At 35.2% G+C, this 144,179-nt stretch overlaps 1 long non-coding RNA gene across 1 annotated transcript; it reads left to right on the forward strand.

Moving 5' to 3' along the window:
• The first annotated feature begins 928 nt into the window (after positions 1 to 928).
• Positions 929 to 109,714, forward strand: LOC306648084. The gene is made up of 3 exons (XR_013760285.1): positions 929 to 983; positions 100,272 to 100,499; positions 109,454 to 109,714. It is a non-coding gene; the product is annotated as an uncharacterized lncRNA (long non-coding RNA).
• Positions 109,715 to 144,179: the final 34,465 nt, after the last annotated feature.

The raw sequence follows: 144,179 nt of genomic DNA on the forward strand, positions 1-144,179 counted from the left end.
TGTTTGATTGATTCTGTTATTTATTTCTTCCCCCCCCACCCCTCCCACCTCTCTTTTTCCTCTATACAGTCCCTCCTTCCTCCATTCTTGCCCCACTCCCACCTCCCCATTATGTGTCATTATCCGCTTATCAGTGAGATCATTTGTCTTTTGGATTTTTGAGATTGGCTTATCTCACTTAACATGATATTCTCCAATTTCATCCATTTGCCTGCAAATACCATAATTTTATTATTCTTTATAGCTGAGTAATATTCCATTGTACATATATACCACAGTTTCTTTATCCATCAATCAATTGAAGGGCATCTAGGTTGGTTCCAAAGTCTGGCTATTGTGAATTGAGCAGCTATGAACATTGATGTGGCTGTATCTCTGTAGTATGTTGATTTTAAGTCCTTTGGGTATAGGCCTAGGAGTGGGATAGCTGGGTCAAATGGTGGGTCCATTCCAAGTTTTCTAAGGAATCTCCACACTGCTTTCCAGAGTGGCTGCACTAATTTGCAACCCCACCAGCAATGTATGAGTGTACCTTTTTCCCCACATCCTCTCCAGCACCTATTGTTGCTTGTATTCTTGATAATCGCCATTCTAATTGGGGTGAGATGGAATCTTAGGGTAGTTTTGATTTGCATTTCTCTTATTACTAGAGATGTTGAACATTTTTTCATATATCTGTTGATTGCTTGTACATCTTCTTCTGTGAAGTGTCTGTTCATTTCCTTAGCCCATTTGTTGATTGGATTATTTGTATTCTTGGTGTAGAGTTTTTTGAGTTCTTTATAGATTCTGGAAATTAGCACTCTATCTGAAGTATGAGTGGCAAAGATATTCTACCACTCTGTAGGCTCTCTCTTCACATTACTGATAGTTTCCTTTGCTGAGAGAAAGCTTTTTAGTTTGAATCAATCCCAGTGGTTGATTCTAGCTTTTATTTCTTGTGCTATGGGAGTCCTGTTAAGGAAGTCTGATCCTAAGCCGACGTGTTGAAGATTTGGACCTACTTTTTCTTCTATAAGATGCAGGGTCTCTGGTCTGATTCCGAGGTCCTTGATCCATTGTGAGTTGATTTTTGTGCAGGGTGAGAGATAGGAGTTTAGTTTCATTCTGTTGAATATGGATTTCCAGTTTTCCCAGCACCATTTGTTGAAGAGGCTATCTTTTCTCCATTGCATACTTTTGGCACCTTTGTCTAGTATTAGAAAATTGTATTATTTGGGTTTGTGTCCATGTCCTCTACTCTGTACCATTGATCTACCTGTCTCTTTTGGTGCTAATACCATACTGTTTTTGTTACTATTGCTTTGTAGTATAGTTGAAGTTCTGGTATTGCAATACCCCCTGTTTCATTCTTCCTGCTAAGGATTGATTTAGCTATTCTGGGTTTCTTATTCTTCCAGATGAATTTCATGATAGCTTGCTCTATTTCTGTAAGGTACATCATTGGGATTTTACTTGGAATTGCATTGAATCTGTATAGCACTTTTGGTAGTATGCCCATTTTGACAATATTAATTCTGCCTATCCAAGAACATGGGAGATCTTTCCGTCTTCTAAGGTCTTCCTTAATTTCTTTCTTCAATGTTTTGTAGTTTTCATTGTAGAGATCTTTTACCTTTTTGGTTAGATTGATTCCCAAGTATTTTATTTTTTTTGTGGCTATTGCAAATGGGGTTGTTTTCCTCATTTCCCTTTCAGCTGTTTTGTCGCTTGTGCATAAAAATGCTTTAGATTCATGCGTGTTGATTTTATAGCCTGCTATTTTGCTGAATTCATTGACGAGGTCTAGAAGTTTTCTGGAGGAGGTTTTTGGATCCTCTAAATATAGAGTCATGTCATCTGCAAATAGTGACAGCTTAAGTTCCTCTTTTCCTATTCGTATCTCTTTAATTTCTTTAGTCTGCCTAATTGCTCTGGCTAGAGTTTCGAGGACAATGTTCAACAGAAGTGGTGAAAGAGGACATCCCTGTCTTGTTCCCATTTTTAAAGGGAATGGTTTCAGTTTTTCTCCATTAAGAATGATGTTGGCCATGGGCTTAGCAAAAATAGCCTTTACAATGTCCTGGTATGTTCCTACTATCCCTATTTTTTCTAGTGTTTTGAGCATGAAGGGGTGTTGTATTTTGTCGAGCGCTTTTTCTGAGTCAATTGAAATAACCATATGATTCTTATCTTAAGTCTATTGACATGATGGATTACGTTTATAGGTTCACGAATGTTGAACCACCCTTGCGTTCCAGGGATGAACCCCACTCGATTGTGGTGCACAATTTTCTTAATATGTTTTTGGGTACGGTTTGCCAGTATTTTGTTAAGGATCTTTGCATCTATATTCATCAAGGATATTGGTCTAAAATTTTCTTTCCTTGATGTGTCTTTTCCTGGTTTGGGTATGAGGGTGATATTAGCTTCATAGAATAAGTTCGTAGGGTACCCTCCTTTTTTATTTTCTGGAATACTTTGAGAAGTATTGGAATGAGTTCTTCTTTGAAGGTCTTGTAGAACTTGGCTGAGAATCCGTCTGGTCCTGGGCTTTTCTTGGATGGTAGATTTTTAATGGCTTCTTCTATTTCATTAGTTGATATTGATCTGTTTAAATCGTGTATGTCCTCCTGGTTCAGTTTGGGAGGAGCATATGTCTCTAGAAATTTGTCAATGTCTTCGGTAGTTTCTATTTTGTTGGAATACAGATTTTCAAAGTAGCTTCTCATTATGTTTGAGTCTTCTTTCTCCTCTTTGTTAGCGTGGCTAAAGGTTTTTCTATTGTTTACTTTCTCAAAGAACCAACTTTTTGTTTTGTCAATTTTTTGAATAGTTTCTTTTGTTTCAATTTCATTGATTTCAGCTCTGATTTTAATGATTTCCTGTCTTCTACTACTATTGGTCTTGATCTGTTCTTTTTCTAGGGCTTTGAGCTGTAATGTTAGCTTTCATTCTTTTCTGGAATGCGCTCCATGCAATGAATTTTCCTCTTAGTACCACTTTCATAGTGTCTCAGAGATTTTGATATGTTGTATCGTTGTTCTCATTGACCTCTAAGAATTTTTTATTCTCCTCCCTGATGTTTTTTGTTATCCATACTTCATTCAATAGCATATTATTTAGTCTCCAGGTGTTGGAGTAATTTCTGTTTTTTATTTTGTCATTGATTTCTACTCTCAGTCCATTATGATCTGATAGAACACAAGGCAGTGTCTCTATTTTTTTGCATTTCCTAAGGGCTACTTTGTGGCATAACATATGGTCTATTTTTGAGAAGGTTCCATGTGCTGCTGAGAAGAAAGTGTATCCGCTTGTTGATGGATGGAATATTCTATACATGTCTATTAAGTCTAGGTTATTGATTGTGTTATTGAGTTCTATGGTTTCTTTGGTTGGTTTTTGTTTGGAAGATCTATCTAGTGGTGACAGTGGTGTGTTAAAATCACCCAGAATTATTGGGTTGTGGTCTATGTGATTCCTGAAATTGAGAAGGATTTGTTTGATGTGCAGGGATGCACCATTTTGGGGGGCATAAATATTTACTATTGTTATGTCTTCCTGATTTATGGTTCCCTTAAGCAGTATGAAATGTCCTTCTTAATCCCTTCTGACTAACTTTGGCTTGAAGTCCACTTTATCTGTTATAAGGATGGAAATTCCCGCTTTTTTACTGAGTCCATGTGCGTGGTAGGTTTTTTTCCCATTCTTTCACCTTTAGTCTGTGGATGTCTTTTTCTATGAGATGAGTCTCTTGCAGGCAGCATATTGTTGGGTCTTTCTTTTTAATCCATTCTGCCAGTCTGTGTCTTTTGATTGTTGAGTTTAGGCCGTTAACATTCAAGATTATTATTGAGATATGATTTGCATTCCCAGTCATTTGGCTTATTTTTGGTTTTTAAGTTGGCTTGGTTTCTCCTTTGAGTGGTTTTTCTCTAAGGTAGTTCCTCCCTTTGCTGACCTCCATTGTTGTTTTTCATTTCCTCCTCATGGAATATTTTGTTGAGAACATTCTGTATTGCAGGCTTTCTATTTGTAAATTCTTTTAACTTTTGTTTATCATGGAAGGATTTCATTTCATCTTCAAATCTGAAGGTTAGTTTTGCTGGGTATAGGATTCTTGGTTGGCAACCATGTTCTTTCAGAGCTTGAAATATGTTGTTCCAGGCACTTCTAGCTTTTAGAGTCTGGGTTGAGAAGTCAGCTGCTATCTGCATTGGTCTCCCCCTATATGTAATCTGATGCTTTTCTCTCGTGGCCTTCAAAATCTTATCTTTATTTTGAATGTTAGACATTTTCATTATAATGTGCCTTGGTGTGGATCTGCTGTGATTCTGTGCATTTTGTGTTCTGTAAGCCTCTTGTATTTGATTTTCCATTTCATTCTTCAGGTTTGGGAAATTTTCTGATATTATTTCATTGAATAGGTTGTTCATTCCTTTGATTTGTATCTCTGTGCCTTCCTCAATCCCAATAATTCTTAAATTTGGTATTTTCATGATGTCCCATAGTTCTTGGAGATTCTACTCATGATTTCTTACCATCTTCTCTGTTTGGGCAACTTTATTTTCAAGATTAAATATTTTGTCTTCAATGTCTGAGGTTCTGTCTTCCAAGTGGTTTAGTCTTTTGGTGATGCTTTCCATTGAGTTTTTTATTTGGTTTATTGTCTCCTTCATTTCAAGGATTTCTGTTTGGTTTTTTTTGAGAATCTCTATCCCTTTGTTGAAATGATCTTTTGCTTCCTGCAGGTGCTCCATCAGCTTATTGGTATTATCATTCATTGCCTGCATTTGCTCTCTTATCTATCCTTTGCTTCACGAAACATCTTAATCATGAATAATCTGAAGTTCTTTTCTGACATTTCTTCTAACATACTGTCATTGGATTCTATTAATATAGAATCTAGATTTGTTTGGATCATTTTCTTCCCTTGTTTTTTCATGTTGTTCATGTATCTTCCCCTCTAGCAGTGCAGATCTGGGTATTGCAGATTTCCCCCTATAGGCTTATAGTGGCCCTATAGGTTTCCAAAACCCTTTCTTTAAGGGGAGATCAATATTAGTAGTGCCCAAATCAGACACTATGCAATCCTACACCAAATAGCCCCTATGGGGACAATAACAAAATTGTCATAGTAAACAAAATGAATTCAAATATTATCTTCGATAAAACAAACAGGTTTGCAATAAGGTCCAATGGAGGACAAAGAGGATGCAGAGAGATGTAGAAGGTGGCTGTTAATGGGATAAGAATAGAATATACAGAAGTTCTAGAAAATAGAAAGGGTGAGAGTGTAATCAAAAGAAATCGGATGTTAGCATGCAAAAAAGGGAGAAAGAAACTCTGAGGGAACAGGTAAACAAAAGGAAAAGAGAGCAAGAAAAGTAAAGAAATAAAAACTTAAATTTTTTAAAAAGGAGAAAAAAGAAAATCTACTGTATAACAGTCATATACTAATGAATCCTCCCAGTGTTCAGTAGCCTGATGCATGAGAGGTACCTGACAATGAGCTTCAAGCCTCCAGCAGGCGTCACAGGATGGGATTTGCCCCACCCAAAGATCAGAGCTACTGCTTCCAGAATTATCTGAGATATCCGCTCTGGCTTCGAAATGTGTTGGCAAATGGGGAGCTGCAGCTCAGGGGTGGACATAGTCAGCTGAAGGTCCTGGAGATGGGATGCAGTTGGTCCGGCAGGGGTCCTGGAGGTATGGTGTGTTTGGTGTGATTGTGGGTTCCTGGAAGCCGGTTGCAATCAGTTGGTCTGGGGTCCTGATGATAGGGCACAGTCAGTTGGTCTGGGGGTCCTGGTGGCAGGGAGCATTCAGTCGATGTGAGGGCCCCAGAGGCAGGGAGTGATCGGTTGTGCTGAGGTATCCTGGAGACGGGGCTCAGTCAGTCTGTCCAGGGGTCCTACGGGGCCTGGCTGTTATCTCAAAATGGCGGCAGCCACATGTAATGAAACCTGCAGGTACCGTAACAGTGAACTTCCAGGTGACAGTAGGCAGCTGGTGCTCCACTGGTGGTCGGCAATCAGTTTGCTGATTGTTGTTGGACGCTCAGGAGGTGAACCTCGTGCGTTGGGTGATGGATAGGTGTAAGGCAGGCGATGGACAGGTGAGTGGCAGGCAAATGGCGGATGATAGACCTCTGTAGATTCTTTATTCAGTTTTTGATTGGAGGATCTATCCAGTGGTGAGAGTGATGTGTTAAAGTCACCTAGTATTATTGTGTTGTGGTCTCTTTGATTCTTGAAATTGAGATGAGTTTGTTTGATGTACATAGATGCTCCATTGTTTGGGGCATATATACTTAAAATTGCTATGTCTTGCTAGTTTATGGTTCCCTGAAGCAGTATAAAATGTCCTTCTTTATCCCTTCTGACTAACTTAGGTTTGAAGTCCACGTGATCTGATATGAGGATGGAGACCCTGCTTTTTTACTGAGCCCATGTGCATGGTATGTTTTTCCCTATCCTTTCACCTTCAGTCTGAGGATTTTTTTTCTATGAGATGAGTCTCTTGAAGCAGCATATTGTTATGTCTTTCTTTTTAATCCAATCTGCCAGTATAGGTCTTTTGATTAATGAGTTTAAGGCCACTAACATTCAGGGATATTATTGTGATATGATTTGTGATCTTATTCCTGGTCATTTTGGCTTATTTTTGGTTTTTAGCTTGACTTGGATTCTCCTTTGATTGACTTTTCCTTTAGGGTATTTCCTCCCTTTGCTGACTTGTGTTGTTGTTTTTCACTTCCTCCTTGTGAAATATTTTGCTGAGAATTTTGCTGTCTTGCAGGCTTTCTATTTGTAAATTCCTTTAACTTGTTTATCATCTGAAGATTTTATTTCATCATCAAATCTGGAGATTAGTTTTTCTGGGTATAAGACTCTTAGTGTCCATGCATGTTCTTTTAGAGCTTGAAATATATTGGTCCAGTTCCTTCTAGCTTTTAGGGTCTGGGCTGAGAAATCTGCTGATATCTGTATTGGTTTCCCGTTATACCTAATATGATGCTTTTCTCTTACAGTCCTTAAAATCCTATCTTTATTTTTTATGTGAGGTATTTTCATTATAATGTGCCTTGTTGTGGATCTGTTGTAATTTTGTGCATTTGGTGTTCTGTAAGCCTCTTGTATTTGATTTTCCATTTCATTCTTCAGGTTTGGGAAATTTTCTGATATTATTTCTTTGAACAGGTTGTTCATTCCTTTGGTTTGTATCCCTGTGCCTTCCTCAATCAAAATAATTCCTAAATTTGTTCTTTTCATGATATTCCATAATTCTTGGAAGGTCATTCATGATTTCTTACCATCTTCTCAGTCTGGTGAACTTTAATTTCAAGATTAAATATTTTGTATTCATTGTCTGATATTCTGTCTTCCACGAAATCTATTCTGTTTGTGATGCTTTCTATTGAGTTTTTAATCTGGTTTATTTTTTATTCATTTATTTTAATTAAAAATCATAAATTTACATACGGCAATCTTGTTTGATTCATTCTGTTATTTTTTTCCCTTCCCCCGACCCCTCCCACCCCTCTTTTCCCTCTATACAGTGCTTCCTTCCTCCATTCTTACCACCTTCCATATCCCTAACACTAAACCTAACCCTAACCCTAATGATAACCCCTCCTACCCCCCCTTATATGTCCTCATCTGCTTATCAGCAGGATCATTTGTCCTTTAGTTTTTTGAGACTGGCTTATCTCACTTAGCATGATATCCTCCAATTTCATCCATTTGCCTGCAAATACCATAATTTTATCATTCTTCATGGCGGAGTAATATTCCATTGTATTTATATGCCACAGTTTCTTTATCCATTCATCAACTGAAGGGCATCTAGGTTGGTTCCACAATCTGGCTATAGTGAATTGAGCAGCTATGAACATTGATGTGGCTGTATCTCTGTAGTATGCTGATTTTAAGTCCTTTGGGTATAGGCCAAGGAGTGGGATAGCTGGGTCAAATGGTGGTTCCATTCCAAGCTTTCTGAGGAATCTCCATACTGCTTTCCAGAGTGGCTGCACTAATTTGCAACCCCACCAGCAATGTATGAATGTACCTTTTTCCCCACATCCTCTCCAACACCTATTGTTGCTTGTATTCTTGATAATTGCTATTCTAATTGCGGTGAGATGGAATCTTAGGGTAGTTTTGATTTGCATTTCTCTTATTACTAAAGATATTGAACATTTTTTCATATATCTGTTGATTGCTTGTACATCTTCTTCTGTGAAGTGTATGTTCATTTCCTTAGCCCATTTGTTGATTGGATTATTTGTATTCTTGGTTTAGAGTTTTTTGAGTTCTTTATAGATTCTGGAAATTAGCACTCTATCTGAAGTATGAGTGGCAAAGATATTCTACCACTCTGTAGGCTCTCTCTTCACATTACTGATAGTTTCCTTTGCTGGGAGAAAGCTTTTTAGTTTGAATCAATCCCAGTGGTTGATTCTAGCTTTTATTTCTTGGGCTATGGGAGTCCTGTTAAGGAAGTCTGATCCTAAGCCAACAAGTTGAAGGTTTGGACCTACTTTTTCTTCTAAAAGATTCAGGGTCTCTGGTCTGATTCCGAGGTCCTTGATCCATTGTGAGTTGATTGTTGTGCAGGGTGAGAGATAGGGGTTTAGTTTCATTCTGTTGAATATGGATTTCCAGTTTTCCCAGCACCATTTGTTGAAGAGGCTATCTTTTCTCCATTGCATATTTTTGGCACCTTTATCTAGTATGAGAAAATTGTATTTATTTGGGATTGTGTCCATGCCCTCTATTCTGTACCATTGATCTACCTGTCTATTTTGGTACTAATACCATACCGTTTTTGTTACTATTGCTTTGTAATAGAGTTGAAGATCTGGTATTGCGATACCCCGTGCTTCACTCTTTCTACTGAGGATTGCTTTAGCTATTCTGGGTTTCTTATTCTTCCAGATGAATTTCATAATTGCTTGATCTATTTCTGTAAGGTACACCATTGGGATTTTAATTGGAATTGCATTGAATCTATATAGCACTTTTGGTAGTATGGCCATTTTGACAATATTAATTCTGCCTATCCAAGAACATGGGAGATCTTTCCATCTTCTAAGGTGTTCTTTAATTTCTTTATTTAGTGTTCTGTAGTTCTCATTGTAGAGGTCTTTCACCTCTTTTGTGAGATTGATTCCCAAGTATTTTATTTTATTTTTTTGATGCTATTGTGAATGGGGTAGTTTTCCTAATTTCTCTTTCTGAAGATTCATCACTTATGTATAAAAAAGCATTGGATTTATGAGCATTGATCTTGTAACCTGCTACTTTACTGAATTCACTTATGAGTTCTAAGAGTTTTCTGGTGGAATTTTCAGGGTCCTCTAAATATATAATCATGTCGTCAGCGAACAGGGATAGTTTGAGTTCCTCTTTTCCAATTCGTATCCCTTTAATTTCTTCGGTTTGTCTAATTGCTCTGGCTAGAGTCTCAAGAATGATGTTGAATAGAAGTGCTGAAAGAGGGCATCCCTGCCTTGTTCCAGTTTTTAGGGGGAATGCTTTCAGTTTTTCACCATTTAGAATGATATTGGCCATGGGCTTATCGTAGATGTCCTTTACAATGGTAAGGAATGTTCCCACTAACCCAATTTTCTCCAGTGTTTTGAGCATGAAGGGATGCTGTATTTTATCAAATGCTTTTTCTGCATCTATTGAAATAATCATGTGATTCTTAACTTTTAGTCTGTTGATATGGTGAATGACATTTATTGATTTCCGGATGTTGAACCAACCTTGCATCCCTGGGATAAAACCCACTTGATCGTGGTGCACTATCTTTTTAATATATTTTTGTACACGATTTGCTAAAATTTTGTTGAGAATTTTTGCATCAATGTTCATTAAGGATATTGGTCTGAAATTTTCTTTCCTCGAAGTGTCTCTGTGTGGTTTAGGTATCAGGGTGATATTGGCTTCATAGAATGAGTTTGGGAGGGTTCCCTCCTCTTCTATTTTATGGAATACTTTGAGAAGTATTGGAATGAGATCTTCTTTAAAGGTTTTGTAGAACTGGCTGAGAACCCCTCTGGTCCTGGACTTTTCTTTGTTGGTAGGCTTTTGATGACCTCTTCTATTTCATTGCTTGAAATTGATTTATTTAAGTTGTATATGTCCTCCTCGTTCAGTTTAGGGAATTCATATGTCTCTAGAAAGTTGTTGATGTCTTCGAGGTTTTCTGTTTTGTTGGAGTATAAATTTTCAAAATAGCATCTGATTATGTTTTGTATTTCACTCGTGTCTGTTGTGATATTTCCTTGTTCATTCTGAATTTTAGTAATTTGAGTTTTCTCCCTCTTTCTCTTTGTTAGTGTGGCTAAGGGTTTATCAATTTTGTTTATTTTTTCAAAGAACCAACTATTTATTTTGTTAATTTTTCCGATTGTTTCTTTTGTTTCAATTTTGTTGATTTCGGCTCTGATTTTAACTATTTCCTGTCTTCTACTACTTTTGGTGTTGGTCTGCTCTTCTTTTTCTAGGGCTTTGAGCTGTAGTGTTAAGTCCTTTATTTGTTTATTTCTACTTCTTTCGTTGAATGCGCCCCATGAAATAAATCTTCCTCTAAGTACTGCTTTCATAGCGTCCCAGAGATTTTGATATGATGTGTCTTTGTTCTCGTTTACTTCTAAGAATTTTTTAATTTCCCTCCTGATGTCTTCTGTTATCCATTCATCATATAATAGTGTATTATTTAATCTCCAAGTATTGGAGAAGTTACTGTTTTTTATTATGTCATTTATCTCTAATTTCAATCCATTATGATCTGATAGAGTACAAGGTAGTATCTCTATCTTCTTGTATTTGCTAACAGTAGCTTTGTGGCATAAGATATGGTCTATTTTAGAGAAGGATCCATGTGCTGCTGAGAAGAAAGTGTATTCATCCTTTGTTGGATGGTATATTCTATATAAGTCAGTTAAGTCTAAATTGTTGATTGTGTCATTGAGGTCTATGGTTTCTTTATTCAATTTTTGTTTGGACGATCTATCCAGAAGTGAGAGAGGTGTGTTAAAATTGCCTAGTATTATTGTGTTGTGTTCTATTTGATTTCTGGAATTGAGAAGGATCTGTTTGATGTACATGGATGAGCCAATGTTCGGGGCATAGATATTTATGATTGTTATGTCTTGCTGATTTATGCTTCCCTTAAGCAGTATGTAATGTCCTTCTTTATCCCTTCTGACTAGTTTTGGCTTGAAGTCCACATTATCTGAAATGAGGGTGGATACTCCAGCTTTTTTGCTGTGTCCGTGTGCATGGTATATTTTTTCCCATCCTTTCACCTTTAGTCTATTGGTATCGCTTTCTGTGAGATGAGTGTCTTGCAGGCAGCAAATTGTTGATTTTTCTTTTTAATCCATTCTGTCAGTCTATGTCTTTTGATTGATGAGTTAAGGCCATTAACATTCAGGGTTATTATTGTGATATGATTTGTATTCCCAGTCATTTGACTCATTTTTGGTTTTTGACATGATTTGTTTTCCCCTGTATTTGGCTATTCCTTTAGGCTAGTTCCTCCTGTTGCTGATTTGCATCGCTGTTTTTCATCTCTTCCTCATGGAATATTTTGCTGAGAATGTTCTGTAATGCCGGCTTTCTTTTTGTAAATTCCTTTAGCTTTTGTTTACCATGGAAGGAGCTTATTTCATCACCAAATCTGAAAGTATGTTTTGCTGGGTATAAGATTCCTGGTTGGCATCTATTTTCTTTCAGGGCTTGGTAAATGTTGTTCCAGGCCCTTCTCGCTTTTAGGGTCTGGATTGAAATATCTGCTGATATTCTTATTGGTTTCCCCCTGAATGTAATTTGATTCTTTTCTCTTTCGGCCTTTAAAATTCTGTCTTTATTTTGTATGTTAGGTATTTTCATAATAATGTGCCTTGGTGTGGGTCTGTTGTAATTTTGTATATTTGGAGTCCTATAAGCCTCTTGTACTTGGTTTTCCATTTCATTCTTCAGATTTGGGAAATTTTCTGATATTATTTCATTGAATAGATTGTTCATTCCTTTGGTTTGTTTCTCTAAGCCTTCCTCAATCCCAATAATTCTTAAATTTGGCCTTTTCATGATATCCCATAATTCTTGTAGATTCTGTTCATGATTTCTTACCATCTTTTCTGTTTGGTCAACTTTGTTTTCAAGATTAAATATTTTGTCTTCAATATCTGAGGTTCTGTCTTCCAGGTGTTCTATCCGATTGGTTATGCTTTCTATGGAGTTTTTAACTTGGTTTATTGTTTCCTTCATTTCAAGGATTTCTGTTTGGTTTTTTTCCAATATCTTTAACTCTTTATTGAAATGATCTCTTGCGTCCCATATTTGCTCCTTTAACTATTGATTGGTGCGATCATTTAATGCCTGCATTTGCTCTTTCATCTCCTACTTCAATGCCTGCATTTGCTCTTTTATCTCCTCTTTTGCTTCCCTGATTGTTTTAATTATGCACATTCTGAACTCTCTTTCTGACATTTCTTCTGCTGTGGTGTCATTGGTTTTTATTAATATAGTATCTAGGTTTGTTTGGGACATTTTCTTCCCTTGTTTTCTCATATTGGTCATATGTCAGTGGGACTTTGTGATATTGCAGAATTCTTCTAGTGGCTTATAGTGTCCTTGTAGATTCAGTGAATCACCTTCCTGCCTTCAGTAGCCTGAATTCTTGGAGTAACTTGGTAATGCAGTGCTTCCAAGGAAAGTTGCCCCTAGCCCGCTACTGGTTCCAGGACTTGGAGCTGACTCTGTGTGGAAAGGCTCTCACTAGGGGGCCTGCTCCGAGAAGCTAGCCTGGAAAGTCGCTTCCCGCCAGAGGGGCCCAGGCTGTGGGCTGCTTGGGGAAGTCCCTTGCTGCCCTGTCCTGGTCCCTGAAGCAACCTGCAGGCAGGAACTCACCGCCCTGGTTCAGGGACTTGAAGCTTGGTTCTGTGCAGAAAGGCTCTCACTGGGGGGCCTGCTCTGAGATGCTGGAGAATCTGGCCCTGTGGGAGGAGCCCATCGCCGGGGTGTGCAGTGCCGCCTGGGGAGGACTCTAGCTGCTCTGCCTTACTCTAATAAGCCACCTGAATCCGGGCCTGCTGCCCGGGCAGCGCTTCACCACTTCCCCGGGTCGGGGAGACTCACCCCAAGGCTCTATTTCAGTCTGAGTCTCTCAATGCCTCCCCTTATTGAATCCTGGGTTATGGAGCGACTGGAGATGCAGTCACCCTCTAGTCTGCCATCTTGGATTGCCCCGTGGAAAAAGCCTGCGGCAGGGGGGGCCAGGGGGCAGGTCCACCTGGAGAGGTCTCTGGCTGCCTTGCCCTGGTCCCAGTGGCTGCTTGCGGGCCGGAGGTCACCGCTGGCTTGGGGACTAGTGGCTGGCTCTGTGTGGAAAGGCTCTCACTGGGCGGTCTGCTCCAAGAAGCTCACCTGGAAAGGCGCTTCCCACTGGAGGGGTCCGGGCTGTGGGCTGCTTGGGGAAGTCCCTGAAGCAACCTGCGGGCCTTAATCTGGTTTATTATTTCTTTCATTTCAAGAATTTCTGTTTTTTTTTTTTTTTTCAGAATCTCTCATTATTGAAATGCTCTTTTGCTTCCTGCATTTGCTCTTTTAACTGTTTATTGGAGCCATCATACATTGCCTGCATTTGCTGTCTTATCTCATCTTTTGCTTCATGGATCTTTTTAATTATGTAGATTCTAAACTCCTTTTCTGTCATTTCTATTGCCATGCTGTCATTGGATTCTATCAAAATAACATCCTGGTTTGTTAGGGACACTTTCTTCCCCTGTTTTTTTTTCATATTGTTACTATATATGCCACTCTAGCAGTGAAGATCTAAGGTATTGCATCTTCCCCACTGTAGTCTTATTGTAACCCTGTAGGTTTCCGATACCTCTCCTTTAGTGGGAGATCAATATTAGAAGCATCCAATACAAATAGTATGCAACCCCTAAACCAGATAGCCCCTCTATAGACATTAACAGTATTATAATAAACAGATAGGATTAGTTCAATTATTATCTACAGTGTAGCCAATAGGCTTGCAGTGAGTTCTACAAATTCTAGTGATAGAGGAAGAAGATGGGGAGCTGTGTAGGGTATAACCATTAATGGGATAAGAAGTGAGTAGATAGAGGTACCAGGTCAAGGGAAGTGTGAGAGTGGGATCAAAAGAAGTTGGTCTTTAGCATGAGAAAAGGGATAAAGAGACTCTGAGGAAATAGGTAAATAAAAGGAAAATAGAGTAAAAAAAAGAAATAAAAAATTAAAAATTAAAACCAAAATTTATGGTTCATATTCATCCACCACTCAAACCTCCCAGTCCTCAGTATCTCGATGAGCGTGCAGTTCTGTCAAAGGGCCTCTAGTCTCCTGCAGGTGTCTCAGGATGAGAGCTGCCCCACCCAAAGATGGTGTCCACATACTCAAGGATAATTCAAAATTCTGCATCAGCCTCCAAACACCCTGGGAGCTTGGACATTGAGTCTGGAAGTGGCAGAGAATGGGAAGTCCTATAAAGAATCTTGATTAACAAAAAAGGGAGTGTAACTCCTCACTTCTATTTTTAATATATCTTTACTTTATTTTTTAAAATTTTAAAATTCTATTTATTCTAATTAGTTGTACATGACAGTAGAATGCATTTATATATTTTGATGGATCATACATAAATAGAGTGTAATCTCTCCTTTTTCTGATTATTCATATTGCAGGACCACATCAGTCATGTAGTCATATATATACATGAGGTAATAATGTCTGTTTCACTCTACTATCCTTTCTTCTCCCATACTCCTTCCCCTTCCTTCATGCCCCTCTACCTAATATAAAGTAACTCTATTCTTCCCTTTATCCCCCCCCCCCCCCCCCCGTTCCTTACTGGCTTCCACATATCAGAGAAAACCTTTAGCCTTTGGATTTTTGGGTTTGGCTTAGTAAGTATTGGTCATGCATAGTGACTGCCTTTCAGAGTGTGATTCAGAAGGGGTAGAAATGGGTAACAGCTTTAGGGAAACTTTAGAGACACTACCTCAGTCACATGGTCAAGGTCAACATCAACAGCAATACATGTTGATGGCACATACTGTGGGTGCAATGTGGTGAAAATGATATTTTACCTCTGCAGTCTTTATCCCCCAAACTAATGGCCCAAGCCAAAAAATTGTAAAAGAAGTAAAAGAAAAGAAAAATCTTACAAATTCCAGTTTGGAGATATATTCTACAAAACACCTGACCAATTTTCCTCAAAACTCCCATGGTCATTAAAAAAAGAGGAAAATGAAAAACTGTTAAGTCAAAAGGAGTCATAGGAGATATGTATAGCAGTGTACTGTGGTCTCCTGGATGGGATCCAATAACAGGAAAAAGTCATCAGGTTAAAACTAGGGAAAATGCGAATGAAGCATGGACCTTAATGGTAATAATCCATTGATATTGGTAATAAACTGTAACAATAAACCAAACTTATTAAGAAGTTTCTGAGAAAGGAAAGTAGTAAAAGGCATTATGGGAAATCTCTACACTGGATTATCAATTTTTTTCTCTAAACCTAAAACTTCTAAAAAATAAAATGTATTAAAAAAGAACAGCTCTTAATTCTCAACTCTGAGTTCTATTTAAGTACACATAAGGCACTAGAAAATATCCTTTACATTATATGCTGTAAAATTCTAACCACATGCCTAAAACAAATCTTAGCCACATTGTCAAAAGTTAATAAGAAAGTTTAAAAGGAATTAGTTATTCACTAGAGGGAAACGGTCAAACAGCCCAAAGCAAAAAGATGAAATCAGCACATTTTTGCTAGAAATGTGTCTTCCTATCCCCACAAAGAAAGAGAGGAGAACCATTTATTCATCACAGACTGCTCTGTTTCTCCCATCAGGGTAAATTCAACTGGTGTGCCTGACCCATGTTTGTGAACAATAATTTACACATACCACCTCTGAACTGGATTTGAAGTATACTAAGTGGGAATACTTACTACACCTTTTTTGGAGGTATAAATGCATTGCGGACTACTGCACATAATTCAGGAGTGTGGAAAATATTGTTTTAAAGATTATTATAAAGGAAACATGTGCTTTTTTAATCTTGTCTGAAAATCTCTGATTTTAGCTTATTTAGTTCATTTATAGTGAATATAATTAATAATACAGTTGGTTTCAGTCTTTTGTGATTTGTTTGCTTTTTGCCCCTCAAGTTTTTTCTGCATTTTTTGTTATTCCATTCAAAATATTTATATTTTGCATTTTATTTTATTTCAATTTTTGACTTTTTATCTAATTTAGTTGCTCTAAGAATATGTATCATGTAGAATATGTATCATGAACTTATTGTAGGTATTTTAGAATGAATGTTACATCAGTTACTGTAAAATATGAATATACAACCTATTCCATTAGTCCTTGTTCATTATTTTACAATCATCTTGTATTTTTCTTCTATGCTATTTTATAAACTCCACAATAAAATTTTGTTTTTTCCTTTAAAGAGTAACTTTTCTTTTCAGAAATTAAGAGAAGCAATAAAAAGGCTTTAAACATATTTACCTATATGTTTATCACTTTTAATGTTATTCATATTTTTATGGATGCAGAGTTCCATATTCTTTCAATTCCCTTCACTCTTAAGAACTTTCTTTAGTTTCTTGTAGCACAGATCTCTAGAGACAACTTCTCTCAGCTTTTATTTATCTTCAAATGTCTTTATTCCTCCTGCATATTTGAAGAATATTTTTACTGTATATAGAAATATGATTTGCTTGCAACAATTTAAAAATATCACTTTACCATCTTTTGGGCTTCATCATTTCTGATGAGAAATAACCTATTAGGCATCATTATTCTCAGACATGTTTTTCTTCTTTGGCTGCTTTTATGATTTTCTCTTCATCTGTGTTTTTATCAGTTAACAATGATGTATCATCTAGATATGATTTTCTTTTAATTTCTTCAACTTTTGGTTCACTAAGTATCTTGTATTTATAAATTGATATCCTTCACCATTCTGAAGAAATTTTTTGATAATTGTTTCTTAAAATATTTTAAATGCTCCATTATTGCTTTTGATTTTTTTTTTTTGTCCTTTTTGAACTTATGCATAGACTAGTTAGTATTTTCCTACAGGTTACTGATACTCTTTATTTTGTTCATCATTTTATCTCACTACAAATTTTAGTCTGGGTGATTTCTTTTAATCTGTCTTAAAAATTAGTGATTATTTCTGTGATGCCCACTCAGCTATTCAGCCTGTCTAGTGATTTTTTTTTCAGTTTAGATATTGTACTAGCAATTTCTATTTGATAATTCTCCATATTTACTATTTCTCTGCTTTTATTTTTGAACTGTTTACTCATGTGTCCATCTTTTAAGACCTTGGACAAATTTATAATAGTAGGTTTAAAGTCCTAGTTTATGAATTTCAATGTCTGAATAATTGGGGGTCTATTTTTATTGGCTGGGACCCTCTGTATCCCCTCCACACACACACACACTTGGGATTAGGGACATTTCCTGCTTTTTCATCTGTCTAGTAGCTTTCAATTGTGTGCTGGTCAATGTAAATGATACATTGGAAAGAGTTTATGTTATGTCATGTTCCTTTAAATTGTGCTTAATTTTGTCTTGGCAGACAGACAAACTTCTGTTTGGGACTTTTAATCTTGTAAGAATTAGTTTTATGCTTTTTAGAGTTGGTCTATATTTTTTTCTTGGTACTCATCATGAACTTCACTCTAGGTTGTAGTTTGGTTCTAAGGCTTAGTCTTATAATGTCTCACTGGAATTCCTGTGTGATCACTTTGAATGGGTTGAACCTTAATTTTTTTTTTTTTTTTGGCCCTACATAATTTTCATATCTCTATTTAATCTTAGTTTCATATAGTCACTCTGTTAGGTGTTTTGCATTTTTCCATCTTTAATCTTGCTGAAATCCCACCATAATAGTCAATGACTTATGGTAAACCCTCAGACTTCTGAGACCTGCTTTTGTACAACTTCTCCTTCTCTAATAGCCTGTCCTGAAAATTCCAGTCACTTCCGTAGCCCTTACATATATTCTCGGTCTACCCAGCTCAGCAAGATTGTTCTCTATACGCAGGCTCCAATTTCTTGCACTGTGGTTTGGAAAGTACTCCCAGGTAGAAAGCTAGACCACCACACAGATGGGTGGGAAAATCTCAAAAGTACTTTTTAAAGGAGACTGTGTTTTAATGGCAAAAGACCCAGTGAAATGCATTAAAGTGCCCCTGTGTAATGATCTCTTCATTGTGAAACAGGTTAAGTTTTAGATTTGATAAATCATTTTTGTTCTCTTGGTGTTGGCATAGCATTATAAATCATAGGTAGATGAAATTCAATGCAGGTGATAAAGCCCTATGCCTACAGTAAAGTAAACTTAGTAGAGAAAATTTTTAAAAACTAAAAGTGGCTCCAGAAAACAGAGACCTACCCAAAGAAATATAGAAAAGAAGTTAGAGATAGTAGAAAGATAATGATCTTTACAATTAATTTCCTATCAAACTACCGAACTCAGCTCCTGATCAGCTGTGATCTTCTTAGAACATAAGTGAAAAATTAATTAAAAGCTAACAAATAATAATACTTAATTTAAAATGTGTTTATTATCTTAGAGTGATAAGAAACACTATGGGAATATCTGTAGGTTTTATACAATGCTAGAAAAATAATTAGTTTTATAGAATAAGTTTGAGATGGGAATAATGGGAGAAAAAATTATTTGTAATTGTTCCTTATAAGTTCTATTTGTTCAATGTGAAAGTTACATAAGAAATAAACAGATGGTTGTTATAATTTTATAGGATGTAATAACAGTAGTAGTGATAGTATAATTAGTAGTATTCCATGAACCTGTATGATATCACTAAAGACAAGAATTATAGAATAAACACATTTTAAATAAAATTAGTGTTTTTAAAATAAAGTGATTGTTTTCTTGATTTCTTACCTGTTCTCACTGATTCTAGTATTTTATAAATACTATGCATTTCCCCTTGATGCTAGCATGAGTGATGGAAGTTGCTGTAGATTGGGCTGCTTGTTTCACATTTTGAAGTACTGTGTGTGCAGTTTCCAAATCCCTGCCCCATTCCACAGTTGGTTACTTACAACTCTAGGGACATTGGTAGTTTCTCCTCCTGAGATTCCTTCCCCTTAAACCCACAATAGACCACAGTGCTCTTTCTAATGGAAACCAGTGCCACTCACAACTGAACAATGCTCATGCTAAGATGGAACCCTTATCCAGGTAAAAGTCCACTGATTTCTATGTTTTTAAATAGTTGTATACATTCATGGATTTGGTAAATTATATTAAGTAGAGTCACACTCTTCATGTTTTAACAATATTTTATTTTATATTTGTCAGGAAAATGGCACCAAAAATGGCATTTTCAAATGAAATTAAGATATCAAAGGAGATAAAGGAGAACTCTCAAGTAAGCCATTGTCACAAATGGTTGAAAGCACAGAAAAATGCTTTTTATTTTTTAAATGATGGAAAACATTACAACTACAGGGTGTACACTCATTAGAATTTAAAAATACAGGAAACTTTAGACACTAATGCCTTCTTTATTTTTCCTTCCTCCTAGTTATTCTTTTCAATAGTTGGGTCCCTGCAAAGTACATCAAATAGAAAAAAAAAAAAAAACAAAAAAAAAAACAACCTAGTAAGAACATGTAAGTATTCATTAGATATCTGGAGGAGTAAATACAAAAGAATATTTTCAATGAATACAAATTAGGAAATGTCACTTTTGTTTTCTTTGCTTCACTGTAAGGAACCCACACCACTGAAGAAATTTTAAATGCTATTTATCTTCATGTATCAGCCCCCAACTAAAAATTAAAAAAAAATATATATAATCTGACTGGCAGGTATTATCAGTAATAATAGGTTTACTTTGATTTTAACTTCACATAAAAAGATACATCCTTTACTTGATGCCTTCTGGTACTTAGTGCTCCATTTAAAAACAGGAACTGTGCAAGTAATTTCAGCAGATACAGAGATATTCTGTGCTTTTATTATACTTGGTATAGTTTCTGCATTCATAACCAAAACTTTTGTAAGTATTTCCATGCATGATATTATCTAAAGGGCTCAGTCCTCTGTTACGTTACTCATATTTTGCTGCATTTTCTAATTATTTCAAAAGAAATCAACCACCACTTGTGTCTTTGCCTAGGAAGTTTAAGATCACAACTCTTGGCATCAAATCCCTGATCTCCTTCTTGGTCTTGGGCTTTTCATGTTCTATCTTTGAATCTCAGTTGCATATCTACAAAATGGTAGATAATGATTATTTTCTCTGAGGATAGTGCAAAGATTCAACAGATAATGGACACATATGAAACATTTGTTATCTTGTAAGCAATGATGAGATTATAAGAAATAATAGCTACTTTCTCACAAACACCTAAAAAGGTCATTGAGACTCTTCACTATTCTGCATGCACTATATTTATAATAGAATTGAGAAATAGGTAGTTTTTATTTACATGGAAATATATCTTTTAAAGATCCCAACTCTGATAAATCTTAAATGTAATTTTGTCACATAATATAAATCAATAAATCAATGCAGTCATCAATATGTAAGAAGCTATCCTTTTGAGTTTGTGGCAGAAGCAAGATGTGGCTTTCCAATTTGTGATTTGACTATTTAATGTTTTGATTTTTCAAAATTAAACATTTACATAGACAAAAGTGTCATCAATATAGTATTCACTAACACTATTTTGAATAAAAACCTCAGGATATTCAAATCTTTATGAGTCCAAAGCAGCCAAATTATAACTTCCAAGTGGAGTTTACTGCCTGTGATTTGCATGGTTATAAAACCAGAAAGCAAAAATGATGATTGGCTAACCAAAGTAAACCAAAAAAATTATGATTGTCTCTTTAAGAATGTTGACTGGATATTACATTTGAACTTATTTTCTATATCATAAATGGAGATTCTACCAATAATAATTGATCTTCTGGGTTCATTTTAGACAGTTCTTTAAAAAAATTCCATCCTATTTTCTGTTTTTTTTTTTAATTCATTGTACACAAATGGAGTACAATTTTTCATTTCTCTGGTTGTACATGATGTAGAGTCACATCATTTGTGTAATCATACGTGTACATAGGGTAATGATGTTTGTCTCATTCTACCATCTTTCCTTGCTTCTGCCCCCTTCCCTTCCCTCATTTATCTCTATACGATGCAAAGTTCCTCTATTCTTCCCCTCACCCCTCACCCCTTATGTATCAGCATCCACTTATCACAGAAAACATTTGACCTTTGGTTTTTTTGGTATTGAGTTATCGCACTTAGCATGATATTCTTCAACATCATCCATTTACCTGCAAATTCCATACTTCTATTCTTCTTTATAGATGAATAATATTCCATAGTGTATATACATCACAGTTTCTTTATCCATTTATCTATTGAAGGGCATCTAGGTTGGTTCCACAATCTAGCTATTATGACTGCTATAAACATTGATGTGGCTGCATCACAGTAGTATGCTGATTTTAAGTACTTTGGGTGTAGGTCAAGAAGTGAGATAACTGTGTCAAATGGTGGTTCCATTCCAAGTTTTCTAAGGAATCTCCATACTGCTTTCCAGAGTGGCTGCACCAATTTGTAATCCCACAGCAATATATGAGTGTACCTTTTACCCACATTCTCACCAACACTTATTATTGCTTGTATTCTTGATAATCGCCATTCTAATTGGAGTGAGATGAAATCTTAGGGTAGTTTTGATTTTCATTTCAATAATAATTAGAGATGTTGAACTTTTTTCATACATTTGTTGATAGCCTATACATCTTCTTCTGTAAAGTGCCTGCCAAGTTCCTTAGCCGTTTATTGATTGGGTTATTTGTATTTTTGGTGTTATAAATTCTGAAGATTAGTGATCTAACTGAAATAAGTGTGATAAAGATTTTCTCCCACTTTGTAGGCTCTCTCTTCACATTATTGATTGTTTCCTTTGCTGAGAAGATTTTTAGTTTGAATCTATCCTATTTATTGATTCTCGATTTTATTTCTTGTGCTTTGGGAGTCTTGTTAAGGAAGTCTGGTCCTAATCTGACATGTTGAAGATTTGGACCCACTTTTTCTTCTATTTGGTGCAGGGTTTCTGGTCTAATTCCTAGATCCTTGATCCATTTTGAGTTAAGTTTTGTGCAGGGTGAGAAATAGGGGTTTAATTTCATTTTGCTGCATGTGGATTTTCAGATTCCCAGCACTATTTGTTGAAGAGGCTATCTTTTTTTCCACTGCTTGTTTTTTGCACCTTTGTCTACTATAAGATAACTGTATTTATGTGGGTTTATCTCTGTGTCTTCTATTCTGTACCATTGGTCTCTATGTTTATTTTGGTGCCAATACTATGCCATTTTTGTTACTATTGCTCTGTAGTATAGTTTAAGGTCTGGTATTGTGATACCACCTGCTTTACTCTTCCTACTAATTATTGCTTTGGCTATTCTGGGTCTCTCATTTTTTCCAAATGAATTTCATGATTACTTTTTCTATTTCTATGAGGTACAGCATTGGGGTTTTAATTGGAATTGCAGCATCTGTATAGCACTTTTGGTAGTATGGCCATTTTGACAATATTCATTCTGCCTATCCAAGAACATGGATGGGAGATCTTTCCATCTTCTAAGGTTTTCTTTAATTTCTTTCTTTAGTGTTCTGTAGTTTTCATTGTAGACATCTTTCACCTCTTTTGTTAGATTGATTCCCAAATATTTCTTTTTTTAAGTTATTGTGAATGGGGTAGTTTTCATAATTTCTCTTTCATAGGATTCATCAACTCATGAATAGAAATGCATTAGATGTATGAGTGTTGATTTTATACCCTGCTAATTTGTTGAATTCATTTATGAGTTCTAGAAGTTTTCTGGTGGAGTTTTTGGCTCTTCTAAGTATAGAATCATGTCGTTGGCAAATTGTGATAGCTCGAGTTCTTCTTTTCCTATTCATATCCCTGTAATTTCTTTGGTCTGTCTAATTGCTCTGGCTAGTGCTTCAAGGACAATGTTAAATAGAAGTGGTGAAAGAGGGCATCCCTGTCTTGTTCCAGTTTTTAGAGGGAATGATTTCAGGTTTTGTCCATTTAGAACAATGTAGGGCATGTGCTTTAGTATAGATAGCCTTTACAATGTTGAGCTATGTTCCAATATCCCTATTTTTCTAGTACTTTGAGTATGAAGGAGTGTTGTATATAATCAAAGCTTTTTCTGCATCTATTGAAATGATCATATGATTATTAACTTTATGTCTATTGATGTGATCAATTACATTTATTGATTTCAAATGTTGAACCAACCTTGCATCCCTGGGAGGAAACCCACTTGATCATGGTGCACTATCTTTTTAATATGTTTTTGTATGCAATTTGCCAGAATTTTGTCAAGAATATTTGCATTTATGTTCACCAGGGATATTGGTCTAAAGATTTCTTTCCTTGATGTGTTTTTGTCTGGTTTTGGTATTAGGGTGATACTGGGTTCATAGAATGAGTTTGGAAGGGTTCCCTCTTTTTCTATTTCCTGAAATACTTTGAGGAGTATTGATATTAGTTATTCTTAAAAAGGCTTGTAGAATTTGACTGAGAATCCATCTCATCCTGGACTTTTCTTGATTGGTAGGCTTTTGATAGCTTCTTCTATTTCATTGCTTAAAATTGATCTATTTAAATTGTGTATGTCTTCCTGATTCAGTTTGATAGGATCATATGTCTCTAGAAATTTGTCAATGTCTTTGAGTTTTTTTTTTTTGAGTATACATTTTCAAAATAACTTCTGATTATGTTTGTATTTCCATAGTGTCTGTCATGATATTTTGTTTTTTCATCATGAATTTTAGTAATTTGAGTTTTCTCTCTCCTTCTCTTCATTAGTGTTGCTAAGGTTTTATCAATTTTGTTTATTTTTTCAAAGAACCAACTTTTATTTTTTGTCAATTTTTTTGAATTATTTCTTTTATTTCAATTTCATTGATTTCAGCTCTGATTTTAATTACTTCCTGTCTTCTACTGCTTTCGGTGTTGATCTGTTCTTCTTTTTTCTAGGGCTTTGAGATGTAATGTTAGGTCATTTATTTTTTGACTTTTTTTCTTTTATCGAATGATCTCAATGCAATGAAGTTTCCTCTTAGCACTGCTTTCAGAGTGTCCTGGAGATTTTGTTATGTTGTATCAGTGCTCTCATTTACCTCTAAGAATTTTTTAATCTCCTTGCTGACGTCTTTTATATTTAATATTTAAACATTTCTATTTAGCAAACAACATTCTTCAAAAACTTTTAAAAACATCATTTCCCTAAGTGCTATTGTAGGTATCCAGATAAACATGCAAAGAAGCATGCAAATAAATAGAAGAGACAGGCATTCCCCATGGTGCATAGACACCCATGAATGGGCCTGAAGGCTTGTGCACTTCCTGTCTCCATAACTGGTTTTCACCATACCCAACAGTCAAGTCCCTGGATTACTGAGGTAATCTTTATACAAAACACCTTTTTACTTTGGTCTTTATTTTTATCTACTACTCCCTTCTCAGTGAACAATCAATGTCATTCTTCTGTTGAAAGATTTGAGTAGTAGAATTCATGTCCTTATCAAACAAAGTATTTGGATGTGCTTTCTCTCAGGTACAACGTTTCTACTTTTCCTGCTGTCTTTGCTTTCTATTCTGGCATGTAGGATGCATATTTTATCAAATCAATTCATTTTTCTCCAGGAAGAGCTCATATTTAAAACTAAGTTTAAACAAAGCATAATGACCCAGCTCTAAAATACTATATTTCTTTGCCAGTAGACACTTCTTTCCCAATGATCAAATCCAAAACAGCCTGTGATAAGATCCTGAAATTTAGCAAAAGGGACTCAGAAGAACTTAAGCTTTAAAAAAAGAATAGTAGTGTTTCATCATATATATTACATTTCGAAAAATGCATATATGCTTGATGGTGAAGATTAGATTCTCTCCCTTCAAAGACCAAGATATTTTGTAGCCACATTCTTTCTCTATGCAGACAGCGCTCTGCTTGTCTGATTAAGGACAATGCTACACACAAATTCTACAGCTTTATTCCTTAGTTTTAAGATTAAGTGATGATAAATTTAAGTTGGGAACTTCATTTTCCCCCCAGAGTACTTCCATTTAGTTCAATTCTTTAAAATTTGCTTCAATGGACTTCTTTTGTGCTGAGACATAATTTTTTAAAAATGTTATTACCATGGCAAACCTCACTGACTTATTCAAAGCAGAACACTCATTTCACATTGGTTCTAAGATGATTATATTTATATTTATATATTTCCTGTGTATGACTAAGAAAAAACAATGACCTAGTCTATACCTTAGGACACAGGGCAAAACACTGTGAGAGGGAGAGCTTTGTATCTTAAATATTTCTCTCTGTGTGTACACGTGTGTGTGTGTGTGTCTGTGTAAATATAATATATATATACATGTATAAACACAGATATATATATATTTACACACACATATTTTTAAATGAGATTTTTAACATACCTTGAATCAGATATTAGATGCATGTCAGTGAAGTGTACTATTGTTATATTTTTTTGAAATAACAAAGCAATTCAGCATAATTGGAATTTCATTTGTTTGGTGTTCCCCCTCCAAATTGTTTGCTTAAGAGCAGTGATAGGTAGTAGCAGAATTTAAGGATCCTGGATTCTGACTGAACATGGCCAGTAATATCAAAGAAACTCTATAAAGTCAAGGATTGTTTGTTATGGTGCCTTTAGCATTTAGCAAACAACTCTGTCTAGCAGAGCAATTATGAATGCTTTCGAACCTTGCTGATTAAGAGTTCTCTGTGCCTGATGATAGTTCCAGAATCCCCACAGGTGACAATAGGTGCATAATCATAGCTCTGGTCCTCTTCAGAGACCCCATGGTGAAAACTAAAACGTGTAGGACTGGCTTGCCCCACAGTGCAGGCTGAACCCTAAGAATATCAGGGTCAGCAAACCAGCTGACTCAGGGCAGGCTGACATGATGATATGAAGAAAGATTGTGTCTCCCAAATCTTCATATTCAGTTCCCAATAAACCTAATTTTTATTTGGGATTCAGAAGGTACTGTATTCAACCATGCCCGGGAATTTTAAAATTAAATACTGGCAAAATGAAACCGTATATATTCATGTCCTTTATGCTGGAATTTTAAATGTCTTTAGAATCTCCACACTCCATGGACTTCTCAGGAAAAATGAGCAGCAGTGGTCACACTTAGACACAGCCATGGAAAGTCACTGGGGAGCATGTGCCGTGTAAAGCATTTGGAGTTGGCTTGATAGTGGTTCCATTATTAGTCTTCTGTTATTCATCAGTCTCTTTTTGCACCCGTGAAATGGCACTAGACTGTGTGTCTCCTGAAACTATTGTGAGGATCCATGGAGATAACTTCACCATCATTTGCAAGTGCAGAAGGAGTAAGGATCATGTCAATTATGCCTCTGATTATTATAGGGAATGTAGTGTATTTGAAAATAACATACACAGAGGAGGAAGTTCTTACTTAAAAACAATTTTTTTCCAATGTATATATATACCACAGTTTCTTTATCCACTCATCAATTGAAGGGCATCTAGGTTGGTTCCACAGTCTGGCTATTGTGAATTGAGCAGCTATGAACATTGATGTGGCTGTATCTCTCTAGTATGCTGATTTTAAGTCCTTTGGGTATAGGCCAAGGAGTGGGATAGCTGGGTCAAATGGAGGGTCCATTCCAAGTTTTCTAAGGAATCTCCACACTGCTTTCCAGAGTGGCTGCACTAATTTGCAGCCCCACCAGCAATGTATGAGTGTACCTTTCTCCCCGCATCCTCGCCAACACCTGTTGTTGCTTGTATTCTTGATAATCGCCATTCTAATTGGGGTGAGATGGAATCTTAGGGTGGTTTTGATTTGCATTTCTCTTATTACTAGAAAGAATGATAAAATTATGGCATTTTCAGGCAAATGGATGAAATTGGAGAATATCATGCTAAGTGAGATAAGCCAATCTCAAAAAGCCAAAGGACGAATGATATCGCTAATAAGTGGATGATGACACATAATGGGGAGGAGGGAAGGGTTAGTGTTAGGGTTACAGTTAGGGTTAGGGAGGGGGGCAAGTATGGAGGAAGGAAGTACTGTATAGAGGGTAAAGAGGGGTGGGAGGGGTGGGGGGAAGGGAAAAAATAACAGAATGAATCAAACAACATTACTCTATGTAAATTTATGATTACACAAATGGTATGCCTTTACGCCATGTACAAACAGAGAAACAACATGTATCCCATTTGTTTACAATAAAAAAAAAGAAAAAAAAAACAATTTTTTTTTTTAAATTTTTTTCTCTGTGGATAAAAAAGAAACACAAGAAAAACCTCTTTGGAAATTATCTTAAAAGCCATATCCTTTACTTTTGCTGTCAGTGGAAATAGAAAGTAGGTGACCCATGACATTCTGTCACTGAAAACATAAAGTAAGCATAAGGCTTGTACTATGGCAGAAATTTAAAGAAATTAAGATGTCACTTCCTTCTTTGTGATACCTATTTATGAGAGTATTGTTCTAGAGCAGTTGATTTCCACATACGGTCATTTCAAGTTTGCCTTGTGTCATTTGAGATGTTTTTTAGAAATACAAACTCAGGATCTAACTCCAAATCAACTGAACTGACACATCTGATGCAGGGGCCAGGGAGCCTCATTTAACAAATATCCCGGGAGATGTGTGTGCACTCTAAAGCTTCACAACCTCAGGCACCAATCTCCAAATATTTGACCAGTCACCATTCAGTGACATTTATGGTATCTAGTGCCTATGCAGTAACTTTTCCACTTAAAGATTGTGGGGGTTGCCAAGCATACACAAATTTCTAAAAATCTATTTAAGGTTAAAAATATAATTAGAAATTAAATATTTTCTCTTCCTGACTATTGGTCTTAAACTACCTGGAATGGAAGAATTTGTATCTCTGACTCATGATACATTTACTTCAGTTGTAGAGGATAACAAGTCAAACAGATAGGATGTATAAGTTCATCTTGGCATTATTTCTTTTTGGAAAAATATTTAGTATAAAATATTATTTAACCCTTACCTCTTGTTCAACCTAAAAAAACTTAACATCTTTCCAAATTTGCTTCAGAATTTTTAAATAAAAAAAATTACTGAAACATTTAAAATTCTCTGCATAACCCTTCCTGTCCCGTGCTCCTTTCTTTTAACTCCACAGTATTTATTATTTTGAAATGTGAATCAATAACTCTCATTCATGATTTTATACTGTATCCTCATAGGATGTCTGTAATCAATTCATTCTCTCTCTATCTCTGAGGAATTGTTATATGTGATTTAATCTTGCAATTGCTTGCTTATTTCATTTGGTATTACAGTCTTCAGATTTTCTGTATTGCTGATATGATACTAGTTTATTCAATTTAACCTCTATACTATTTCATTGTATGAATACATATATCTGTACATATGTGAGAAAGCTTTTCTTCATCTATACAAAAACTGAAATTTCCAGCTTGCCCATTTAATAGAGCTACATTTTTTTTTTTATGTTCAGGAGTCTTAATTTATGTTACTTATAAAGGTATTAAAATGTTTATTGCTCTAAATTTTATTCAACTCGTGATTGCTGGCAAAGCACATGTTTATATGGTCCATTGCTATTTTCATATTCTGGGAACTCTCACACCTTTCCTTTGTTCATTTTTATCCTGTTTTTTTTTTTTTATGTTTCCATATCAATTTGTAGATGTATTTGTGTAATTTGAAATTAAACTTTTGCTTATTTGCAGACATTGCAAATGCCCTCTCCCAAAGTGTAGCTTGTCTCTTAGGTTTTTCTTTTGCTGTATATAAGTTGTCAGTTTTAATATAATTGATTGTATAACTTTTGCTTTCATGTTTTAGACTTTTTGAATCATCAAAACTATAATATCAAAAAGATATTCTTCCTATACTTTCTTCTTCAGAAACTTTAACTTTGATTTACACATATAGGTCTTTGGTTCACCTGCAATTTTTGTAAAGTGTATTTTTTAGATTACATGGAATAAAATTCTTAAATCTTCCTTTCTTTTTTGAACAAAATTGTGAACTTCAACAGATGGAGAGAATTGTTCTGAATTAAAGATACAGTTCAATCACCCCAAGAATTCTCTCAGGTTGCCCCTGGGAAAATACTTCACCCACTCTTCATTGCTGGTGGTGAATGACTTGTTCTCTATTTCTATAGCTTTGGCCTTTTACTTAGAAAGTCAAAGAAATGGAATAAAAATGTGTAACTTTGAGTCTGGTTTATTTTACTTAGCATAAGAGTCAACCATGTTGTCAGATATATCAAAAATTAAGATTTTTTTCTTGCTAACTAGTATTTTATTTTCATGGATGTACCACAATTTGTTTATCCACTAACATATTGCAAGATTGTTGGGTCGTTGGTTTCCAGTTTGGGTCAACTATAAATATGCTACTGTAAACATTTTTGAACAAGTTCCTGTGAACATGTTTTCATTTCACTAAGGTAAATACCAAAGATAGGCATTTATTTTACGTTAGAAGAGTCTGTGTTTTTCAGAGTGACTAGTATCATTTTGCCCTGTCTGAGAATTCCAGTCTCATTTCTCTCTATGAATCCTTGTCAGCATTAGACATTTTCTTTTCTTTTATTTTTTTTTATTATAGTTGTTTTTCTATTATTCAAGTTAGACTATCCTGGTATCTGATTTTTCTTTTAATTTACATTTTCCCAATAAATAATGATTTCAGACTTCTTCCCAGGTGCTCGTTGGACATCCTGCAAATTCTCTGAGAAAATGTATATTTATATCGTTTGTCCATTTGCAGGGGTGGTAACTGTTTTCTTATTATTAAGTTTCAAAAATTCTTTATATATTCTGTATATAAGTTGTTTTTTGGATACATGGTTTTTAAATATTTCCTCTGACTCTAGAGTTTGTTACTTGGATGAATCCCTGGTCAGTTACCTTGTCAAGTGACCTTCATTTCAGGATGTGTGTTTTTGTAATTAAGTTTAGGTCATGCATTTTGAACAAGAATACAATAGCAATGGTCTTGATCCTGCACTTGTCTCTGTGCTTCATATCAGGTAGCACACGATGTAGATTGATCTCATTATGATGCTGTCATGTTTTTAAAATCTGCTTGCTTGATCAGATTCTGATATTAGTACAAGAAAATCTATCATTATGACAGTAGTCTTGTCAGTTTCTTCTTGCTATTCCATCAGTTATTGGCATAGACATTTTTAGGCTGTATTTTTATGAACTAATAATTACATCTTCCTAGTGGATTCTTTCTCCTTGTCTGTTATATTCTTCTTTATTGCTATGTAGATTGTCTCTTTGTGCTTTAAATTCCATTTTGCCTAATATAAATATGACTAATAAGAGTTAACATTTAATTTTACCCACTTAACCATTTTAACTTTCTAAGTGGTTTTCAGCTCAATTGAGATGTTTTGCTAATGTGTAAAACTTTCTCTTTTAAAAATGCGTTCATATATTCTCCATATATTTAGACTTTATTTATAAAGTTTTCTTTTGTAATTTTTCCTGGTCTTTGTTTTCCTTCCTTTGTTTTTTTGAATTTGTAATTTTCAAAATTCCTTTTTATTTCTTTGGCTGGTTTGCAAGAGTTCGTCTAAATTTCTGTTTTTTTTTTTTAAGAGGGGAGGGCTCCATTTATTATTTTTACATGCATTATTAAATGTAAATGTCTCCAATCAAGCCTAAGTTTATTCAGCATTTCTCCCATATTTCCAAATATACCACAAAGATCTTAGTGATGCTTCCTCACTGATATCTCATCCTATTGTATGTATACACACGCATAAAACTCTATTTATAATTGTGTAGAGCAGTGGTTTTATAATTTCAAAAAATATTTCATAAACTCTTTCATTTTAAAATCAATAGTTAATTACAGTTGGAAGCATGTTTTTATTAATTTATCTGTTCACTTTTATTTTTACTATCTCATCCTTTCTTCAGGGCACAAGTTTCTCTGATTACGTATAACCTTTAATAGTTCCGAATTGGTGTGCCTGAGCACACTGGGTGGTTAAGTATTGATCTCCTAGTTCTAAAAGGGTCTCAGTGAGTCTGGGGTGAGCAGATGGCTCTGGCTCACCTTATTTTTTTCTCTCACTTTCCACAGTTAGGATTTTCTAAGTCAGCGATGATGAAAAAGTTAGGAACTCGTCATCACCCCATCAGCCTTTCAATGTAAGTCTGCAGCTTAAATCCTTGTTTGAATGTCTGAAAACCTTTTTATTTCCTGGATATAAAACTTGAGGTTAAGAGTTGTTTTACTTCAGTGCTTTAATAATAATAATACTTTATTATCTATTGCTGCTGATGAGATGTAATCTGTCAGATTAATCCTCATTCTTTTATTCATAATCTGTTTTCTCCCTGTGAAACTTTTGGGATGATCTGTTATCTTTGATGTTCGAACATTCCACAATAATGCCTCTAGATATGGGTTATTTTCATTTATCTTGCAAGAACACTTTGATTTTGAGAACTAACATTTCTTTCTACTATTGGTTTAGAAAAATTCTCATCTATTAATCTTCAAAAATTTTGTGACTCTATCAATTAAAAACCCATGCTGGGAACTCTATGTTGAAGTCATTTCCCCTTGTCTCTTAGCTGCTCCTTCATTTTGTTTTCTGTTGAATCCCTTCATGAATCTATGCTGTGCTCTGAGTGAAGACTTCAGTACTATCACCAAGGAGAGTACCTTGGTGACTCTCCTTTCATCTGTCTACACCATGTCCAGGTTAGGTTTTCTTTCATTAGTTTAGATTTTTTTCTTATGATTTTATACCTAAAATTTCTATATATCTACAATAGTCACAATTTATCCATAGTGTTGATTGTCACAGTTCCTGTTACTATGGTCAACCATGGTCCAAAAAAATTAAATGGAAAATTCTGGAAATACACAATCCATAAGATTTAAATTGCATGTTATTCTGAGTAGCATGGTGGAATCTCACATCATACCACTCTTGCGTGATGATGACTTGAATCATCTGTTTGTGTCATGTATCCACACTGTATATACACTGCCTTTCCAATAGTAGCCATTCCATTTTTAGGTTGATGGTTGCACTGTTTCAGTGCTTGTGCTCAACTAATACTTACTTTTACTTAATAATGGCACCAAAGTGCAAGAGTGGTGATACTGGTATTGTTATTATTGTTTTATTTTATTATTAGTTATTGATGTTAATTTCTTACTGTGTTCAATTTTTAAATTAAACTTTATCATGAGTATGCATGTATAGAAAAAAGCATAGCAATATGTATAATCAGAAAAATGAGATTACACTCAATGTATGATCTATAAAAAAATGTATAAATGCATTCTACGGTCATATACAACTAATGAGAACAAAATAAATTAAAAATATTTTTAAAAAGCATAGCATAATTAGGGCTTACTAATATCTGTGGTTTCAGGCATGCATTGAGGGTCTTTAAATATATCCTCTTTGCATACAAGGGGACTATTGTATTTATTTTTGTGTTATAATAGAATTCTAAGGTGGGCCTCAATGAACCATCCTCTTCTGTAAGCCCCTTCCCTTGTGAACACGTAGGGTCTCTATCTTGCTTGTAACCAATCAGTAGGACAAAGATGATAAGCTATTTTTCCCAGAATTATGTTTCCTTACATGGCAATGATGAAAGGAATTTGTAGATGTAATTAATGCCCACAATTCATCAACTTTAGGGTGATGCGAAGGGAAATAATCTTAGGTGAACCTAAAATTTAATTTACTGAATCAAATAATTTTAAGAGTATTCAGGGGTCATAAAGCAGTAGGGAATGCTGTCCTCTGGACCGTGAAGAAACAAATTGTCATAATTTCTGCTGGATATGAATTTTGCCAACAGCCAAGTGAACTTTGAAGAGGGCCTCAAACTTCACCATGATTACAACCTGAGAGACTGAGCAGAGGACATAGCTAAGCTGTACTCGGCCTCCTGGCCACAAAGACTTTGAGATAATAAATGCAAATTGTGTTTAGCCACTGAATTTGTAGCAATCTGTAACTCCAAAAATTAATACATATGTCATCAATTCTTGTTTTATTATTTTTTAAAAAATTTCAGGATTCCTTATTCTTTTTAAAAATGTTTTTTCTTGAATTGATTTATTTTATTTTTATTGATTTTTAAAACTTTATACCCATCATACTATTTATATTTCATTCCATCTACATTGGATTTTGAATTAATTTTTTTATCTTTCTAAGAACTCCATTTGTCGATCATGAAATTTTGTATTCAGGCTCATTTAAGTAAGAAAGACTATCCTTGTCTTCACTCTCTTCCACTACCCTGTTTATCTAAATCTCTGGTCCCTTACCTGGCTTACAAAGGTCTACTAATTCAGAAACAGGTCTTGAATCACATACACCATAGTGGTCATTTCTTTAGCCATCTTGGGTTTTTTTGAGGTTTTATGAGGGGATATTTCTGGTTGCCTTGTTATATAACTTATTCATGAAAAAGGAAAACAAGGAAGTTGATATGATTTTTAATTTCTTTCTAGAATAGGGGAGCTCCATTCCAGCTACTATTTCAAGCAATTAACTAGCTACCTCTCTCTTCTTTGTTCCTTTCTTCAAAGCACATAGCTCCTCATCTCCATTTTCGAATTTTACAAAAAGAATCATAGTTGATCCTATCTCCCAAACTTCAAGTACGCCTTGCTCCTCACTGACAAAAGTAATCTTTACAGCTTTGTCTTGTGTCATCAAATATTCCACCAGCTACCACTACTTTTCAGTCTAACACACACATGAGCTATTCCTCACTTGCTCCATGAAGCAGAACAGAATGGTTAAGAATATAATTAGAGATTCAGACAGCTTGGGATCAAATATGAGTTCAACTTATTAACTATGCAACTTCGAATGAATTACTGAAGTCATTTGCACCCAAATTTCTCAGTTTGAAAAATTATGATAATAATGTTACCTCATAGGATTGTATGAGGTTTTTAAGAGTCAATATTTGTATAGATTATTGTCTGGCTCACTGTAAGCACTCAATGATTCTTGCTATTATTTCCCAAAAGTTCTGCAGTTAGCTTATTGCTTCTCTTTCTGACACTCTCTAGAACAACTGAGCTTTTAATAACCTTGTCTCCAATGGAATTGCCTTGAACTTTAATATCAGAAATTGCCTCAGAAATTCAATCACATATGCCCTAGGCTTGTCATTGTAACAGTTATAATCCCTCCTTAATCTCAGTTTTAATGATCTAGTTCTCTGATCATTGAAGTCTCCCATTTTCTGTCTGGTATTTCAACTTCATAATCCTCCAAACAATACATGGGCAAAGGAACTGAACAGGCACTTCACAGAAGAAGAAATATGAATGTTCAATGAATGTATGAAAAAATATTCAACCTCACTAGCAATTAGTGAAATGCAAATTAAAACCACACTGAGATTTCATCTCACTCTGGTCAGAATGGCAATTTTCAAGAATTCAAGTAAAATAAATGTTGGTGAGAATATGGGGAAAAGGTACACTCACTCATTGCTGGTGGGACTGAAAATTGGTACAACTACTCTGGAAAGCAGCATGGAGATATTGCAGAAAACTTGGAATGGAACCACCATTTGACCCAGTTATATCGCTCCTTGGCATATACCCAAAGGACTTAAAATCAACATACTATCATAACATGGCCACATCAATGTTCATAGCAGCTTAATTCACAATAGCTAAGCTATTGAATCAACCTAGATACTCTTCAACAGATGAATAGATAAAGAAAATGTGGTGCATATACATAGTGGAAAATTACTCATCCATAAAGAAGAATGAAATTATGGCATTAGCTGGTAAGTGGATGGAACTGGAAACTATCATGCTAAGTGAACTAAGCTAATCCCCAAACCCAAAGACTGAATGTTCTCTCTGATAAGAGGATGCTGACTCACAATAGGGGTGTGGTGGGGAGGAGTGGAGGTTCACTGGATGGGACAGGGGAGAATGGGGAGAAGGGAGGGTGAATGGGAATGGGAAATACAGTTGAATGAATAGGACATAACTTTTCTATTTCATACATGAATATATGACCATTGTAACTCCACATCATGTACAACCACAAGAATGGGAAGTTATACTCCATGTATGTATGATATGTCAAAATATATTCTACTCTTAGGTATAACTAATAAGAACAACAAAAAAATAATCTTCCAACTCCAGACAGAACCCATATATAATCAATTGATCTTATCATATTTACAATATTTTTCTGCCCCTCATGTTCTCACTTGACCTCCTATATATTCCAAGTTTTCTAATGGATCAGTAGACTTAATACTTTGCCTATAATTATCATTAATAATCTTCTTGCTTAATTATACACTCTTAGAAATATTCCAGTCCTGGCTAAATGTTCCTTCACTACCCAGTTTTTGCATATATGAAGCTGACTGTAGTTAGACAAACATATTCTACCTTGCTGACATCTCAAATCAAATTCATGAAAACTAACCTCAAATGGACCATAAGTAAAGTAGTTTCCATCAAAATCTATAATGTCTCCCCAATTATTTACCTTCCGGTCTTAGGAGGACAATTTTATACCTCTCATTCTTTTCAACTATCCTCATTCTTTTGTCTGCGTATGAATTGATGATTTTCAATCAGAAAATGGAAGCAATCAGAAGAGATTAGAAATAAGCTCCTTCAAATATATTACCCACCTTCCAGTATACTCTACCAGTATGCCTAATACTCTTTCTTCTCTTCTCTTACTGAGGATGAATGTTATAACCATGATTCTATGAAGGGCTCAGCTCACCTGCCAGCCCTGTGCACTACCCCATTTCCTGTCATTGGTTCAATTATCCTGTCTCAAATCCACAAAATCAGTACTTCCTTGTCCACTGAATCATGTTCATCAGCATCAAATATACTCTCTTCCACAATTAAATTTAAAAAGTTTTTTCTTGACCTTAAAATTTCCTCCATCAATTGCCTTCTTGGCAAAATAACTCTCTGATAAGTTATAACTGTTGTATCAAATGATCGTTCACCAGTTTCTTTTTTTACTGCAATGATTTTTGCTTTATCATTTTATTTTTCCTTTATTTTTTATTTTATAATGATATCTGTATTTATGGTTTTAAATTTTGCCTATACATTGGAGACTCCAAAGACTAAATTTCCATGTCTAGTTAGATATTGACCATGAGCATCATAAAATTAGAAAATTTCTAATATTCTATACCTCTCCTTTAACTCTTCAACAATATCCTCTTCAGTCTTTTCCAATTTGGGCAAAAGTGTCTTGGTAATCCTGCTTGATTTATTTCTCATACATTGTATATCCAATTAGTGAAAACTATTTGTTTTACCTTTCAAATATTAAATTCAAATTTGACATTGCAACTGTCTTCATCCTTGTCCATACTACCATTAACTCTGACCTGGAATTTTGCTGTAGTTTCTGATTGCAGTCCTCATGACTTCTCCCTACATGCATTACCATCAAGTATACAGCAGTCAAAGCCATGCTGATAAACCCCTATGGTATGAGGCTAAATGTGGGGGGAATTTTTAAACAAAACAGAACTAAAATATTAGACATCAGTAACATAGAAGATGGAGAGAAATGATAGTAATTAAAGCATTCTAAGTTTTTTCTATTAGATAACAACTAATTAAATCCATGTATTGCATTTGGGGAGTTCCTGGGGGAGGAGTTTTCTATGCCATGAAGCAGTGTTCAGTGAAGCTAATTCCCTAGTATATTTTCAATAAACCTGATGAAAGTGCTATATGCTAATTAGTTTTAAAATGGAAAGAGCATTTTTAAACTTAATTAACACTATGTTGTTTTCTGGGCACTGTTGACAGAGACCAAGTTGTGTAGGAAACTTCCTTTGTGAATAATAGTACACTTACTATGTATGATAAGTGTGGTCTTTCACACTGAGAACCCATATTTTCCACTCAGGGGATTTATTAGAAGTATATTTTGTTCTGAGAAGAAAAGATTAGTAAGGATTGAAGTGAATTTTAATTTAGATTGGCAAGGCACAGAGGAAAAAGATATTCTTTTAAGTACATGAGGAATCTTTTCATAAAGTTTTTTTTTTTTTTTGTCACTTGGTGATACCTAATGGTATCTAACTTACCTATGTTGGAGATACAAAAATCAGATAAGATATGTAAAAGCAACATGGAAAGTGTTTTACTATGGTAGTCATTCCCTGTGTAGAAGAGTATTTCTGTTCTGTCAATTGTGGGGCATTTGGGGTCTCCTGAATTATTCACCTCACTTTCATGTGTGATAGCGTAACAGTTCTGAAAATCCCATTGCTGCTTTATGCATTTGAACTTCAGGAAGAGGCAGATGGGGTATAAAACAGATGTAGGCACCAGTCATGCTTCTTAATATAAGGAATCTTCATATTTATAGTCTAATTCTGCAACATTCAATCATTGCATTTTTCAGTGGACCTTTTGTCTGATCTGACATTCCTTTGCTCTTATAGCAGCCAATGCTTACGTAGGGGTTTCATTTAAGAAAAAGTCATACAAACTAGGGGACTATAAGGGATTAAGACAGTTGATATGTCATGTATTCACAGAAATCTGTTTTTTTGGTGGGGGTACTGGGGATTGAACTCAGGGGGGGCATTCAACCACTGAGCCACATCCCCAGCCCTATTTTGTATTTTATTTAGAAACAGTCTCACTGAGTTGCTTAGCACCTCACTTTTGCTGAGATTGGCTTTGAACTTGCAATCCTCCTGCCTCAGCCTTCAGAGCCACTGGGATTACCAGCATGCACCAATGTACCCGGCATAGAATTCTTATCCTCTATGGCAGACCTTAAATTGGGGCTCCTATTAAGGAAATAATTCCAATTCAGGATCCCCTACCCGAAAAGGGGTTACATCTCATTTGTTCTTTTCAATTTTCAGTTATCAAAAATGGTATAGTAATAACTTCTCCTAAAAATCTTTCAGCTTGGTCTAAATACTTGATCTTCCTAAATTTTGACAGGTTGCAAATTGGTTAATTCAGGTTCTTCAATTGCTTGTTAGTTGGCCTGATGTAAGAGCAGAAGCCAGTTTCTCTTCTCTTAACTGACGTGGCCACAGAGATGATTGGGCTTAATACACACTGTCTGTTAAACTCCCTCACATCATTTACAATTTTACAACTGATCATCTCAAAATTCCTTTCCTTACTACTAACTTAACTGTGCAAAGAAATAAATTAATAGAACCAATGGCACATTAAAAGGCAAACAATATCTTAGACATAATCATTAGAATAGAAAGAGATATGCTTAAGAGAGTTGGGAGATAGGCCTTCATGGCTGTCCTTACTCACACCATCATATTTATGTCAGGTATGTGTAGATGTCACCTTCAATCTGTAAAAAAGTGCAGAGGTTAGGAAATGGCATTCGTCCAAATTTCCCATGACCAACTTTAATTGAAGAGGCCTGTAGATATTTTGGTTTTTTTTTGAAGAATAACTGGGGGATCCCTTTTGCATAATCTCAATTCCTTTGTTATCTACTGCACTGAAATATCTCCATATTTTTGCATGATTTGCTACATAGATTAAAGTGAAATCACTAGGAGAAGCAAAGTATATATTGTAATAGAATGAACAAATATAGCCGTGAACACTGGGCAAGGACTCTTGGCAGCTCTTCCCTGAAAGCTGTGGAGGACCTGCTGTGCAGAGCCCTGAGGCATTCTGACAGTGAAAAAGCACACTGATAAATAATGTTTTAAAACATTTAATTAATAACTAAGGCCACAGTATGCATCCCTTCTAGCTCAGACAAGAGAGGGATTTTTTTTTCTTTACAGTGTTAGCTACTTACCCAAGAGATAATATACAAAAGATATTGGGGAAAGCCAGGGTCTTTTTAATTAGTGTTTTTGACTATAAACATTTTATAAGCTTTCCAAAATGAATTGTGGGGGAATAAAATGGCAACTCACCTAATAATAATGATGATAATGATAGTAACAAGACGATACTACAGCATGGAAAGACTAATAAGAGTGTTTAAAAACTCAGGCTCCAGTGTCAAACAGAAGTGAGGTTGAAACTTAACTCTGCCAATGAGTGACCTTGAGAAAGCTATGTGACTGCCCTACACCTTCTCTATGAAATAGGGACAACGACAAGATCCAAGCAGAGGGTTCTCATGGTTAAAATATATACAAAATTCTTAGTGCTTAGCACATATTATGCACTCACTATGTGTTAGCTATTAATTTTGAGTATTGGTGCTTTATGCAACTATCTTGAGGAAAAGAGGGCTGAGTGCTGGGCATTAATGGAAGGAATGTTTTAGGTTATAAGTCATTAGCTATACTTGGACCAAAAAGTTAAGAGCAGATTAATGTGCGTAAAGAAACTGACAGAAGGCTCGTAGTTTCCATATCTTTTCCATGTTTCCTTGCTGATCCCCTTGGGATTGTTAAAAGAGAAGAAGGCGTATGGGAAGGAAAAAGAAGAGGGGAAGGAGAAGAATAGGAAACTATGGACTCCACACCAAACTAGAAATCCAGACATTCTTAAGTCCCACTCACTGCAAACATGCCTGTGCATTCCACACTAGGGTTGCTTTTTGTTCTTTTGGACAACGTATTTCACCCACTTCCTATTCTTTCCAGTATAGGTTAATGTGAACTTGTAAGTCCAGTCATCCTCCTCCAAGAAGGCTTTGCTGACAGCCACAGTCTAGGCTTGGTGTCCCATCTATGTGTTCCTAAATCACACTGTACTTCTATCTCAGCTCTACATGCTGTGACAATTGCTCTGTTTCTTGTTTTGCTTTACCTCCCATCCATATGCTCTGAAATGACAGGCAGCATTGTGTAGTCAATGCCTACTACAAAGTCTGGCATGTTGTAGTTGCTTAATCATTTTTATGTGATCATTGTTCATTGAGTGGACTAGTTGTTCAAGAAGGTTAATTATAATGCCTGGGTTCTTAAGGATCTATGTTCTCCTCCCTTAGAAATACAGACTTAAAAGCTGTGAAGTGGAAGCTTATATCTGATAGCAAGAGCAAGATAAATAAACTGGATGGAGTGTAGCCCCTACCCACTGTTGCCTCTTTTTCTTTTGCATAAAAACTTATTTTTGTTATTTGCTCAGGAAAGCAATAAGGTTTGGAAGTAGGAGCCTCGCACACACACCCTTTGTAACTTATAAATTTGCTCCACTGTATTGTGCACTTGGAAAATAATAATGTTATCCCTTTAGCATAATGTAATATGATAATCAAAGGATTAGACTGTTCAGATGGTAAAATAACTAGAAGAAAAAAACTGTCCATGGTTTTGTAATTTACAGGACACTTTCAAACTATTTCATCATAACTAAAGTCATAAAATGCATTCAATCTCAATTTTCCCTTAGGTTGTTAACCATTAGCCCAATGAATTTTGGTAAATGACTTTGGGACCCAAAGATTTACCTAACTTTCCCTTCCAACCTTGACTGTAAGGCCTTGACTGAAATTCTTTTGTTTCTAACCAAAGAACAACTCCACAATTTGTGATATTTTGTACCCATTCTACTCCAGCTCTTTTCCAACCAGTGGCAACAAGTTTTTTTTTTTTTTTTTTTTTAATTTGAGGTTCAGTCACATATCTGAACATATACCACATCTTTTCTATCTTACTAATTATCGGTCTTTAAAATGATTTTCTCTTCCTCTTTAATCCTCTACCAATTTGGCAAGAGCTGCCTGGTACCATCTAGGTTTTTCACCCTATTTCAATATCCTTGCATTGTGATTGGAAGGCTAATTTGTTCAGGACTTGTACAATGATGAGCTTTTCTCAAAACAGAAGCAGCAAGCTGCTTCACACCAACGTATACTTGGCCCCTCTCCTGTCAATCCATATGTAGCAGATGCAGATAGAATCTGTTGGTTGGCACAAGAAGCTCTGTGCACATGGCTCCTATTTTTAAGCCTCTGTTGGTATCCATGTGCAGAGAATGCGGCTTTACTGATGGACTCTGAATCCCTCCAAAAGAAACCAGACTTAAAAATCCATGCAAACAGCTTAAAAACCAATGACTACTCCGTGTGTGTGTGTGTGTGTGTGTGTGTGTGTGTGTGTGTGTGCCTGCCTATTGACCAGGAAAATATGAATAATTCAGCCCTCTCATACCTAGCCACTACGATCACAACACACTGAATTGAATTGCAATGATTCTATATAAATCATATCAATCTTAAAAGGTTCAATGATTTTATTGACAGATTTTTTCTCACTCTCCACCTTTTCAAACAATACTATTAGAGATGCACAGATATATGAATTAATGGCTCTTTGATTTTAAATAATTGATGCAAAAGGCCATAAGGGCAGTTTGGTATAATATGTCATTTTATGGAGAATAAAGACCCAAAGATAATTTCAAAGACATGTTGTGTCCTGTCATTAATGATAAAAGTGCATTAATTGATTTGGCTGTCATCAAAATAAGAGATGTTAGGTATGTGATTTTTCAAATTGCTTCTTAGTCAGTGAAAACCAAGTGATTACCTTATTCAATAGTTATAATAATTTTTACTTTAAATTATAATTATTTTTTTTTTTTTGCATAAGATACATTTCAAAATACTCTAAAGTGCCTAACAAGGATTTTCGGTAGAGAAAAGGATTGTTTTCTGAAACATCCCTCTTCTTCTACATTTCCCTTTTGTATCTAAACTGACACTAGGTTCTTTTATCTTTATCTCATTCTTATCTTTTCCAATAGTACACACACCATATATTTTCTACCTCCTACTATCTGATAATACCTGAATATATTAAAGAAGACCTAAGATAATTCTGGCCTTGTGAGGATATGATGAAATAGAATGATACTTTGGGATAAGGGATTCAAGAGAGGCCAGAGAGAGGCAAATACAATAAAGGAGGGCTTTTGAAAATGGTATTCCCTATTCACAAAAGATGCATTCCAGTACCCCAGAAACCTGTTGTAAGTATTATCTTAAATCTCTGACACCATCTTGTCTCAGATTTTGATTTACAGTTTATATCTCAGTTTGGGAAGATATTGCCCAATACCCTTCACTTGTGCATCCATCTGTCAACTACCAGTCCCTCCCTAAGACCCATGGTGTCCAGATGGATTTTATCATCTGAGTAGTAGAGCAATGTTCCTCAAATTATGAGTTGCTTATAATAGCAAATCAGTATTTTTGACCAATATTTTTAATGAAACTGAATAAAGTAAAAAAAAATCAGCATGAATATACAAGAGCCTGTACTACTTCATTAAATATATTTCTTTTGTTTATATTTCTGTCTGTGTGTGTTTGTGTGTATTTGGATCATGATTCAAATATATTAATTACTATAGTCTTTGTCAAAATGTTTGAAAGCTCTTTATTGGCTTATATTTGTGAAGTTAACATTGCTAGTCTACCCACCAAGCTATTTAAGAATTGGCTAATAACCAGTTTAACTTCCCCTCCAAGAATCTCTGTCATAACCATGCTTCTTCTCTGAATTCCCAATACCACAGACATCCTGGGTTTGACCACCTAAGGAAAAATGACTATTTAAGTGGAGTCTCTTCATGTCTCCTGTACTATATCAGGAAGTTGTTTTTTTAATAGAAAAATATTCATAACTTAGGAAGGGGGGAGTGAAAGTGGAGGAGAAAGAGAGAGAGACAGAGAGGTGGCATTAGAAATCATGTTTTTCTTTTCAGTCCATACATAGCTCCCTGATAGCAAGAATCACCTATAGAAAGTAACCTATCATCAATCCTGTTTCCCTATAAAGTCACACTCACACCTTTCATATGCAGTTGGGAAGTTGGATCACTTCATATTCTACCTCAGGAATACACTAGAGTTTGCTAGAGTGTTAGGCTAAGTGATCATAATAATAAAACACTTTTAACTGCCACTCTGAAGAAGACATCCATTAAACCTACCTCAGGTGCTTATAACAATCATATTTTTTGTACTTATTTCCATTATCCTTGACTGTGTGACTCACCTTGGCTCTCATCTTTAGCTTCTAGTCCTTATCTCAGATCCCATCATTAAGTATCATATTTGACATATTTCTGTGAACTGACCGTCTGCTCTCTCTGTAAGATAGAACATTGTATTTAAGCTCTGACTATTTCCCACCTTATACAGCATCACTCAAGTCAGCTAGTTCAGCCCCATATAGTTTCCCAAAAATGGAAAGGAGAATGCAAAAACTTTTCTGTCACTGAATTACCAATTCATATTTTGACTTAACTTAGCCTCTTCCCCTCACTACCGGCACACTGGTGGAAGAACTTTTGGAAGCAAATCAAAAGTGACTGTGGAATAAGAATGGAAGACAGAATTGAATTCACTTATGACTTTGTAATCTTCACTTCTCTTCTCTACTCAGCTGCATCTGTCATTTTCTCTCAAAATAATTTCAAACTAAGGCTGTCCTAGATCACATTCTTCTAGAAGCAGATCCTGAGCGAAGGATTGAGGAACAGGTAATTTTATGAAGGAAGTGTTCTCCAGAGAGCACCATCCCCACCCCAAAAAGGGAAAAGTATTAAAATCTCCAACTCAGTGGAAGACAAAGCTCAAGCTGGTCCCCATTAAGCTGGATTCTAAGATGGTTGGTACATGTCCACATACACAGGGTTTCTGAATTGGGGATGTTACCATCAGAAAAACAATCCATAGTATTCTGTGATTCTTTTCCCTCCCAAGAGAACATATATTTTCTGATCAGTCTTTAGAATCAAGATGCAGATATTCAGAGGTTCCAAGCCTTACAAAGATTATGGTGTATTTTCAACATCAAATTCAAAATAAAAACAATACTAAACTATAAATCAGTACAAGGCCAATTAATCTTCACAATTTACCCGTATTGATTACTTCTCTCCTTATATTGACTATATCCATTACTTTAAAAATTTTGTGTTCTCCTTTGTTTGGGGCAAGGTGAGGAGCCCCAGCTGTTTTGGTGTGTTAAGTACCAGCAGACTCTGATGGTTGAGTGAATATTCAGCTCGGTTGCCCTCCTTTTTCTTCTTCCCAATGCCACCTTTCAGTGTGACACACACACACACACACACACACACACACACACACACAGCTTCACACCAAAAGTTATCTTTTTCAGCATGCAGTTCATGGTGTTTATTAATCTCACCTATAAAAATATTTTCTCTCAGGAATAAAGGAATTTATTTCTTAGGAATAAGATTTAAAAGCACACAGGATTTTCTTTTACCCAGCTGCCTTTCTTTACAAACAGTGGGAGGCTTGCTCTTTTTCCCCTCGATATGCAGTTCTGTCCATTGTACGCTGCTCTTTGGTATTGCTACAATTTCTACTACAAACTGAATTTCCCCCCATCACTGCTGCTTTCTATTGTTCTCCCCTGCAGAGTCCTCACCTGGTTTCCTTCCACCAGCAGCAGTTTGTGAGTCTCGGATGCTTTGCTGTTTATATTAAACTGTGAGTTTGTGTCAAAGAAGCTGTGAATTCATTACCAGAAGGCTGTGATTCCTTCCTAAAATTCGGTCTCGTTACCTGGTTTGTCCTTCATTATTACTTGCTTTTCATTTAGAGTTGTATTATATCTTGTACTGAGCTGTTTTCCAAAGTGCCTTTTTAGAACAAAATGGAATAAAGTGTTTTAACACAAAATATGCATGGCTGTACTTCTTTATCTTTCTGTTTTAAAATTTATTTTTCCAGTTGTTTCCCGTATACGATTCTTGCCAGTTCTTCATTTTAGATATGTTGGTTTCTGAAATAATGAATTCAAGTTTTAGGTAATTATTGACAATATATTTATATAGCACTTGTAATAACAGCAAATCAATTTTGAATCAATACCAGCTAGTACGATTAGAATGGAACACGAGAGCTCATCTTTTTCTCTGAAAAAAGACAGCTTTCTACATTGGGGGCAAATCACCCCCATCTTTAGCCTCTTCAAAGTCACACCATCTTTGTCTTTCCGAGCCTTAGTTTCCCCAAGTGCTCAGTGAGAAATAATGTAAAAGGCCCCCTTGTGCTGTGTAGACTAATGACAAAAATTATTGGATTAATGTTTGGAAAGTGTTTCAGAATTCTCTTAAGAAAGCTATTATGTAAGTAGCAAGTACTATTATTATTTTGCTATTCCAGCTTCCTTATTTTTCATCTCTCAAAGTCATTTGGGTCATTTACTATGAAATTTTCTGATTCCTTGACAATTTTTAATGGCTCTTTGGAGAGCCTTTTGAGGGCTGTTCAATCCCCTTGTTGATGATCCATCTGCTTATGGAGTTCATGCTTTTTTCACAACACATTAATATTCAGGATTTAAAAAAATAGTTGTAGCTATTTTGTGTCTTGATGAAATTGCTTATCTGTTGGAGAAGAAATTTATGATCTTGCTTTCTGAATTGAATTTTTTATTTTTTGTAGACTTTCTTGGTGGGGAAGTGGAAGCAGAGCTTAGACGTACCAATTATTAATGATATTGTTTGATGGAAATATAGTTGAATATTGTCCTTAAACTATTCTCTAAAACCACCCTAATGCTTATTCCTATTGAACAGCAATCTTTACACTCTGTAGCTCAGAGTCAAAAATTAACAATGCCATTGCTCTTAATTAAACTGGTTTAGATTGCAACTTTTATGGGAAATGATGAAAAAGCATTTTGTTTTTATTTAACAAATGGTACCTCCTTTAGGCCAGGCTCCATATTGTCTCATAAGAATGAACATAGGGGAGGAACTTGGGAATGAAACTGACCAAATTATATTATGTGCATGTACAAATGTATTACAATGTATCCCACTATTATGTGTAAATATAATGCATCAAAAACTTTTTTTAAAAAAGTGAATATAAAAAATTTAACAGTGGCAGTTCTTTGTGGAGCAAATGTTATGAATTTCTGCATTTCTTTTAAAATGAGAAATAGAAAGGGACCTCATTTTTTTTGCTTTATTGTGGTTTAAGCTCTGGTGAAAAAAAAGTGGAGTCATGGATGATTTCTTTCACAGAATCATATAATAAAAATTCTAGAGCGGGAAAGAATGAGTAAAACTAGTCATTAAAAGTATGTCATTGGTTAGTGGCAAAATGATATCTATAAAATGGTTTAGAATTTTATTCAGGGTTTATTTCCACATGTAACTCAACTAAAAATGGTCTAAAGTAAGTAAAGTAAGTTTAACAGATATAAAATTATCTTTCGGAGTGTCAAATAAAGAACATGTACAGAGTCAAACTCAAGTTTCCTTGTCTTGGTATTTTCCCTAAAATAGATTTATTTTTTCTGACTGGACAATATTAAGTAGTTCTATTTTTTAAAAACTAGTAGTTTTAACTTCTTATTTTGATAATCAGCAATTTAAAAAGGAAAAAAAAATTAAACACTATCCCACTATTATTATTACACTAAATTTTAGGGTAAATAAATAGCTTCAGTTGATGAGAGTTTTATTTATATATTATTTATTTATGTATGTATTTATTTATTTTTTCCTAAAGGAAAATGCCAGTTATTAAGTATGGAAGAAATTAGAAAGTTTTGAATTTGCAACCTCTGTTCAAATAATTGCTTGAGACAATGTTTCCAATGGAACAATTAGTGGAAGTCCGTTAGGGAACTTTTCAGGAGGGAGTCAGCTATTCCCACCTGAACCACTGATCAGCTGGGCTTCACTAGTATGGAAGAATCTGTCATTGTGAACCTCTGAGGAAGGAGAGCTCTTGTCACAAAATCCGTTGACCCTACACTTAACCCAGAGCTAACTTCCATTTATAAAAATAAATGAATTAAAATATAAAATATGAATCACAAATAGTACAGATAAATGAAAACAAGAGCTATTCCACAGGACAAATGACCCAGCTTCTTTTGTAAAGCAGTAATGTAGGGAAGACAAATAAGAGGAGTGACCTTACTTCAAAACAGCAACATTTCATGGGTAGATCTCATTTGAACCCAGATTTGAATAAACCAATGGTAATAAAAGGACATTTTTGGAGACACACAGGGAAATTTGATTGTGGGATATACACTGAGAAATCAGTGTTATTAATTTTTAGGCATGCTATTAGCAAAGTAATTGTTTCATCAAATGTCATATTTCAAGGACAATGTTGAATAGAAGCGATAAAAGAGGGCATCCCTGCCTTGTTCCAGTTTTTAGAGGGAATGCTTTCAGTTTCTCCATTTAAAATGGTGTTGGCCATGGAATTAGCATAGATAACCCTTACAATGTTGAGGTATGTTCCTACTTTCCCTATGTTTTCTAGTACTTTGAGCATGGAAGGGGTGCTGCATTTTATCGAACATTTTTTCCACATCTATTGAAAGTGGCAGGTTACAAGATCAATGCTCATAAATCCAATGCATTTTTATACATAAGTGATGAATCCTCAGAAAGAGAAATTATGAAAACTACCCCATTCACCATAGCATCGAAAAAAATAAAATACTTGGGAATCAATCTCACAAAAGAGGTGAAAGACCTCTGCAATGAGAACTACAGAACACTAAAGAAAGATATTAAAGAAAACCTTAGAAGATGGAAAGATCTCCCATGTTCTTGGATAGGCCGAATTAATATTGTCAAAATGGCCATACTACCAAAAGTGCTATACAGATTCAATGCAATCCCAATTAAAATCCCAATGACGTACCTTACAAAAATAGAGCAAGCAATCATGAAATTCATCTGGAAGAATAAGAAACCCAGAATAGCTAAAGCAATCCTTCGTAGGAAAAATGAAGCAGGGGGTATCACAATACCCGAACTTCAACTTTATTACAAAGCAATAGTAACAAAGACGGCATGGTACTGGTACCAAAATAGACAGGTAGATCAATGGTACAGAATAGAGGACACGGACACAAACCCAAATAAATACAACTTTCTAATACTAGACAAAGGCGCCAAAAATATGCAATGGAGAAAAGATAGCCTCTTCAACAAATGGTGCTGGGAGAATTGGAAATCCATATGCAACAGAATGAAACTAAACCCATATCTTTCACCCTGCACAAAACTCAACTCAAAATGGATTAAGGACCTTGGAATCAGACCAGAAACTCTGCAGATTATAGAAGAAAAAGTAGGTCCCGATCTTCAACATGTCGGGCTAGGACCAGACTTCCTTAACAGGACTCCCATAGCACAAGAAATAAAAGCAAGAATCAATAACTGGGATAGATTCAAACTAAAAAGCTTTCTCTCAGCAAAGGAAACTATCAGTAATGTGAAGAAAGAGCCTACAGAGTGGGAGAATATCTTTGCCAATCATACTTCAGATAGAGCACTAATCTCCAGAATCTATAAAGAACTCAAAAAACTCTACTCCAAGAATTCAAATAATCCAGTCGACAAATGGGCTAAGGAAATGAACAGACACTTCACAGAAGAAGATGTACAAGCAATCAATAAACATATGAAAAAATGTTCAACATCTCTAGTAATAAGAGAAATGCAAATCAAAACCACCCTAAGATTCCATCTCACCCCAATTAGAATGGCAATTATCAAAAATACAAGCAACAGGTGTTGGCGAGGATGTGGGGAGAAAGGTACACTCATACATTGCTGGTGGGGTTGCAAATTAGTGCAGCCACTCTGGAAAGCAGTGTGGAGATTCCTTAGAAAACTTGGAATGGACCCTCCATTTGACCCAGCTATCCCACTCCTTGGCCTATACCCAAAGGACTTAAAATCAGCATACTACAGAGATACAGCCACATCAATGTTCATAGCTGCTCTATTCACAATAGCCAGACTATGGAACCAACCTAGATGCCCTTCAATTGATGAGTGGATAAAGAAACTGTGGTATATATACACAATGGAATATTACTCAGCCATAAAGAATGACAAAATTATGGCATTTGCAGGCAAATGGATGAAATTGGAGAATATCATGCTAAGTGAGATAAGCCAATCTCAAAAAGCCAAAGGACGAATGATATCGCTAATAAGTGGAGGATGACACATAAAGGGGGAGAGGGAAGGGTTAATGTTAGGGTTAGAGTTAGGGTTAGGGAGGGGGGCAAGTATGGAGGAAGAAAGTACTGTATAGAGGGTAAAGAGGGGTGGGAGGGGTGGGGGGAAGGGAAAAAATAACAGAATGAATCAAACAACATTACTCTATGTAAATTTATGAATACACAAATGGTATGCCTTTACGCCATGCACAAACAGAGAAACAACATGTATCCCATTTGTTTACAATAAAAAAAATAATATGATTATTAACTTTAAGTCTATTGATGTGATGAATTACATTTATTGATTTCCAGATGTTGAACCAACCTTGCATCCCTGGGATGAAACCTACTTGATCATGGTGCACTATCTTTTTAGTATATTTTTGTGATTTGCCAGAATTTTGTCAAGAATTTTTGCATCTATGTTCACCAGGGATAGGGGTCTGAAGTTTTCTTCCTTGATGTGTCTTTGTCACTACTAAAACAACAATGCCATTGGAATCCTATGTGTTGTCATGCCACAGTATTTTCAGGAAAAATTGATAGATTGGATAAACTTTTTTCACTTGCTTTGGCTCTGAATGGGATATTCTTTATTCAAGTTCTTTGTATCTGAATCTTCTGAATCTTCCCTAGGGTAACATCTATGTTGCACTTCTTACTCAATTAAGAGAGAGGAGCCCCTCAAACCTGTAGAATTCTTAGAAACATCAATTGAGGTAAAGTCATTGTCAGATTTCACAAAGTTTATGAACATTTTGAATTTTCCATTAAGCCATGCAAATGAAATTGTGCTTCATTGAAATCATCAACTAGGCCTTCATTAATTTAGTCATTACTACCACAGGGTTACATAAAAACTTTTAAGGAGTACAAAGAAGCATGCACTCATCAGTTAAGATAAGAAGTGACACTCAGTTCCTTCACATTGCCACACACGTTGTGTTTCTTCTCTACTCACTTTGAGTCTTGTTCTGAAACCGGTCAGGCATCCTAGTTCTTCTGCGCTTTGGTACTTTAGTCCCTTTTGCTAAAATGCAATTTCCCTTCTGAATGTTTAACAAATCTCTAATCATATTTGAAAACTCAGTGCAAGTACTCTAAAGGTGAAAGTCATGCATGCTCCTTGCATCTATTACCTCTAGATCCAGCACTCCTTAAAACAACTGCCTTTTCTTATTTTTTTGGATGTTAGTCTCCCTGCTGAACAATAAGATTTTTGTCTTTGTATCTTCACTTAGCACAGAGGCCCACATATGTTATCCCCAGATGTTTATTGTACAAGTGAGTGAAAAAAATTCGGTGTTAGTGTAACTGCATTTGTGGAAAGTCTTCCCATTGAGATGTCCTTATTGAGAGAAATAACTTCTCAGTTTCTCTCGTTCCAGTCCCTGAGGACTGTGCTTTTGGCATCCTAGGCAGGAGAAAGACAATCTGGCCAACCCAGATGTCTGGGGATTGGTTTTGCATGCTTTTAAATATAAGGCTCTTTTTCTCTTAAAGCTCAGCAACTTTGTCTTAGAACATACTCGCCATGGTTTCCATTCTTTTGCAGCCAGTTTCTCTTCTTTCTTCCAGCTTTACCACTAGCCAAAGCATTGCTCCCTGACAGACTTCCTTTCCTGTGTACTTCCCCAAACTCATTGTCTATTTACTGCACTCTGTTAGTATGGGATAAAGTATAAACTTTACATTGTCTCTTACTATTCTTTGTTATATGCATATCAAAGACAACTTTCTCTGAACCTGAGTCTGACATCTGGGGAACTCTTTGTAGAGTTTCTTTTTGCCGAGTCAAAGATCTGAGACCTATACTTATTCCACAGACACTTTCTGCTACTGCTGAATTCTTGTGGGGAGAATAATGAAGATGTCTTCAAATCTATGGGAGGTTTTCCCAACCCTCCTAGGTTGATCCTATTCCCCTCAAATGCACTGCATCTTTCTGAAATGCAAGTAGGAGGCTGGCTTTCCCTTGGGCAGAAGCAGTAACTTCTGTGACATTTTTCTCCTCTTACATTAGCAGAAGTCCTCTGCTTACTTGAGAAGCACAATTACTTTTACGTGGGTTAACTGAAAGTTCAGAATGCCCATAAACTTTGAGAAGTGTGATAACAACTCCTTACCTCAGTTGATGTTTCGAAGAATTCTATGACTTTGAGGGGATTCTCTCCCTTCACATGGTAAGAAGAGTAGCATAGATATTACTCTAGGGAAGGTTCAGAAGTTTCGGAGTTAGAACATTTGAATAAAAAGTTATAAAAATTATTTAAAAAACTATCAGAAATGGGTCTTGCCTCCTCAAGTTTTTTTAAAAACAACTTATGCTTATGTTCAATTAGAGAGCAAGAGAGATCTTTTCAGGATTATGGAGAAAAAAAGAAAAAGTGTACTGAGGAAAAACCAACACCAAAACAAAACAAAGCAAAATTAATGAGAATAAGTGAAGGATGTTAGAAATGAAAATAATTGTACCCCATGTCCTCTATCATAGTAAGACCAAATGGGGCAGGATCAATTTGTCCCTGGTACAAATGCTAAGAAATGAGTCCAGCAGGTTAAGCACTTAATACTCAATTTTTGAAATCAAATGTCCTACTTGGATTTCTGCAGATGACCATGGAAATGCTTAGAATAATATTACTTTCTCAGAACTCACAAAGGAAAGAGAAATAGTGTCAGAAACAAAAAGCAACAGATCTGGCATAAAGGCAAAAGAAAGAAGAAAGGTATATTTCACTTCTGGCACTCTTCTGGTGGTTAACAAGGGGATTTTCTTGTGTCATCCAACCATTTCTGAATTCTGACATATATTCCACTATGAAAATAGAGGAAGTAAAATTCTAATTAGTTTTACATCCTCCACATGTGAATTCTCAAGCTCATCTTCCCTGGAGAGAAAAAGAAGATATTTTGTGTAACCCTCCTTAAGTTGCACTTGAGACAGCATACTCAGGGAATGTGGAGTAGATGCAGCCCAAGATGTTGTCTACTGGGTTTCTTCTTGGTGTATATGCCAAGAACAAACTACCAAGGAAGGTCTCCATATTGACGGATACTACAACTGCATTGCTTTTTCTGGGCAGAAATCTAGTTTTGGAAGATCTCATCAATTACTTTATCAATGCTGTAGGAGATCTTCACTTCTATTGAGACAAAGAGCAACAAGGAGCAAAACAGAGTGTGAAATAAAGAATAATCTAAAGAAAGGAACTATTATGGAGAGCTGTTTGGCAAAGGCTATAGAGGCATCTGGGAATCTTGGATTAGTTTTGTGACAGAGAAGCCTTAAAACACTGTAGCTCTTAGAGTAGATAATTCTCAGGAGGAAGCATAGGGTAGTAGTGGCGATACTACCTGGACTGAAATTTTTGTGGTACCACTTACCAAGTCTGATGTTCAGCACATTATTTAATATTCTATGTGTCAATTTCCTTACATGTAAAATAGAAAGAATAGCAGTACTTCTCAGGGGAGTTATGAGGATTGAGTTAATATATGAAAAGCATTTAAAGGAGTGCTTTGCCCATATCAAATATGATATATGGATTGTTAATCAAATAAATGCTTAAAATGCTGACTGAAAAAAGTGGCCTCTGATCATGAATATGTAGGGAAAATAAATTTCAATTTATATCAATATTTTATTTCATCCTTTTAAAATTCATATTTTCTGTTTGTATGAAAATGTGCTCTTTAAGATAACACATTACCCTTCATATATAATTTATAAATTGTATGGGGTGTCTGTGCAGCTATTTTTTTGTGCTGGATCACAAAAATTTGACAGCTACTGTTTCAGATTCAGAATCAACTCAACAGATATTGTATAGGAATATTTAGTGAGAGCATTGCTGTTGCTTTAACATGATCAATAATCTGGAGATAGGAGATTAACTCATCTAAGTAATTTTTAAGAATATATTCTAAAGAACCCAAACTTCATAGAGTCTCTAAAAATGGAAACCTAATGTATCATATGATTACTGTTAATTATTTCTAGTTGGATAATAAAATGGTTGATCACCTCATCAGCAAAAAATCAGATGCTCTCTCAACAGAAGTGGAACTATGGAGCATAAATTTTGTAACTCATTGGTTAGATCTTTAGCTCAAGGGTGACATAACATCAGGAGTAGCTGCAATAACACAGTTGTACAAAATCATGTGTAAGTTCAAGTAGAGAGGAACATATTAGAGATTTGTTCATTATGGCAATTCTCTTTCCTTATCTTCTCAAGTTACCTTCCACTGGTGTCTATTAGTTTCAACCTAATATTTCCAGAGTAGAATATTTGCTGTGTATGTGATGAGGTAATGCAAAGAAAAAGATTAATAGAAAACTGCAATTTGGGTATAATAATAGTACAATTAGTCCATTAAGGTAGTAGGAAAACTGCAGATGACAAATTGTTATGATTTGTGTTTATGTAAGTTAGAATTATCCATTGTAGTAACTCGTCACTTTTTACTGAAATTAGATATCTCCATATCTCCAAGTCTTCTTAAACCAAATTAAGGGAATATAATATTTTCAATTATTTTAATAGGATATTAGGACATTCATAAAATCCTATAAACAGTTTTTAAGAGGCTATTTTTTTACTTATTTTAATTTTCAAAATTCTAATATATTCTACTCAAATACAAAGAGACAAGATTTATGGGGCTTCGGAAAGATTTCTACAAAATAGGGCAGATGCTCACATGCATTTGCCTGCATTTTTAAATGAATGCACCTTGTTGTACTCCATCTGTTTGGTACTTTAAACTCTTTCTGGAAATGGCATCTCAAAGACTCCAGGAGCCTGACATACACACATATACAATAATAAGATTTCAGGCTTGTTTCACAGTGAAATAAAAGAATAGTTGCTGAGGTAGTATGACTTAAAATGTTTCTTTTATTAAGATTAAAACATTTTATAGAATAACATTATAATATATTTAGGATCATTTTTCTTGTTTACTTGTGTTGTTCTGTCTTTCTCAATGTCTTTGGTTATAAAAATGTCCTATTATGTTTTAAATACTGCAGGCATCGGAGGAGGAAATGTTAATGATTTGTGTTTACTACAGCACAAAGTCCAATAAAGGTTAATGAACTTCTACTACTACAGGAATTAAATATTCAATTTAAACCCAAACCAGATGAAGAAAATAATGATTCTCTTAAAATCTGATATAATCGTACCTAAGCATTTCAACCTCAGTCTTATATTTTTGTGTCTAAACACAACATGCTAGGTAAACAAGGTAGTCTCTTCTGAACTACAATCATTTAGTATCCATGTAGTAAATTTCCTTCAGCCTCACTTACTGAGAGTGAACATGTTAGGATTTGATATACCATAAAGAAGAGCAAATAGCTCTGTGCAGTTGTTAGATGGAAGATAACAAGATTCCTAAAAATAAAACAATTTTCAGTTCTGAAACTGAGATGAAGAGTAGGAGATTTGACTTTAGTAGTATGCAATATACCAGAATTTCAAACAGAGGACTAATAAGTGGAAAAATGGCATTGTCTCATAAAAATTACTAACTCATGTAGCACAAAACTTGAATTTGTAAGAAATTCTTTACATGAAGACACAACAATTTACCTACTTCAAAGATGGGCATATATTGGGTTAGCATTTTAAATGGGATTCTAAATTAGGATGTCTCAGTCAAATTCCTTTAGGTTAGAATAAAATTGACAGCTTTATTTTGTGTAAAGACTGCCAGTTTGTGTTTCCTAGGAAAAATCTCCCGTATTGAATTTCTTCCATAGAAAGTATGGACACCTGGAGACGAAAAGATGCTCTTTGGGGAAAAATTCAGAGATCATTTTTCATGATTCTATCTTAAATAGGACAGTCATCAAGCCCAGCATTATTCATTGATCTATTCATTCATTTAGGAAATTATTTTTACCAAGTGTCTTCTATGTGTTTGATGCTTTAAGAATCTTATCATATAACTGAGAAAATAAGAGAAGGTACTTGCCCTCCTGGAGCTTACACTTTCCCAGAAAAAAATGGAGAAAGAACACGGAATCTCAGCATATTAATAAAAGAGTCCCTTGCAGTCTCAAAATATTCTACCGTGAATGAGAAATTATAAGAAATCACAAGATCTCCCTGCTATGGTTTGGATTAGTGTCCCCCAAAAGCCTATATTTAGATACTTGGTCCCCAATGTTTTACTACTGAGAGGCACACTGGGAGGCACCTTTAAGAGGAAGACCTTGGTGAAATGCTCTAAGGTCATTTATGGTGCACCCTCCTTTAAGGGATTGTGGGAACTCAGTCTCATTCTCTTTCTCAGCTTCCTAGAGCACTCTGACACATAGTCCTGAAATCATGTGCAGCCATCACTGAAGTCCCAAACCATGGTGCCACCTGATATTTGACCTGAATTCCAGAAACCTGAGCTAAATCAACCTCTTTCCATTTCACAAGTAGCCTGTGTCAGGTGTTTCACTGTAATAATGCAAAACTGACTAATATGCACCATATATATTGGGGAACAATAAATATTGTCAAGATCAATAAGCAGAGTAAAGGAAAAGGGAGCATAAGGGAGTAAATGCTTTCACTATTAATACGGAATGCTAAGGAATGCCTTTGAATGGTAAATGAGGGAGGAGGGACTGTAGATGGTGCAGGGAAGGGTGCCCCAAGGCACGTGCAAAACATTCTGAGGCCCAAGTGTCTGGACCCTTCAAGGACTAGCAGAGGCCAGTGTGAGTCCTATAAAGTGGTGAGGGGCAAAATGGAAGGAAAGCAGTTAGTGTCTTTTAAAGACTAAAAAAATGAATTTTTGCAGAATTTTGATCAGGGGAGGAACATGCTTTGACTTATGTTTTAAAAGGATCACTAGATCAGCTGTGTTGATGATGTGCTGAAGCAATCAAAAGTATTGGTAAGGGAACTAGCTACAGGGATACTTCAATTGCCCAGGAAGAGGAGGTGGGCTTGGAAAATGTTGATAGTGGTGTTATATGGAAAGACGTGGTTAGATTTTGTATACACAGGCACTTCTTACACAGAATATCCCTAATAAATATTTCTTACTAGGATACTTCGTGATTTTTTAATTGTCACATTTCATGGTATACACCCATCTCCCCATAAGTTTTAAAAGTTATCCTAATATAGAGGAAATTAGTATTTTGTCCCTTAATCTCAATAAAACATTTTAAAAATATAATATGCATGATAAACCTCAACTGGAACTCAAAAGCTAGATCATCAGAATCATATGTGGATATTTGACTGACAACAAATTGTCAAAAAAAATATGAATATCTCAGATGCTGCTATTCTGAGGGGACTAATAGTCCTATGTAGAATATTGAAAGGCATTATTCTGAAACATGAAGATAATAGGATGAGGAGCTTTGCATTTTCAAATGTCCCATACTTTATAATGCTGGTCAAAAAGCAATGGATATGAAAGTAAAATTTCCTTTTGCAATTTTTAGGCAAACATGCTAAGGGTTTTTTAAATTTGGAATCTTCCAATATCTGTGAATACCCAATGTAACAGTCTTGATCAAACATTCTGAGTCTGATAACTTGCCTGAAATTGCCCATTGGTCACCCCACTAGTCAGTGATATCACCTTCCAGAACAGTTTTAATCAACTTTCCCTCTTCCTTCTCAACTCTTGCCAAGTTACAAGTGTCTACGTTTCTTGGTAAATAAATATAGGGAACTAATTTTTATTTTAAATGTTTGCCTGAATTTTTTTCTCTGACAAATTATTATTCAGCAATGATTTTAAGGCAATTTAAAATCTAACAACTTTTACTGTGTGGTAGATACATAGAAATTTAGTTGGTGGATTTGGTTTGACATGGCTCATTGTATCTTTTCTCCACTCGAGATGTGAACTAATTTTCTGATAACTCTTTGTACAGACCATCTAATACTCAGGAACACTCATGTTAAGTGGAAATTACCTATCTTTTTAAGATAGGACCTATGGTAAAAAGATGGACCGAAGATTCCAGGGGTCTTGGCCTGTGCCAAGTGGAAGGATAGTGTCATATTTGCCAAAATTGGAATGATTATAGAATAAGCAGGTCTTAGAAAAAAATCAGAAATTCTGTTTTGGGCACACTTAATTTGAGATGCCCTTTAGATATCTTTGCTGAAATGTGAAGTAGGTAGTTGAATATGAGTCTGTTTTTCAGAAGAGAGATTCAGGCTGAAAAAGGAATGTTGGTAGTTATTAGTACGAGCTTACAACCCTGAAATTTATTGTGATCACATAGTAAGTGAGTCTAGTTAGTAAATAGTGTTTAAGAACTTTCATCATTTAATATGAAGGCGATTTTTTTTTTTTTTTTAAATAAGGAACTAGTAAGAAATGTGAGTAGGAGCAGCCAGTGAGATAAGAAGGGAGCAAAGCTGGAAAGGCCTGAGGAGTCAAAGTTAGAAAGTTCTCTTCTCCTTTTCAAGAAAGAGGAAGTAATCAACTTTGTCAAATGCTGCAGATTGATGGAACAAGACAAGCCCTGATATTTAGCCAATGAACTTGACAACCTGAGGTTGTTGGTGATGTGATAAGGGCTATTTCTTTGGAAGAGAGGGGTCAAAAAGCTGTGATCATGGCAGAATGGGAGGAGAATGGGCAACAATGAGAACATGACTTTTTGAAGAATTCCACTGTAAAGGGAACAAAAAGGTGTACTTGTAGCTAGAAAGACATTTGGGATCAGAAAATCTTTTTGTTAGTGTTTTTTTTTTTTTTTTTTTTTTTTTTGCTATTATTGTTCTTGTTTTGTTTAAGATGACAGATTCAATACCATGTCTGTATTGTTGGAAGAAATAGAAAAATGGTTGATATGAGAACATACTGGCTATAGGGAGACCTTGGCGTGGGTGAGGGACTGGGTCTGGAACACAATTGTGAGTGAGTACGAGGAGTGCTGGTGGTGGTAGTCCTCATAGCACATTAGCAACTCATCTTGAGAATGGAAGGAAAAGCAGAACATGTGGGCACAAATGCAGATAAGTAGCTAGATGCAGTGGTGGAAGCTTATGTAGTCTCTTCTTACTGTTCTAATTTTTCTTGGTGTACAAACTAGGAAAGTTCTTAAGCTGAGTGCTCAAAGTGGGTCTGAATTTCTTATGAAAATGTGTTAACTGTAGGTCAGGAACTATTTGTGATACCAAGATCTAAGAAAGGTGGAGGTGACATGAAAATAAAAGTCACTGGGAAGAAGGAGATACATAAATGTGAGGCAAAAGTGTTGCAGAAAGATAGCAAGAAGAAACGGAGGCTTCCACAGAGACTTACCACAGTAGATAGAATAGTTATATTTCAAACAGGATGCGGCAAGTCTTCCAAAGTGGTCTATCAAACTGTTATCAATGTTTATAATACTTGAATATCTGGCAGGGAACATATTCTTTCAGCCTCTACACTAACTGAGGCTTCAAAGACCACAAACAATACATAGACACTAGTTACCTATGTTTTATTTCAAGGAGTTAGTTACTTAACCAGGATGTGCTAAAAGACTGGGAGACTAGTTAGACAATCTACCCATCTCCTACCTCTAGTATTTATATGTGGAAGAGGCTGAAGAAGACTGAGAATGTGGTGGAAAGAGTTTTTGGATAGAGTTATTATCACCTCCTTCCCCAAGTGAACTAGGCCTTGGGGGACCTCCATAGGAGGTGGGAATGTGTCCCCCAGAGTTTTGGCCTGGGATGGAAGAGGAAAGAGAAAGAAGGTTGCACTAGGAGTAAGCTGCAAGAGGATTGAGCTGCACTTCCACCCCAGAAGCACAATGGTGCTTGAGTTTCTCAGAAGCAGTGTGGTTCATGGCAGAAAGCTGATCTAATATAATTTTAAGAGATTTCCAAGTTTTCATCCCAGAGCAACATGATCTGCACAAGGAAAACACAAAACAAAACACTACGGGTGAACTATGCAATGCAGCAACTCATAAGGGCAGAAGTAAGTGGCAGGATGGCTAGTGTGTAGTCAGAGGAGTGGTTTTGCCTGCCTCATCCCTTCTGTCTCTGTACTGTATCTAGATGAGCATTCAAACTTTGACTATTAGAGTAAGAGAGGGAGTGGAAGAAAGAATAAAACACTATATTCCCCTATCTACCACAAGCTTTCAGGACCAAAACAGGCCCCAGTGAAGATGGAGTGGGACCAAGCAGAGAAGATTAGCTTGGATGGAAGTTTTGATTTAGGGTATTACATTAAAAGGTACTGGCCATTTTAATGCCTCTAGTGAGACTGTGACTAAAAGGGTTAGGAGAGCTATGGGACCTGCCTGAGATGTTATTATGTTTTGGATATGAGGTGTCCCCTCAAAGTTCCTGTCAGTGCAGGAATATTTGGGGTCAGATGAATAGATTATGAGAACTATAATCTAATCAATGGAGTAATCCATTTAATGGATTAATAATTTAAAAGAACTACTTATACTAGGTAGTAACTATAGGCAGGTAGGGTATGCCTGATGGAAATAGGTCACTGGGGGTTTGCCTTTGAGGTAGATATTTTGTCCCTAGTGAGTGGAGTACTTTCTTCTTCCTATTTGCCATTTCTTGTTCCTCTTTCATCCACCTTGCCCTTCTGCCATGATGTTCAGCCTCATCTTGGGTTTAGAGTAATGGAGTCAGCTGACCATGGACTGAATCTCTGAAAGGAAGGAGTCTTTTCATTCTCTTAGCTGTTCTTGCTAGTACTTTTGGTCACAGCAATTAAAAGCTGATTAACAGATATCATCCAGGAATGAGAAATTGGTCCTGGAGCAGTTTTGAAGGATAATGAGGAGAAATGAAATTGTGTCATGATTCACCTGTTGATTCCTGCTCTTTCAATATATCAGGTGATAATCCTTATTATAACTTTGGATATCCTGTGTATTATTAAGATTACACTGTCAGATGGAACACTGATAGGGAGTACTGGGTGCCTTTCTATAAGTTAATGGTAGATGATATGACATCATGCAACATCAAGTTGATCCCAAAGAAGGACAAATATTTACTACAACATGAGAGAATATTCAGTTTTGAAATATAAAGAAATATTAATTTTCCTACTATTTTAAAAAATTGACATTGAACTATTATACATATTTATAGGATACAATGTGATAACATAATATATATACAGTAGCTAATGATCAAATCAGGGAATTAACATTTTCATCTCCTTAAATATTTATCTTTTAAGAATTTTTTTGGAGGGGCTAGAGTTGTGGCTCAGGTGTAGAGCACTTGCCTGGCATGTTTGAGACCCTGGGTCCCATCCTTGGTGTCACATATAAATAAATAAATAAAATAAAAGATCCATTGACAACTAGGAAATATTTAAAAAAATTTTTTTTGGTACTGGAAATTGAATTCAGCATTTTACCACTGAGCCATTTCCTCAGCCCTTCTTGTTTTCATTTTGAGACAGATTCTTGCTAAATTGCTAAGGATTTCACAAAGTTATTGAGGCTGGTCTAGAACTTATGAACTTTCTGCCTCAACCTCTCAAGTTGCTGGGATTCCAGGCATGCACCACCATACCTGGCTTATCATTTCTTTTTTGAGGAACCTTTAAACTACTCTTCTAATGGTGACCCGGTGATGAAGAGCAATTGAATGAAATAAACATGATAAAGTTTATTTTATGATTCCCATTATTTTCAAAATAGTAATTCTATATTGTTCTTAGATATATCACCAGAGGTTTCAGTTTTAAATCTCTGTGCCACGAAATTTTGAAACCAATGCAAGACAGCCTACCAGTCATGGTTGAGCTACTCACCCACACCCTGAGAACAATACTTATTTTCAAAGGCCTTGAAATGGTCATGACAAAATCATTGATACATCATAAGAATCAGTTTTGGAATCAAATAGGTCAGTATTTAAATTCCAGATCTGTCCTTCATCTGAGTAGAGTGGCTATCTTCAAGGTGCCTACTCTAATGTGTGTGTGTGTGTGTGTGTGTGTGTGTGTGTGTGTGTGTGTGTGTGTTTTGCCTACTCTCAATAGTGTAATGAACATTATTCTTTCCTTTCCTTAAGGCCAAGGCCAATACCTTTTCAAGTTTGCAGTCCCAGGATATTACACAGAGTAGGCTCTCAGTAAATGACATTCTCACTATTCTCATTTCAAATTCATGACCACTCACTTCAAGAAAGCAATCCTCAGACATTATCCTGGTCCATTTACTCTCCCACTCTCCTAAAAGCCATTCATATCCTTTTATTTCTTCTGAAATATCCAACTCCTCCCCTTTATCTGTTTGTGAATGTTCCCATAACTTTAATTACTCCTTTCTCATCACTGAGAAAAAACTTTCTCTTGAAAGGATTCCTTCCTCAGATACTGAGCTGACGAACTTCAGAGCATTTTTAGCTGCAGAGTCCCATTGTTTTCTTTCCTAATGAGATGTCATATAGAACACAAAAGTAATCCTGCTCTAGCTGGAGCACAAGGTGAGATTGGAATGCTAAAGGTTTCAGAGCCCTGAATCCCAGCCAGACCCTCTTTGTCCCCTCCTTCACCCATCCCAACTACATCCAGACCAGGAAGTATTTCTAGAAATAGTTCTCTCTACTTACTACTCTATTTTTCCTACTTTCCAAGTCACACCATTTTTCATGAAAATATGTAAAACACCGAGACACGCCTAGGACATAGTAAATGCTTGCAAGTGTCAGTCATTGTTATTATATTTCAGCATGGAGTATGGTTTCTCTTCTCTCTCTTTCCTAACCATTGGCTTTTCACAGAGTTTCTCAAGTCAGCCCCCCTTAGGATTTTATTTCACTTTCCTGCATCAATAATTAGATCTCATCTAGTTCTATCTCTCACTTCTTCACTGTAGAAGTTCTTCAGGGTACACACAGTTCTGCACTACTAGTCCCATCTCAAGAGCATTGCTCAACGTCTTCTTCCAGAGAGGCATTGCCACCTACTCTACCCCAAGTTTCTCCTCTTGTCTGCAAACAAGGTTCTTTTCCCTCTTTCTGGTCATGGTCAGGTTATTCAGGCATAAAACCTCACAGTCATCTTTGAATTCTTCATCCTTCTGATGCCACTCACCTCCTACCTTCTCTCCTTTCTATTCCCAAAGCCACTGGCCCAGTTTAACGTCTCCCTGCATCTTGTGAGGGCTAGAGCATTGAACATTGAGGTAGTTTCACTACCTCCAGCCTTCTGCATGAATCTGTCACACTGTTGACAGACTGACCTTCCCAAAGCACAGCTCCACTTTTCCCACTACTCCAAACCCTGGAATGGCTTCCTTTTACCAATTGAATTTAAAACTCACTCTTCTCCATAGGATATCTGGCTCTCTACAATATATCCCCAAACTGATTTTTTGAGCTTTATCTTGTTTAATTATGCCATATAAATTCCACATTAAAGTCAAATTAGAACTTTTGCTGCTCTTTGAATGTATTTCATGTTTGAAATATATTCCTTTGTACGTTTTCTTTCTGCATCTCAAAATCATGCCTGTATCTGTTAAATTTCTAGATGCCCTTTGAGGCAGTATAATAAAACCACTTAGAATATGGGCTTTGGTTCAGGGCTAGGTCCAAGTGCTGCCATTGAAAGGCTATGTGACCTAGGGTTAGCTACTTAATTACTATTGATCTAAGTTCTACTTTTGCAAAATGATGATGATAATATAAGTATCACAAAATTGCTGGGAGAATTAAACAAGATAATATGTAATCTTGAAATTGAAAACTCTTAATGAGTAGAATAGATAGAAAGCACCAGTAACACATCAGGCATGGTCCTCAGGTCCATTGCACCTGCTGTCCCATCTGAAATGCTCTTCCACCAGATACATGCTTGACTTAGTCTCCTAGGTTCTAGTTAAAATATCACTTCTTCGAAGAAGTTCTCCTGGGCCAGGGAGATAGCTCAGTCGGTAGAGTGCTTGCCTTGCAAGCACAAGGGCCTGGGTTGAATCCTCAGCACTGCAAAAAACAAACAAACAAACAAAAAAAAAAAAACAAACAAGTTCTCCCTACCCAACCTAAGAGAATTCACCATCTCTGTTGTCCTCTGCCCCTATATTTTGCTTCTTTTTCTTTAAATAAATGGGTATTATATTATGTAGTTATTTATTTTTTTGTAAATTGTCTGCCCCACTAGAATGGAAACCCCATAGGTCAGGTCTCAATCAGTTTTGTTTATTGCCAAATTCCATGCACTTACAACAATGCCTGGCATATGGAAAAGTATTTATGGATATTTATTGAATGAATACATGGCAAAATAAATTTCTTTAATACATCTTAACTCTAATAAGACCCAGTTCCAAATACATTACGATCATAAATTCGTTTGATTAGCCTCCTGGATTAGTTACCTCCTTCTATGAAATCTGTCTGTATTGCTGTAAGAAGGGCATATTGGGACTTAGATATTTATATGTGCTCTCAGTACAATTTACCAGATCAAATGCTTCTCAAGGGCAGGAGTACTCTAATTCAGGGGTTGGCACACATATTCTGTAAAGGCTAATAAAATGAATACTTTAGGTTTTGTCACCCATACAGTTTGTCACAGCTACTCAACTCTGATGCTGTAGAACAACCATGAAAAAACTCACAGACTCTATATAAAGAATAGGTGTGGCTGCTGTTTGCTAACTTCTCTAATTCATCAGTATATGTCCACTGACCTTTAGCACAGTGGCTTTTCTATAAATCATTCAATAATATGAAATTATTCTTTAATAAATATTTATTGATACATACTATATCATTATACATCAACGCCAAGGAAGTAAAAACACAATGATAGTGAAGACATTGTTATAAAATAATGGAAACAGCCATAACTTATTGAATACCTAGAGATGCTCAATGTTAATTTTGATAATTACTTAATTTTGATAATCACCTGAAGAAGCGGGTGCCGTAAGTGAGGTGCAGGAAGTGAGGTAGGTTCTCTTCAGTCACCAAGAGGGAATAATAGTCACTGCAATTATAGCAAAGTAGCTCCTACTGAATGTGTATTAGGCACCAGGCTCTGAACTTTATATATATATCTATATCATATAATTTAATTTGATTTTTACAACATGTTTTTGAAATAGGTAATGGAATCCTCACTTTATAGATAAAGGAAATGAGTTCAGCAAGTTTAAATAATTTTCATGATATCATATAACTTGTAAGTAATAAGACATGGAACAGAGTCTGCCCAACACCAAACCCTAGAGAGTGACTGCTGTTCCATTTTGAAACTTTCAGAATTGAAGCACTTCTAACAATAGCATTTTGGTGGAAGGACAAATTATTTATGATGAGAGTTTGCAATGATTTGAGGTTTTGACCAAAAGTGAACATAAGTTCGCATTTGGAACCTTTAACTCCCACCCCACCTATCAACCCATCTGCCCCAGCTCACTCAAAAACCCCCCAGTCACTGAGGCTAGAGGGGACCTTGCAGCCTTCAGAGCAGGCTATATATATATATTTCCTTTCCTTTGTTTTTATTTTCCACCCCTTCCCCACAGTACTCCTGCGATCTTTTACCTGCCTTCTCTTCTCTTTTCCCAGTGTTCTCTTGATTCAAGTGCCAGTCCACCCATGAATTCTATTGCCTTTCATTGGCTCATGGTGAAATCTATATTTTTCATAATCTTGGTGGAAAAGTAATGTTAATGCTTTTAAGAACAGTACTTGATATTGATATTTAACTTATTTTGTGTATCTATGTCTCCTCACTGAAATTTTAAGGACTCCAATCTCTTATGTCTTCTGTTTTTCTATCATAAAAACAAAATAGTGATACATAGTAGGTCTTAAATAAATGTCTACTTAATTGTATTGAAGGTACTAATAATAAATGCTTTCAAATACATGATAATTTTTTGAAACAGTGTAAATGTTTTAAATAAAATTAATGAAATTAAATTAATGCATTTCTATTATCTCCTAGAGGCATAAATTTAATGAGATGGAAGAGCCAAAGAAACTACAATGAAACAGGAATGCTTTTCACAAGGGTCAACTAAATATGAAGAAAGAAATGATTTCAGGGTCAGGATTCATTTTCTGCTTTTTTGTATAAATGAAAAGTTCAGGGCTAAAACAAGAACCCGAGCTGTATTACTGCTGTAGAGATTCAAATAGCAATGCACAAAGCTTGCCTCTATTGTTCAATCAAAAAAACTATTATTTAGCAGTCATCCTAGCCAGAACTGAACAACAATTAGTATTAAAATCTTACTGTGCACATGGCACTGTGCTAGGCATTAGAAGGGGGTTGGAGGTATTTATTTTATTTAATCTCTGCTCTTAAGAAATTTAGAGTTAAGATAAATGCCTTGAAAGAGCCATACACATCTATACACGTATTAATGAAAAATCTAAATGATAGGATACAGAGTGTGGGGGAAGAGAAGTACAAAACATTTTAGTGTTCTCTTGCTGTTCTGTATTTTGATGCCACTTTAAATTCATTTGTAGGAAGGAGAGAAGATGAGTGGGACTGGAAATGCTGAGAAGAGAATAAAAATGTAAACATGTTTAGTGGGAGGGCTTGTATCGTGAGCAGGCTTTTGTATTGCCTTTACCACCAGCACATAACTGGAGTGATCAATAGATGTTTCATAATCCTCTGTTAATTTTCCTGAAAGTACACTTAAAATAAATTTTCTTCATAAATAGACACAGTGTTCAGCAAATGCTCGTCATCCTGTCTCCTTGACCCTGCTATCTCTTCTGACTTGCTTTTCTTTCACTTTTCTCTCCCGCTTCAAGAAAGACTTAACCGTCTGCATCTTTTCTTATTTCTCCTTCTGTAAACACTCAGATGATCCTACGAAATTGCTCAAGGTGTTTTTTTGGCCTCTGGCTGTTTTGTCCTCAGAAAGCTCCATTGCACTTTCTCAACCTGTAGAGAGGTACATAAAATCCAGCAAAGAGTCAACAAGCCAAGACTCTTAAGTCATCCTCTTGCCTGGCACAGGCTGCCTTCTCCAGAATGCCAGAGTCTTACTCATGAGCTACAGAATTTGTCTAAACAGTGATAATTCCCAAACCTACCCCAAAGTACCAATTACAATGGGAAATGTGCTTCAAGACCCAAAGGATTTCTCTCCTCACCATAAAATACTGCTGCTGTTTTCTGTTTTTTGGTTTTTTTCTTTAGGCTTGAAGGCAGAAGGCTAAGCAAAAACTGCAGAATTGGTGATTGAATCTAAATAGTTCACATTAAGGGGTGGACAACTAAATGCTCTGATGAAGCAGTGTAAGTGGTTTTAAGAGGAGAACAGCCGAAGCTCCAGGGCAGACTACACAGTCACCTGCCTTCAACATTGGGCCCATGCCATAAAGCCTGTTGTAGTGAAATTCTCCTCTTTTCTCCTTCTTTCTGTCAATGAAATAAAACTTTATTGCTTCTATCTCAGTAATATCAGTACAATCAATCTCCTTTTCATCCATATAGACACTAACTTGGTTTGCCTTGCTTAACTATTCACCTATAAATACTGTTCCAAATTGAATTTTCCAGCATCCACCACCATATTCAAGTCCACACATCACATTCTTGGGGGAGTTAGTTGCTACTGAATTGTGTTCTCCCTCTCTGCTAAATTCAGATGCCAAAACACTCACACACACTGAGATAGTATTTGGAAATGAGACCTTTGAGAGATAATGAGGGTTAGATGAGGGTTAGACTGGGGTTCTCACCAGGGGGATAGTGCCCTTAGCAGAAATGACCTCCATGTGCTGCCTCCCACCACCTCATTCTCTTTCTGCCATGTGAGGACACCTGGAAGAAGACGGCAGTCTGTAAGCCAGGAAGACGGTCCTCATCAGAACCCAACAATGCTAGAACTCTGATTTTTAATGTCCAGCTTCCAGAACCACCAGTCAATGGCATTTGGTTAGGGCAACCTAAGCAGGTTAAGGTAGTTACCTGACTAAAAAACTATTTTATTATGTTGCTCCCTTGTTTATTAGTCATTTTTTTTTTTTTTTGGTCAGGATGGAACCCATATTCCTCAACATGGAATATAAAACCCTTAGTGCTTTGAGCCTGATATGATCATCTGTGCCACTGCATCCACCCATGCGCTCAGGACTCTGCTCACACGGATCTCTTCACCCCACCTCAAACACTCTTATAACTGTTCTGGCCTTTCCTCAGGCCTTACCAGAAAAAAATTTGAAAGATCAGATACTACCTTCTTGATGAAATCAAGTGATCATCATGTTCTCCCAGCACTTTCTCATACCTCCATTAGAGCAGTCATTGGGTTGCCCGGGCTGCGCCATGACTGTCTCTAATCAGACGTATCTGCCCTGGTGGACCTGAAAAGCCACTTGTCCTTTCTTACTCATTTTAATGTTTCCAACCCCTAGGAAAGTTCCCAGTATATATGGGGTGCTCAGTAGATATTTATAAAGGCCTGGAAAAGAAGGAAGGAAGGAAGGAAGGAAGGAGGGAGGGAAGAAAGGAGGAAGAAAAATGGACTTTTGTTTGGTGACTCAAGTCAATGAGCTATTTTAATTGATATAGCCCTTTTCTCCCAGGAGGGCCCAAACAATTTTGCTTTCTAAATCAAAAGAGGAAAATACTTTATTTTCCTAGTAAATGCTTAAGCTATGTACCCTCAACCATACATCATCCTCAGTCTCTTTCACCAACTTCCCTAAGTTTGAATATCTGTTGACAAGTGATTTTTCAATCCTACTGTTTCCAGCAAAGCAAAACAAGATACCTGCAAAAGAATAAAAATTAAGCTTATTCATAACACTAAGACACCAGGGCAATGCAACAATGATTCCAAAGTTATCGTGGAAAAAGAATTGGAAACACTTTTCTACTTAGTCAAAAAGATCAGTTCAGCTAGATAGCAAATATGCAACATTCTATATGCAGATACTCAAAAACCTTTAAAATTTATTCATTCAATATAAAAAGATTCTCATATATATACTAAAGCTAATAAAATAGGAATATGAGAAGACAAAATGATTTTTAAAGTAATGGAAGTTGAGTATGATCTATAAAAAATAAATAGAAGACATTTAAATTTGTTTTATGCATGAACCAATATATAGAAAGCCTAAATAAACTGCCAGTCACAGACTGAAAGACTGACTGCATTAGAATCACCTGGAAAACAGGCTCCCTAATACAAGAGATTGGGGGTAGAGCCTCTGAATTGCACTCAATGCAAATCTTCCCACGTGGTTCAAATGAACATTTACATTGTGAAACTACTGCCTCAGGGATCATATACCCTAATTTCTAAACTGAACCATTATCTTAAATAGTAGAAGTCTTCCTTCTATGATCTAAAATCTGCTTCCTTGCATGTTCATTGTCAACATCAAGCAAGACTTTGCGGTTAATAGCAGAATAGCCGGCGTCAGTTTTAAAAATATACGTAAATTCTCTTTAAATTGTACTATTATCTATTTACTTGTAACTTTTCTTCTAGATTTTTCCTTTTGAGTAGAAAAATTAATAAAAGTTTCCCACTTTCTCATACTTTTTTTTTTTTTTTTTTTTTTTGCTTTTTGTTCCATAGAGGAAAATAGCAGTTATATAAAATTATTTGAAGAAGTTCATAGAATAAAAATTAGGATCTAAATTATAAAATAGCATAACTTTTATGGACACTTTACCATTGCTTGCTATAAGTTGGATGTGTAAGAATCATTCACTGATGTTACCAAAATACCTAATTACATATGCCAAGCAAACATAATATCAAAACAAGTCAGGTCTAATCTAGTTGAATGGACTTTATTTTTTTTCTTTTCTTGACTCACTACAGCCTTGATATCTAATAACAAATGTCATCATACTTTCAGATAATGATAATGTCATTGTCATCTGAGCTCCCAATGACAAAATGTTCCAACAGTTAGGGTCAATAACACATGATTTAAAAAAAAAATCCTATAGCTCACATTCTTTTCATTCAGGGAAATAATGACTGCCAGAATGCAAAAGAATTTAAAAGTCAGTCAAAATTTGTCAAAGTCGAACAGACTGAAATGGGGGGCACTCCTCTGAAGTTAGAGCAACTTCGTCCTGCTAAGCATGGAGACTGAAGGGCAGTAACCCCTGCACCCTAACAGGTGCCAAAGTAGCTGAGAGATTGCCCCTCAGCCCTGTTTAACACAGGCTAGCTAAATCTGTGTGTACATTGCCTGTCTTTTGTCTCATTTCATTAGTCTTCTCTACTGCTACCTCTTTAAAAGCTCAACTAAACTGCAGAATTGGAATATGGAATTTTTGAAACAGTAAGTTTCTTCTTTCTTCCAAGATGGTTTTCAATGAAACCTTTTTTTCCTGTTAATTTGACTCTGAATAATTCTATAGCAGCAAGCATGGTAGCTCACCTCCTTCTGGTATTGGTGGTACTGGTGCTGCATGGTAAAAAGGTATATACTGTGTAATAAATAAGTGACCTAGAGATCACCTAATTGTAAAGTAGAACATTTGGATTCTATCTACAATTTAAAGTTCAAGCTAATGATATAGACTGTTTCCTACAATGCTTTTTTAAAAAATATTTTTTAGTTGTCAATGAATTTTTATTTTATTTTTTTGTATGCAGTGCTGAGAATCAAACCTAGTTCCTTATACATGCAAGGCAAGTACTCTGCCACTTAGCTACAACCCCAGTCCCCCACAATTCTTTAAAATCTCTTCACTAATAATAAATCTCCAGGAAGGCCAAAGGCATGGGTCTCATTTATGATACATATAGTTTTATAGAATACCATAAAATTGTCTAATAGTCTAAATAAAGACAAATAGCAAATTTTGAATTAATTTAATTTTATCTTCTTTTTTGTAAATTGGAACAGTTGTGCTGTTGAGAGTATTAAGTTAGATGATGTAGTCAAAATTACTTAGTAGAAGATAAAATGCTATAGAAACATCATACATTTTTCAAGTTGTTGAGTCATCTTTTTGTACACTCCTTTGCTGGTTTTCAAGTATAAGGATAACAAAATGTGATTACTTCCTTACATTTGTTCATTGCTTTCTGAGTTCTGCATTAGAGGACGTACAGCATTCAAGAGGAACTGTTGGATCTCAGTGGGTGAAGACCTAACTGCCTTTTGAAGACTGCGAAAGTCTTCTTGCTTTAACTTCATTTTGAAAAGAACCCAAACAAATCATAGGGAAAAAGTGGAAGTATCTGAGTCTGGAATATAGAAGCAGTTGCTTCCATAAAGGAGTTCTTGGGGCACCAAAGAAGTTTACAGGCTTCAGCCCCTAAGTAATCTCTCCACCCAAGAGCAGGAATTGGTGATTTTTTTTTTTTCACCTGAACACAACAGGAAATGATGAAAATGTTTCAGACTAGTACACACGTGTGAAGGGGCAGTGATGCTGGTGGCAGGATGATCAGACTTGTGGATGGGAGATTAAATTTGAGTCTAAATAAGACTAGAATCAGGGATTGAGACCTGACATGATCTCATTTAATGTTCATAGCAAGGTGAAGTAGATACCACCATCTCCATTTCACAAGTGCACACAGAAGCTAGAAAAGTTCAATAATATGCAGGCTCATCATCAGATCTGTCTGAAGTGAATGCCCATGCTTTTTGAACTGTCAAAGAAAAATTGCACCGAATGGAGTTCCACAGTTAAAGACAACCTTATTCAAGACTAATGCAGTAGGAATCAAGATTACTGAAGTAGGAAACAGATTGAACTCAGCTCCACTGGAGGTGGGAGAGAGAGTTGTAAGCACTGCAGTGAGCTGTAAACTCTGGAGGACCTTAGTGGGGAGGTTAGTCCACAGGATTGCGCCATCTGTGCATTCGTAATTTTGTGCTCTTGGAAGTTAGGCTCCTACCCTCCCACAGACATTGGAAGATGGGTGCTATCTCCTCTGATGAGAATACTTCAAAGGAAGGGCTCCCAGGGCCTTGAGAAAGACATTCTTGAACTTACATTGTCAAGAAGTTAAGAGAAGTTATACATCTCCAAGAGGTGGAGAAAGAATATACAATAGCTAATTCCCTACGAAGGAAGAGGAAAGTCACGGGGGTTTATCTGGATAGAAACCTATGGAAACTGGAATCAAACAGAATATTAAGGCCATCTTGGTTGCTGGTATGCATATCAAGTGGGCACTGCGTAAATGCTTCTAGACAGAATGCAAGCTGCTTTTCCTTAAATTTCCGTAAAATATCTGCATTAACTATCTGTTGATGATGTAACAAATTAGACAATGCTGAGGGTCTGATGTTTCACTGGTGAGGAAATCAAGGTGTTGACAGGGTAGGTTCCTTTTGGAGGCTCTAAGACAGCAACAGTTTGTTGCCTTCTCCAGGCTCTGCATTTATTTATACATTCCTTGGCTTGTGGTTCCTTCTTCCATTTTCCAAGACAGCAGCATAGTATCTTCTCTTTTCTATGATTCTATCTACCATGACTTCAAAGAGTGCTTTTTTTTTTTTTTTTTTTTTTTTTTTTTTGCTGCTGTCAATTCAGGACTATCAGTCTCACCATGCACCTGCTCTCACTATCCCTAGGCCTGTAAAAGATCCCTGAGGAATAGGACTTACACAAAGGTACACATGAGCACACACTGCAACCAGTCAGCATGCATTTACAGCTGGGTGAGTGCAAAAGCAAGAAACACAATCAGGAGATAAATGATTAGGGGAAGATTATCTGCAACAGGTAAGAAGAGCGCTGGGATTATTTCCAAAATTGTGCTCTCCCTGAAAAGAGGAAATATAAGAATTTTATTCTGGAAGCCTATACATATTCATATAGGAAAGCACATTCAGGGCAGGCACATTTCTGAGCACATTTGGTTTAAAGTGTACATTTCTGATCATTCTCAGATTGATTTGATAGTTCAAAGAGAAAGATGGTGGACACGTTTCTGGACATTCTCAGATCAAGGGCATGGTGTACAATTATAAAAAGGAAAGAGTGGAGCTGAGCACTTCTGGGCATGATCAGTTCAGGCGGTATTATAATGAAATAAGTTTACTCTACATTGCCTGAAAGTCAGAGTAACTTGCTGACTTTAGTTGGCCCCTCATAAGTTACTTCGAAGAGTTTTAACTGAAACAAGAACAATTCGAAAGTGTATTAACAGTTTTATAGGGTTAGTGGCTTTCTCCCCATGAGTATAGGACTTTGCCCCTCAGTGTACCTGCCTCAGAGGATAACACCACCACCAGTTCACTAACAGTCACTTTATCCTGTGCTGACAGATCTCACAGTATACAGTCTGTGCCTGCGGCCCCAGCAAGGATGACAATCCTCAGGCTAGGGACTGCTCCCTACTCTTCTCTTTCCCGAGTGGCCCAGTGGATCTCAGAGCTTTACCTATCCAGATGTGTTCCTGATGATGATGCTGGTTTCATTTGCAAATTCCCATGGAGTGCTCAGCCCTGGTTTGGGATTTTAATTTTACTGGATAATGATCTTGGTGATTTTAAACATTTCCTGTTGCTTGTTAAACTGCCTGCTCGATTCAGCTCCAAATAACAGCTTTAAGCATACAAGTGAAAATTTAGTTCCTAGTATTTAACAACTACTATAATTTTAAAATCTACTTTCAATTAAGAAAACCTTGTAATTCTAAAACGTGGTTGTGTTCCAAAGAAGTGCTGAAATGTCGACTGAATAAAAGTCCACTTCATGTCTGGCAGAAACCGTTTGGTTGTCATGTGGCTTAGCATTGAAAAGCTCATTCAGCAGTGCTACTGACATTACTGGTCTAGTGCAGCATTTAATATTTGTCTTTATACATCTCCCCATGATGTCAGAACAATCTTCAGTAATCAAAAAGGGATGAAAAGAGCTAGAATAAGGTATTTGTTAAATCTAAATATATACAACGGACATTTTCAAGAATATGTGGATAAGGGATGTATCGATTTAGGAAATGAAGATCATTTATGATTCTAGAAACAAGGCAGCTTTTGAGAATATGACAATGATCTCTTTTATGTTACCAACACGGTACGGATGGAATCAGTCTTCCAAAGAGAAGAACACTTTTTAAAGCAGCAACCCTTTTTGATATTCAGTCTAATAAGACCCTGTCATTAAAGAATCAAGTCCAAATTTCATGGAAAATTTCCTTTGAATGTAAAAATCAATTTTATTTGAAATTAGTGCTCATAGTTGACCTTGGAAGTAGTTTGAGAACTTACGTAGAATGCTTGGAGATGCTCTTACTGCATAATAGGCTTGGAACCCACCAGCTGATCACTTCCTGAACACTGGCTGACTACAGCTGTTTACAGAAATAAGAGAAGGTAGCAAGAATAGAATTTGTGGTAGTCAAATATATAAAAGGTAAGGCTATGGCTGTGTGTTAAAATGAAAGAGCAAGTTTGCGGTGAAGGCTGTAGCTTTTGTATCCCTGGCAATGTTTACCTTATAATTGAATGTTTCTTTTATTATTTTTAAGTGAACATAATTGAAAACATCTTATCCAAACTTCATAATTTTGTTCGTTTAGTTGTATATTATGTTTCAATAGATTTAGGTTAGGAAATGTACTAGTTAGAGTTTATTCTCTTTTGTTATTTTTTTTTCTTTTTTTTAAATTTTCATATCACCACTCAGCCTTGAAGAATTGTTTTGATTAGAGAGCAAGGTCTTTGAGATGGTTTGCAGGGAATGCTTCGTGGCTTGTGCTTGTGCAGGGTTTTTCTTTCTTTCTTTCTTTCTTCTTCTTCTTCTTTTTTTTTTTTTGGTCTTTTATCTGGACAAGGACATCTACATATTATGTCAATAGGCACACAGAAATTTATAGATGCAGGACGAGTATGTTTTTTTTTTTTTTTTCCCCTCTCCGTAGACTTGGAACTAAAAATATCACGTTGAACACATTTATACTTGGGAAAACTCAGGATTTGTCCTTAGCCTGAGCTGTGCACACTCTTCCTTTTAATATGTGTTTTTAAAAATGCCAGGGGAAATTTAAAATGTTTGTTTTAGAAATGCATTGATGATGTGTGTCAGAAGTTTTATTTCGATCCCCGGAGTTCTGCAGTGGGCAGCGCTATGGTTTACACCTATCTAGGCAGTCTAATTTGCCTACTGACCCTTCTTTTGTTTACCTAGTGATCTTTGTTTTTTTCATCAGTGATATGGTTCTGTTGCCCTTATTAAGAGGCACATGTTTAAGTCAAACATTTAAAGAAACCAGAAGAAGATGTTATTTGAACGAGTTTATCATGCATCACAAAAGAAATTTTTGACAAAGATTGCAAGAAAAAAAGTAAAAACCCTTTTAAAAAACTGTAATAATGCTCAATGACATGGATTTGATATAGAGTAGTATGATAAAACCTGTCTGCTGACTTTTTCGGATCTATCAATTTCAATTTATTTGTCAAATAATTAACTCAATACTAAGCAAAAGCAATCTTCCAAATTCCAAGATAAAGTTGTAATACCAAGCCTGGTAGGGGGTATTCAAACTCATGGCAGCAAACAGGTTTCTGAGTGCAGGTTTTTTTTTTTTTTTTTTCTTTTCTTTTATGCAGAGAGAATAGAATGATTAGTTTCCCAAACAATATTTTTTTTTTCTCTTTTTTTTGGTTCCTGAAACTGATTACTCTGTTGTCTCCTTTACTCACAGATTAACTTGCCATATTCAGCATCAAAGGCAGGGGCTAAACTCATCTTAGCTGTTCCCCATGATTTATGAAGAGATAATCCGGTTCATAGGAAGTGAGGCACTTCAAGTATTCGAAGAATGGAAAGGATCTCTCTGTCAGCATGGATTCAGCTTCAAATATGTCTCATACTGATCTCTGGACTGCTGCTGTATGCCAGGTTGATCCATGCAGGAATAATTGTAAAGAGTGCCCAGGATTTCTTTTACTATCAGAAAAAACACCCCGGAATCACTTTGCCTTGGTTTATAGTGAAAACACTGGTCTGAGCATTTTGAGCTTATAGTCATGGATAAGGTATGTAATTTGCTTGGTGCTCAGTTCTGTGACATGAAAAGTAAATTATTACTGGGAAGTGTAGTGGGAAGAGGGATATTATTATTTAAAAAAGGAAGAAAGAAAGAAAAAGGAAACATTTTTAGCAGCAAGGATTTTTGAGATTTATTTATTTTTTCTGAATTTACTGAGTTGAGCCTATGCATCAGCCCTTCCTAGTTATCCACCAAAAGCACATGGTTTTTAAACTGATGAAAAAGGTGAACAAAAGTTATTACTTTTCATGTGTCCATGTTATGAAAAGACCCTTTGTTAGAAGAATTGCTGCTAGGTTAAAATGAATAGAATGATAGAAATTTTATTAAAATAAATGTAATACATGTAAACACTCTTAAAACTGTGCATTTTTTGATCCAGAGACATCATTTTAAGGAACATGAAAAGAGTCATGTTTCTAAGCCAAGATTGTGCAGCAAAACGTGGCAGATTAAAGTAAGGAAAAGTAGAAATAATTTGTGTAATTGTATGAATAAACATATTGACATAAGGTAGAGTAATACTGCACAGCCATGGTCTACTCTCAAATTCATCAAAAAAATGTATCAAGATGTTACTTTAGGAAGTGAGCATAAAGTAATAATGAAGAAAAGTTCATGATCTCATCTGATTTACGTTATGTGTGGAAAATTTGACAGTGATAGAGATGGACATTTAATATGTATTTTGAAGTGAATAAGGAGACATCAAACTGGGGTTCCCTGGAAGTAAATCCAGCAGCAGACGGCATATATGGTATTGTGTTATTAGGAAGAACAATTTGGAAGTGGAAGTGGGCCAGGGGCACTTGATACTGCTAAGTGAAACAGGTTCAGTGAGATCGAACCTGCCTCAAGGCCTCTGAACCATAAATAAGAGACCCTGTAGGGTAGGATTTGGGCGGAGACTGCTGGTTTCTTTCTCTCACTGGTCAGTTTTTCTCTGGAGGGTGTTCATGATGCTGCTTGCCAGTGGGTGGACTCAGAGTAGGTTCCTCTGCGTGCATTCCCAAGGCATTCAGCAGCACCTGCGTGAATTAGGCTTGAGACTCCCTAAGAGTGGCTGGGGCCTCTGCAGCATGTGCAACACTGATTATAGAGTAGTACAAACACTGTGATCTTCCTTTTGGCATCAAAATTATTAAAATATTAACAATATTTATGGCAGGTTTTGAGACTGGTTTACATTTATTTTCTTCTTTTTTTTTTTTTTAATTTTTTTTCCTACAATGAATAAGTACTAGTTTGGTAATAAGAAAAAAACTAAGGGTTATATTCGAAATGGCAATGTGTTTTCCTCTATATTGAGCAAATTCTGATTTTCTTGAAAGGTTGGTTACTTACTCAGTTTCAGTCTAATTTTTACAAACTTCTCTTGGTTAATGTTACTGAATAAGATGATGAACCCCAGCAAGTGGTCCAGCTGCCAAATCAATCAATAATTCCCAGTAATTTGTATACATAAAAATAGTGTTGATGACCTCCTCATTGTCTCTGACTCTAAGAGATTTTAAGTGTCAAGAAAGGTAGGGAAGAAATACACATGAATATGTCAACTATATAGCCTATTCGATGGTAAAGAAATCTTTTCTATGGAAATATCTGAAATATGAAGGGAGATGGAGAGTATGAGCACCCTGGTGCAATTTTAGATAGGGTGGTTACAGTGTCTCACTGGTTGACAGTGGAGAAATAAGAGAGGGCAGTGAGGGAGTGATTCTAGAGACAATTTAGGAGAACATTTGCCAAGAGGTGAGAGTGCGCCTGGCATGCTCAAGGAACAACAAAGAGACTGCAGCGGTGAAACTGAGTGAGGTGAAGGGTAGTCAAACCCTAATGCTTTACATAGTAGTTGTTCAATAAATATCAGTTTAACTGTAGTAAATCTACCTTTGAAATTGGGAGGCCCATAGCTTATTTCTTCTTCAGTCTTAGTACAGTGCCTGACAGAGAATAGATTTGCAGAATTAATCAGCTTTCTCATTCTTGCCTTCTGCAGGATATTAATTTATACTTCCAAAGTATTTTATAATTTGTTTTATGTGTTGTTATTTGTTTTGCTTTATTTGACTTCCTAGATCAATTGTAGGCCTTCTTCATATGTAGTCCCAGCCTGGCATGTACATCTTTTGGAAGAAGAGCTGTTCACCCTTCTAATAGGATTTTCCAAAATGGAAAAAAAAAAATTAAGGTATAAATAAGGTAATTAGTTAGAAATTACATTTTTCAAAATTAACCCAGTGATTGGTATTGTAAGTAGAAATGTTCTGAGGTAAGTTGAGCAGTCAGGGTGGAGAAGGAAAACTATATCAAAATTGACCAGACAGCAGAGGGGAAGGTGGAAGCATTCCGCCTTAAATTATGCAGATACTCTGAGCTGGCAAGAGTCGCCAATTGACAGACAGGTGGAGGATGCTCTTTCTTCACTGCTTTCTTTGCTTGGGTGTATTTCACTGAAAGATATAGAATAAAAATAAACACAGTTTTAAAGGAACACAGCGTGCCAAGCCTCGTCTCCTTCCATGTTCATACTCTGTGCCTTGAGGCTTTCAAATAAATTATTCCGTTTGCTCTCAATGTTTTCCTTGTCTCCTTGTGCCCACTCACCTACTCAGTTTGCAGGTTTCGGAACAAATGCCATTTCCTCTGAAAAGCCTTGCCAGTCTCCAAGACTAGTTCAGATCTGCCTTTTGAGAGGATCTCTTAGCTCGCTGAGTTCTCCAAGACAGCTTTCAACTGTCCTGTAATTAAATAACAATTAGGAAATACCCGACTCAGCCTCTAGCTGCCTAGTAGAAATGCTACATCTTCTGATGAGAGGCTGTAGGAGGGCTCTCCTAACCGTCTCCTGTCGCCAGGGCTGGGCAGGTGTTTCAAACATAGGATACCCTGAAGTTTACAGAGATTAAAAGTTATAGTTTATATACATATGATTTTAACTAGAGTCAAAGAAAAGACAGTCCCAGCTATGTTTCTAAAGCGTCTTAATTGAAAGATAAAAACCGAATCAAGTAATCAAGAAATAGAGTTCATAAATGGAGGAAATAAACCTCTGACCACTGCTGAAGATACTTCTAGTTAGACTAAAATATCACCTCCCATCATATTAATACTGTCATGCCAATATGATTGAGTTAACGTACCTCGCAGAAATAATGAAAATCTGTCATGTATCAGCTTCTGCTTCAAGTTTCGCTCTGATGCCAACTATATGTCTCTTTTTAAAGATTGTAATTCTTTATTTTTTATATTGGTTCAGCACAAAGTTAAAGCAAACTGCAGAATTCTGCTACAATTACTAAACACTGCATAATTTCTGTCTAATTATACAGAACTAATGTGCAACCTCTCTGTATTAATAATAAAGCAATTAACCTAAAATACCAAATTGGTGTGAGTTTCTTGACTATTTCCTCATTACCACAGTCTGTTCCCAGTTTTGAACAATTGAACATTGTACTTTATAAATGTTAGCTCCAGATAAAGTTTATTTTTACATCCATCACAAAAGCTTTAACACTCACCACCTTCAATTTTCTCACCTTTCCCCTTCCCCAAACTTACGTGTGTGAAAGGTGTTAGCTGCAACAGGGGTTCATTATAAATCAGATGAATCTGTGGACAATTAGGAATGTTAAGAGACATAATATTATATTATCATGGACTTCTGAATTTGCTTTTCTTCCTTTTTTAAAACCAATAGATTTTGTAAGAGACACTTCCATTGTGTCTGACACTTCCGATGCTGTGGTGTCAATGGAAGTATCCGTGAAAACCATTACCTTGTCAATTCTGTGATGTCAATGGCAACTCCATGTCAATGAAAATGTATAAGGTTCTTCCATTATCATTTTAACAGCTTCTCTAGTCTTTTCAGTGTATCAAAAGACACGAGTCTGTAAAAAGACTAACTATCTGAAATTGCTCTTTGCATTCCTTGAAATTAAAGATGGATTTTGTGTTACTGTTTCTTTTTGCAGGTTACCATTAGCAAAAATATACAGGAAGGCAAATTATAGTAAGCAGTTATTTTTGTTACTAAGAATGTAAATGGTTTATAATTTTGAATTTTTAGAATTCACATGGCTGATTCACAGAACAAGAAAAAATTCTTATTTATAAATGGGAATAATGAAGAGAAATTTGTAGACAATGTGTTGTGTCAAACATATACTACAAAACACCCAAAAGCAGAAAGGTCAACAGAAGAAATTACTTTAGCTAAAATTATGCCCATTAAAAGCAGCAATATACTGTTTGTGAAATTGAACTGTTTTATATAGTGATTTCCTAGGAAAAGAGTAATCATGGTGTATCACTAGTCTCAGGTAAATAATACTTAGGTACGGATTACATTGTACTTTCACACAGTTTATATTCTTTTTTCACATATATGGTGTGATTTAACAAAGCTCAATCTGTTTATGACTCTTTAGTCATGAATTTTGCCTCAATTTACTTTTGCAGATATTGGGTACTTATAAATGGGTACTTTCCTGATGCAAAACTCTCTCTCCTCCCTGGAGGCATAGTGATATCATTTGCTTTAAGTTCTAATAATTAGAGATAATAAGACTTATAAATACACTTATAAAAATATTAGGTGTTCATTTTCAGCAGTTTGCTAATTAGTTCTTTTGCACGTGGAATTCTTAGAATGAGAAGACATTTGAAAAGAAAATTGGAATTATGATCAGTGTTATTTTTACTTTGTGTGTGTGTGTGTGTGTGTGTGTGTGTGTGTGTGTGTACACTCTTGCCTTTAAAGAGCTAGCATTTTGAGAGGGGACAGAAATATGTAAACAGGTATACTATAATTCCAAAGATGTGTTTTTATTTTTGTTTTACATTTCTGCAGGCTGAAGTCTTGTGAAACTTTACAGAAAAGAACTTTGTCATTTAGGCTGTTTTAAAAGAAATACAAGATTTTCCAAGTAGAGAGTTTATGGAATGAGATTCTTGATTTATATGGATTAAATGAATTGATAAATAATAAAAGTGCTATCAGCACATGTATAGGTGTGTGTATGTGTTTGTGTATATATATGCATGCATATGGATACATCACATAACCATGTCTTGATTGGATTCATAGCCATAAAACACACATCTCACTTTTAATTTGGGTTCTATATATGTTATGATATCTGAATCAAAATATCATTTCCCCTAATCCTTTGATGATCATTGTTTCTTGAATTTCAGCATTTGCAAAATGGACCAAAAGTAATCAAAATCATTTTAGGTGAGTTTATTTACTACTCCTGAGCAATTCTCATGAAAATTTGAGTAAAGAGTTGAATCCATTGAATTAGACAAAATTAAAGAAAATTCCAGTGGATTTCAATGAATTGCACACAATTCCTGGTATACTCTTTCTAAAATAGTTAAGTGCTGTCCACATGGTAAAGCAGATTCTCCTCTCTCTCGTCCTCTATTTCAGTTTCTGTGTGTGTGTGGGTCTCTCTCTCTGTATGTGTAAAATCATTAGTAATTGTGAAAACTTTTTTGAAAATGCTATTTTCTGTCAAAAACCATGAACCAAAAGAAGATACCATTTAAAAGAAAATCGGCAAGCTTAATAATCTCTTTCAAGATGGGCTCCCTGTTGATTAATCCTGATGGATATATAATGTATTTCCTTATCCTCACCCATCACATGACAGGGATGTGGGAAGACAGGAGATGAGAATGCACGGTGGATACAGAGATGGAGGGAGAAATTAAGAAGAAAATAGAGAAGAGAGAAAAATAAAAAGTATTGTTTGGAGGAAAGAGGATTGATTATGGGGGTGAAAACTTTGCTCTTGCCTGTGGCTCTGGTGTATTTCCACCTGGAGAAGATCCCCTTAGAAAATATAATCTTCCCATCATCGTGTTCTATTTGCCCTCTTTTGAACATGAAGAAAGAAAGCATCAGCAGGAAGATATTCTCCAAACTTATTTAACAGTGTTCCAACTCTGAATCGGCTACATCCTTACACAACTTAAATCACATGCTGGCAGTACATCTTCATGCCCACATCTAAATTTTTATAGGAGAGTCAGATGGTATTTTCATTATAAAAACAATAGTGACATTGAAAAGAAAACAGTTGCTCAAGACAAAATGTGAATCAAACTGTAGAAGATGGGGGTTAAAAATATCCCCAAATCTCAGCTGGAGTTTTCCTAGGAAGGGAGGTTGTCATCTTCCCTGGCATGAACAGTTTGGGTAAAGCTGGGTGACTTTTCTTGCCTTAACTCATCGTATGCTTTCCTAATCTTTCTGCTTTGTTGTTGTCAAGAGGCAGAGATGCTGAAAGACAATACCTTCCAGACTAAAAGCTGGCTTCCTCAGCTAAGGCAGGTGTTGCCCCTGAGGTCAAGGACTGTCTGAATCGATAGTGTACCATTCTATACAGTCGAATTTAAATGGTGAGTCAGTTAACATAATCCAAATTCATGTCACCTGCAAAAGAACTGTTTAAAAATACCTCGCTGTCATCCATTTCTTAAAACTGATTAGCAGCAAATTACTAGCGACCATTCTATCAATGCATCAATATACTTTGATGCACTAGTGATTTGGGTGGGGTGTTTTATTTTCATATTTAGCTGCTTATCAAGTACTTTTTGATACATACATATTTATTTTCAAGCACCATTTAGAAAATATTAACTAGAGTTGCTGCATCCACAGAAATTTTAAGCCACTTATTTTGTTTCCAATTAACAAATGTATTTCAAAGGCGGTGAAAGCTGATTAAAAAATCTGCCACACAGCCACTTTATAATATGAAATAATTTATCTCAAATGAAATTCAAAATTTAAAAATAGACTCTGTTTGCCAAGCATATAATACTTAATAACTCCTTGATTTTTATTTTTTAAAAACCTTTGCTTAAACTTTGACATATTTAGCACACCAAATTCTGACTTAAAAATGAAAAAGTTGAATAATTCCATTGAACTGAGTGAATCTAATCACAACTTCCCAATAATTATCAAGAACTATATATTTTTTTTAACTTAGGTTTCACAGAAACCCTATGAAGTAGACATTACTATATTATTACATCCATTTTATGGATGAGAAGACTGACATGATATTGAATAACTTGTCTTAAAAATTTCCTGGCTATTAAAATCTATAATTGTAATTTACACCCAGTTCTATATAATTACACAGCAATGTATGTTCAATCATGCTCTTCTTTCTAAGAATTAGAGAAATTGTAGAATAAAAGAAAATTCCTCAGATAGTATTTTTGTATTCTATGTAAGTCTGACTCATTCTGGGTTGAATTATGATTTTAAATTATTTATGTGAGCAGAATAGTAAAAAGTGGGAATCTAGGAGAAGTGCAGAAGAGAGAAGAGAGGCAGGTCAGATGATAGCAATAGGAAGGACAGGTTTTGTAGTGTAGTGTAGTCGATGGTGCTGGTCTTGTTATTCAATGGGGTTCACAGCCAGTAGTGTCAGATTCAACTGGAAGAATGTGAGGAATCCACATCTCATCTGTACCTCATTAGAAGCTGCACTTTAACCACACCACCAAGTGATTCATAAGCACATTAAATTTTGAGAAGCACTGCCTTCAGTGACTGATTTTACCAACTGGGTCTGAGTTGGTATATTCACTTACTTGGGAGAGTTTGGGTTAACCTGCAGTGTACATAAACCTGGGGTTCAACACTCTAATGCAGAGGGACACTGCTCAGCAGGAGTTGCTATGGGATTTAGACCTGCTAAGGCACCAGAACCTTTCTTGCCAGGCTCAAGGGAAATCACATAAAAATAGTAGAGACCTGGAAAGCTGCCAGCATTATCACAATAGATTTTTTCTCCCCTTCCTTTTTCTCTTTGTGTTCAGACCTGTGTCTTCTGGCCATATATACTTTTTGCTTCTGCTCCTGTCCCAGCATGAAGTGGACACAGGTGGATGATGTCAAAAGAGTAAATGCAGAAAGATAAAATAACAGGTGGAGGAAATTTTAAAAATTAGCACCCTCAGTGAAGTAGTGAGCAAGTGTTTCAGAGAGAGGGAAAACTAGTAAAAATATAGGTGGGGGAAGGAAGAAAAGAAAGAGAGAGAGTGAGAAGGAGAGAGAGAACAATTGCATGGGTGAAATTTTATGGGAATTATCCAAGACATCTTAGAATTAATATGTGTCTGGAATCTAAATTCTATTGCTAGTTTGTCACTCAGACCACGAGGCAATCTTTTCATCTAAGAATATGATTTTCATACCATCAAGAGAAAGAAAGCTTTCGGCTAGATGTAAACCTTTGCCAGTAAAAGATTTCTAATGTATTAATAACTCTTATTGAATTTAAAGGGTGTGACATTAAATTATAACCTTAACTGTCATAATAATATGGCATAATAGCATAATTATGATTAAATTATTATCACTATTACATCTGTCACAGATAAGTCTCCTAGATAGATTAAAAAAAAAAAAACTGAACTTGTTCATTATTTTAGCTTCCCAGCAAGTGTCCTATCGTCATGTCACAAATTCACATAATGTCCTTGAGAGCTGGATTTTCTGTTAGAAATTTCAGAGTTACAATGAAGTATGTGAAAACCCACAGATGGCAGAGAGGAATTCCTACTGAATATACATTTGACGAGATTATGTGTCTCATTTATTCCAGCCACAAATGAAATATTTTGCACTTATGAACTGTGCTGCAGTGAAACTTGTTTTGGTGGCAGCATGTGAATAGTGATGAACTGGGCTGAGAACTTTAAAGCCTTGCATTTTTTTTCCTCCATGAACACAGATGCTCTACTGCCCCTGGAAGAACACTGCTCCTGATGAGGTGCCATCTCTTTCCCTTTTAAGTTAAGACAGTACATGCTATGATCAAATTATGCCAAGGTTGTCCTTAATGATTTAAGGAAAGGAAAGGAAAGGAAAAGAGAGGAAAGAAAAAAAAAGAAGGATTGAATTCATATAACATATACACAGAGAAAAAGTTGATTTTATAGGTATTACTTTTTAAACAATTCTTGTAATAATTTTTGGAACTCTGTATTAGGATGACTTAGAGATGAGGAAGTCAAGCTTAGAGTGATTAAGTGATTTGCTCAATGTCACATAGCTAGTAAGTGAAAAAATAGATAATACTTCTAGATTCTTGGATCCTTAGTCTATTTTTAATTAATTAATTCATAAAACATTTATTGACTATCTGTTTTGTTCCAAGCACAATGCTACATACTGGTATATTATGACAAGTCAAGAGAGAAAATATTTGTTGTTTCTTAAAACTCTAAGGCGAGAATGGAATGTGGAGGCAGGAAGTCAATTAAGTATTCACTCTGGAATGTAGATGGAAACTGAGTAAATGCTCTTAAAGAGAGCTCAGGCAAGAAGATCCTCATGTAGACTTGGAGTCATCAATATATCCTCCAAAAACAACTCATTTAAAAATGAATAAAAAAAAGAAAAGGATTATCTTCATGAAATGGAAAGAATATATGTGGAAAAGTTATAGGAATGTGGTTGGGGGATGTTATGAGACAATAGGAAAAGTATACAGTATGTACCCAAACCCCAGTTTAGCAGGGAGCATGACATTTTTAAAGAAATAAAATATGGTTGGTGTCTCTAAAACAGAGGGTCAGGACCAATAGGATGATAAGAGGAGGGGAGGAGACAGGGACTTGAGTATACTTTGACTTAACACCCTGAAAGATTTTTGCCAAGGGCAATGGGAGTCTCCACAAAGCTGCATATGAAGTTTAAGAGTTCAATGAAGATGACAGAATTCCCATTTTGAAAACTCATTGGAACTGACATAGGGAGAATTGATAATAGGTAGGCATCAATGGAGATCAAGACAAAATGAGATTTGAGACAGAATTAGATCATGACTTCTAGATGCCCAAACTTCATTTTTAATTTTATTTTAAAATTTTAATAAAAAAATAAATTATTAATTATTAATAATAATTTTATTAATTATTTAATGTTAACATTATTCTATATTTATAAATAGTGTCTGCCTCCCTCTTGATTTGTTAATTTCTGGCACTGAGTTCCTATTATGATTTTTGAACACTTTATACTTTGCATTTTATTTCTCACTATTTTTCCATTTTGCTAATACTATGATCTCAGTTAAGTCAGTGAATATATTATTACATTATTATTCAAACATTCCTTGATGAGTCATGTAAAAATTATATTATGTTTATTTCATTCACCTTTATGTTTTCTGGTGATAATTGTCCTCAATTTTCATTTTTTAGATTTTAATATATAAAATTTTATAATTTTCCAAATATTTTACTTCATATTTTTTTCCAAATTCTCAAATAAGTAAAATGACCCATTGGTTCCATTTCCCCCTAGAAATCTCCCGTGGACAGACTGTTCCCACCTGCCCAGCTGCATAGATTTTTATCAGAGGTCTTCCTTTTCCATCATCCTGGAATTGCTTTCTTCTCTGGCAAGGCCCATGTCATTCAAATACATAAATTGTCTTCCTCTCTGGAGTCTTTTAGTAACTCTTCTGATCTTCGGTATTTTGAAACAATGATTATGGGACTATGTGCTTTAAAAGTATCATTACATATTGTTTTGAGTAAATTGAAGGTGTTTTCAATATATATAGTTTCAAATTTCCCTATACTATTTTTTAAATAATTTCCCCTCTGTTTCCTCTGATCTCTACTTTTACATTGTTATTACTTGGATGCTGATTCTCATGGGATCAACGCTAGGCCTCCATTTCTCTTATCTGTATGTCTGAATTTTTGTTGTTTTGTGAGAGTGCTTGATTTTTAAAATTCCGTCTTTTATATTAATTTGAGCACTATTCTTGAATTCAAGAATATTTTTCTTTTTCATTTATTTTCTGTGATTTTATGAACTCATCTATTTTCTTTGGACATAATATCTTCTTATTTTTTAATGTCTCAGAGAAAATTTTTAAAGTATCAGTTTTATTTGTAGACACCCATCCTTACTTGTGTTTTTATTGTGTTTGCCTCTGTACTTTAGACAATGTTTTCTCAAATATCTTATAATTTGTATAAATCCATTCCCAGTTGGAGTGTGGTACTGGTTTCATACCTTTAATAGCAGCCTTTGTGATTTGGATCAGCTTTTCTATCCAGACTAATTATGAAAGGGGGTATTTGGAAATAATGAAAGTTTAAACTGAGTAATTAGAGTAATTCTGAACTAATATTCTCATAATTATGCTACCTAAAATATATGAAGAAAAAATTAAAATAATTTCAAGGAAAATTACAATTACAGCGAACAAATGACTCACTTCTTTCAGTCATTGATAGAAAAGACAGACAATTAAATATTGATTTTCAGAAGAAAAAAAGACTTCTTGGAAGTATATAGAATGTAAGGAACATTCCTGAAGCTTATCTGACAGCAGTCACTGACACCATGGTCTAAGTAAGCCAAACAGTCTGAACAGAGAAACTGAGGTAATGGTAGAGTCGCCATGGAATGAAGGTCTTTGCAACTGCTGAGGCTGAGTTTGAGCTGAGGGGAGGCCTGGTTCTGACATGCATCCCAGAAAGCTGTGATGTGAGCTCCCTGCGCTGACTTGCCTCATGCTGTGTGCTGGAACTTGCCATTCCCCCAGTCCTTTGTCTCAGACCTGTTGCTGGGCAGAATTGCTTAGGCATGCTTGGTTTGTTTACACTACCTGGACCCTCAACGTATAGTTCACCTATAGGCTGACTCTGTCATACTTTAATAAGCATGTTAACCTGATTGGCTAATATGCCTATATATGTTCTGTGCAACCCTAAATAAAATTAGATCCGTGACTTCAGAGCTCGATCTCCGATGCCTGAGTAAGTGCGCTGGGTAAGGCATTGTTTGTCCTCACCCTCAGCAAAACCATTTCTGAACATCTACAATAAAGTCAAAATTTTATGACATGAAAAGTAAATTCTCTATATGTACATACTAAAGTTAATCTTGTAAATGACATTCTTTTTAAGAACACAAATGATATTGACAGAAACTAATGATACATTGGGCCATAATTTTTGCAACCTCAACAAAATACAAATAATAAAAAGTATATAAACTTAAAATGAAAATAAGCTAGAAATTATAGGATATTAACTGGAAAAACCTTCTTTATTAAAAGCATATTGAGAAAATTTATAAACAAAAATAGTTTAAACTTGATGATAATGTAAATATAAATATCAAAATGTGGGAAATTCACCTGTAGTCATAGTTACATAAATGTATGTACACATTAAATACATAATATAGAAGAGACACTAAAACAAATGATAAAGACTAAAGTATCATGTTTAGACATTGGTAAATGAATGGCAAATTAAACATAAAGAAAAATTTTAAAATATAAGAAAAAATAGAGATAATAAAAATGGAAAAATATATACACTAAAACATCAGTAAATCAAAACTGAGTTTCTATTTTGTTTTACAGATAAACAGAATTAATAAATCCCTTCAAGACTAATGAAGACTAACAAGAGGACATCACTCTGTGCCATACGAACACATATAAGATCATTAGGGGGAATTTCTTTTCTAAAAGTTGAACACAAAATATGAGGTGAAGTAAATGCATATCTGCTTTCTGTTAAAAGGTCAGGATTTATTACCCCTTTAACTCAAATAAGTAGAGAACCAGACAAAACCAAACAAATAATAGTTTGCAGATACTGGACAACTGACCATGCCAGACCATGACTCCCAAGAGAAGAGAAACATGAATTGAACCCTGTATCAGATTACTGCCAGTAGCCAGTCTCCAGGATGAAGTGCAGTGAGGGAATCAGAGAATGAATTTGATAATGGTCAAGGTGACTAGAATTTGTGGGGTTGAATACAGTGAGTAGGAGTCTATACAAATGGAGATATCAAGAGAGATCCTATGGCATTCTCTTGTCTTTGAATGAGTGTGATTGGCACACATGCCAGAGGAAAGTATCCATCTTAAAAGGTAAACTAGAGAGGAGGAGGGAGAGTAATTTCCAGAGTATGTATTGAGACTGAATCCTCTTCTCGGTGTCCAGAATGAGGAAAAAGAAAAACAAGAAACAAAACACAATGCTCATACTTGTAGATTTACAGGAATTCATATAGCTGCTTGGAAAGGTATTTCCTTAATAATAAGACTAAAGAAATACTAATATGCTGGCTACTCTGAACCTTTAAAGTATTCAACTGATTCTAGGTAACTAACTGGATACAAAAAGGAATATGATATTATTTCAAGAAATGCAACATAATCCAGCAACTGAAAAAGGAAAATTAATAACATTTTCAATCCAATAAAAATTGCCAGGTGTGCAATGAAGTTTGAAAACATGAGCTATCAGCAAGAAAAGAAACAATCTATAGAAACAGACCCAGAAATTACAGATGGTGAGATTAGCTAAAAAAGAGATTAATATAAATATGATCCATGGGTTCAGGAAGTAGAGGAAAATATAAACACATCGTGATAAGAATTAGAATACTTAAGGAAGACTGAAATTAAACATCTAGACTTGAAAAGCATATATAAACGAAAAATACATGGGATGAAAGCAAAGCATTATTAAACACTGAAGACAAAAAGATCTGGAAGTATGGAGACATACTAATGGAATCTAATCAAGATGAAGCCCAAAGGAAAAAGTGACTAAAAAAAAAAAGTGCACAGTGAGTTTCTTATAATATAAAGTGACATGACATACATTTTATAAAGAAAAAAATAATACTCCCAATTTTCTCAAATTGAGGAAAGCTATAAAAGGAAAAGAATTACATTCCTATTTCCATTATAGTTGTTTAAAATAACAAAAATTTATTATAATAACAAAAATTTATTATAATTTGGAGGTCAAAATTAAGGTGTAAGGAGGTCAGGAGTCTGAAATGGGTCTCACTGGGCTAAAATGAGGATGTTTGGCTTAGCAGGGTTGCTTTATTTTTTTCTTAATATTTTTTCAGTTGTTGATGGACCTTTATTTATATGTGGTGCTGAGAATCAAGCCCAGTGCCTCACATATACAAGGTGAATGCTCTACCACTGAGCCACAACCCCAGTCCCAGCAGGGTTGCTTTCTGAAGAATCTTTCAAGTAGAATCTATTTTCTCATTTTTTTTCCAGATCCTATAGACTTCAAGCATTGCAATGGCTGGACTAGTCTTTCTGACACCAACTCTCTTATTCCACCTTCTCACTTACAAGGACCCATATGATTACACCGGGTACTCTTGAACAATCTCAGTAACCTCATTGCCAACTCATCTGATTAACAAAGTTAATTAGAAAATTGACAATATTTAAATTCTCCTCAGTATGTCACATAACATAACCAGAGATTTCTTTTTTTCCCTCTTTTTTATTTGTCTTTTTAGTTATACATGACAGTAGAATGTATTTTGACATATCATATATACTTGAACATATGTATATGTTTTGCCACATCATATATACTTGATTGGAAAGTATAACTTTCCATTCTTGTGATTGTACATGATGTGGAGTTACACTGATTGTGTATTCATATATGAATGGGAAATTTATGTCCTATTCATTCTACTGTATTTCCCATTGCCATACTCCCTCTCTTATCCCCATCCCTCCAAGTCTAATCCCTGAACCTCCTCTCCTCCTTTCCTCTCCACCCCACCCCCAGCCTATTGTAAGTCAGCCTCCACATATCAGAGAGAACTTTCAGCCCTCAGTGTTTTGGGGATTGGCTTATTTCACTTAGGATGATAGTCTCTAGTTCCATCAATTTACCTGCAAATGCCATAATTTCATTCTTCTTTATGGATGAGTAATATTCCATTATATGTATGTACCACATTTTTAAAAATTCATTCATTTGTTGAAGGGCTCCTTGTTTGGTTCCATAACTTAGCTATTGTGAATTGAGCTGCTATGAACATTGATGTGGCCCTGTCATGAGAGTAAGCTGATTTGAAGTCCTTTGGGTATATGCTTAGGAGTGGGATAACTGGGTCAAATGGTGGTTCCATTCCAAGTTTTCTGAGGAATCCCCATAGTGCTTTTCAAAGTGGTTATATCAATTCGCAGTCCCTCCAGCAATGTATATACCTTTTCTCCCACATCCTCTCCAACATTTACTTTTATTCTTTCTTTTTTTTTTTATTTTTGATAATTGCCATTCTGTTTGGATTGAGATGAAATCTCAGTGTAGTTTTAATTTTAATTTCTCTAATTTGATAGTGATGTTGAACATTTTTTCATATATTTGTTGACCATTTGTATTTTACTTCTGAGAAGTGTCTGTTTAATTCTTTAGCCTGTTTATTAATTGGGTTATTTGGGGGGTTTTTTTGGTGTTAATTCTTCTGAGTTCTTTATATATCCTAGAGATTAATGCTCTAAGGTGCACATGGTGAAGATTTTCTCCCATTCTGTAGACTCTCTCTTCATCTTCTTGATTGTTTCTTTTACTGTGATGAAGCTTTTTAGTTTGATACAATCTCATTTATTGGTTCTTTTAAAAATTTTTTTGGTTATAGATAAACCTTTATTTTATTTATTTTTATGTGGTACTGAGAATTGAAACCACTGCCTCACACATACTAGGCAAGTGCCCTAAAACTGAGTTACAACCCCAGACCCCTTATTTATTGATGCTTGTTTTTACTTCTTGCCCTTTTGGAGCCTTGTTGAAGAATTTGGTTCCTAGGCCACCATGATGGTGATTTGGGACTACTTTTTCTTCTAGTAGGCCAGAGTCTCTGGGCTAAGTCCTTGATCCACTTAGAGTTGAGTTATGTGTAGGGTCAGAGATATAGGTTTAATTTTATTTTATTATATATGGATTTCCAGTTTTCCCAGCACTGTTTGTTGAAGAGATTATCTTTTCTCCATTGTAGGTTTTTGGCTTCTTTGTCTAGTATGGGGTAATTGTATTTATGTGGGTCTTCTATTCTGTACCATTGGTCTGCCTGTCTGTGTTGGTGCCAATACCATGCCTTTTTTTAAAACCAAAGATTTCAAAGGATGAACATAGACTCATTAGGCGACCATTCTTCTGCCTACAAACTTTATATCCAAGAAGTTAAATACAAATATATAAGAATAAACATAAGAATAAACATAAAGAAAACATAAGACAATCACTGAAAATCAGTTGTGAAAAAAATGAATCTTAAAAGCAACTTGAGTAATAAAAGCAGGCATGATGTGTAGAAGAACAAAGATGTACATGAATGCACACTTATTTTCACAAGTTCTGCAGTTAGATACTCGTGGACAGATATCTTTAAGATAATGAAAGAAAAACTGTCACCTTAAAATTCTACCCAGGCTAACATATTCTTAAAAATGAAGGCAAAATAGGACTCTTTCAGCAAAATGAAAGCTTAGAAAATTTATTGAGAGCAGATATTCTCTAAAAACATGTTGTAGGAAAAAGACAAAAAAGTTCAAAAAGGAAAATGGTACAAGATAGAAACTCGAATCTACACAAAAGAATGAAGAGCACCAGAAATCACCCATATAAAATATATTTTCCCTATATTAGGGAGCTTTTTAAATAATTTATATTTTAGAAGAAAATAATAACATTACCTTTTGGCAGTTCTAACATAAGTAGAATAAAGAACATGAAGATAAGAGCAAAAAGAAGGGATGACATGGGTGGTCTACTGTTGCATGTGAACTGCTCTCAGTACTGTTTGAAAGTAAACTGTAGTAGATGAAAGACTTACCATGCATATGTTAGACGAGCCACACAGCAAAAGAGATGCATGGCACCCGTGACAATAATGGAGATAAAATGAAATTTTAATTAATACTAAAAGAAAAAGTATAGTAAAAGGAAATATGAGCAAAGAGCCCAGGGGACAAATAGAAAACAAATAACAAGAGGTAGCATTGAATACCATCAAAGTCAGAGTTTGTAATTTGAACTAAAAGCAACAACCAACTGAATTCAGTCCATAAAAATGTACTTTATATATAAAAATATAGATAGGTTAAAAATATAAGGGAAGAAGGTATATGCTGAAAACTAATCACAAAAGTTGGAGTGGCTGTGTTAATATCAGAAAGAGTACACTTCAGAACAGAGAATATCATCAGGGTTAACAAGAGACACTTCAGGATGATAAAGGGGTACATTCATCAAGAGGACATAAAAGTTCTAAATGTGCATTAGCATAGCAGAGCTTTAGAATACATGAAGCAAAAACCGATCACGCTGAAATACACAATTACGGCTGGAGATCTCAACACTTCTCTTTTAATAATTAAAAGACCAAGTAGATGAAAAATCAATAAAAATATACAATAACTAAATAGCACTATTAACCATCTTGACCTCAATGAAATTCACAGAGCACTCCATCACCTACAATGAATGCATATTTTTTCCAGTGCCCTGAGAACATTCTTCAAGGCCAGGAAAATATGTGTGTGGAAAGTCCCAGTATTTAGATATTAAACAATGCATTTACAAACAACTGAGGTGAAGGAGAAAAGCACAAGGGAAATTAGAAAATATTTTGGATACAGTAAAAGTATTAATATGACATATTAAAATTTCTGGGAAATAAAGGCAAAGGGAATGTTGTAGAATTAAACTTATATTAGAAACACAACTCTCAAATTAGTAAGTCAGTTTTGATAGTAATAAATGAGAAAAGGAAGAGTAACTTCAAATAAGTAGATGAAATGGAAAATTTCCTTAGAATACACATTATGTAACATATGTAACCAAGTATAAATGCATTTATTTATATCTGTATATATTTTACTAAAACTGACAAAAAAAGTGGCCAATCTTAGTGGTCCCATCATGTTTATAGAAATTGACTTTGTAATCTGAAACTTTTCATGAAGAAACTGCAGACTTCACAATACATTCTGTGGCATGTTCCCATAACCTCTTCTGGGGTGGAGGCAGGAAGGAGCATTTCCTAACTCATTCTCAAAGTCACATTCAGTCTTGATTTGAAAGCCTTGCAAAAGTTTTAAGAAAAGGAAAATATATAGGTTAATCTCATTTATAAATACATATGCAAAAACATCAAATACAATTATCAGAATATATCCAATAATGGATAAAATAGGCAATATTATGCAACCAAGTTGTATACCATTTGACATTATCCATCTGGCTTTGAAACTTGTTTTGACATCATTTTTAAAGAGCAACATACATATGCCTCATGTCGGCCACAGGTACACTAAAAGATATGTGTAAGAATGTTTATAAAAACAGTCCTCATAATAGCCCTGAATCCAAGTCCCAATCAATGGTAGGATCCATATATGAAGTGAATAAGATCTGAATGTGAATAAAGGAACTACTGTTATGCACCTTGGATGAATCTCACAAACACATTGAGGGAACAAAGTCGGACACAAAGTAATAAATAATAAATAATCTCTTCTACAAAAATAGTTGAAAACTGGTAAAATGAATCCACCGCATTTATAATCAGAATAATAGTTACCTTTGAAGAAGAGTGGCTAGGAATGGGAAGGGTATAGTAGAGCTTTTGGGGTACACGTAATGATTCATTTCTTAATTTGGTGATGGTTACATTCATTTGCTCATGTTGGCGTAGTTCAGTGAGCTGTACATTTAAGTATGTGTTCTCTCTGTATGTGCATAATAGCTTAATTGTTATTAAAAGTGCCAAGAAGCTGATTGGAAACCCTATATGTCAAGATAGGGCTTGTCAATCAGTAAACGCTACTGTGGATACCTACACTGAGCAGCTCTCTTTTTCAATTGGGGAAACACCAAATGTGCATAATTAAAACAACTTGTTTTAGGAGGAAATCCATGGACAGGAATTTAGAAGTATTGCTGAAAGCCACATGTACATCAGGCAGGGAAGGTGGACTCTAGAATTGGCATGTGGGAGAGTGGAGGCTGGGCCAATATTAATATTCACCTTGCTCCATTTACCATAAGTGAAGTGGTCTGGATATAGACAATGCCACCTGGAGGAAGTGGATTACTAAAAATATTCACAGATTACTAAAAAACAAGTAATTATAAAGGGTACATTAATGTGAACCTTATCCACTCTTAACTGAAATAAATATACCTAACATTTTTTAAATCCATAAACACATAGAAAAGATATTATTTTAAAATGTGTTTTTGCTTAAAAATGTATTTTATTTACTTTTCCCACATAAAAACATGTACCTATGCTTTTCGATGGCACATAGTTTTCATTAGTGTAAGGAGATTCCAATAGATTCAAATAAGCTATTAAAAATATATTTTATTCACTTATTTGTTTACTCATTTCTTCACTCATTTTTTTTTTTTTTGGGAAAATATACTCCCCATTTAGGAATAGAGGTGAGTATTTGAAGAGAGTTTGGATAATTACTATCATTTAATACATGTAGGCAGCTATTGTAATATAAGACATCTTCAGAGATGTTTAAAATGTGAAACCAAGCAATGGTTTAGAATTAAGATAAATAAGATATTGAAAGAGGTGACACTCCAGGAACTCTCTATGGTTGGAGCTGTCTACTGAAATGAAATTTTCCTTAATCATGGTATGCTGGGAGTTTGGGAAGGAGGAGTCTTGGGGATTTTTACATTTTTAACTTTTATATACATACTGGCTATTGTCAGCAGCATTTCTCCAAAGGGTTGACTGTCCCCATTCAGTATTAAAGTACAAAATAAAGAAATGTCATATTAATACCATACCAATTATTAATAGCAATTAAGAAATACCATATTAAGATTTGGAATATGATCAAAAGTGTTGCCTCTTCCTGTTTAGTCTCTTTTCCATCGTTTAGCACCCTTAATTTTTTTTTTCAACTATCCTGAATTTTATATTTGTTATTTCCTTTTCCTTAAAAATTTTTTTATCAGATATGTATTTCCTTAAATAGTGTATTGTATAAATTATATTATTTTAGAGCTTTACAAATATTGTATGAAATGATATTCTGATGGAATTTTCTGTGACTTGGTTTTTTTAATACAATTTATATTTTGGAGATTTATTCATGTCATTTCATGTAAGCATAGTTGCTTATTGTATAAAGTTATGTTGTATACATCTCAGTTTGTTTATCCCTTCTGCCAATGAATACTTGAGTTGCTTCCTTCACATCATAAGCAGTGTTGCTATGAACATATGCATACATGTGTCTTAAGGAACATGTCTAAGAGTTTCTCTAAGGTATACACTTACATTAGGGAAGGCAGCTGCCAGCAGCGAAATGAACTGTCAATCACAGCAGGAGGTTCATACAATAGGAAGAGAGAATTGTCTGGTAAAGTCTTCAAGGACCTAGAGAATATATTACACTTTCCCAAAGGTATTAGAAGACAGTGATACCTGAAGGGGAAAGGAGATAATATGGTGGGTTGTGCCACCAGAAAGATTGGGGATATAGCTTAGTGGAGGAGAGCTCATCTAACATGTGCAAGGCCCTGGTTTTCAACATCATTAACACACATACTTACTCAAGTTAAACTTAGAATTAGTACTTGATGTGGCAATTCCAACACTGGCTATGTACCTAAAAGAACCTACAGCAGAAACTCAAATATCTGCACACCAATGTACATTGTAGCATTATTCATAGTAACCAAAGATAGAAACAAATCCAAATGTCTCTCAGTAGATTAATGGACAAAATGCAATATATTAATTTTGGAATATTTTTAAAAGTCCGTAAAAAGGACGAAAATTCTGATGCATGATACAACATAGATGAACCTCAAAGAAATGCTAACTGCAATAAGATGGACACAAGATATTTGAATTCACGAATGTGCTACAACTAGTAAAGTCAAATTCATTGAGATAGATAAAAGAATGATGTCGTTAGGGGCAGGGGAGAAGACAGAATGGGGAGTTTTCTAATGGGTACAGTTTTCAACTTGGAAAGATGAAAACCTTTTATGTCAAGGTTTGTAAAAATCATGATCATATATTTATAACACATAAATATATATGTGTGTATATTTATATGTGTGTATATATCATTCATATATATATATTCTTAATAATGTCACGGTTCCTTATAAGGAACTCTAACTAGAATAGCCAATATTTCCAGCTATATTTGCATTTTGCCTGAGTTTGTTTCCCTAGGTATATAACAAAATTTGAAAGCATAACCTGAAGAATTCAGTGGGGTGGGGGGAGGGAACTTACTTTACCTTATTACTATAGCTAAGACAAGAATATCACAAGAGGATAGTGCCATAGTGAAAAAAAGCATTTTCTCTCTATCAGATAATACAATTTTAATCAAAGAGAAAAGAACCCACTTTTCCTTTGTAAGCATATTGCAGAGTTTAATACTGCAAAGTTCAGAAATTCTTCTCCTTACATCTGTGTTGAACACTTTGGTTTTGAATTAAGCATCCTTATTTCTAAGCATTGTTACGAAGTAGAATACAATTTGGGGGGCTTTTGTTAGTAGTTTGCTGCCCTCTACATCTATTAGATAATTTCTTTGTCATTGCATTTGTAACACTTCCCAATCTCTTCAACGAGTTTCATTAAGAACTTATTTACTCCTTTTTCCAAATCATTAATAAAATTATCAGATAGAACCAAAATGAACAAAGAACTTCTTGGCAGACTATTAGATGCCAAACCTAAACTAAAAGTCAAGCCATTTTTCCTTTCTCTAGAGATTTTCATCCATGTATATTCAATACATTTAATATTACTTTTACAAAGGACAATTGGAATTAACTCTATTAACTACTTTTCATAATATTGTAAACTCTCTTCTCATTCCCAGAGAAATGATCCATTTCGGAAAGACCATCATGTTTCAATGTTACTTAATTCCGTTATGGATAGAGAAAACCTTGAAGGAGTGGAGACATTGCTCACAGACAATTGATTTCCTCAGGTCAAATATCATGACACTGTGTTTGCATGTACCTACTAATATTTTAATTCTATTAAAAAAAATGCCTTCATTCCAAGTTGCGTTCATTCATTCACATTTACTGAAAAAACTGCTGTATGATAGACATTAAATCGGTTGCAATTATTACTTTAAAGAAGTGTGTGGTTTTTTTTTTTTTTTTTTAAGTCAGGTTGAAATTTCTTCCACTTATTTTCTAGTAATTTAAGGTAGATTCCTGTTTTCTTTCTCTTGTCCAAATCTTTTCTTGATCAACATGTCCGTATGATGCTATGATATCATGTTCAGCTCCTCAAAACCAGTGGGTCCTTAGGAAGTGAAGTCGGTGTGATATGCCTGAATTACGAAAGACTTTTTACCCAATTGAAAATTTTATAGAGGAACATGTGAAAAATGATTATGGAGAATCAGTTTCCACAATGGATAATCCAAGAACCAATATTAATAGGTACTTTTATCTCTGGCTAGAATATTAGAATTTTAATACATTGATTTAGTGAAAATGAATAGTAAATTGGGTTTAAATTTGGTCATTTCTGTTACCTAGTGTTTGTGAATATGATTCTTTAAACATTCACATGTAGATTTTTCATGATTGTACAATTTATTTTCTTTTGATTAAACTGCTAGGGGTGCAATTCCTGGGTCATCTGGTAAGTGTATGAATAAGTTGGACAAGTACTACATGGTCTCTTTCAGATGTAAAACTAAAAAGGAAAAATAAATAAATAAGTAAATAGATAGGTCAACCTGAAAGTAGAAGAATGATTGCTAGGACTAGGAAGGTGTGGGGTGGAGGGATTGGAGGAGGGAAGAAGGTAAAAGAGTGGATGTACATGATCAACATGATGTGTGCTTATGTGGTAAATCACAGTAAATTCCACTCATCATATAGTAAATAAATACATAAATAAAAAGAAACTGCAGAGATGATTTTTAGAGTGTCAATTTTTATTACTATCAGTACAGCATGAAAGTTCTGGTTGTTTTACATTCTTAGCAGTACTTGGTGTTAGCAGTCTTTTATTTTAGTTACTAAATATATTATGATACCTGAGTCCCCAAGAAATATGACTAATGATGTTGAGCATCTTTTCATGTGACTATATGCCATCCATCAATATCTCTATAGTGAAGTGTGTGCAAATCTCTTGTGAATTTTTAAAAGTGGGCTGCTTGTTATTATTAGGTGTGATAGAGCTTTACATATTATGGATACAAGTTCTTTTTTAACTTGTTTTGCAAATATTTTGTTCTAGATGGTGCCTTGCATTTTCATTTTCTTAATAATGTCTTTTGAAGATCAGAAGTTTTAATTTTAATGGATTGTGGTTTTTTGTTCTATTTAAAATATTTTTGTTTTATTCAGGGCAACAGGGTTTTTAAAGAAAGTTTTGGGCTTTACATTAAGGTTTATGATCCATTTTTAATTAATTTGTAAATATGATTTGAAGATGTGATTTTCCTTTTTTGATGTATGGCCAATTGTTTCGGGACCATACTTTGGAAAGACTATTCTTTACCCATCAAATTGCTTTGACAACTTTGTTCAAAATTCTGTGGATAAGATTGGGTCTATTTCTGGACACTCCATTCTGTTCCCTTATTTTGTAGTACAGAATTTTACAACTTTGTAGTAATTCTAGAAATCCAGAACAATAGGTCTTCCAACTTTAGTCCTTTAAAAGATTATTTGATTTTCCATCTAAATTTTAGAATCAGCTTGTTGGCTTCCACATATACACACAAAAATAGCAACACAATTTTAAAATTTGATTGGTCTTGCATTGAATCCGCAGACAAAATTAAAGATTTGAAATCTTAAGTATACTGAGTTTCCTGACCCATGAACATGGTATATCTCTCCATTTAGAGATATGGTCACTTTAATCAATGTTTTACAGTTTTCAGTATACACATGTTGCATCTCTTGTTAGAATCATTCCAAATTATTTCATTAAATAGCTAGTTAGTTGAAGTTTTGTTGCCATTATATTTATATTTATGGTATTAATACATAAGAATACCAAAGAAGTGGTTTGCCTTCTTCATGAAGTTACTTATTAAATGGACTTTTTAGCCCTCGTTCTGAAGTTCAATTTGTCTGATGTTAATATTACCACTCCACCTTTTAAATTTAGTGTTTGCATATTTTTCTAATTTTTACTTTTAACTTATCCTTATCTTTTTATATCTAAAGTTAGTAACTTGGAGACAACATACAGTGCTTTTCTTTCTTTTTTTTTTATTAAAAATCATAAATTTACATAGGGCAATGTTGTTTGATTCATTCTGTTATTTTTTTCCCTTCCCCCCACCCCTCTCACACCTCCCACCCCTCTTTTCCCTCTATACAGTGCTTCCTTCCTCCATTCTTACCACCCTCCTTATCCCTAACCATAAACCTAACCCTAACCCTAAGGCTAACCCCTCCTACCCCCCATTATATGTCCTCATCCACTAATCAGTGAGATCATTCGTCCTTTAGGTTTTTGAGATTGGCTTATCTCACTTAGCATGATATTCTCCAATTTCGTCCATTTGCCTGCAAATGCCATAATTTTATCATTCTTCATGGCGGAATAATATTCCATTGTATATATATGCCAGGGTTTCTTTATCCATTCATCAATTGAATGACATCTAGGTTGGTTCCACAATCTGGCTATGGTGAATTGAGCAGCTGTGAACATTGATGTGGCTGTATCTCTGTAGTATGCTGATTTTAAGTCCTTTGGGTACAGGCCAAGGAGTGGAATAGCTGAGTCAAATGGTGGTTCCATTCCAACCTTTCTAAGGAATCTCCATACTGCTTTCCAGAGTGGCTGCACTAATTTGCAGCCCCACCAGCAATGTATGAGTGTACCTTTTTCCCCACACCCTCGTCAACACCTATTGTTGCTTGTGTTCTTGATAATTGCCATTCTAATTGGGGTGAGATGGAATCTTAGGGTAGTTTTGATTTGCATTTCTCTTACTACTAGAGATGTTGAACATTTTTTCATATATCTGTTGATTGCTTGTACATCTTCTTCTGTGAAGTGTCTGTTCATTTCCTTAGCCCATTTGTTGATTGGATTATTTGTATTCTTGGTGTAGAGTTTTTTGAGTTCTTTATAGATTCTGGAAATTAGCACTCTATCTGAAGTATGAGTGCCAAAGATATTCTCCCACTCTGTAGACTCTCTCTTCACATTACTGATAGTTTCCTTTGCTGAGTGAAAGCTTTTTAGTTTGAATCTATCCCAGTTGTTGACTCTTGCTTTTATTTCTTGGGCTATGGGAGTCCAGTTAAGGAAGTCTGATCCTAAGCCAACAAGTTGAAGATTTGGACCTACTTTTTCTTCTATAAGATGCCGGGTCTCTGGTCTGATTCCGAGGTCCTTGATCCATTCTGAGTTGAGTTTTGTGCAGGGTGAGAGATAGGGATTTAATTTCATTCTGTTGCATATGGTTTTCCAGTTTTCCCAGGACCATTTGTTGAAGAGACTATCATTTCTTCATTGCATATTTTTGGAACCTTTGTCTAGTATGAGAAAATTGTATTTATTTGGGTTTGTGTTCGTGTCCTCTATTCTGTACCATTGATCTACCTGTCTATTTTGGTACCAATACCATGCTGCTTTTGTTACTATTGCTTTGAATAGAGTTGAAGATCTGGTATTGCGATACCCCCTGCTTCACTCTTTCTACTGAGGATTGCTTTAGCTATTCTGGGTTTCTTATTCTTCCAGATGAATTTCATAATTGCTTGATCTATTTCTGTAAGGTACATCATTGGGATTTTACTTGGAATTGCATTGAATCTGTATAGCACTTTTGGTAGTATGGCCATTTTGACAATATTAATTCTGCCTATCCATGAACATGGGAGATCTTTCCATCTTCTAAGGTTTTCTTTAATTTCTTTCTTTAGTGTTCTGTAGTTCTCATTGTAGAGGTCTTTCACCTCTTTTGTGAGATTGATTCCCAAGTATTTTATTTTTTTCGATGCTATGGTGAATGGGGTAGTTTTCCTAATTTCTCTTTCTGAAGATTCATCAATTATGTATAAAAATGCACTGGATTTATGAGCATTGATCTTGTAACCTGTTACTTTACTGAATTCACTTATGAGTTCTAAGAGTTTTCTGGTGGAATTTTCAGGGTCCTCTAAATATATAATCATGTCATCAGTGAACAGGGATAGTTTGAGTTCTTCTTTTCCTATTCGTATCTCTTTAATTTCTTTGGTTTGTCTAATTTCTCTGGCTAGAGTCTCAAGAACGATGTTGAATAGAAGTGGTGAAAGAGGGCATCCCTGCCTTGTTCCAGTTTTTAGGGGGAATGCTTTCAGTTTTTCACCATTTAGAGTGATGCTGGCCATGGGCTTAGCGTAGATGGCCTTTACAATGTTAAGGAATGTTCCCACTACCCCAATTTTTTCTAGTGTTTTGAGCATGAAGGGATGCTGTATTTTATTGAATGCCTTTTCTGCATCTATTGAAATGATCATGTGATTCTTAACTTTTAGTCTGTTGATATGGTGAATGACATTTATTGATTTTCAGATGTTGAACCAACCTTGCATCCCTGGGACAAAACCCACTTGATCATGGTGCACTTTCTTTTTAATATATTTTTGTATGTGATTTGCTAAAATTTTGTTGAGAATTTTTGCATCGATGTTCATTAAGGATATTGGTCTGAAATTTCCTTTCCTCGATGTGTCTCTGTCTGGTTTAGGTATCAGGGTGATATTGGCTTCATAGAATGAGTTTGGGAGGGTTCCCTTCTCTTCTATTTTATTTAATACTTTGAGAAGTATTGGAATGAGATCTTCTTTAAAGGTTTTGTAGAACTCGGCTGAGAACCCATCTGGTCCTGGACTTTTCTTTGTTGGTAGGCTTTTGATGACTTCTTCTATTTCATTGCTTGAAATTGATTTATTTAAGTTGTGTATGTCCTCCTCGTTCAGTTTAGGTAATTCATATATCTGTAGAAACTTGTTGATATCTTTGAGGTTTTCTGTTATGTTTTAGTGTACACTTTCAAAATAGCTTCTAATTATGTTTTGTATTTCACTTGTGTCTGTTGTGAATATTTCCTTGTTCATTCCGAATTTTTGTAATTTGAGTTTTCTCCCTCTTTCTCTTTGTTAGTGTGACTAAGGGTTTATCAATTTTGTTGATTTTTTCAAAGAACCAACTGTATATTTTGTTAATTTTTCCGATTGTTTCTTTTGTTTCAATTTTGTTGATTTCGGCTCTGATTTTAACTATTTCCTGTCTTCTACTACTTTTGGTGTTGGTCTGCTCTTCTTTTTCTCGGGCTTTGAGCTGTAGTGTTAAGTTGTTTATTTGTTGATTTTTACTTCTGTTGTTGAATGCACCCCATGAAATAAATCTTCCTCTAAGTACTGCTTTCATAGTGTCCCAGAGATTTTGATATGATGTGTCTTTGTTCTCATTTACTTCTAAAAATTTTTTAATTTCCCTCCTGATGTCTTCTGTTATCTATTCATCATATAATAGTGTATTATTTAATCTCCAAGTATTGGAGAAGTTTCTGTTTTTTATTCTATCATTTATTTCTAATTTCAATCCATTATGATCTGATAGAGTACAAGGTAGTATCTCTATCTTCTTGTATTTGCTAACATTAGCTTTGTGGCATAAAACATGGTCTATTGTAGAGAAGGATCCATGTGCTGCTGAGAAGAAAGTGTATTTGTTCTTTGTTGAATGGTATATTCTATATAAGTCAGTTAAGTGTAAATTGTTGATTGTGTTATTGAGATCTCTTTTTTCTTTATTCAATTTTTGTTTTGATGATCTATCCAGCGTTGAGAGAGGTGTGTTAAAATTGCCTAGTATTATTGTGTTGTGGTCTATTTGATTTCTGGAATTGAGAAGGATTTGTTTGATGTACATGGATGAGCCAATGTTTGGGGCATTGGTATTTATGATTGTTATGTCTTGCTGATTTATGCTTCCCTTAAGCAGTATGCAATGTCCTTCTTTATCCCTTCTGACTAGTTTTGGCTTGAAGTCCACATTATCTGAAATGAAGATGGATACTCCAGCTTTTTTGCTCTGTCTGTGTGCATGGTCTGTTTTTTCCCATCCTTTCACCTTTAGTCTATGGGTATCTCTTTCTATGAGATGAGTCTCTTGCAGGCAGCATATTTTTGGATCTTTCTTTTTAATCCAATCTGCCAGTCTATGTCTTTTGATTGATGAGTTAAGGCCATTAACATTCAGGGTTATTACTGTGATATGATTTGTATTCCCAGTCATTTGACTCATTTTTGTTTTTTGACATAATTTGGTTTCTTCTTTATTTGGCTATTATTTTAGGCTAGTTCCTCCCATTGCTGATTTGCATCGTTGTTTTTCATCTCTTCCTCATGGAATATTTTGCTGAGAATGTTCTGTAATGCCGGCTTTCTTTTTGTAAATTCTTTTAGCTTTTGTTTATCATGGAAGGATCTTATTTCATCGTCAAATCTGAAAGTAAGTTTTGCTGGGTATAAGATTCTTGGTTGACATCCGTTTTCTATCAGGGCTTGGTAAATGTTGTTCTAGGCCCTTCCAGCTTTTAGGGTCTGGATTGAAAAATCTGCTTATATTCTTCTTGGTTTCCCCCTGAATGTAATTTGATTCTTTTCTCTCACGACCTCCAAAATTCTGTGTTTATTTTGTATGTTAGGTATTTTCATAATAATGTGCCTTGGTGTGGGTCTGTTGTAATTTTGTATATTTGGAGTCCTATAAGCTTCTTGTACTTGGTTTTCCATTTCATTCTTCAGACTTGGGAAATTTTCTCATATTATTTCATTGAATAGATTGTTCATTCCTTTGATTTGTTTCTCTAAGCCTTCCTCAATCCCAATAATTCTTATATTTGGCTTTTTCATGATATCCCATAATTCTTGTAGATTCTGTTCATGATTTCTTGCCATCTTTTCTGTTTGGTCAACTTTGTTTTCAAGATTAAATATTTTGTCTTCAATATCTGAGGTTTTGTCTTCCAGGTGTTCTATCCTATTGGTTATGCTTTCTATGGAGTTTTTAACTTGTTTTATTGTTTTTTTTTCATTTCAAGGATTTCTGTTTGGTTTTTTTTTTTCAGTATCTCTAACTCTTCATTGAAATGATCTCTTGCTTCCTGTATTTGCTCTTTTAACTGTTGATTGGTGCGATCATTTAATTCCTGCATTTGCTCTTTCATTTCCTCCTTCCATGCCTGCATTTGCTCTTTCATCTCTTCGTTTGCTTCCCTGATCGTTTTATTTATGTACATTCTGAGTTCCCTTTCTGACATTTCTTCTGCTGTGCTGTCATTGGGTTTTATTGATATAGTATCTAGGTTTGTTTGGGACATTTTCTTCCCTTGTTTTCTCATATTGGTCAGATGTCAGTGGGACTCTGTGATATTGCAGATTTCCTCTATTGGCTTATAGTGTCCCTGTAGATTTCCAGTGTATCAGCTCCCAGCTATCAGTAGCCTGAAGTCTTGGAGTAACTTGATAATGCAGTGCTTCCGAAGAAAGCTGCCTCTAGCCTGCTACTGGTTCCAGGAAGAGAGACCTGGAGAGGTCTCTGGCTGCCCTGCCCTGCTCCCAGAGGCTGCTTGTGGGTTGGAGGTCTCTGCTGGCTTGCAGACTTGTGGCTGGCTCTGTGTAGAAAGACTCTCACTGGGCAGTCTGCTCCGAGAAGCTAGCCTAGAAAGGTGCTTCCCGCCAGAGGGAGCCGGGCTGCTTGGGGATGTCCCTGGCTGCCCTGTCCTGGTCTTTGAAACAACCTGCAGGCGGGCAGGCTGGAGCTCGCAGAGTGCTGTCTCACGGACTTGGAGCTGGTTCTGTGCAGAAAGGCTCTCACTGGGGGCCTGCTCCGAGAAGCTGGAGAATCTGGCCCTGTGGGAGGAGCCCACCACCGGAGTGCTCAGGGCTGCCTCAGGGAGACTTGAGCTGCCCTGCCCTACTCTAATAAGCCGCCCGAATCCGGGCCTGCCACCCGGGCCGAGCTTCACTGGGTTGGGGAGGCTCACTCCGGGGTTCTATTTTAGTCCGAGTCTCTCAATGCCTCCCCTTCTTGAATCCTGGGTTCTGGAGCGACTGGAGATGCAGTCACCCTCTAGTCTGCCATCTTGGATCGCGAGTGCTTTTCTTTATTGTCCCATCTTGAAAACCTCTGTCCTTTCATTAAACCTCTGTCCTTGTGATTTAAACAAGTCACTTTAGTTTAAATTCAGGTGATTTATTTGTGCCCACTTGGCAGCTGCCTTTTCCACCAGAATTTTGCCATAGGTGAGACACTTTTTGAATCTGGTCTCCTTGGGGAGGACTGTCTCTTTGGGGAATTCAGGTTTCTTGGTGGCTTTGGGCACCTTAACTGATGAACTAAAAAAGTTTTGACTTGTAGTTTCTGTCTCTTTCTGATTGATAATGTGAGAGTGATATTCTCAGCAGATTTCTACATGCTAAACAGAAGATTCTCTAAGTGTAAATGGCTAAGTTTCGAGTTAAAATTGATCAAGGTACATTAGAGTTAAAAGGGAGCTGTGAAAATAATGGCCACGACTGCAATGAAGATGAAAACAGTGCTATTGATAAAGCAGGCAAACACACTGCAGCCATAAACTTCAGGTATCTAAAACTCTTTTACTCTTCACCTATGAAAAGAAAGTACTTAGAAAATATGTTCCCATTCTGACTTTATACAGGGAAACCTGATCTCAACCATCAATGTAGCCCAGTCTCTACTAGTTGAAACTTTTTAAGAAATTGATGACTCAGTGAAATCGAATTTCTCATAACACCCTCACTCCCCACCCCACCCCACAATGGTACCTTTCCACATGAAAATTTCCTCTTGGAGGAGGCCATGTCTGGTTTTTGACCATTTTCTGGTGTTCTCTATGACTGTCATATGCTTTGCTCCTATTGGCTCTTGTCACCTTATGCAGACGGTGTGCTGAGTTTCACAGGCCTCCCATAGCCTTCAGTCACCAGGTGGATATATTCTGACTCCTTTTCTTTCTTCTCACCCAGGCTACTGCAGGCTTAAGGTTCTTAGGGTGGTCCTGATTCCTGACCCACTGGTTTCCCTGAAGGAAACTGTGGTGTGGCTCCAGCCTCTCCTGAAGGCCCCTTATTCAACCCAAGCTACTCTTGTGCTCTGGTACACAGAGGAAGTGGGGCTCCGTAGGGGAATCGGTGTGCCTCTTCTGAATATTGCAAAGATTGTGAGGCACATGTCCTCTCTGTTCTCAGGTAACAAAACTACAGTGAGCATTCTATTTCCCTCTCACTGTTCCATTGTAACCAAGGATAAGAAAGCCAAAACTTAAAAACTGCAAAGAATGTCCCCTATGATGCTTTATATAATTGTTCTCCCCCAATTCTCTCCTTTACTCACATCTTATTGCCTATGCGGTTCTTTGGAGAGAAAAGCAGCTTTACATTATCATGTATTCTTATTCTAAAGTATGTATGTTTGCAAAATTTTATGCTTTGTCTCTTGATATTTCAGGTCCACATAATTCGAGCAACTTTTTTCAAGACTATATGTTTAAATAACCACCAGCTGCATGATAGATTTAATTGTTTAAACTATATCTACTTTCTATAGCTATAAATAAGGAGAGTGGGATGGTAGTGGGCCCATGATAACAGAAGGAATGTAGCTGGAGAGAAACTTCAGTTTATGTCCTAAATATTGAGTATCGAATCTACTAATAACTTACATCCATCAAACACTGTGTCATGTTTCTTATAAGATGTATTTCATTTCAATTTTACAAAAGACTCAGGATGCAATTCATGTAACATTAGAAATAGAATTAAGTAGTTTACCTAGGGAGAACTATGCCAACACTTATGTTTTATAGCTAGGAACACTGAAAGTTGGAATATGAGCTTCATTTCAATAAGAATATGTTGTTTGTCAATGACCAAACCAGGACTAGAACTCAGGATTCCAGATGCATTCTCTGTTCTGTATTGATCAGATAGGTGTCAGGAAGGTCTACTTTATTTTGAATGAAGTTGTTAGCCTCTTTGGAGATAGGCATATAATTCAAGGCAATTTTCACAAATTAGTTATGTGATCCCTGAAAGACAGAAATAAATGCCAGGTACTGAATAATGTGATAAAAATGAATTATACGTATGGGAAATAAATTGCTTGGCATTATTGCTTTGATTGAGTGCTTCAAATGAGTCATTGAGAGTATTCCTCCTCAAACAACTCACTTGGCTCTGAGATATATTAACAGTAAAGTAAGAAGAAATACTTAGAAAGTAATCCTCCCCAAACATTCAGCATTGACTGGAATACAACTTCCACTTTTATGGTTTATATTATTAGGAAAATAATAAGAGAACAAGGTTTGTTAATGGCAGATCAGAAAAAAAATGTTGCTGAGAAAACATAACATTAATTGATTTGACTACAAAACAATGATGCTGATGGTAAACTTAGCTGTTTTAAAACTGTCATTCTGAAAGGAGAATCAAATTTTGTTTTATTTTATAATATTTGAAATATACAAATACAAGTTAAAACAGATTGAAGTTATAATGCAGACTGTTAACAGGAATGTATGCAAGCACAACTTAGGAGCTCGAATACCACCAATAGGAGCATCATCTACCTGTGTGCTTCTTACAAATGCTAGCCTTTCACCTGATGAAACTTCTTTCCCAGGTTTTATATTGATCTTTCCTTTGCTCTATTAAATATTTTCATCAGACATGTAAATTTTCTGAATAATAAAGTTTTGTTTACTACCGAGAACCGCTGCTTGCCCCAGGGCTGCTTCAAGTGGCTCTAATTACAGAGGAAAACTGCAGCTTCTGTTCCCGGCTTGATCCAAGCAGTTCAGCGTGGCTTCTTGCTCTTTTCGCTTACCTAAAACCGCTGCTTCTCGTGCTTATGGCCCAACCAGCCGGACAGAAGACATGTGCACTTCAAAGGTTCATCAAGCAGCTTCCCCTTTATTCAAATAACACCCTCAATATATAAGCAGTCTCATGCATAAGCAATTGTAACCAGATATGTCCATCCAATCCTGTTAAAGGTCAAGCAATCACTCGCTCCAGCATACATGTAAAGTATATCTGTCCACGCACTAGGCAGCTGAACTGATTATAATACAGCCAATTGTAAACACATTCTGCCTTTCTACATGCATAATCAGAATGCCGTTTGCTCTCTGCCAGTCGCCATCGTTGTATGCATGTGGCGAAACCCTGGGTCCCAGGTTCCGCCTGCCACAGTTTACTTTTAAATTTTATAAAAAATAATATTATATTGTGTATAATCTTGAAATTTATTTTTTATTTATTTATTTAATTCATTTTTATTGTAAACAAATGGATTACATCTTGTTTCTCTGTTTGTACATGAAGTAGAGGCATGCCATTTGTGTAATCATACATTTACCTAGGGTAATAGTTTTTGATTCATTCTGTTATTTTTTTGTCTTCCTCCCCATGCTTCCCACCCCTCTTATCCTTTCATACAGTCCCTCCTTCCTCCATTCTTGCCCCCCTCCCACCCCCCATTATGTGTCATCATCCGCTTATCAGCGAGATCATTTGTCCTTTGGTTTCTTGAGATTGGTTTATCTCACTTAACGTGATATTCTCCAATTTCATCCATTTGCCTGCAAATGCCATAATTTTATCATTCTTTATGGCGGAGTAATATTCCATTGTATATATATGCCACAGTTTCTTTATCCATTCATCAACTGAATGACATCTAGGTTGGTTCCACAATCGGGCTATTGTGAATTGAGCAGCTATGAACATTGATGTGGCTGCATCATTGTAGTATGCTGATTTTAAGTCCTTTGGGTATAGGCCAAGGAGTGGGAAAGCTTGGTCAAATGGTGGTTCCATTCCAAGCTTTCTAAGGAATCTCCATACTGCTTTCCAGAGTGGCTGCACTAATTTGCAGCCCCACTAGCAATGTATGAGTGTATCTTTTTCCCCACATCCTCGCCAACACTTATTGTTAGTATTCTTGATAATTGCCATCATAATTGGAGTGAGATGGAATCTTAGGGTAGTTTCGATTTACATTTCTCTTACTACTAAAGATGTTGAACATTTTTTCATATATCTGTTGATTGCTTGTACATCTTCTTCTGTGAAGTGTCTGTTCATTTCCTTAGCCCATTTGTTGATTGGATTATTTGTATTCTTGGTGTAGAGTTTTTTGAGTTCTTTATATATTCTGGAAATTAGTGCTCTATCTGAAGTATGAGTGGCAAAGATTTTCTCCCACTCTGTAGGTTCTTTCTTCGCATTGCTGATAGTTTCCTTTGCTGAGAGAAAGCTATTTAATTTGAATCTATCCCAGTTATTGATTCTTGCTTTAATTTCTTGTGCAATGGGAGTCCTGTTAAGGAAGTCTGATTCTAAGCTGACATGTTGAAGATTTGGACCTACTTTTTCTTCTATAAGATGCAGGGTCTCTGGTCTGATTTCAAGGTCCTTGATCTATTCTGAGTTGAGTTTTGTGTAGGGTGAGAGATAGGGGTTTAGTTTCATTCTATTGCATATGGATTTCCAGTTTTCCTGGCACCATTTGTTGAAGAGGCTATCTTTTCTCCATTGCATATTTTTGGCACCTTTGTATGAGAAAATTGTATTTATTTGGATTTGTGTCCATGTCCTCTATTCTGTACCATTGATCTACCTGTCTATTTTGGTGCAAATACCATGCTGTTTTTGTTACTATTGCTCTGTAGTATAGTTGAAGTTCTGGTATTGTGATACCCCCTGCTTCACTCTTCCTGCTAAGGATTACTTTAGCTCTTCTAGGTTTCTTATCTTCCAAATGATTTTCATGATTGCTTGCTCTATTTCTGTGAGATACATCATTGGGATTTTACTTGGAATTGCATTGAATCTGTATAGCACTTTTGGTAGTATGGCCATTTTGACAATATTAGTTCTGACTATCCACGAACATGGAAGCTCTTTCCATTTCTAAGGTTTTTTATAAGTTCTTTCTTTAGTGTTCTGTAGTTCTCGTTGTAGAGGTCTTTCACCTCTTTTGTGAGATTCATTCCCAAGTATTTTATTTTATTTTTTTGAGGCTATTGTGAATGGTATAGTTTTCTTAACTTCTCTTTCTGAAGATTCATCACTTATGAATAAAAATGTATTGGATTTATGAGCATTGATCTTATATCCTGCTACTTTACTAAATTCACTTATGAGTTCTAAAAGTTTTCTGGTGGAATTTCCTGGTTTCTCTAAATATATAATCATGTCATCAGCAAATAGGGATAGTTTGAGTTCTTCTTTTCCTATTCGTATCTCTTTAATTTCTTTGGTTTGTCTAATTTCTCTGGCTAGAGTCTCAAGAACGATGTTGAATAGAAGTGGTGAAAGAGGGCATCCCTGCCTTGTTCCAGTTTTTAGGGGGAATCATTTCAGTTTTTCACCATTTAGAATGATATTGGCCATGGGCTTAGTGTAGATGGCCTTTACAATTTTAAGAAATGTTCCCACTATCCCTCTTTTTTCTAGTGTTTTGAGCATGAAGGGGTGCTGTATTTTATCAAATGCTTTTTCTGCATCTATCAAAATAATCATGTGATTTTTGACTCTAAGTCTGTTGATGTGGTGAATTACATTTATTAAATTCTGAATGTTGAACCAACCTTGCATCCCTGGGATGAAACCCATTTGATCCTGGTGCACTCTTTTTAATATATTTTTGTATGCGATTTGCTAAGATTTTGTTGAGAAATTTTGCGTCAATGTTCATTAAGGATATTGGTCTGAAATTTTCTTTCCTCAATGTGTCTCTGTCTGGTTTAGGCATCAGTGTGACAATGGCTTCATAAAATGAGTTTGGGAGGGTTCCCTCCTCTTCTATTTCATGAACTACTTTGAGAAGTATTGGAATGAGCTTTTCTTTAAAGGTTTTGTAGAACTCGGCTGAGAACCCATCTGGTCCCGGACTTTTCTTTGTTGGTAGGTTTTTGATGACCTCTTCTATTTCATTACTTGAAATTGACTATTTGAATTGTGTATGTCCTCCTGATTCAGTTAAGGTACTTCATATGTCTCTAGAAACCTGTTGATGTCTTTGAGATTTTCTATTTTGTTGGAGTATAGATTTTCAAAATAGCTTCTAATTATGTTTTGTATTTCAATCGTGTCTGTTGTGATATTTCCTGTTCATTCCGAATTTTAGTGTTCTGAGTTTTCTCTCTCCTTCTCTTTGTTAGTGTGGCTAAGTGTTTGACAATTTTGTTGATTTTTTCAAAGAACCAACTATTTATTTTGTCAATTTTTCTATTGTTTCTTTTGTTTTAATTTCATTAATTTCAGCTCTGATTTTAACTATTTCCTGTCTTCTACTACTTTTCATGTTGCTCTGTTCTTTTTCTAGGGCTTTGAGCTGTAGTGTCATAAATTTGTTGATTTTTTCTTCTTTTATTGAATGTGCCCCATGAAATAAATTTTCCTCTAAGTACTGCTTTCATAGTGTCCCAGAGATTTTGGTATGATGTGTCTTTGTTCTCGTTTACTTCTAAGAACTTTTTAATTTCCTTCCTGATGTCTTCTGTTATCCATTAATCATACAATAGCATATTATTTAATCTCCAGGTGTTGGAGTATTTTCTGGTTTTTACTCTGTCATTTATTTCTAATTTCAATCCATTATGATCTGATAGAATGCAAGGTAGTATCTCTACCTTCTTGTACTTGCTAACATTAGCTTTGTGGCATAGAATATTGTCTATTTTAGAGAAGGATTCATGTGCTGCTGAGAAGAAAGTGTATCCGCTCTTTGTATATTCTATAAATGTCCATTAAGTCTAAATTATTGATTGTGTTATTGAGATCTATGGTTTCTTTGTTCAATTTTTGTTTGGAGGATCTATCCAGTGGTGAGAGAGGTGTGTTAAAATCACCTAGTATTATTGTGTTGTGGTCTATTTGATTTCTGGAATTGAGAAGGATTTGTTTGACGTACATGGATGAGCCAATGTTTGGGGCATAGATATTTATGAGTGTTATATCTTGCTGATTTATGCTTCCCTTAAGCAGTATGTAATGTCCTTCTTTATCCCTTCTGACTAGTTTTGGCTTGAAGTTCACATTATCTGAAATGAGGATGGATACTCCAGCTTTTTGCTGTGTCCGTGTGCATGGTATGCTTTTTTCCCATCCTTTCACCTGTAGTCTGTGGGAATCTCTTTCTACAAGATGAGTCTCTTGCAGTTAGCAAATTGTTGGATCTTTCATTTTAATCCAATCTGCCAGTCTATGTCTTTTGATTGATGAGTTCAGGCCATTAACATTCAGGGTTATTATTGAGATATGATTTGTATTCCCAATCATTTGGCTCATTTTTTTTAACAGGACTTGGTTTCTCCTTTATTTGGCTATTCCTTTAGGGTAGTTCCTCCCGTTGCTGATTCGCATCATTGTTTTTCATCTCTTCCTCATGGCATATTTTGCTGAGAATGTTCTATAATGCTGGCTTTCTTTTTGTAAATTCTTTTAGCTTTTGTTTATCATGGAAGGATTTTATTTTGTCATCAAATCTTTGAAGGTAAGTTTTGCTGGGTATAAGATTCTTGGTTGGCATCCATTTTCTTTCAGAGCGTGCAAAATGTTGTTCCAGGTCCTTCTAGCTTTTAGGGTCTCAGTTGAAGAATCTGCTGATATTCTTATTGGTTTCCCCCTGAATGTAATTTGATTCTTTTCTCTCACAGCCTTTACAATTCTGTCTTTATTTTGTATGTTAGGTATTTTAATTATAATGTGGCAAGTATTCAAAAATAGTTTGTAAAATATACTCACATAAAATAACCCTAAGTGTCAGACTTTAAGTAAAGCTTGCTCTGAGCAAAGGAAATTTAACTATAATGGTCAAAGTGCAGTAAGGCATGTTTATAATAACATCCAAAGTGTTCCTTTCACTTGGGTTTTATAGATTCAGGATATTTAATTGATAATGGATGGCCCATGACACAGTAAAAACTATATATGTTTTTATATGACAATTTATAATTAAAATGATTTGGTACTAACTTTTACATCTGCATTAGAAAATGATGAAATGTTTACCAATCTAAAAGAATTGTTTATCTTACACAAACTTAATTTCTCTACTTTCAAGACTATACATAAATTTTTCTCTGATTCTCTCAAAGACCTTTGCTCTGAAGGTTGTTTTCTTATACTGGACTACTAATAATACTTATTTAATTAGAAAATTATTTATGGATCTTTTGTAATTGACCAAAAAAATCTATTTTCTATTTTCCTAGTCATCTCTATCTTTATAATCTGAAGAGTCTCTATGTTTTTCATGTTATCAGTATTGGGAAGATCAAGAATGGAAAATTATATCAAAATAATTTGTGGAATCTACTATTGTCTGATCCACACAAACTAGATCTTGTAGTAATTTGATTACCATCAAAATGTAAAATGTATGGCACATATTTCCTAGATTAAATCTCTTTTTTGCAGTACTGGGAATCAAACCCTGGGCTTCACACATCCTGGGCAAGCACTCCACCATGACCCATGTTCCTGGTTCCAAACTAAAAGTCAGAAGGTATGAATCATTTCTATTTTAGTCTTTGATTTTTCTTATCTAAGCCCAGTATGATAAGGAGGAGGTACTCAATTGATGTTGAAAAAGTAAAAACGAATAGATGAAATGTTTATTAACTTTAAAATTTAGAATGAATATACTTACACATGCTGTTTTCAACTAGAAACAGCAAGATGAAGACTTGGTTATTATATCTAAAAGTTATAGTATTACGTCTTACACAAATACTTAGATATTAAAACTTATAGTACATATGCTCATTTGTTGTCAAAGGCATTTTATGGAGTCATGTCAGCTCATTTTGATGTCTTACAATATTTTACATGGCTAGGACTAAAATTTCCAGAAATCTCATCTCTATTTTTATAGTCTAGGAAATGAATATGATGTCAATAGTGTCAACCTCATTAACTGCTGTTTAAAACCTAAGTAGTTCTTTCCCTGGATTTAGATCAAAAAGGGTTTCAACAAAACAGAATGAGTTTACATTTTGATTTAAATTAAAATTACTCCAAAGCAGACTTCCGTTCTGGGTTTGATTCAACTCCTGGCTCAAGGATAAGTATTAATTTTAGGTAGTAATTTTGAATTGAATCTCAGAGAGAAGGCAATTTCTAAGTATTTGTCTGCAGATTTTTGGTATGAAAATGCTTTTTTTTCTTTTCTCTTTTCTTTTTTTCCCAAACAGGCATAAGTAAAGATTCTTTATAATCTCCAACATGCCTGGGTACTTCTATGAATTTTATTCTGCTTAGAATATGTATTACTTTCTTTGGAATACAATTCTCAGCTTTTGTGTGAGCAATAAAGGAGAATAAAGATTATATTTAATAAAGGATTTCCGGGGCTGTGAAGGCCATACATTGAATATATGTTCTTGCACTGTGATCTGTAAAGAATTGAATATAGGCCTTTGTGGATGTTCCTCTTTACAAAGCACTTCCTCTGACATTTCTAAAAAGTATTTTCTAGAAGTAGAATGAAGTGGCAATCTGCATTGCTGAACAGTTTCTATAGTTCCATAATAGATTTCTCCTGAGAAATTTTATATAATGTTTTGTTGTTTATTCTGTGACTGGGTTATTTTGTTTTAATTTAGTACTGTCATGCGAATGATAAGCTGTCAGGGCTGAAAATTTCCTGCTTTGCAATTCTCAGAAGGTTAATAATTATACTAATTAGCAATTCCCAACAAACAGGTCTCAGTCATGTTGACTCATTGCTGCCACATTTGCCACATTTTAAGATCATGAGTAAATTTCAAGTTAGTGTTGTTGTTTTAGAAATTCTTCTCTGTGAAATAAATGACAAAACTCCCTAAATCCATTCAGGTCTAAAAGAAAGCATAGATCAGTGGGGAAGTAAAGACAAAAAATATCTTCATTTAAGGAACGAATCTCTATCCTCAATTTTCTTCCTTTCATTATGTCTCAAGTGAGTAAGGCCTCCTGTGTTTCGTTTTAATGTGCATTCAGATATCTGAATGCAGTGTAAAATAAATTTGCCTGAAAAATGAAACAGCACATATCATTTTGAAGAGATAATGCCCAGAAGGCTGAATAGCCAAGGGATGTTGTCTTCACCATTGTGGCTAAAATTTAAAATAGCTGGAGAGAAGGCTCTTCCTTCACATGGGGCTTGGTAAAGTTTTTAATGGTCTGAGCAGCATAGCAACTGCTACTACTTCTTAAAAAATCTGTTAACCACCTGGACTTAGCTAACTGTCTTGCAGGCTTTCTCCCCATTCACCAATCCTATGGTAAGTTACAGCTATCTTTTCAGCACTTACCTCACTACATCGATATCTTTATTTTTTATTTGCTTTTGAGTAAGGGCGCTCTTTGAGACCTATTTTTACTACTCAGAAAAAAACACCAGGTACACAATAGTCACTCAATGAATATTATTGAATAAATAAATTGATGTAATCAAACATAGCTATAACACATTCTTTCATTAATTAATTCATTTTCATTAATGACCAAACATTTGAGTGCCTACTGTGTGCTAGAAGAAAAGTGTGCTACACAGTGATAACGACACAAATGTCAGTTTTTGTTAAATGAAATGATATGTGACGATGGACTGAATAGATATTTAGACTATTTGATCTTCTTCGGTATAATTCCTATCATCTCCCCCAGCATACATACTTTAGTCTATTTTTTTTTAAAGGACAAGGTCTAGCCAATTACATTGCCCTTATTTGAGCAGTTTCAGTATGGATTAAAAGTAACAATGCAGCACTCTGTTCCTGATTTCCCGGCTCATCCGTGCTGCTACGTTTATTGGCAATCTTTGCCAGTATCCTCCATGGGTCAGGCTGTCACTGTGCTCAGTGCTTGGGAAAGAGAAGAAAACAAGGCGGACATGAGAGTAGCAGTCCAGTGCAAGAGACAGGGCTTTTATAAATAATTAATCACTATTGTGATTAATGTTAACAAGGGAGACTAGAAAGCAATGAGAACATAAAATGTGGGCGTGATCTCAGAAGGAAGGTCCAGTCTTGGTGCTGTTTCCTGTACCTGGAAAGCTCTACCCACGCTCATTTATCTAGCTTCATTTTCAGATTTCAGTCTAACTGCCACTTTTCAGAGACACTTCTTAACCTCCTTCCGCACTCAACCCAAGCTCATCTACATAGATTCTTATATTTCTCTCTTAAAGCATTCAAACCAGTTGTCATGATTACTCTATGTTTTGAATTGATGTAATTATCTGTTGTTTGTGTTTCCCATTAAAGTTTGTGAAAGTGAGGGTTGTGTTTCTTTAGTTCACAGACTCAGCATTAACAGTTCCTGAATTCAGCATGTGTCTAATAAATGAAATTGCTTGAATCAATGAATCAATGAATAAGTGAATATATGAGTGAATGAACTGATATTTAAGAAAAAATGAATTGAAAGGAGGCAGGGAGAGGATGGACTGGGTGTGTTTTCCACACAGATAGAGCAGAATGTGTGAAAGTCCTTGAAATGTCAGAAAGATAAATGCCCATTTTTGAAGCAATTCCTGAAGATTGGTTGGCTGGAAAACCGAAATGAAAAGAAGGGGGCACAAGATGAGGCTGGAGGAGTTGGAACATGCCACATTCTCCAGGACCTTTTGAACCCTGGCAGGGTGTCCCAGTTATGTATAATTGTGTGTGTGTGTGTGTGTGTGTGTGTGCGTGCATGTGTGTGTGCATGTGTGCGTGCGTGTGTGTGTGTGTGTGTGTGTGTATCAGTCCTGTAGGCAAGGAAAGCTTCATATATTTGCATCCTAAAATAATCAAGATATATACTTCTTAATTCAGCTATTTGAAAGAGTGTATTAAAGGCAGATCACTGAAGAGTACAGAGTAAGCAAAATGCCTTAATAAAGAACAGGCATGGTGCAGGGCACATTCAAATTAAGTGAGACCCTCTGCGTGCCTGAAAAGCCTGTTGGGAAGCAGCTCTACAGTTGGGCTGGCTGCTCCCACCCTTCCACGAGCTTGCTTGAGAACTATGGCTTAGTGGGGTTTTTATTTGTTGTTTATGTTTTTCTTCTATGATTATCTAAAATTACGGACGCTGTTAACAAGTAGTAATGATACATTGGAAATAGGCTTCCCCACCTTAGTCCTGCTGTACCTAAGCAGTCAGTCTCTTTTTTCAGAAGAGCATACATACAATCAATTCATAGCCTGTACAATTACTTTCAAATACAAATGAGATCTTGAGATCACATTTTACTGTGTCTAGACCCTGATATTCAAACTCAGAAAATTATCCTTTGGAGTGGAAGTGACTCAGCGAGTCAGTGATGTTTACAAACACCCGCACATTTTGGAGCTTGGCCTCAGGCGGGAATATGCTGCATTTACACCATCAGCCACAACTGTGAATGGAGAAATAAAGAAAGGTGATATAAATAAAAGGACTGGCATTTCAGGTTTCCTCTTCTCATAAGTCAGCTTATGAGTTCTCCCAGGTCATTTTGTTAAGCTGCAAACTCTTTGTTTTCTTCTTTTTGAATTAGTAAGAGAACAAGAAGATTTCTCTTTGGTGACTTCTTGCTAACTTTGGACACCTGAAGTATCTCTCATTTCATTATTTACAGTAAGACAAAGGTATGTTTAGTGTTGGTAAGCTCACTACCAGATGATAGCCTCCTGGAGTGCTGCTTGCAGGTATTCCTTTCTGGGTTGGGGTCTTTTGGATGACCGGCTCTTTGCACATTCATTGAATATTTCAGAGAACCCAGATCCTTTGTGGGCATCACACTCTTGGATGTAAATAGAAAATACCTTCAAAGGAGGGTATGACTTGCTTCTAGTCCCGAGAATACTTTGAATTTGTGGTGTAAAGATAGCTGATACCAGCTAGCATTTATACAAAGTTATTTTGTCATAAATACTTTTCACATATGAAATAATTTATTTCTCAGAACAAACCTAGACAGTATATACAGATGTGGAAACTGAGGCACAAAAAGGTTACCAAAAGTCATGAAACTATAGTTTGGATAAAAGCAGTGTGAGTCCAGTATCCTCCATCCTAATGTCTCTGCTGTATTCCTCCCAATAGTGTGTGACATGACTTTTTTGATGACATACTGATGAACATATTTTTAATTTTAATAGTGTGTTTATTTTAATTGTACTAGAAAATGCAATTTGCACATCAAAGTTATGATTTCATGGTTATTTCTCTAGATAGAGCTTAGCTAAAGAAAAGTGATTTGGGCTGGGGATGTGGCTTCATGGTAGAGTGTGTGCTTAGCATGCATGAGACCCTGGGTTCAATCCCCAGCACCGTACACACACACATAAAAGTTGATTTCAACTTAAATCAATTTATTCAAGAAAATTAAATAAAAGTTTAGTATAGTATAAGTGTCTTACAGACATGACAAAAATTCTTGACAAATATAACTAAACTACAGAGACCCAAAAAGAATCTGTTTGGTTTGGAACAGTACCTGCTGCATGGGGAAGTCTGTGTCTTTCTATTGTTGAAGTCTGTGTATTTCTATTGTTGTTATTCAAAGCATAATCTTGCTATTAGGCTTTGTGTTTTGTTATCCTGCAGCATATTGACAATCACAGAGGCAGGTGTGTGTTTTACTACATGCCAAAAAGGTAGAAGGATTTTACAGATGGTAAACAGATTTCTTTTTTTCTTTTTCTTTTCTTTTTTTGCAGTACTGGGGATCGAACTCAGGGCCTTGTGTGTGCAAGCAATCTACCAGCTGAGCTATCTCCCCAGCCCTGGTAGACCAATTTCTAATTCTCTAGGAGAAGATCATTCAACATTAGGTTGTAATGTTTTTAGTAACTTACCAGAAATTACACTATAGATTGTGATGACTGGATGCTCCTTGGGGACAAGGCTTGGAACTTACAAATCTTTGTGCCCAACTCCTGGTAGAGTAAGTGCTGGATTAAATTGGCAATGTGATTCCCTTTTTAAAATCTGTCAGGACACAGAGAATTATGAATTATTTCTCAATCAGATACCACCCCTCTCTGTAAGATATTAGGTGGTCTCAAATTCTCATTTCTCCTCCTGTGATACTTTCTTCCAAGCTCCTACTCATCAGCAGTTTGTGAAAATATCCTAAATCATGACAACATTTTCCCCAAGCATAAAACTGAAGCCAAATGGTGAACTTATATATATATATTTTTTTTCTATCCAGCTATACTAATTGTTTAGGGAGTAAATTAAAAGATAGGAAAATTATGAAATTGAGATCACTGTACTAAATAAAAGGCAGGGGTGACCTTTCGGGGTCAGAACAAAATCTTAGTTTGAGTCTGCAATACTTCCTATCTGAAAATGACCTCCGCCGCACCACCCACTCTTGTCTAGTCAACTCATGTCCCTATCCTACTCCTAAAGTTTGCTTCCCATTTACTTCTTCATGAAGTTTGAATGTTCATGTCATTCAAACATGGGAGACTCAGTTCTTGGTTGATTTTGTGTTGCTACAACAAAACTCTGGTACTTTATAAGTAAAGAGGTTTACTTAGCTCACAATTCTGGTGGCTAGAAGGTCAAAAAGCATGTGCCACTGTCCTAGCCAGGGCCTTGCTGGCTGTGCCACAACACGTTGAAGAAATGGGGAAAGGAAATGGCTTCTATAGAAGAGGCCAAGAATGCAGGGTGACTTTGCAGTGTAGCAACATGCTCTCATGAGAATGAATTCACTGTAAGATCCAACCCCTTCTGTGAGATGATTATTAATGACTCCGGGAGGGTAGAGCCCCCATGAGCTAAGTATCTTCCATTAGGCCCCACCAGTTGAAGTTTCTACCACTTCAACATGACCACTTTGGGGAACAAGCCCCAAGCATGTGAACTTCTGGGGGTTGAAGCCATGGCACTCAGACCAAGCATAGGAACAATGTTTGGAGACGCTCCTGAAAGCTCTTGCTACAGATTATTAACAAATGATGGCCAAGGAGTCAGAAATGTCTCTGTCAGACAGTGTCAAGTCCATAAGGAAACGATACATTTTTAAAAGTTTATTTCTCTCCTTATAAAGCAGGAAAATTCATTGTAGATAACTTAGAAATATTACTTAACAAACAGAAGAAATTCATTCAAAATCTACCATCCACAGCAATTTTAATATTTGATATATTTTTCTTTTAAGCTTACATATACATTTAAGTATATATTATCGAACAATATTTTCCATATATTTAGAACTCTTTTCAATGGTAATATTTTTCTAAATTTTTTTTTCTGTTTTTGTAATGAACCATTTTATATCCAAATTCTTCTTTCTGAAAAATAAGATATATCCAACTTTTTGCTATTGTAAATAACATTGTATTGAAATTCTTTATGATTGATTCTAAATATTTATTATGCTTGTATAATAAATATATAAATTAGCCCTAAATATCCAAGCCTCACTCTCCCCGTAAAATTTTGAGAATTTGCAGGTGGGTGGATGTCAGATGGAGTGTAAGAATGGGCAAGGGTAGGCCATATGAAATGATGTCAAACTTTCTCTTTGATAGGGTTACCAAAAAATTCCTCATCTGTTAGAGAGCAATGTGCAGAGTTGACATTTACTTGATCTGCTATCTATTGCTTTACTTCTAGTGCTCTTTTGACTCTTTTAAGCATTTGTGTACTCTCTTCCCTTAGACTGTAAGCAGCTCGATGGCCAGGGGCTATCATTACCAAATAAAGATGGTATTTTCAAAAAAAGATTTGACTTATCAAAGCTAAAAGTCAGGATGTTAGTTTTACTAGTACTATCAAACAGAAACTTTGCTTTACATTGAGATCGTTTGATTTAAAAAAAAAAAAATTTGCCTTGTATTGACCCTGCATTTGGTGGATTTTAATCATTGTTAGAATTTTAAAAGAAAGGACAATTGCTGTGATGGAAAAACACATACCGAAATAAGCAATGTGACTTATATTTTTCAGAAGGGTTTCTGCTTAAATAAATATTTTCCTGAGGAGTGGTCACCAAAGTTTATAATATTTATGCAAAAAAACATGTAAAATCAATAAGGAACACAAATTAAGGAATTTGTAAGTAGCTCTTATCAACACTAATTGAATATACACTTCTAATCATGATGCCAACCTGTTCTTAGAAATTAAATTAATAAAATGCTTTATGGATTTTCAGACACTTGAAGAGTTCCTCACAACTATACTGAGGGGTCAGTTTCTACTTCAGAAATTCCCGAAGGGAGGGTAAATCTTAAATGGTTCTAAGACATTGACTAAACACCTGCAGATGCATGCCATGTTCTTTAATCCAACCTGTTGGCATTGTCTATCTTTATTTGTGACAGGAGATGCTGGGAAGTCATACTTTGCAACACAGTCCCACAGCACAGGGTCAGTTCAATAATTCAAATCAATGAACAAAAAGCAGAACTCTTTCCTAGTACATTAATTATACTTTCACTAGACTTTACAATGGAGGAGTTATGTAGACTTCTCTCCTTAATTCAACAATTTTCTGAGAGGTCACTGAGAGCTTTGTCTTTCCTACAGTTTTTTGAGGGAAAATGTGTTTTAATAAGTAAAATTATTTCTCAAGAGCTTGAGGACTTGACACTGATAGACCAGAGCTGAAGATGCTCAGCTCTGCCGGAACCTTTTGCATTAGTTCATATCCTCAGGAGTCTTGGACTGTCAGTGCTGAAGGGTTTGAAATTGGGAAATATATTACTCAAGTTTGCCCATTAAAATACTGGAGGAAAAAAGTACTGAAGTTGCAGCTGGCGTGACATGCAGTATGTGACATTGGAAAAATGCTATGAATTTCAGGGGTTGTCTGAGCATAGAATCATGTGATGTGACAAGTACAGGCAATACTTTTTTTTTTTTTTTTTGGTGAACAGCTGATTTAACAGGAAGAGAAAACTCCATGGAAAAGCGTCAGTGCATAAATTGCTCCTTCCCTGAAGTTGATGCTATTAATTCTTTGATGCCAAGAGTCAAATTTTGTCAAAAATGGAATATGCTCTGACATTCTCTGCCAAATGGATAGACACCAAAAAAAAAAAAAAAAAAAAAGAAGAAGAAGAAGAAAAAACATTAAATGATATTCATGTTCTGACTAACTTCCTAAAGCAAGGTTATTCAGAATTATTGTGGCATGGGACTTCGCTGTCTAAAGTCCAGCAAACTTCATTGTCACAATTGCATATTTTGCTATTTTGATTAATCACAATTATTCGTACTGAACAAATTGTTCTAACATACTATCTTATTTGATATTACAAATAGAAACAAAAGCAACTAAGCTTCCAGAGAAGACAGTGGTGACAGTGACGATTTTGCTTGATGAGAATGGTTGTAGAATTAGTAAGAATAACAATCCTGTCTAGATATATTGAGTAGTTGCAGTGATTTTTAAAATGTACTCCACATAAAAAGGAATTTTTAAATGATACAAGGCACAGCATTTGTTGCCTGTCACCTTCAAGTGTTTCATGAAAACTAAGCTCAGTTTCCCCTTATGTTTCAAAAGAGAATAAAGAGTCACTTCTTGCCTCTGTTATATTTTTCTTTTAATATTCAGTTAGTTGCCTCTGGGTTCTCCAGGATAAACACCAATCCCAGACCCAAGAGGAAGCTATACAACTGAGTGCGTGTTACCATTTCTTTAAATATTTCCTGAAAGATCACACAAGAAGTGACACAAGAGATCACAGATCATATAGTTCCAGTCCTCTGAGAATTCTCCAGTGAGTTTCTTTAGCTCCTCTTTCACTTCAGTCAAGATAAATGTGTCCTCTTTCTGGTATATTCTTATGAGAAGGCTCTCGTTGAATTAGCAGATCTCTATTTTTGCAGAGTTCTATGACATTTATAAGGAATTTCCACATTATAACCTCACTTGATCTTGCAAGACCATTTAATTGGGCATATGAGATAATAATACCTCAATAAGAATCCACCCACATTTTCTGATTCCCAAGGCAGGGCTTCCATCTCTCCAAACTGGAGGTTAGAGAATGGGGAAGATTGTTTCAAATTCTGTGGTAATGCTTCATGGTGGTACTCATCAGAGAGCATAATTTAAATTATCTTCTATCCAGCTCTTGTCAAAAGCCTGGCTGAGATGGTGAGAGAATACATTTCTAGAGATCAATTTGGCAGTATGTGACAAAAGGTTTAAAAATGCTCCAATACTTTGACACAGCAATTCCACTTTTAATTTATCAGAAATGTGTGCAAAGATATATGTACAATGATGCATTTTACTCCTTACAATGGGTGAAAATTTCAAGCTTAAATATCTAAATTAAGAAATTGGCTGCAAACACTATGATATGTATGCCCACAGTGCAATATGAAACTGAAATTAAAAATCATGTTGCATGATACTATTAATGGATTAAGGGCAGTGCTTCTGATGCATCCATAAATGAAAATAAATTAGACAAAAACAGTGTATGCAGTATCATTGCATATTTGAAATTAAAATATGCATTTTATGCTTGAAAAATCATTGGTTAGATACACGGAAATATGTGTAAAACATTATCTTGGGTGGTAGGATTAGAGGTGGTTTATTTTGCTTTTTGTCCCATATATGCATGTTATGTTCCCATTGGAGATGTATTGCCTCTGTAATTAAGGTTAAAATATTTATGCAAAAAGAAAATGTGCCAGAGAAAACCAAGGCCTATAGAAGATGCTGTAAGAAAGGTGCTGTCCAGTCATTTCTCATGTCCATTTAGAGCACGTAAAGATAGCATCAAAAATATTAGCTTGACCACTCTAAACATCACCTTCCCATTTACAGTTTTGTGGTTTTTTTTTTTTTTAAATAAAAATAAGGTTGCTATCCACTATGTTCTAAAATGTCTTTCTTTTATGTTCACAAGTGATAAATTAGTTTCGGAATTTGGTGTGGTTCAAAGCATGCATGCTGCTTGCATGTATGGAAATATCACAGTGAACCACATTGGATGTACAATTTATTATGTGTTAATAAAAATAGATAAATGTGTAAATTTGCTTCAACTTCATAATAAATTTAGAATAGAAGGAAAAAAATCTATAAACTCACTTTAACTCAATATGCAAAATTTAAAATAAAAATAGGAAATGACAACAACGTTGATTTTGATTGATGAGAAAAGATGTAGAATAAGTAAGAATATATACAGGAATTTGAAAATGATACAAATATATGAAAATTAAAATAAATCTCAGTAAGTTTACATAAGACTTGTGGTTAGTGTATTTTATTTCTCCTTTTCATTGTGTTGTTTTTGTTTTATATTTCTGTTGTCTAGCATAATTAGAAGTATGCTTTTTATTTTAATTCTTGTTTTTTGAAAAAAAATATGGTGTAAGTTATTAAATAATATCTTCAAAAATGAATTGAAGGATCACTCTTCTTACTGTATCTTTGAAAAATTCACAGTGTTTCATTATGTAGCTAATGTGGTAAGTGGAAATTTTAGATCAAAAACCTTGATCTAAGACCTGAGACACTACATATTACCTCTGAGACAATGGACAAGTCACAATTTCTTTGGATATTTGACCCTATCTGAGAAATTTTTATTGGAGTATTAGGAGTGGAAGAACCCATTATTTCACCCTTAACTATTCCTATCCTCCTTTGTCCTTGTCTTACCACCCAGTAGTACTATCAAAAGCCTACTGCTCCCCTTCCCAGTGTCCTTTGTAGTTAGGTGTGGCTATGCAATTGACATGTCTTGGGAAGATTTTAGGGGAAATTTTTTCTTCTTTATCAAGAAGTAAGTGCTGTTTGTTTCACTCCTTTGCCTGCACCTGTCCCAACCTGTTTCTTGCCTTGTAATTCTTGGAGCTGTAAGAAGTATTTTTCAAACACAAAGTGAATAGTGGAGGAAAAAGAAGTCTGCATGGATTAAATATTAGAGAGAAAGTATGGAGGCTGGATTCTTAATGGCTTTGCTGAGCCACTGATGCAATGTCAGGAACCAAGCTGGCATTAACTACGTCTAGACTTATTATGATGTGCAGGCAATTAAACTGTGTATGATTCAACAATTGCCACCCAGGCTCTCTGTTACCTGCTGGTAAATGAGCCTAACTGATCATAAATAGCACAGAGTATTGTGATAATTAATTAAAATAATGTATGTGCATTGGCTTTATAAGCAGTAAATAATTCTATGGATTTACCATTGAGGGAGGCAATGCAAAGTGTTGGAAAAGGATTGGACTTGGACTCCAGCAGATATAATTTTGAATTCTAGTTAGTCATCTTATTAGAACTTGTTCATAGAAAAATGTGAATGACCTCTCTCTGTGTCAGTAGTATCATCCACAACATGGAAATTTGTGGTTTAGAAGTTTGTGGTGAAGTTAAAGTAGTGTTTAAGATGTGGGAAAGCTGTTGGCACAGGATTTGAAGATACATCTTGCTCAACAAATGAATGTATGAGAAGAAAATTAACAAGTAGCAGCAATATGTGGTCTGTTCCAAATAAAGCCATTTCCTTTCTCTGGGTCAGATTATGCTGTACCTTGAAGCTTCACATCACTATGTAAAGGTTAGGACAGCAAGAGATATGAAAGGATGTCCTATTTGTAAAAGTGGCAGAAGGAATTGTACTCACTTCCTAAGTATGGTGGAGCTTCTCACCATTTTAAGGACTTTATGTACACTAACCAATTTAACCCTCACAACGGTTTCCATGGTGGGTGATATCATTCACTTCCTTATGCAGATGAGGAAAAGGTGGTACAGAGAGGTTCAGACACTAACCCAGATTATACATCTTGCACATCCAGCAGGTGGATTCAGACAGGCACTTTGGTGCTAGAGCCTGGCCCTTTGCCTCTACCTGTGTTTAGTCTTTGATAAAATTATTGACACCTTGCTCTGAACCCTCTAAATAGACATGGAGAACTTTGAACCTAGGTGATTTCTGCTTGCAAGCCAGGATTGTTCATAAAAGAGAGAATAGGCCTTGTTTCAGGGTCATTCTATCTAGGAAACAGAAGGACATTTTGGCTTCTGGGGAGTTGAAATGGCAGAAGGCTCAAATTTCCCCTGGGTTTCATCACATTAGGCCTTGCTGGGCAAAAGTCCAAGCCCAGGCTTTATTATTAGGCTTTTAAATAAATGGATAAACCGCTCCCTAAATAGATAAAGTAGCACTAGAGAGAACCAAAAGAAGACCTGAAATTTGGACGATTCATTCTTCTCTCATATAAACTTGCAGATACCTTAATAAGAAAGATTTCTTGGCATTTTGACTCACTCTACTAAGGAAGTAAAATATTTATTAATATTCTTTATTACCATAAAAATGAAAATTTCTTTATGGAGGTACCAGAGATATGAGACAATTTCCCATTAGGATGCCCAGAAAATTCCCCAGAGTAAGTAGATTTCTTTGCTAGACATAAATTTATGCAAGTTTATAAGAGCTAGAGAAATTGTGGGCTTATTTGAAATGAATATGGCAGTTTCACTCCTCTAGTTTTTCTTTCTGTATTTCAGAAGCTAGAAAGTTAAAATAATATCATTCTAAGACAAACTTGCAGCTAAATTTCTGGATGTAAATTAATTTCTGCCAATTACATGAACTTGCATGTCTTGAGACTGTGGAAAGATGTGTGGGGTGTGGGATGGGGGATGTTCATGTAACTTGACTGTTTCCATTTTCTATTGACCAGACAATGATGTGCCTGAGAGTCTGAGACACCTGGGTCCCAAGTGGCCTGTTTTGAGATTTTGCTCTGGGAAATGTTGGCCTCTTATGTTTTCCTGAAACAATTTGGAGGAGGGTAAAATCAGACTAAATGGCTGGCAACATGATTAGGCAGAGGGAGAGCCAGATTGAGCCTTTGTGCAGATTTAACAAAACTCAGATGTCTGTATGGGAAGAAATAAAAGGTGCCATTGAGGGCCTGTGAACTACCCACTGAAGTTTGCCAAGGCAAGTGGCAGGTATTTTAGCTACAGAGGATTTTAGGTGAGAAGTTTCAGTAAGAAGATGGACAATGTCACTGACAGATCATACCAGAAGTCTGTGGAGTCTTCAGGGACCAAGGAACCAAATGAAGAGGGAATACAATTTAATCAACTAAGAGAAAAAGATGGACCACAGGGACAGCCTCAGCAGATGACAGCATCAGAACTCAGCAGCAGTCCTGAGGCTTCTCAGAAGGCCTCTGGTCCCCGTGGCAGTCCAGAAAGGCCAGAATAGCTGAGATGAGAGAAGTTACAAGACTCATGGAGAGGTCCTGGTTTCCAGATCACATCTCTTACCCCCTGTGTAAGCTGTGAACCTTGCTGGCATCCCAGAAGAACAGAGGAGGGCACTAAAAACTAAAAAACTATAGCTTTCAGCCTCAAAATTTGGAATATCCTCTGAATAATTCTTAAATTATTGTGTCAGACAAAGTTTATGAGATAAGCCTAGTAGGAAGACCTACTTCCCCATTTGCTTTCTAGTAGGTATCCCTTGAGAATGATCAGATAAGATGAAGAACATAAAGCATTTGCACATTTTTTTCTGAGTGAAAAAAATATTTGATATCTTTTTGACTCTGCTACATAGTCTAGTTCACTCTGAGTACCTGCAAACTTAATTACCTATCTCCAATCCAAGAAAGATGAACTCCCCAAATGGAAGTTTTTTCATGGGGGTTAAATATGATGTTTTCTGGTCAAATAGAGTAGGAAGGGTTCTGAGTGGGGAAACTTTTCTTTTTTTTTTTTTTTTTTTTTTTTTTTTTTTCAGTTTCCCCTGTTAAGATATAATGATTCTCATTCTCTCTCTCTCCCTGCTGCCATTGTAACTTAATCAAATACTTAGAACATGAGACTAAAGCATATATTCAAATTTATGTAAAATGACAATAAGTTTAAATCTACATGGATTTTTTAATAAACATAAACTTATGACATGACTCATCTGGGTCACCTTGAATAATCAATAGTTCACTGTATATTACTTGGATGCCCTCTTCCCTCTTCCACACCACCTCCATTATAAGAGCTGCCAGTGAAGTATTCTTGTAAAAGGCCATCTGTGATCCACAGACTGGCTTGGGGAGGGTAAACACTAAATGCACACTTTCTCAACAGATGTAACACTCATTGACTTAGTTTAGCTTCCTTTCCAGATTCCCAGGTTGGCAAAACCAAGCTCTCTATCCTCATTTTTTTTTTTTTTTTTTTTTTTTTTTGTAGTGCTGGGGATTGAACTCAGGACCTTGTGCATGCAAGGTAAGCACTCTACCAACTGAGCTATATCCCTGGCCCCTCCTCATATATTTTTTAAGATTTACTTTAATGCATACACATATATTGTTTTCTTCACAGACCACCCCCCCACCAAATGGTTTTCCTTGCTGATGACAGTAAAACTCACTAATTGTTTTGTAGCGTGTGTTTCTAAATATGTTTGTCCCACTTTTAGTATTTCTGCTCTTAATTAGATTAATGCCCTTAAAAAGTAACTCCTGCTTTTGCTTCTGATTTGCAAGTGTCATTGATTACTTTCTCTTTGCTCATGTTAGTAGGCCTCGTAAGAAGATCATCATGCAAAGGCCCCTGTACCATGTTGAGATACATTCAGCAATTAATCAATTAGCCTGCAGTATCAGCAGTATTTGTAGTACTCTTAACAGTGAAATCATGTGTAGTTAGAGCTAGTGAGTGTGAACTTAACCTTGACCCTAATTTTGAAAGCCTCTTCCCTGGGACTCACTCTTCTGGAATAGCATCTATTGTAGAATGGTTATTGGAAAATAAGCACACTTCTAAATGCTGATTACTTAAGACAAATATCCACGTTTCAGACTTATTTCCCTATGGTCCCAGTAATAATGAGATTTTTGTTAGAAATGTCAGGACGATTTTGGTACATGTAGCATATTCTCCCTTGTTATGTGGGACCTACCACTACCAACATGCTGTGTACTCAGAATTTGCTCTACAATGAATTGACTCTTTCATTCATTCATTCATTCACTCATTCATTCATTCAGTCTACAACCTCCTGGGTTCCATCCAGACATCAGGCTGAGCAACTTAAAACACTGGTGGCATAATCAATCAAATAGTTGCAGATCTCAAAGGCTTTTCAGTCTAAAGGAATAAGCAGGGACAAGGAGTCTCCAGAGTGTGCTGTGTATACTCACAGTTTCTAAATTATCTCTTGGAAAAAATTTTTTCTACTTGTATTTTTGCCCTCAAATTAATTTAAATATTAATTAATTAATGGTCAATATATGGGGGGGTATGTAACCATCACTTGGATTTAAAAAAATTATTTTTTGGTAGGAAGTCACCCATCACTAAGGCACAGGTTTTCCTTAAAGAGGAGCGGCACTTGTATAATATGGAAAGATTCAAAGGATGCACTCACCTGTATTTATTCTCATTCCGTTTTTTATTGTAGCTGTAGGAGAAAAAGTCATAAAGTGACTTGCATCATATGGACCTATACTAATGATTTAAGTAATTCTCAAAAACTTTAAATAATAAATAAACAAGTTTGTGTCCAGAAGTTTTTTTGATGGTTTTGAGGACGGTGTATTAGAAACAATATAATCCAAAAGAAAGTTATTGGACTCTGTTTCTTAAATGCCATAGCACTTAGAGCAATTTATATTTATTTTTATTCACTTGATTTTTTTTTTTTTTCTACTTTCTCTACTGGACTGCAAGCTCCATGAAGACAGAGGCAAACTATACCTGTCTTGTGCCCATTTGTATCTGAGTACACAGTAGTGCCTGACACCAAGAAGGGGTTCAATCAATAGAAGGAAGATATGTGAGAGACATGTAGAAAGTCAAAACATGTACATTGTGCACAATGTATTTCAGACACTGTCTTCATGTGAGTATAGTGACCTTGGTGTGTGTGCTAAAGAACAGGTGAAATCACATGAAGACCCTAAACACAGCCATTGGTTTCACCTCCATACTATTTCCTTGAAAACACATTTAAGGAAGCTCTAAATGTTATATAAGCAGGTGGTTATATATTTACTGTCTAAACTGTTGATGTTTTTGAAAACGCAAACTGCTAAACTAGAAAGGACACTGAAATGAGAACAATGCTTGGGACTGTTTGTTCAGAATATGTGGTCATCCAGTGGACAAAGGATAATCAATTCAAAGAACTTCTGCTCATCCAAATTAAGGATATGCTGAGTCATCTTTTTGATTAGAAAGAAAATAACACACTTTTTATGGGTGAATCCTATTGAAAGTATAATTTAAAAGTGCCAAATAAATTTGAAACAAAGAGATGTGCAGAGTTGTTAATGCTGAAATAAGTGAAATAGTCTGTACTCTGTTCTTCATAGTGATTATTACAATTTTCTATTCATTTTTCATTTAATTGTGTTGAGTTTTTCTGTAATTGACATGGAACCACCACAGACACAGGCATGGTGTTCACAGGCATGTGTATCACTGAGGAACAAGGTCTGCCACGGTCCTGGCACATGCACGTGGTGATAAAACCCACACAAAATACAAGTTAATTCAATAGTAAGATTCACTCCAAGGCTTTTCAAACAGTGCTTCTACCACCTATTGACTTTGAGATTCTGGAACATTCCTTAGTTTCTCTCTCATTTCCCTCATTTGCAAAATGGAGATAAATAGAGCACTATGTATGCAGTTGTAAGGATTAAATTAAAAGCAGTGTTTAAAACTTGTATCTTGGTGTAGCCATATATTATGTGTTCGATAAATATCACCTGTTGGTAGGACCTGTTTGGGTAAATCATATGGAAATTAAGGGAAGGAGTCTTGAAAAATATTTATATTTTCAGGGACTTTTTGGAAAGGTCCAGACAACACTTGACAATTACCTCACTGAGAGTCTGAATTTTGACTTGCTGCTTTTGTATTAGTGACTTTTCTGCGGGCTATTCATCAGAGATAAATTACCTCAGACTTTAGTCAGACAGAGTAGGGGGTTCCATAGTGATAGGGATCAATATATGGGGGTGGCCAGAGGCTTTAGTGCTGGGCCGATTTAATGGGTCTTGGAAAGAGTTGTATTAAAAGCTTTTAGGGGAAAGCTCCCTGTTGCTGCTTTTTGTACTCTGTCTAGTACTTTAATGAATGCTGCTATAAAGAGTGTTTTATCTCTGCATTATGAGTCCAGGTTTGACTGTTTGTGCTCTCAGAAGGTTTTTAGCTGTCTCGGGATAAGATTTTATGAAGGGAAGAAAAACTCATATGGAAATATGATTTTTATAATGAGTACTAATCTGAAGAAATTAACAGCAATCACTGGTACTAAATCCCCAAATCAGAGATTTTGGACTGATTAAAAATATGAACGATTCAGACAACAGAATTTCACACCAGATTCTGAGAGTATAATGATCTTTATATTATTGTAATATTTTGGGCTGAATTATGGATTTGTTCTCTAGGATACTTAAGAGAGCTTTGGGATATCTTAATGCTAAACCCTAGTAAAATTCTTTTCTTTCTTCAAGGTCACTCATCCCCTTTGAATCCCAAAGCTTACCTTTTAGAGTTACATAAGTACTATATTGTTGAATACTGATTTAATTTTTAAAGTGTGAAGGTAATCTTGTACCAACCATACATCAACATAACTTGCCTGACTTGTAGAGAAGGTTGATATTCTAAAAGAGCAGAGCAGAGGGCAGTTCCTCACCATGGATGTAAACTTTCCAAGGTCACACATCACTATACCATTTGTGTCTTAGAGATGTTTCTATCTTGTTTTAGGCTTTTCCTGGGTTGCTTTATGACTGTATCATGCATGGAGTCAGCACTTGAGTAGACATCATTTAGAGTCCCTTTTGATACTGCCTCATGACAGATCCCGGTTAGGCCAGGGAAGGACATAAGGCATTGAGCGCACTGAAGATGTTCCTCATCTCTCCTCTCCGAGGACGTGTTACAAAAAGCACCAACTCAAGAGCCATTAGCAGAAGCAATCCAGCTAAATGCTTTGGTTGAAATGGATTATAAGGAGATGGTTTATGAGGATGTTATTGATAAATTCAAATTCTTCTTCAACTAAGTCAACATATATTATCTCAATCTGACTTTTTAAATAACCTATACAAACAGAAGCCTTCAATGTATGATTAACCATTGCATCTCAAACTATTATTTATTTGAAAAGATGAGTCTCTGAAATATTTAAAACCTTTTTTAAGAACGTTATTTTTGTAGAGCATTTTTATAGTGGTGTTTTTCATCTTGCTTTTACAACTGTCACCATCCTGTAAAGTTGACTATTCCACCATCATCTTAAACATTTACTTATTACTTCAATTATTTATTCATTGTTACACATATCCATATTGAAAATTTATTAGGTACTTTGATTGAGATCATCAAAGTCAGTAAAGACATGGCTGCTTTCCATACTCATAATCTGTGCTGAGGAGAGAGTCAGGGACATAATATGAATATTACTAGAGAGTGACAAGAAGTTTGTGAAGCTTCACATGAGTTGACTGGAATAACTGAACGTGTGCTTTTAAAAATTAGCATTTTTTATTTCCATTTTCTCCCTAAAAAGTTAAAGTACATTTTAGGGAATTCATCTTTGTGTATAAACTTCAATTTTTTTTCTCCACATAAAATTATATCTATAAATGTTTTACTTATCCAAGCACATAATGCTTAGATACTGCTTTTGTCCCCTGCTTAATCCCCTAATACAAATATTTTCTATGCCAATACTTATTCCGTAATTTCATTTTTAATAGTTAGCTGCTCATTGCTCCATTATTTAGAAGTACCATAATTTATTTATTTAGTCAATTTTTCCTAATTGAATATTTAAGAATTTTTTAATGCTGTCATAAATGTTTCCCATGAAGACTTTATACATAAATCTGATTATTTCTTTAGAAAATTATAGATCTGAAATAGCTCTTTATTAATATATTCATATTTTAAGCATCATATATATAACCAAATCTCATATGTATTTGTATTTTCCTCCATATATATTAGTATATGTCTATATACATATATATAGATGTTCTCCAGAAATCATATGTTATATAAAGGTTTCTAAGATCTTTATACTTAAATATTCTTTTCAGTCTTTTCTATTTTTGATCAGTGAACATTCACACTTTTAGTTGTCTATTTGGTTAATAATCAGATTGATTTTTTAAATTTTTATCAGTCATGTGTACTGTTCATTAGTGAGCTACTATTAATGCCCATTACCCTATTTCTTATTTATATGATTCCAGACTTTCAATTTTGTCTGAGGTTTGACTATAGTAGATTGAAAACCTTACACAATTGTATCAAGACTAAATAAATGAGTAAGTAATGAGAAGGGTTGAAACTGTAAGCATGTGACAAGGGAAAACCTCATCATGCAGCAGAAACAAAGAGAAGCAGAGCAATGATCCTACTAGCTGATGCCAGGGAAGGCCAGATATGATGGTGATGGTATGCAGGATGCAGTATCACCTCCCAGCTCAACATCTAATTGCCCTGAAAAGGTTGGTTGTGAAATGCTATACTTACACTAGGTTTTGTGTTGACACTGGGTCACAAAACACCTTTGAGAATTCAAAATCCAGGTCTGTGACTCCAATTAATTTGATGTCCATTGGTAATGGATTCCAAGAAAAGCATGCTAAGACATAAACATGGAAATTGGTCTTTGGTCATTGATACAGCTCTGGTGTCTGTTAGAATCAAATGCAGAGCTCTCTGGGGAGACGCTTCAAAACTCAAGATGCATGAAATTCCCATTATAACAATGCAACTTTGCTAATATAAAAAACTAATATAAAATATTATTTGATAATAAGATATTTTATAATAAGCTAGTATAAAAATGACAAAAGACACGATGAAACAATTTTTCATGAATAGATTTAGACAAATGAGAATTAATACCTGCAAAACTTGAGATAATAGAATAATATACTATTAAGTAGATTTTAAAGTAAGGCATTTTAAATTATTAAGATAATAAAATAAGTTATAAAATAGAAGATGAGAGACTGATTTAAAAACAAAAACAAATACAGACTGAAAAGTTACACATATGCATCCCAAAAGTAGAAAAATAGGGAAATAAGAACTTTCTGGATGATTTAAAAAGCAGAGTATACATTCTCAAAGAATGAGATAACAAGTAAACTGCAAGAAAAATTGGTTAGGGACAAAAACCATAATGCAGCACAGAATGATGGATAAGGAGTGCCTTCAATATACATTTATAAGAATTTTACATAAAATGAAAAGAAAGGCTAAGAATTTTCTAAAATCTATAAAATTCCTGTATCACCAAGCCTAAGATGCACAATTTCTAGGAATAATAATAATAATAAATGGCCATACCTAGACATCAGAGTAAGATGAATAATGCCAAAGAAAAAGAAAAAAATTAATAACAATCAGAAAATTACAAATTAATTACAAAGGCCCAACAATTAGAATAAAAATAGATTTTCACAAAAACTGAAAATTAGTGAAGTTATAGCCTCAAAGTACTAATGTGGGAAAAACTTGTCAGCGTAGAGGCCTAAAGCTATATATGTGAGCTATATATACTGTTCTTTAAGAATGAATGAAAAATGGTGTTTTATGGGAAGAAAAAGTGCTACAGGACCAAATGAGAGAATAATAAAGTGTATTCTTCATTAGGAAAGAAGTTGAGCATTGCTCCATGGTTCACGCCTATAATCCCAGCTGCTCAGGAGGCTGAGGCAGGAGGATCATTAGTTCAAAGCCAACCTCAGCAAAAGTGAGGTGCTAAGCAACTCAGTGAGACCCCATCTCTAAATAAAATATAAAATAGGACTGGAGATGTGGCTCAATGGTTGAGTGCCCCTGAGTTCAATCCCTTGTTACCCCCTAGAAAGAAAGAAAGAAAGAAAGAAAGAAAGAAAGAAAGAAAGAAAGAAAGAAAGAAAGAAAGAAAGAAAGAAAGAAAGAAAGAAAGTTGAACCCAGAAAGAAACAATGTTGAAGAGGAAACTGATAGGTCTAAATTGATATTGACTTGAAACTCAATTAAAACAATGGTGACTAAGTTAAGTGTCCCAAACCAGATGCATTAAGTCATGTACAACAGTGGAATGAGGGATGGGAGTGCGGAAGACATGTATTATAGGGAGGTGCATAGAGGAGAAACTTTATTTTTAACCATAGAAAATGCATGTGTTAAAAATGTAAGAATAATGACTCCAAGGAATATAGAAATACCATGCAGAATTTCATACCCATAAAATAGGGAAAAGGGATTCTTAAAGAAATGTCATTGATTCAAGTAAAAATTGGGGAAATAAATGCAAAAGAAACAGATTATCATAAATAATCACAACATAATTTGATAGGCATAAATGGAGTTGTTAGCAATCATATCAGTATAAAATATTTATTAATAAAATACAAAAGTTAAAAAATAATGACTGGAAAAGTTGAAAGGAAAGTAAAAGGATGTGAAAAGATGTGTAAGGCAAACACTGACTAAAAGCTTGTGGTTTTATACACAAAACAAAATATGTGCAACAAAATTCTTTAAACCCAATAAAGAAGTAGGTCATTGGGAAATAGATCCATTCATTAGAAAGATTTTAAAATACTGAGTTTATATGTCGTTCACAATATAGCTTCAAACATAGAAAATCAGAGTTGGCTTATTTGTACAGAAGGACTGAAAAATACCACATCAGAGATTTTAACTCACCTCTCTTCAAAAATTGAAAATGGCAGCATAAAAATGTAACAACCCTGAAGAGAATTTGTACAGTGCAATTAACAAATCTAATCGAGTGGACATATTTGAAATTCCTTGGAAAAATTAGAGAACATCCAGTTTATTTAAGCACACAGGAAATAATCACAAAAAATTGACTGCACGTATAGACCGAAAGCAATATTATTTACAATATTTCATTTTGTGAATACAAAATATAGGTGATTATTATAGAGGCCGTGTTCATAGATCATAATGCAATAAAGTTGAAATAAATTATTAAAAATTGATATGAATGTGCAGAAGTAAGTCCTTTTACATTGCCAGTGGGGGTAAAAATTTTATAACCAGTTTGGAAAACAAGATGTTACTCTCCAATGGAACTTAAATTTTACATCTCTTGTCACTATTTTCACTTCCTTGAAAAGTAAGAAATCGCCAGTGTTACTCATGGCACCTCTGTATATAATGACCAAAAAATCCACAAAGCCTAATTGTTCCCTGATGGGAATATTGGTAAACATGTTTTATTAATACAATTTATTACTGTAGAGTTGGTGAATGAACCATTCTTACATGTCTCAATATCAAAATTCAAAAATAGCAGCATTATTGAAAAGACCAAAATTACAAATTTTGTGTAGAATTATTTAGTGTTCAAATTAATAGAAACATTAAATACATGGGTTCAGGATAGAGTATATACATTTTTAGAAAATTACACAGGTGTTTATGGCAATGGTAACATACTAACCAGGATAGAGATTGCTCTGGAGAAGAGGAGGTTCCAAGGGACATGTGAACTGACTATTCCTGGAGACACTAACACTGTTTTCCCACACTACTAACAAAAGAGAAACCTGAAACAACCAGGTCAAAATGTGAACATGTTTTAAAAGTGAGTAATGAGTACATGGGTGACATCATCTACACTTTCCTGTAAACTGAAAATGTATAATATATAAAATTTTTGAGTAATTAATTTAAAGCATTTATTTGTAAGCACTCATCATATAAAATTTTTATGTGTTAAATATATTACAAATAGTTTCTCATCTTGTCTAATTTTGTTTTTGATACCTTTAAACATTGAGAAGTTTTAACTTTTTCATGGAGTCAGATCTATCATTTTCTTTATTGTTCGTTCTGCACTTTCACATTTATTCCAATCAATCCACAAAAATCAATAAGCATTCCAATTTATCTCTTTGTATTCATTCTTTTTCTTTTTACATTCAATTTAGTAAGTTATCTAGAGTTTATATTGCTCTAATCTATGAGTGAGGTATCTTCAAAATTGAGTTTTATCTCGATTTTCAATATTCAGCATCTTTGAACATAGTCTAAATAATCCATACATTCTTACAGATTAGAAGTGAGCATTTTTCATATATGAATTGTGTTGTCTCATCTACTAGATTTTATTTTTAAGATCAGTAGCTGACAATCTTAATTCTGGTAGCTTTAACTATATCACAGTTTCTAATGGCTCAGCTTCTTCATTTTCTCTTCCCTTAGCTCCTTGTGCATATGTTTATAAATTTTTTTTTTTTTTTTTTTGGTTTTGGCTGGTCTCAAACATTTTTCTTCCTCATGAACTCTAAAATCATTTTAATAGGTTCCAAATCAAACACTCAGATTGTGACTGGAAGTGCATTGAATCTGTAAGTTAATTTTAGGAAGAACTGACATTTATCTGAGTAACTGGGTTTATTCAAGTTTTATTTTTGAGACTTAATACTTTTTCATTACTTAAATTTTTTTCTAAGCTAATCTTAACATTTTCCTTAACCACCAATCTTTTATGTTGCTCTGTTAATTTTTTTATTATGTTCTAATGGTTGGTTATTTGTGGCATATGTGACAACTATTTATTCATTGTTATTGTATATATTTATGCTGTATCTGGCCTTTGTATCATTGCATCCTTGCACTCTTAGTTTTTCTCGTTAGGTTATAACATCATTTGTAAACAGAATTAATTTTATCTTACTTTTTCCTATTGTTTTACTTCAACTGCAATTATCTTTACTTATGCATTGTTAAGCAATTTTAAAACAAGAGTATTTGTACTAATAGTGGGCTTTCTTCTTATATTACTAACTTCTTTTATGCACATGATGTCAACTATTAGCCTGACTTATATGCTATTGTTAGGTTGAGAAATTAATGTTCAATTCACATTCTATAAAATATTTTGGATCAGGCAGGAATAAATAAATTTCTGATAATCATTCAGATTTTCTGGTTTTGATTTTTAAGTTATATATAACCTAACAAATTGTTTTACTCTTCAAATATACCTAAAATATAAATGTTTCCTTTTCTCTTTTCTCTAAGAAATCAGATATTATCACATGGGTTTTCTAAATGTTAAAACAGGTTAAAACCATCTGTTTGAGGAAAAATATTTGGCATGCTATTGGTGAACATTCTCTTTACTTGATTGTTGAGTACGAACAGTAGAGTCATGACATATTTAAAGGAAAACTTAATAGTTTCCTTTAAATAGATTTCCCTAATAGATCATTACTTAAGAAACTTTTAATTAATATCTATTATGTGTTATACATTATACTGTGTGCTATAAGGAATATATACATAAAATACTAAATAATGAAATGGTAATGAAAATTCTTAGACTTACTTTGACAGTATAGTCAATAAGTAGAATAAAAGAAAGAAAGATCAATAAACGTGAATTTTGCAGACTGAGAACCACTTAGTTTTCCAAAAAAGGAAAAATGTGCTTTCTTTCTAAACTACATTTTGGCTTTGAAGGTTCTGGTCTTTATGCATAGCAAACATTAGAGAAGATAATTTCCAAATATGGCATTATAAGTCTAATATTTTTGAGAGAAAATACACTGAAATTTAATACAGTGAATTATGAGACTCCTGCTATTGAGCCAGTTTGCTCATTTATAAATGTGTCATTGCTGCTGCTTTTCTCTGTAATAAGGCATGCCTGACTTTTCTTGATTTGACTGGTTGGTTCATTGTTAAAATTGTTTAAGAGAGACTGAGTTGTGTAGACAATCCATAGTTAGGTCACTCTTTATGTAATATCATCTAGTACCATAACTAGGATAATGGGTTCTCTCTCTCTCTTTCTGTCTCTGTCTCATTCTCTCATACACACACACACCACATGTTATACTCACATACCAATTGTTTAATTAAGGATATATTTTCAAGGAAAATATTGAATTAGAATAGAATTATAGAATTATAAGCCATAAGAGTAGTCATCATACTCAACTTCTTAATTCTGACAATGCAGAAACTGTGACTGAAGGAGGTTAAGCACTATCCCTAGGGTGACACAGCTATCTAGAAGTTTCTGTAGAACTGAAATATCTCTCTTACAGACTGCTTGTCCAGTACTTTTTCTATCATACTATACTGGGGAACTGTGAAGACAAGCTGTCAGCTTTTAAAATTTAAATTATGATTAATAAAAAGGGAAATAAGTTCATTTTTTTATTTTTGGAATGTCCTTCTCTAACAAATTCCATTCTGGTGAAAGCTATATGAAGGAAATATAGGTAAAATTTCCAAAGAAAGGCTTCAAGACATTCAGAATTGGTGAACTGAGAATTTAATCTCAGATTCGAATCCACTGAAAGCTCCATATTGGACTGATGCTTTAAATTTGTATGGAAAGTTGAGAAAGAGGGAGAAATGAAGCAAGGGGGAAGGGAAGAAATCAAAAAATGAGAGGAAACAAATCTAGCATTGGAAGCAGTTTGAGAAAATGTATGTTAGACAAAATACATCACTTTGGAAACAACTAGAACTTAATCTAATGCATGGGGGAAGTATATTTATGGTCAAACTCAATTTACTTTAAAATTCAATATTAATAATTTTTAATTACTTTCAAATTTTTATTTGTAATTTACTTTAATATAATCTCCTTTCTTAGGAAACTTCCATTTATCTTCATTCTCCTAATATTCAACCAACTAAAGATGTTGAACAAAGGATACAGATAGAACGCTAGCTAAAGAATGCAAAATTTTAGTCAGGAGACGTAAATTCTAGAGATCAATTGTACAACATGCAGTACTTGGAACAGAGTTAATAACAATGTATTACATACTTGAGAATTCCTACATGAGTAGAATTTAAGTGTTCTTACCACAAATAAATAAATATATGAGACAAGGTATATATTAATTAAATTGATATATATCTTTGTCTCTCTGTTTTAAAACATTATGGTGTACACTGTATGTATAATTTTTATTTGACTATTTAAAAATATAAATAACAATCAGAAAATGTCTTAAGGACTTGTGCCTCAATTTTTTTTTTTTCAGCCAGGCATGTTTAGCTTTTTGGTGATAATGATGTAATGATGTTTGGATATTTGCTGTGGTCATAAGTCAAAGATATTGTCACTTTAACACTCAAAAAAATTATAATAAAATATATTAGCTAATAAAAGTATACTTTACACTTTAACTTTTTGATTGATTTTGGGTGATTTTTTCCCAGTTATTCTTTCTTTACAAATAAATTTATTTGTCCTGATCTTGACTACTAATTTCAAAAGTATGATTGCATTATCACTGTATTGTAGATTTTAGAAGACACATACCAAGATTTATTTTTTATAAGTAAATGTTGATTATTTTAATTGGGTGCACTGTCTAATTATGAATTCCAGCAATGTGCATTGCTTTCGAAGGTGAATTTTTTTCTTTTCCTCTTTCTGTCCTTTTGCTCCTCTCTCCCTCTCTCTCTCTCTTTCTCTCTCTCTCTCTCTCCCTCTCTCAGACTGCTGCAGATGGAATCAGGCCTTGCGCATGTTAGGCAAGCACTCTATCACTGGGCTATGCCCACAGCTCTCATTTCAATTTTCTGTAGAATCTTAACTTAAAAGTATCATACAGAAGCTTCTGGACATTTTTACACGTAGGGTAATTCTGTAAGAAAGCTAAATGTCAAGGCAGAAATATGTATTTATTTTCTTTACTATTGTTACAAGAACCTAGAATAAGGTCTAGCACATGTAGGTGCTTAATAAATATTTGAAAAAAATTAATGAAAGAGAATGTTTGCATGCATATTTGCCTCTTCTGGGACCCTACTCCTATTCTAGTCTGAGGAACAGGGGAGGTGACACAGAAGTCCATTCTTTGGCATGGATATGGGGACACAGAATGAAAACCTGGAAGAAGCGTGAATCTCAGAGCCACAGAATGACTCTTCATGGACTCCTGAACTAACATGTGGTTCTCTCCTTAATCCCTACCCAGCAGATTAATGCACTGATTAGGTTAAGTTTCTCATAACCCAATAATTTCACCTTTGAACTTTCTTGCATTGTCTCACACATGAGCTTTTGGGGGACACCTAATATCTAAACTACAACACTCCTCAAACATTTGTCACTGCTTTATGCTAAAAACTTTAAAAATCCTTGTTTTCTATCTTTCTGAAATGCCTGCTGTTATCTGTAATTACCCTACTGTGCAATAACACACCAGAACTTGCCCCTATCTAATCATAACATTCTCCCCATTGTCTGGTAACCACTCTCAACCTGTATTATATCAGTCTTCATATTCCACACATAAAGTGAGATCATGTGGCACTTTTCTTTCTATGCCTGAATTGGTTGTATTATTTGAATGGTGGAACGTTTCATGAACAGATAAAGTCCATTTCGATTGTCAGACCCTAAATCCATTTTATCAAAGGCCAACACATCACAGAATATATTAATAAACTCATAAACAAATGCTTAGCATCAGTGTGTTCTAACTGAAGCACTGGAAAAACCCAAATTAGACTCAATGGATTATTGTTGGTTAGAATGACTAAATTTGTAGAATGAAAAATTGTATGAACTTTGTGTTGGAATTCAGCAAGTCACTGGTAACAGCAGGCAGAAAATTATGGAATAGTATAAAAGAATAGCAGAATGGAATTCATGGACTCAAAAGTGGTAGAAGGACTATAGTCATACGATTGATTAGCAGAACAATATAAACCCTAATCAACACCTTTACTTTGCAGACACATCCCATGTGTACTTCTACATGGTTACAATTAGTACAGTACTCGACTTGGACAAGAAGATTATAAGATTCATACTATGAATCCAATTTATAATTTGAGATAATCTTACTACTTAAAACATTTTATACTCTAAACCTTAACATGACAAATAAATTGTCTTTTGCAAGAAAGTGTCTTTTGAGGGAGAAATTTGTATCAGGAAATAAAAAATTATATGACTAAATTTTCACAAAGATTAAAATTCTTTCTTGTAGAATTCATTATTTTCCAAGGTGCAGATGGTGTGATCTCTGACATTAAGCACTGGTGACCTGACTCTGCACACAATTTGTCTCTTGACTATCTAGCTAAGGAAACATATGTGGAGCAGGTGTACAGGTTTGAAATCGCAGGAGCTTTTCCTAATTGCTAAGGCTGGTGAATGGCATGTTTCCGGAGGTGCTGAAAATGGGCTGGGCCATTGTGGACTGATCAAGCTCACTTAGTCTGTTATTGTTTTAGGGACAATCCCTGCAACACTAGAGACCCTAAATATTACCAGCATTGTATATTTCAGGGTAGACAACCGTTGTAATATTTCCAGCTGTCACGGAGGCACTAAGCTAAATTTAAAGATAAACGATCTATAATCATTATAGTTTTATATTTATTCCAGCCCCTTCATTATTAGTTCTGGATATGGCATATTTATCTCTTAAATTAAGAATGATTTGTTCCCATGTAGTGCCTATCACTTGAGAATTTCAACGTGCTTTATGAGCACTAGGCTGAGTTTACATCTATCCCGGAACTTCTGCCAGAGCTCTTTTGAATCCCTCTGGAGCTCTTCTGAGTGTGCTACTATTTCCTTAATGGCACTTCTCACGCAGATCATCTCTGTTGGGATGACAAAGAATTCTGCTGAGGTTTGGAAGAAAATGTGAATTTGAATTTGGAGCGCTGGCTCTTTAATCCTCCCAGCCCTCTTTGAAGTACAGAAGTGATGAGCATTATTGCATACATTCTCTAGACTGAGCTTCAACGTGTTGCCATTGCAACCATCTCTGCAGAGGTGACTGGCAGGCCTTCAGCTGTCCTCCACCATATGCTGCCTCCCTGATATAAATTGAAGTGGGAAGAGAATGGAGAGATTTGGATCCCAGAGCTTGTTTCTTTGAAATTAAGTCACATTTTATTTTTTAGGCATTTGAAATGGATGACTTAGTTTCACTATTGCAAGGTAAAGGCACAAACACTACCCAGATTAAAAATAATCCTTTGAATTACATCCATCTAACTTTTTACTATAGGGTGTATTTCTTAAAATATATTTTAATTTGACTCATTTTTTACTTTTAAGTGAATTCGTGTGTTATCTTTACTTCACAATCAGTTGATTATTAAATTATTATTATTTCATAGCCATCTATTTCTGAACAAGCATCACTGGGAGAACCACATGTACGATTCTATGCTAGAGGCTGCCTTGGGTTGGTTAAGGCAAAACGAAAGTGATTATTTGTTTCAGAAGCCAAACTATACTTTAAATGATGCTTCATATGCCATCTCAAAAATGCATCATAAATAAGTTGAAGTTTATATATCACACACTTTTTCATCTTTGAAAAGATTTCAAATATATTCTCCCAACATAAATATACACGTATGCGTGAGCACACGTTCTCACATGCGCACACAAACACACACACACATACACACACGCGCGCACAGGATTTTTTTAAAAAAAGTATTCTTGGAACTCTATAGATAATCAGCACCAAAATCCTGACATTTTTCCCACTCTTTTCTTGTGTTAAAAACATACCACTTCTGTCAGTTATTGCTGGATTTTTTTTTTCAAATGCAGACTTATCCTGCTACCAAAATGGAAATGCCATTAAAAAAGAAAACTTTAAAGTAGTTTTTCAAAAATCAACAGGATGGATTTTTAAATGCCTATTCATCAATAATATCCCATCACTGAGACAGCACTAAAAAAAAAAAACAACATAAAATTCTATTTGTTTGAGCCTGTTGGATGCTATAATGGCCCGATGGCTAATTGCTTTATAGAAACCAGGGGCTGTGTTTCTTACACACCTCATTCTCAGGATGCAGAAGTTGATTAATTGATGCCGAATGATTGGCTATCATAAGGCATGACATTTAGCCCAGACAAATGAAAACTGGTTGAAAAAAATGCAAGCAAAATGCATTGGAAAAAAAAGAACTGGAAGGGTCAAAGGCCAACAGGAAAAAGCTATTCGACAGTTAGCTCATATTTACCTTATAAATTTTTTAATAATGGTTGATGCATTTTAATCTCTGACCGTTTTACAGTACAAAGTGTAAGTCAATGTAAAGGCTAATTGCAGTAAGCAAAAGTGGTATTTAATGCACTGGACACTTTCACTATCAAAGTATTGTATCTCTAATTAGTGTTTGTAACTGATGTGACAGCAGTTTATAGAGCACCAA

The sequence above is a fragment of the Sciurus vulgaris genome, assembly GCF_902686455.1.
Source record: "Sciurus vulgaris genome assembly, chromosome: 1".
NCBI classification, from domain to species: Eukaryota; Metazoa; Chordata; class Mammalia; order Rodentia; family Sciuridae; genus Sciurus; species Sciurus vulgaris.